The sequence below is a fragment of the Convolutriloba macropyga genome, chromosome 10, assembly GCF_964194025.1.
Source record: "Convolutriloba macropyga chromosome 10, txConMacr16.3, whole genome shotgun sequence".
Lineage (NCBI taxonomy): Eukaryota > Metazoa > Xenacoelomorpha > Acoela > Convolutidae > Convolutriloba > Convolutriloba macropyga.
Genome location: NC_134477.1, coordinates 57,502,576 through 57,646,754, shown reverse-complemented (window position 1 = coordinate 57,646,754; position 144,179 = coordinate 57,502,576). Strand labels below are relative to the sequence as shown.

The 144,179-nt window shown below is 38.5% G+C and overlaps 2 protein-coding genes across 2 annotated transcripts; one reads left to right on the top strand and one right to left on the bottom strand.

Annotated features, from left to right (window-relative positions):
• The first annotated feature begins 96,674 nt into the window (after positions 1 to 96,674).
• LOC142348747 (uncharacterized) lies at positions 96,675 to 99,858 on the top strand. The gene is made up of 6 exons (XM_075400231.1): positions 96,675 to 96,770; positions 97,137 to 97,297; positions 97,635 to 97,718; positions 98,528 to 98,628; positions 99,125 to 99,264; positions 99,555 to 99,858. The coding sequence occupies exons 2-6, from the start codon at positions 97,202 to 97,204 to the stop codon at positions 99,719 to 99,721; spliced, it is 588 nt and encodes a 195-aa protein (XP_075256346.1). The 5' UTR covers positions 96,675 to 96,770; positions 97,137 to 97,201; the 3' UTR covers positions 99,722 to 99,858.
• A 10,603-nt stretch (positions 99,859 to 110,461) lies between these two features.
• Positions 110,462 to 141,376, bottom strand: LOC142348088 (lysosomal protective protein-like). The gene is made up of 7 exons (XM_075399253.1): positions 141,245 to 141,376; positions 135,411 to 135,690; positions 121,498 to 121,626; positions 118,410 to 118,636; positions 115,087 to 115,278; positions 111,911 to 112,063; positions 110,462 to 110,773 (listed from the first exon to the last, which is right to left on the bottom strand). The coding sequence occupies exons 1-7, from the start codon at positions 141,374 to 141,376 to the stop codon at positions 110,525 to 110,527; spliced, it is 1,362 nt and encodes a 453-aa protein (XP_075255368.1). The 3' UTR covers positions 110,462 to 110,524.
• Between the last annotated feature and the right edge of the window lie 2,803 nt (positions 141,377 to 144,179).

Here is a 144,179-nt window from a genome sequence, read left to right as displayed (position 1 = left end):
TCAAGAAAGCTGGCATTTTCTTAATTTAGTGCTCTGTATCGTTTAATTGCTCTGTAGTGAACATCAACTCATCCCCTCAAGCTATTAGCGTTACGACTCAATGATTACCTAAATCCGGCGACACATTAAGCAAAAACTCATCTACTTAATGCATTTCACCAAATGCCCGCTTCATCCGCACTGTATAAACTGGTAGATTTTAACTGTTTTGATATCGACCAAGTAATAGCTAAATTAAACTAAAAAATTTCGATCCGTGACTCAAAAGTTTCTTCAAGGTGTTGCCACTAACAGACCATTTCACATCTTTCTCATTAGGAAATCATGATTTCACTCATTTTGAAAAGAACAGAACGTTTTCACGAATTGATTACATGAATTAATTATGTATATACTTAGGGATGTCAGATGAATACCTACCCAAACAATTTCTCCGATCATTCATTCTTGCATCTAGTGCATCAACAAGAGCACTCATCCAGAGCGGGGGTAAAACTTTTGGAAAAGTAACAATGACATTCTTCAACCAAACCGGTTACTGATCGGAGATCATTTTAACTCAACAACAATAAAGCATAATTCGGACTCCTATGATCTTTTTAAAGCTGAACTACGGAACCTCATGGGGAAACTAGCTGTCAAAAAACGGAAAGTAAAAAAACCAGAACTATGAAACTACAACTCAGAAAAACCATTTAATAGAAATGAGACTAAGTCTCTTAAGAATTTTAAAGTGAACGTTAGACACAATCAAGAAGGTGACGCTAAATCAAAATAACTGTTTTCAAAAATGAACATATCCAATGTTATAAGGAGCGTTTTGAATGACGAAAAAGATATATCTGAAAACGAGCAGCTACTAGAAGTGTTTTTGAACCACTTCAAATGATTTGCAACTCGGGGGATGCCAACCTAAAGCTATGCAAAATGGTATCATTGAAAAATTTAGTCCGCGCAAAAATGCGAACATTGCTGAGTGCAAACAAGGATAACGAAAATACAGAAAGAGAATTCACTTGTGCATTAATTGAACCCAAATAGTGCTCTGGGCACAAACGGTTTGACCTTGATAATGAACAAAAAGCTTCGATCGGCGCTGACACGTTTCCTAACTGAGGTTCTTAATATCTCTATAGAGAAAAGATTCCAAACCTCAATGCTCATAGCGATTGTTAAACTACTGCCAAAAACAAAGACCCCGTTGCAAGTGTCCAATTACCGACCAATTAGCTTGACAAACATTTTCCCATGTCATGGCAAAACAAATGACGTCAATTGGTTCCCATGTTATATTGAACCATCAGCACGCCTACTTGGAAGGAAGGCAAATGAAGGCATAAAAGCGATGGGGAGAAAGACAGCATACGAACTTTTTTTATGTTACTGTTGACTTTGAGAAAGCTTTTGACGCCATCGTTAGGAGCTACGTTTTTCGACTGCTAGAAAAAATTGGAGCAAAAAACTTGAGCAGGAAGTCCATTGAAGATTGTACTTCAACACATCACACAACACAACATTGACAACAAATTAATGGTTTTTTGACATTGCAGTCAAAAGAAGTGTACAGTAAGGATTCCCACCAGCCCTCTAAACTAGAAGCCTTCGCCGACTATGCACAATGCCTAATCAAAAACTCCTGTATAATGAGCTGATGACCACCATTGACAGTTCAGGCAGAGGAGTGCAACTACATAGGAACAAAAGGTTAACGAAAAAGCTCTCGGTGGGACAATTTAAAAATGCTAGATGCATAACGGAAACAAAAATCCTGCGAGTGAAATTTGACAACAGAGAACACAGCTGAAAACTTTGACTTACCTCGGGCCACAAATGCAATCTTCGCTTCAAAACAAACAGTTTTATGTAGAGTTAAACAAAAACACGCGCGCGAAAATAAAAAAAAATCAATATATCCTAAATACAAGTTAAGTTCAAAACTTAACTTCCATAAAACTTTGGATTTTTAAAATTTCAGCATGTTTGTTTCCTTCACAGTTACGTGACTGACAAGCTCTCAGTAACTTCCAGCAAATTTACGTAACCTGTACAGAAAACGCCAAGGTATGATTTTATCTGTTTTGCAAAGCGGCTCTGAAATTTTTGAGCAACTGCTGTATTTATGTTGCTTGTTTTCTTTTACGCTTTTTTTTGTTTTGCTGGCAATAAAAGATTTGCAAAATTCATCGAAAGATTTGTTGATCACTTTAAGTGATATTCAGTACTGATTCACAACCTTTGCAGAGAAACAGGTTATCACTACTAAATTAAAAATTTTCAGAAAAGGCTTCAGTAATTATCTTGAAAATTTTGATTAAGAAGGGGCAATAGGTCGTTAAGGATCGCAGTATTGCGCTTTATTACAGTGCAGTGCAAATGATATAATAGCAACAAAAAAGATCAAATTTTTTAATTTCTCCATACGGACCGCATTAAATTAATTTCAATGTCGTCCAAATCTAGTACTGTTTAACTTTAGATCATTTATTGCGGCCCCGAGACAGACGATTTAAACTGAGTACAAAAGACAGAAAACCGCATTTGCACATCTGACCAATCTAAAAAATTTCCTTTCTTTCAAATAACTGATAAAAATGTGCTCCATTTTAATTCCTTTCTATTTCTTTTTAAAGTTTTATACTGAATATAGGCTCCAGTATTTAGCTGAAAATTGAGCTCGTCAATAACTCATTCTTTTAAGAATCTAAGACATGGCATAAACCAATTATCGAAACAAATAGTCATTTTGACGCAAAATTGACATCAATTTTCCCAAATCACTGTTTCCAAATAAACATTGTAAGGTATTTTTACGACACCACGTGGTAAAGGAACCTTGAAATGTTTCAAAGGAACCTTGAAAAACCCTCTCGACATCGAGTTTTTGTGAAAAGGCCGACTCAAATCCACGCTAAATTGGGAGAGATGGACAGTGCCAAAGAAGTTGAATCTTATAGCCAAAAATATTCACTTAGACGAATTGCTCCATGAACCACCAACAACCATAAAAACCTGGAAGAACCTATTTATTAGTATCAAATTGAGTATCGTACATAACATTCCGAAGGAGACCGACAGAATAGAGATAACCACTTTGAAGTAAACTGGCTGAATTATATATGAATTTGTTAAAGTTTGCTGGGACAAACGATGGACAGTGTGTTACAAAAAAGAGCTCCAGTACCCTATATTTCAATAGGAACGGGCATGCGAAGTTTTTCTAATAGTGTTCACGTCTCAAATTTGAATGAAAAATCACTAAATAGCTCGGTACAGCGATGGAGGAATCCATGATCAGAAAACGAAACGTCACCTAATATCGGTATGATCCCTTCTACGGAAGATTCGAAGAACATTCTGAAAACTGCAGAATCCGTGCCGATGAGGAATCCGTCGCTTGCGACAATTTTGTTACAAATGAGATCATCTTTAACACACAGAAAGGTCTACTTTGTAAAAGAGTAACTCCAGATAAAGCCCTTGGAAAATGCAATTCAAACTTCGCAAACTTCAACAAGAAATAGAAAACAACGGGACAGATGTAAACGTATACCCAAGAACATGCTTAAAAAAGAAGGGAGAATGTGATGGTTTCAAAAAATATCAGGAAACTGAAAAAAAAATCAAGAAACTGAAACGCAACTGAAACTGAAACTGGAACATCAAGAATGAAAGCAGAACTCCTTTTATTTCGATAAGTAATGGCCACAAAACTAAACTTGATTCTAATTATTTTGCAGTTTTTATTATCTTATTGACCTTTCAATGAAATGTCAGTAAAATCTCCAACCCACTGAAATCTGATTATAACATCTACCAGCGTCTAACCAATGGTATCGGTTTTAGCTAGGTCATATATGACTCTAATTAAATAATGACAAAAATAGAGAACCTCATCCGGGATTCGGAATCGGAACTAAGATCTAATGACATGTTAATCAAGTAGATTTTTAGCTCATCTGTTTTTTCTTTATATTTTGAATAGATAAGTATTAAAATTACGAGCTAAATTTGTATATTTTCAGTTCCAAATTTGATTTGAAACTTATTAAATTCTTTGACCCGTGTTATCGACCACGACAGAAACTAAGTTGCCTATAGTTTTCAACGAACTTTTCTATTATTCTGAATTAAATTATTGGGGCAACAGTGCGATTAAGTGGTTTGAATAATAATCTCAACCCTCTTTTCGAGGAAGGATGAACACGAAGGAAACGACAGTGCTTCAGTGACAGGCGTGTTAATGTTTTCACGAAAACAGAATTTAAATCATTAATTGGGGTAATGATAAAAATTTTGGTTTTGCCCATAGCACCTCCCACTAAATTAGTCATACTTTTACAGGCCCCCAATATAGCGTGAGTAATGATGTTAATTGAACTTCCTTATAGCCAGGGGGAGCGGAAAAAAGACCCGAAGGTTTTGTGAAAAATTATTCATTTGCATGTTTTTGTAGAACATCTGTCCTTCGCCGTTTGACTATGTTAGCATATGGGAAGTGTATCGTCATCGACTCATAGATGGAAGTTTCTTCTTCGGGGTGAGTACTTTCGTGTCAAGCCAAACTCCCAATTTGAAATGCGCAACACAAAAGGTTCCCATGTATGTATATATATAATATGTATATAATATGTATGTATATTATATGTATATAATTTGTATATAATATGTATATGTGTATGTAAGTGTATATGTATATAATATGTATATGTATATATGTATGTAATATGTATATATATATATATATATATATATATATATATGTATGTATGTATGTAGTATGTAATATATATATATATATATATATATATATATATATATATATATTAGGGCTAGAACCCATGCCCCTCCTTCAACAGCCATAGGTCTCACAACTTAAACTATCTATGTGTATTGCACTTGTCTTTTGCTCTTTCTACAGCAAATTTCTGGATGATGGCGTTTGTGACTTGCTTGTTTTTGCTATACCGCAAGCTTAATCAGCGCATACTAGGAGCTTAAAAAGGATGGTAGAGCGCGTCTCAAAAAGCATTTATTACGCTAGGTTCCCCGATTAAGGACCCTTAAAACAAGTTACGCTAGGAGGGCTGTTGACCATTGTGCTCAGTACGACTGATATTTACTATAAAAAGGAATATAAGACAAAACGACTAAAACTACTTAAAACTTAGTTTCATAGCTATTTTACGGATAATGGCAACATAAAAACACTTCAAGCTTCAGATAAGCAGTCTTTTATCTTACGAACTGCGCTATAACCACTACAAACCACGGTTTCTCACAATCGCTTTTATCTTACCAATTAACATATTTCAGATTGAGAGCTTCTGAGATTACGCATTCATCAAAAAGATGAGCGTGAAAAACTGCAGAAAACATACACTTACAATAAGAACTTCAAACTTAAATCGGGAGCAATTAAAAAACACGTAGTACCCAGGACAGTAAACCCTCCCTCTTTGCGAGCATACTTTCAAGCCCTCTTAGCCTCATGGTAACTGCACCTGACTAACAGTCTTTTGTCCCAGCTTCGGTTCTCACCCATCTACTTTATGAGCCTTTTAGGTCATTGAACTCTCTCGATATGTTCACTTAATCATGCTGCTCAATGCGGCTCTTAAACATGCGCTTCGAGAGGCCCCTTAAACATGCAAAAATTTTGTCCAAATTTAGAGCTCACGCGTTTAATATCCACTTTTGTTTATGAAGGAATGTTTTTTGATTCGTTTAATCCATTGATTGAGCCTTTGACGAAAACGAGGCGTGTTCTTGATATTTGATGTGTAGTTTGATGCAACTCATAGCTGAACATATAGAACTGCTATAGTCAGTCTCATCAAGTTTCAACGCTATTAAACGTTTCAAAGGTCAAAGATCAAAATTAAAGCATGCAGATATCTTGAACACTGCCCGTTTGCATGCCCCGATCTTTTCGAACGATCGCTTGCGTTGCAACTTTATGGGACTTACAATACGAGGTTTTCGATGAACGCAAAAAACTTGACCAGTGCTTATTTTCAGTTGCACGTTGGCGTTTACGAGCGTTCCGTTTTTTTTTTCAAAATTTTATGAAGACACGCTACATAAAGAATCCCATAAATTTGCAGTTGGTTGTTCATTTGCATAGATTTAATATGGTTCGCATGTGTGATGCGAATGGCTTAGGCTGTCCCATAAAGTTGAAATAATCGAACGTTTCAAAAGTTCGAATTCATAACGTAAAAATTAATAAACATCAGCTTGAAATTTGACATTTATATGATCAATTTGATGCTCAATTGCCTGTTTTTGAAGTTTCGGAACGTTCGCTTATGGGACAGACTATATAGTGTCTCATGAAGTTGAAATAATCGAACGTTCGAAAACGTCGAAAAGGGGTTGAGCATCAAATTGGTCCTTTGATTGTCAACGTTTTTCCATTGAGTTTCTTTATCGATTTTTTTCTACATGTTTTAAATTTGAAATTTGACCTTCGAAAGCGAAAGCTGTCCCGTGGCTTTTGAAACATTCGCTTACAGCAACTTTATGGGACAGACTAAGCTTAATGGAAATCCGTGGTCATTCAAATGACCACATGGATGCTTAGGTGCAGTTTTTGTCTTTCTTTTCGATTTTTCCAACTTTAGTGGAGAAATTCAACTTGTATGTGTGAGTGTGATTTTTCTGTGCTCAATGACGGAGTGGGAGGAAGAACAGTATGAAATCAATTGCCTTCTTTGTGGTTCTGCCCAATCCGAGCCATGAACTTTCCATTTGTAGCCCCCCCCCCCCCCCTCGCCTCCAGCTTAAGTCAGATTCAAATGAGATCAAAGTGATTCATTCTAAATGGTCATAATATACAGCCCCTTTCTCAATCACCTTAAAAATAGCACCTAATGTTTCGAAAATAGCGCCTGATGTACAAATATTTGATAATGCGCTGGATACAGTTACCCGCGTCGAGGCCTCAACGCTAAAATTCGCTAAAAATGGAAGATTTGCGGTGAATGCGGTGAAAAGATGGAAGAATTGCGATTTTTAGTGTTGAATGCGATGAATGCGATAGAAAATAATTCTACGCTAAGAATTGCAAACCTTACAGAAATTCAACGTTTTCACCGCTGTCAGCGCATTCATCGCAAAAAGATGCGGGCGCTTTGCGGTGAAAATTATTTTTCACCGCTATTCACCGCAATTCTGACATTATTTTGCGAACAAACCTCGACCCGGGTAGATCATACGGCTATAAAAAAGGATTTATAGATATCATCTTCTGTTTAATTTAAGGCCACTTATCACATGTCCACAAACAGCCAGAGGAAGAAACCAGAAAGTAGAATTAAGGAACCACAGCAGCTGGATTTTGCAGGTGATGATGTGTTCTTGCTGCCAGAGAGTCGAACATGCCAGTCGTCACAGCATCAGAGAAGTTGCTATCGTCCCAATAGTTTCTAAATAAAGAAATGTTATTTTACTGTTGCAAGTCTTATTATAGCCCAACCCAACCTATAGACCCTTAAGATAATCGCATAAAATGGGATTGGGCATGTCGCGTATTGGGGAACCAAAACCCGGCCGGAGGGGGGAGGGGGTTTGACCGAGAGTTACCCAACAGCTTACCCCCAGTATAGAGCATACAAGCGCACGTTATACAGTAACGTATTATATAATAATAATCACCCATAATTATAACGGGGGAGGAACTTGCTGCGGAGGCAAAACTTATGAAATGTTTCCTTTCAAAGTTGCCACTATTGTGTGTTGGTTGCCACTTACCTGCAAGTGAGCTCACAAGATTCGCGAGACGACCCGAGACCTTTCATTCCTGTTCCAGTGACCGGGTTACAGACGATGTTGAGCAAGATCTTCATCTTCAAACTCCATGGGTTACTGCAACTAACGAAATGCTAACTGGGCGGAATATGCCATCAGGGAAAGCGCAGCGAAGCTTGGATTTTTAATCTGAATTCTTTGAATGTTTGGCTAGTACAGTCTGTCCCATAAAGTTGAAATAAGCGAACGTTCGAAAAGGTCAAAAACAGGCAAGTGAGCATCAAATTGGTCATTTGAAAAGTCAACGTTTTTACTATTAAGCTTCTATTCATCATTTTTTCTACATGTTTTAAATTTGAACTTTGACCTTTGGCTTTTGAAACGTTCGCTTATTTCAACTTTATGGGACGCGCTATAATTTGTTAGTTGTTGATTTAATGCTATCTATAGTCAGTCCCATAAAGTTGCAACGCTATCGAACGTTTCAAAGGTCAAAGTTCGATTTTAAAACAGATCTAGCAAAATTCTGTCCATTTGCATGCCCCGAGTTTTTCGAACGTTCGCTTGCGTTGCAACTTTATGGGACTTACTATATATAGAGGCGGAAGAGTTGATTATAGCTTGTCCCATAAAGTTAGAAATAAGCGAACGTTTCAAAAGCCACTGGACACACCCGGACTCGCGTACCATAATACTTCAGTACTGAATCATTGTAGTTTCATTCTGTATTTTACTATTACCAGTTTTCTGATCATGGCATTTATTACCCGGAACATCATGAATATTTCAATCAATTTATGGTCTTTACCTGGCCATCATGACTTATAAACTGTATGTAATCTGGCCATCATGACTTATAAACTGTATGTATTCTGGCCATCATGACTTATAAACTGTATGTAGTCTGGCCATCATGACTTATAAACTGTATGTATTCTGGCCATCATGACTTATAAACTGTATGTATTCTGGCCATCATGACTTATAAACTGTATGTAGTCTGGCCATCATGACTTATAAACTGTATGTAGTCTGGCCATCATGACTTATAAACTGTATGTATTCTGGCCATCATGACTTATAAACTGTATGTATTCTGGCCATCATGACTTATAAACTGTATGTATTCTGGCCATCATGACTTATAAACTGTATGTAGTCTGGCCATCATGACTTATAAACTGTATGTAGTCTGGCCATCATGACTTATAAACTGTATGTAGTCTGGCCATCATGACTTATAAACTGTATGTATTCTGGCCATCATGACTTATAAACTGTATGTAGTCTGGCCATCATGACTTATAAACTGTATGTATTCTGGCCATCATGACTTATAAACTGTATGTAGTCTGGCCATCATGACTTATAAACTGTATGTATTCTGGCCATCATGACTTATAAACTGTATGTAGTCTGGCCATCATGACTTATAAACTGTGTATTCTGGCCATCATGACTTATAAACTGTATGTAGTCTGGCCATCATGACTTATAAACTGTGTATTCTGGCCATCGACTTATAAAACGTTACATCGAACGTTCGAAAAACTATGCACGTTTTTCTTGTTTTTATTGAATTTTTGACATTTGAAACGTTCGATATAGCGTTGCAAGTTCGGGGCTGACCATCTATAGTCTGTCCCAAAAAGTTGAAGCGAATGTTCGAAAAATACCAAAAACGAGCAATTGAACATCAATGTGCTCATTCGAATCAACGTTTCTCTAAGTTTTTATCAATTATTTAGTACACGTTTCAAATTTGAAATGCTTTTCAAATTTGAAACGTGTACAAATAATTGATAGAGAAACGTTGATTCGAATGAGCACATTGATGTTCAATTGCTCGTTTTTGGTATTTTTCGAACATTGGCTTATTTCAACTTTTTGGGACAGACTATGTGAACGTTTCAAGAGCCACTCAACAGATTTCAAAGGTAAAAGTTCAAATTTAACATATTTTGAAAAAATTCATGAGTAGCAGCTTAATTGAAAAAACGTTGACTTTCAAATGACTACTTTGATGGTCAACTACCCGTTTTCAAACGTTCGCTTATTTCAACCTTATGGGACAGACTATAAATCAAAGAGCGTTTTCATTCAACTTTATTTGGTCGGTGATTGAAGAGCGCTCAAGGTTAGTCTCAAAGAGTTAATTTTGTCGCAAGACAAACCTTTAGCGCTCTTCAAGTACCGACCGAAGACAACTTGAAAACTCAAAATCCTCAACTGGATAAAATAAACGGTATTCATAATCCTCGACAAAGAGCCGGGATTTGCTCTTTACTGGCACAAGTGAATAAAACTTTTTCCCTAAACCATTTGTACGAATGTTGCTACCCAAAACATTAATGTACAATTTTGAACTTTCCCTCTCAACGTCAATAAAAATCTGGGGTTATGGCAATGAACAACGGTCGGCAAAAATGTTTATAATGAGAAAGATTTGCGATCGCTAGCATTGGGCATCGAGTATTGGATGAAACGAAAAGACATTTTTAGAATTTAAAAAGATTCGAATGATAACTGGAACCTGTTCTGCCTCCCATCAAGCTTATAAGAACATCAATTACTAATCGTGGATTTTCATAGCAATTAACTATGTACAAAACTGGGCGTGTCATTGGGGGACGTAAAAATTATATGCCCACTAAGGTGGGGGGGTGAAGGTGGTGGGGGGGGGGGGGGGGGGGGTGAAATAGATCTTATAATTGTTCGATGCAAAATAAAAAACATAAAAGGGGTATTGAACACAAAAATAGATGCAAACATGAAAAATTCGTGAAACTCGTCTTCATTTGCGTAACGAAAAATGTCGCCCTGTTGAAATTGTTCTGTCCCTGAAGAAAATGGGAGGGGAGCGTTTTGTCTCTTGTCGATGCTCGCTTGACCTGATTTGGACAGATAATCGTACTAAATTTATTGGAACAGAATATTAACTAAAGATTGCTACCAAATTTGCTCACAAAGACAATTAATGGAATTTCAAACGTTTAAGTGCCACACTCCAAGAAAGCATCAAGAACAGGTCGAAATGTAGCTCTATTGAGTACTTTATACCGCCCTCAGTAATCTCCACCTAAATGAAGTTGCATTCAGCACCACATTTTGTCTCGTTGTGAACGCAGTTAATGTTCGTCCGCTCACGCCACCAAGCTCCAATCTGTCTGACCTAACTTCTATTACTCAGAAATAAGTTTGCGCACTATGCCATCGATTGTTGGTAACGATTGTTTGATCTTTAGAAGCAGTACTCAGAGGCGCAGTAGTACTCCAACGCTATTACGTCGAGTTTAATCGAAGAGTTTGTCCCAGCGCTGAACCGACGTTCTGTGCTATTTGGCTTCCAAGCAACATCCTAAGACCGGTGATTAGTAAAACAGGGCACTGAGGAGTTGTTACCTGCTTCCAGGATCAAGGAACTCCGTCAAGATTTCAAAAGGGATGCCCGCTCCACCATCTGGCAAAATTATAGCACCCAGACAGAATTGTAAAAAAATAGATTAGCAGAGATGTCCCCTCAAATTCTTCTGTCGTGACAAATTAAATTGTAAAGTTAATGAAAAGTTACTTTCGTTTCGGAGGACGGGAAATTGCAATCTTTTGTCTTCCTAACCAAAACTTTCAAAAACCTAAACTTGTCAGTCTTTAATTCAATTGTCTCTCAGATCTCTTGTGAGCCTTGATTAAAAGAAAACGAGGAATCTCAGCTCAAAAAAACCCTATATGTGCATAGTGAAATTGCTATTCGAATGCATTTCCAGTTCAGATTTTTTTCAGAAAACACTTTCAGGTTGTGGGAAACAGTCACAACACTAATGTAGTTGAATCGAAATACAAAACAATTGGCGTGCGATTGCATATCTTATTCAGGCGACTATCACAGCAATTTCGCCGGAGGAATTCTCAAAAGACTGGTGAACGGTTGTCTTTGGTACAAGCCAGCCATATGGGAGACTAGAAATGGAAGGCGTGGGAAAATGTCGGGGGGGGGGTTGAGCGTTATGATGTAGTATTGTTGGGAGAAAAGGAGGAGATCCAAGCCTGCCAAAATTTGCCCTTTGAACTATTATTTAATGTCCTCTCAATAGTTTTGAAGAAATGTAAAGAAAACTTGATAAAGATTAGTCAAGCATTGAGGCAACTCAACTTTGTCAATTAGTATGCAAATAAGTCCAAGAAAATCACGAGGAAAACATGTAATGTAATGTTTTAAAATCTAAATATAATTTTATGTATGATTTAAATATATAATATTCAAAATATAATGTTTAGACCGCACACTCTTCCAAGCTTTTTGCCCGCTTTGATGTCCTCTGTTCTCCTTACTTAGTCACTCTACTAAGTCAGTTCTCATACCAGTAAAAATCAACTTTTGAGTTTTTCGAATTTTCGAAAAAAGCGCCATATTTTTACCCTTTTGAGTTTTTTTTAAAAAAAAAACGGGATACTTTCTGCTTGTGCCTTCCATGAAGTTGTCGTACACCCGGTTACAAGGCACGTTGCCACACATAGAGAATCATTATGCAAAGTTATGATACGCCCTTTTGGTAGGTGCTATTAATATGATCAACCAAGCAGGAGGTGGGGCAAAAAGGAATAACATCACAGTTAGAACATAAGTTCTAAGATTTAGTTGTTAACACAAACTGAGACAGAACTCCAAGAGTGGGGCGCAGAAACTTTATGTCCTCATGGTTTTACTTTTCCATTCCAGTTTTGAGGACGAAAAGTTTCATGGTGAGCCCGAGGAAAAGAAAAGATCGCAGAAAGGTTCAATCGAAGAAAAGATGACATGAAAGCGACCATTTCAATTTAGATCAAATAAAATGATGTCCAGAAAAATGCCCAAGGTTTCCGTTGTATGCCGTATTATTTACGCTCGGTGCGTATTGAAATTGAACACCAAAAGAATAAATTTTTAAAATTTTTTGTATTTTGTGGATTTAAAGAAGGGAAGCAGATCGAATGGTCTAACTTAACATGAGCGCTGCTCTAAGTTTTTCTTGGACAAAATTTACCTTTAGTGCAAAAAAAACTGGGCACTTTTTATCATTTTTTAGGGGAACTCTTCTTCAATTGAAGTGAAAATAAAATAGCATCTGGGTTCGTTTTCGTTTTTCTGTTTCAAATGATGTTGCTCATGGAAACAATAGGTGAAGGGCAACATCTTAAAATAAGAATCGCAAATATATTGCTTTATATGGAAAACGAACTCTAAATTTTTATTAAAAAAAGTGGAATCTAAACAAGAGGAAGATCACTATTTCCCCAAACCCCCAGATGAAAATTCTCCCTCTAAATTGCTCTCAATTTGAGAGGGGGTAATTTTTCTAAGCTGCTAAGTTGATGTTAGAGTAGGACAGTAATTTTGACCGGGTGTAAATTGATTTGAAGCTGGGGCTGCAATTGGAGGAGTTCTCAAGAAATACCCCCAGATCGGAATCGCAATGAGAGAGCTTTTAAAAGATTATAAACCCCCTCTCCACGACGCGCTCCTTACTTTTTTCTAAAACACTTGGGAAAAAAGACATAAATTTTTTGAGAACCTAAATGAACAAAAAGGTGTTTAGCTTGAACTCTCTAGTGTTGCTAGAGGTGGTTTGCAGAAAAAAGGATAACTTCATTTGAGAAAATTTCGCAATTATTTATAACAACTGATGTAAAAAGATTGCAAAAATTGTTCCTGGTGCGAAAAGTTGGCTTTGTCATTCAGACTGCAAGATAACGTATTGAAATAGCAGAAAAAAATATATGGTCAAGACCCTGCTTTTAAAGCCTTGGTGGGTATCTCTGTTGAATCACGAAATCTTTCTCAAAATCTCAAATCATTAAGTAATGACCCAAAGTTTTGCTAATTTGATCATTGCTGATTTCAGTTAATTTTGCAGCAATTAACTGCAAGAAAAAGGTCAATTTCTTGGATAATAAATTTCGTTTGCATGAATCAAATGGCCGTTTCTTTGCGTGAACTTGAGGTATTTTGCGATTCAACAGATTGGGCGTAGGGCTCCAATAGTTAGTTCATGGTCTTTATTAATTAAAGACCATTGCTTTGAAGTCAGGGAGGGTACTTTTTGCTCGAAAAAAATTATTAATCCGCTATATCAACCAAGAAAATTGTTTGACCATATTTTGCTGATATTACAGGCCATCCTCTGGAATATCAAATCTATCTTAAGTTTAGGTTGTTTAGTTTGCTAAATTAAGCCATTTTTTTTACCGTTACTTTTCATCAAAATGTATCGCGTTGTCTCATGCTTTCTGACTGGAAGGAAACGCTCTGCCAAATTCTGCAAAATTTTTTAGACTTCAAACTCTAAACTCAAACTTTAAATTGCATCCACTTATATAAAAACCTGATATTTTGTTTTACGCTCGGTCAATTTTGACAATGATGAATTGAGTAAGCCTCCACAATATCAAACAAATTTATCGGGGGTCTGTTTCTTTGCCTATTCTACCTTTTCTGTTAGTTGCCTTTCGCGTCTAGCTAATATTTCTCTCCTATTGCCTGAATTTCTTTTTTCTTTTGAAAGAAAAAATGTCAACAATTTTTTGCACATCTAAACCATCTGAATCAAAATTCATTTCTCCCATGGTCTCCAAATTGTCCGAGCGCCTATTCTTATTCCGTGAGACAAGTTCTGTTTTTTCCCCTGCCGCAATTACTTGAAAAATAGCTGCTTTTAGCGAAGTAGATTTCTTTCTGCGAAACATGTTAACTACGTATCAATACAGCAGAAATTAAAAAAAATTTAACAATTGCATTCAATTCACTCAAATTTCAATTTGCGGATTAAAACGTGAAAATAAAGATGGGCTTTCAAGAACGCTTTATAGCCGGTGTAAAAATTTGGTCAATAGAATATTTCCGAGAAAACACTATTTTACAGATTGTTTTGTAAAAATAACTATATAGGGTACGTAAATTTTTATTCTCCTTACTGAGAGGCAATTAATAATAAACAAAAGTTAATAAAATTAGAAAAAATGTCCTATCTGGAAACTTGTTAAGCACACGCTCGGTCGTTTTAAAAAGCAAACGTTACAGTTACTCAGAAACTAATAGAATTGTGTTCACTGTATCGAAGACAAACAGTGTTCACTGTTTCATAGAATTTGGGCGCAAACACCAAAATGACTGAAGGTGAGTTTAGTAAACAACCAAACCAGAATAAAAGCCGACAACCCGATTGCACACCACTTAAAGGCTGAACGAACTACCCAATACAACACACAATTCACAATTCTTTCACAACACACAATTCTTTCATTCTTTACAGTTGCTTCTTGTCCTTCAACTTTTAAACGTTTGAAGCACTTTCTTATGCATTGCTAGTTCTAATCAGATTTTGCTTAAAATGGCAGGTATTTGATTCATAGTTATACTATGCGTACTACTCATGTCCTCAGATAGTATTACAGAAATTTTTTTTGCAGTTTTCTTTATGCATCTCGAAAACCTTCATTCAAAGGAAGTTGTAACAGCAACAAAATGCCTTAAAATCCAAATTCGACTTTTCTTTTTTCTTGGTTGTTATAAAGTAACTTCTAGTAAAAAGAGGCGATATCGAAATAAACGCGGCCATATAATCTTGCCATATGCACTTATGATGAAAGAGTTAGAATTATTTGATTCCAGAATTACAATTCTACATCAAAACGATAGAAGTTTAGCAGGACAACATCTGCTGTTGAAGGAACTCATTCAAGACAATGGTTACAACTGCCTATATGCGTTTAGTGAAACATGGTTGTCAAAAAATTATCCGGAAGAGTTTTGGCAGGTAGATAAGCAAAACGTTGACTGTTTTTGAAAAGATCGCATCCAAACAACGAAAACAAAAGGTGGTGGTATTATAATGTGCATTCCAAATTTTTTAAAACCTCGTCTCCGCGATGATCTCAACTGCATTCCGGATACAAATTTTGAAAATTTATGGGTTGAGTTGAGCATACAAAAAAAGAAATGCTTACTAAATTTATCATACTGTGCCAAAAAAATTGTAATGATGCTCTTGAAAAAAAGTCCTAGAAGTTGATCTTGCTATGGCTGAAAGAAAATCTGTCATGATTGCTGGAGAAAACAACTTAAACTATGCTGCAAAACGCGACAGAAGTCTGCTACAATCTGTAATTTCTCCATATAATCTTACACCACCGAATATTGATACAGCTACGAGAATTACTAACTCTTCGTCAATTCTTATTGATTACATCAAAACAGACGATTACGAAACAAGCATAGTAGCAGTTACAATTTTAAAAACTGATCATTTTGCAACAATCACATTTCTTAAATCTGTAATGCTAAAAAAACAAACATAAAATTTTTTGACACAAAACTATTCGGCCATAGCGTTCCAAAATTTTGTTGAAAAATCAGACTGGAGAAACTTTTACGGTGCAGTGGAGATATGATGTTATTAGAATTTCAAAGAGTTATTGAAAGAGCATTAGCACTATATGCTCAAATTAAAGCCTGTTATATTAGGAAGGACAAACCAAAGTTTTTGCGTCAAGAAAAAATGGCTATGTGAGAAAACAAAGACAGTTTTCAAGAATTAGCGATGACGGAACTAAAAACGATTTAACTTGCCAAAAAAACAACTTCTCTCAAGTGTTATGAAGTTAAACAGTGAAAAAGCCAGATGTAACTTAATCCAAGATCTTCGTAATAAAGAAATGACTCAAACAAGAATTCAATCTTTATTAAACAGTTTTGGTAATATGGAAATAAAGCCTATGGAAATTGCAAATCTTCTAATATACAGATTTTCTACTCTCGAGAGTTCAATTGCTTGCAACAAACAAACAACATTCCTCTTAAAACTGCTCCGAGAAAGTGTTCCACGTTCCAATATATAACAGCCAAGGAAACAAATGTGCTCATAGGTTCAATGAATACAAGTAAACCACTCGGTCCTTCAAAAATATCAGCTTGGGCAACAAAAAATGCTAAAGCAGCGTTAGCAGAACCACTAGGTCGTCTCATTAATCAGTTCAATACGGTAGAAAAATTTCCAGTAGATCTTAGAAAAGCTTGTGTAACTCCACTCTTCAAAAAAGGATATCCCGAAGACCCAATCAATTATAGACCTATTTCTGTCACTTCTGCTTTGTCAAAAATTTTTTAAAAGGCGTTCAGTTCACAGATCACAAGTTTCCTTGAAAATGAGCAGTTTTTGGATATTAGTTAATTTGGCTGTAGAAAACAAATTTCAACAATTGATGCTATCCTGAAATCGAAAGAACAAATAAGATTAGTGCTCAAGAGGAAAAATGTTTCAGGTGCGTTTTTAGATCTTTCAAATGCATTTGATTCTATGAACCACAAAATACTGTTACGGAGACTTGAGAATATAGGTTTTGAAGAACGTGCTGCCATTTTTAATAGAAAATTATTTGATTGAAAGATCTCAAAGAGTTATCCTAAATGGAATTGAATTAGATTGGATAAAATTGAAAAGAGGAGTTCCCCAAGGTACTATTCAGGACCTCTTTTATTTAACATTTACGTCAACGATTTAGCAAAGATTGTAGAAAAGATTCCACGGTCGAACAGTATGCAGACGACACTTTTCTTTTTACATCCGACACTGATGAAATATCGGCAAAAACAAAGCTTGAACATAATATCTCAAAAACTATCAATTTTTCGCAAATTCCCAGTTAGTGGTGAACAATGAAAAAACAGAATATATTGTGTTCAGCACCTGGAAGAGGTTAACAAATACTGTTCTTAGCAGAATCAAATAGTGTGAAGTATCTCGGCGTAATTATTGATAGCAAAACTAAAAATTCACCGAGAAGTGAAACAGATTCTTCAGAGAATGGGCCGTGGAATAAAAGTTTTGAATACACTAAGCAAAAGTTTACAAGAGAAAACGAAGATCTTATTGCTTAATGCAAAAGTAATAAGTCATCTACAGTATTCCGCTTTAATTTTGATAGGGTTGCAAAAGTCAGTACTCACAACTTTAGAAAAACAATGGAATTGGGGAATAAAACCATTTTTAATAGAAAATACGATCGGTCCAGAGATCTCAAACTTCGCAACAAAATATTACCAGTCTCGTTTCTCTTGAAGCATCAAAGATCAATATTTTTTTCGCTCGCTCGACAACAATCTTCCAGCATATAAAATTGAACCTCTCTCTACCGTGAGAAAAAAACTTGACGGTCAAAAAATAACGTTCGATATAAAGAAAACAATAGGTTTTTAACTGATTCTTTTATTGCACAAGCTATTCCAATTTGTAGTAGTCTGCCCTCTAATAATAGACTGAAAACAACATCGAAAGCTTCCTTAAAGAAAGAACTGAGAGAATATTTTTCGAAAGAATTTTTGAAGGACCAAAATGTAACTGATATTCAAGATGACATTGAGAGCATTAGATTTAAATTTTTTTGAAACCTTCATGATGTACATATAAAATTGTAAGAACAATTTATAATCGCTTTTAAGCCTTTTTTTACTTAGGTAATGTCACATTTTAGTTAAGTAATTTAATGATTTTATAATTTTACATAATGTTATATTCTTAACTTTACACTGCCTCTTTTACCTTTACCATTTGCTTTTTATTCTTATGTGTACCAGAGGAAATAAACAATGTTCTTTTTTTGAATACAAGGTGCGCGATCAGTCCGACTTCAGTCGGACACGGGAGTGCCAGATCAATATGAGTTGCGCACTGGGAATGCCAGACTCCATTGGATCGCGCAATGGGGATATTAACTTGAAGTTTTACACTATTGAAGTAGCAGCACTCTTTAGTATGATGTATGCTAATAGAGCCTAATAATGCGTTTCTTTTTGAAAGTGGGCATATTTTTATAATTTTTTCGATTACTTTGTGGCTTTTTTGAAAATATTTTGTTATTTTTGTATCTTTGAGCGGAGTTTTTTTTATAACTGTATCAGTATATATAGCAATTTCACTCTGATTTTTCATTCTTTAAACGACTCATTTTAAGATGTATTTTTGGTTTCGATTATTCTAGATATGCTAATCCCATATTGGTAATCGTTGTCATAACTTTCTCCCTTTTTGTTTGTATTTTGGTTTTATTCAAAAGGCTGTTTGTGCAATGTCAGGAATTGTAGTTTATTGTTTTCGATAGTTAGACTTGTTTCAATTTTTAAAAAAGTTTCGAGCGCTTCAACTGTTGTCTTTTTTTACGTAGAGGGGAGGATGGCACTATAGTTTTTCTGCGCTTCGATCGCTAAATGGAGCACATTTAATTTTTTCACTTCAATTTTTGTTCAAATGGATTTATTTGTTGAATCAAATATTTATTTGTTGAATCAAATAGTGTGAAGTATCTCGGCGTAATTATTGATAGCAAAACTAAAAATTCACCGAGAAGTGAAACAGATTCTTCAGAGAATGGGCCGTGGAATAAAAGTTTTGAATACACTAAGCAAAAGTTTACAAGAGAAAACGAAGATCTTATTGCTTAATGCAAAAGTAATAAGTCATCTACATTATTCCGCTTTAATTTTGATAGGGTTGCAAAAGTCAGTACTCACAACTTTAGAAAAACAATGGAATTGGGGAATAAAACCATTTTTAATAGAAAATACGATCGGTCCAGAGATCTCAAACTTCGCAACAAAATATTACCAGTCTCGTTTCTCTTGAAGCATCAAAGATCAATATTTTTTTCGCTCGCTCGACAACAATCTTCCAGCATATAAAATTGAACCTCTCTCTACCGTGAGAAAAAAACTTGACGGTCAAAAAATAACGTTCGATATAAAGAAAACAATAGGTTTTTAACTGATTCTTTTATTGCACAAGCTATTCCAATTTGTAGTAGTCTGCCCTCTAATAATAGACTGAAAACAACATCGAAAGCTTCCTTAAAGAAAGAACTGAGAGAATATTTTTCGAAAGAATTTTTGAAGGACCAAAATGTAACTGATATTCAAGATGACATTGAGAGCATTAGATTTAAATTTTTTTAAAACCTTCATGATGTACATATAAAATTGTAAGAACAATTTATAATCGCTTTTAAGCCTTTTTTTACTTAGGTAATGTCACATTTTAGTTAAGTAATTTAATGATTTTATAATTTTACATAATGTTATATTCTTAACTTTACACTGCCTCTTTTACCTTTACCATTTGCTTTTTATTCTTATGTGTACCAGAGGAAATAAACAATGTTCTTTTTTTGAATACAAGGTGCGCGATCAGTCCGACTTCAGTCGGACACGGGAGTGCCAGATCAATATGAGTTGCGCACTGGGAATGCCAGACTCCATTGGATCGCGCAATGGGGATATTAACTTGAAGTTTTACACTATTGAAGTAGCAGCACTCTTTAGTATGATGTATGCTAATAGAGCCTAATAATGCGTTTCTTTTTGAAAGTGGGCATATTTTTATAATTTTTTCGATTACTTTGTGGCTTTTTTGAAAATATTTTGTTATTTTTGTATCTTTGAGCGGAGTTTTTTTTATAACTGTATCAGTATATATAGCAATTTCACTCTGATTTTTCATTCTTTAAACGACTCATTTTAAGATGTATTTTTGGTTTCGATTATTCTAGATATGCTAATCCCATATTGGTAATCGTTGTCATAACTTTCTCCCTTTTTGTTTGTATTTTGGTTTTATTCAAAAGGCTGTTTGTGCAATGTCAGGAATTGTAGTTTATTGTTTTCGATAGTTAGACTTGTTTCAATTTTTAAAAAAGTTTCGAGCGCTTCAACTGTTGTCTTTTTTTACGTAGAGGGGAGGATGGCACTATAGTTTTTCTGCGCTTCGATCGCTAAATGGAGCACATTTAATTTTTTCACTTCAATTTTTGTTCAGTTTGATTTTTGACTAACCAAAAGTACGAATTTTTTTTGCTTTATCTGTTCTACAATGTCTGTACTCTCCACAATCTAGCCTGTATCTGCATAGCCGCGTCCTACATCATTTAGTTTCATTTGTTATGCTTTTGTTGGTTTTTTCGACAAATTATTGATATTAGAGTTATTTCATTGACTTTTTGTTTGCAATTGTTTTTTTATGAAACAACTCAGCACTGAGATTCTGCTAGATTTACTTGAAAAAGTATCAACTAACAATTTTCTACTGCGAGTTTTTAGGGGATTGGTCAATATATGATTTTCTGCCTTTGAAATTTGCTGTTTACTTTTTCTTTTTCATGATTGATTTCGATGTTTTTAGTTTTTTTGGGCACTGTTTCCTTTTATCGCGTTTATTGGGATTTAAAACGACGACTAAATTTTTAAGAGCCCCTCAAAGCTGGACTTTGGGTGGTAAGTCTTCAAAGTTCAGTGAAAACTTGTTTCAAAAACGGAAATTTCACATTATTTGCTATTTTTATTTTTGTTTTTTTTTTAATAAAACAACTCAGAACTGAGATTCTGCTAGATTTACTTGAGAAACCGGGATTAAGTCAATATATGATTTTCTGCCTTTGAAATTTGCTCTGTTTACTTTTTTTTCATGATTGATTTCGACGTATTTAGTTTTTTGGGCACTGTTTTGTTTTATCGCGTTTATTGGGATTTAAAACGACAACAAAATATTTTAGAGACCCTCAAAGCTTGACTTTGGGTGGTAAGTCTTCAAAATTCAATGAATACTTGTTTCATAATTGGAATTTTAACATTACTCTCTATTTTTGTTTCAATTTTTTTTAATGTTTCGAGTGCTTCAACTTTTGGTTTTTCTTACGTAGACGGGAGGATGGCACTAAAGTTTTTCTGCGTTTCAAACGCTAAATAAAGCACATTTAATTTTTTTCAATTCATTTATTTGATTTTTGCCTATCCAAAATCACGAATTTTTTTCCTATATCTGTTCTACAATGTCTATTCTCTCCACAATCTAGCCTGTATCTCCATAGCCGCGTCCTACATCATTTAGTTTCATTTGGTATGCTTTTATTGGTTTTTTTAGACAATTTACTGATATTAGAGTTATTTCATTGACTTTTTGATTGCAATTGTATTTTTTTATAAAACAACTCAGCACTGAGATTCTGCTAGATTTACTTGAGAAAACGTGAAAAAATCAATATATGATTTTTTGCCTTTGCAATTTGCTCCGTCTACTTTTTCTTTCGCATGGTCGATTTCGACGTAATTATCTATTTGGGCACTATTTGGTTTCATCGCGTTTATTGGGATTTAAAACGACGACTAAATATTTTAGAGACCCTCAAAGCTTGCCTTTGGATGTTAAGTTTTCAAAATTCAATGAAATCTTGCTTCATAGTTGAAATTTTAACATTTTTTGCTATTTTTTTAAATGATTTTATGATTTTTTCATGATTTTTGAAGTCAAATTTGAGTTGCGGTTTCGGGCCAGCCAAAAAGGGAAGTGTAGCGAAAAAGCTAGTGGCTTTGCGGCGTGATCTTTTTCACTCGATTTGTAAAGTTGAGTGAGAAATAGCTTTTAAAAATTTGCTTTCTAATTAGTGTTTTTTGCTTACATGCGGCAATCTGACCTTGATTTTTACTGCTTTTTTCAATTCTATAAATTGGATTTTTATCTAAATGCTTTTCAATGACAATTTTTTGAATTAAAAGTAAGAAATTGTCCTTCTACGTTATATAGATAATCGTATTTGGATGAATTTAAGTAGTTATAGTTAGTTAGGTAGGTAGGAAGGGTGAACACAATCAACCTAATGAAAAACAGGCTGTACGAGATTAGGGACGTTCGATGTCACCTGTTTATGGGGTTCATTCAATCAGATCTTCAATCGAGGTAACTGCTTATCACCAATCGATTCTAGCGCATAGGACGTATTTACATTTTCGTTCGCCTGCGGTTGAGTGAAGATGCTGCAACCGCTTTTTTATTACAAGCTGTGACAACAAAAATTAGACTTCAGCTTCTGAACCAACTTTCGCCTGAACTAAAAGATGAGTCTTGAACTTTGCTGTGTTTTGTAAAAGATTTACCCAACTTTCAACTTCGTAATCCAGACATTCATCCTTTTGATGTCAATTTTTTGTTTTGCTTTCCGTTGAGTTCGAGTCGCTTACATTTTCGTGAATACGCGTGAGAAATAAAATTGAAGTAACCAGGGGTGGAAGTTCATCCATAAAAGCGAAACCGGTAAAACAGACCAAAAATGACGCCGCTTGCCTCATTTGTCCCTTTTTCTTAACTCGCGCCCCAGTGGGTGCATTCAAGTGGTGCAATCAGCCAATTTTTATCAAAAGGAGAAAATCTGGTTGATGAGAATATAAAATTTCAAAGCACTTAGCTTCTAACAATTTTTGAATTGATTTCACCACCACCTAGAGGGGTCAATGAAACAGAGGGCACACCTAGAGGGCTCAACCGCGATTTTGAAACCAGTCAGTAAAATCGTATATAAACAAGAAGATCGGGAGGGGGAGATCCTTTCGAGATCCCTTCGGCAGAGGGGATCCCTGATCCCTTAGGGGGATCTTTTATGTTAAGAAAAAGATAGTAGCGCTACTTATTTTTGTCTGGTGGCTTAATGTTGATATTGCGCAATTGAAAAGCCATTCCAGTTTCAACTTGTCTTGCTTATTTGTGGCAAAACATAGCAAAGTAGATTTCAATTAAAGCTGAATTTATACGTTATAACATATAGAACAGAATTTTTATAGAAACTGTTTTAGGTAAGACAATTAAACGTGCAAAAGCGTCAAATTTAATACAAAATATCGCTTTTTTGCTAATTAAGAGTCTGATTTTATCGCTTCATGGCAAATAAATGGGTTACACACTGGACATTCTTCCTATATCTCGTTTTTAACGGCAATTTCATCAAAATCAATATCAGACTCCGTGATTGCGGCGGTTTTTACGAAGTCGGGGTCAGGAATTTCAGCGTTGTCAGTATTCGTTTCATTTGTGTTTTCATTTTTCTCTGGTTTTCAATTTCGTACAACTCTCCAGACGACCAGGAACTCACTGATTCATTATCGAAATTGTCGTCTTCGTCGAAGAAGCCATCGTGGACATAATTTATGTGACCAAACGGCAGCGTATCGATCCCATTGTCAAGAATGTATCGTTTATCGTCAAAAACTTCAATGCCCTATAAAGTTTTGTGATTTTGAGCCCATTGAAAGGTGGAATTGTGCAAGCCGATAATGTAGCATGTAGCGGTTTTTAGGCAACAGCATTTGACGAAATTTTGGCCCAGATGACTTTCCTGGTAAGTTCATCTGTACTTCTAAATTTTTCTGGTAACTGCTCTGCCAGAATGTTTGATTTTCCATTTGGTCGTCGCCAGAGGGTAATCTTGATGAGCTTCATATAATTCGGGTGAATAACCAATATATATCAATATGTATCCATGCTGTGCCGTTGACAAAATTTTGAGTACTTCATCAAGCATGATGTGAGCATCTAGCGAAAATTTTTTCAAGGGCAAATAATCTTTCTGCAGTACAGCGCCGTAAAATTTATTTGCGTCCAGCGTCAGAGCATATGTAGACGGCTTAGAAGCCTCATAGTTCGGCAGATGGCAGTTGTTTGCTTGAAAGAGTCGTTGCTCATAGATTGAAGACACTCCTCCGCGCATCATGTTCTCTACTAGTTCAAGTTGTTCTCCTTCGGTTAGCAAATGCAGGTCGGGTTTGGACACCTTGAGGAAGGCATCTCCTGATAAATTTTGATGCTCCATAAAACTGTGCGCAATCTAAAAAGTACCTCTGAAAGCCTCAAAGACGCACGCCAAGAGCAAAGTGTCACAGGTTAGCTAACGGTCTTAGTAGTCGCCGCAGTTTTTTTACAAATAAATTTTGAAAACACTGTTTGAGCATGGTTGTAGTCGGTTTCGCTGATATTGACTTCACTGCCATGAAATTTATTTTTCGATTCCGATAATGGCGGTAAGACTTTTTTCAAAATTTTCTGATGTGCAGGAATAACAGTAAAAAATTTTTGGCTGAGAAGTTGAAAATCGCAACTGGAGTAAGATTCTTACTTGGAGCATAAAGTGGAATGTCAAAGCGACTGTCAGGCAGATCAGCTACTAAGGGTTCGAGTGATTGTGGCATGAAGTTGAACGAGTCAATTAACCTCATTTATTCGAAGATGGGTGCTTGTTGGCTTGTTGCCCGGCCACCGACTCAAAAGTTTTTATGTATACTCCGACAGAGAGTGATATACAGTTTTCATCAGTAGAAGGTATAACTTCAAACTTCGTTGTTTCCGGCCCACACTCTGCTAGTGCGAGACATATATGGTCAATATCATACTTTTTGATATTGTAACCAATCATTGCCGTAGAGTGAGATGTTCTGCGACGAGTGTTACAGAGTTGATTCTCTCACCCTAGCAAATGACCATTGTAGTGACAATGGCCAAGAACAAGCTCAGCCTCATCGTTTATTTCGTTTCCACAGACCCAATAACTCGTTTTTTTTTCACGTGCTGGAACAAGTCTTCGGTAGGGTCCGTAGAAAGCTCGTTTTTGGTTGTAGATGTCACGCGCCAGTACGTGCTAAGATTTCACAAATTCGTTCGAACAGTTGTCATCTCTTTTGAGTTCAAAGTACACAGGAGTTGCTTCACCGTGTTCTATGGCTGCTATAGCATAACCACCAGGTTCATGATTATCAATTGAAACTGTGTAGGAATTAGAGGGTGAGGGTTGTGCTGTGGCGATTGGAACAAGATAAGATTCTGTGTCAAAGTACAGAACGATAGGAAGAAACCAGCGTGCTTTCCAGTTTCGGAACGGTAAGGAAGCGTTGCTTTCATTTGGCATAAAAATTACTGCTGAGCATATTTGCTGCGTGTTTTGACATGGTTTTGATAAGTTTCTTTGTTTGTACACATATGAAAACAATTTTGACAAATACGTTGCGCTGCACGGTGCGATATTCCTTTGAAGTAAGCGAAAAATTGTTCCAGATTAAGTTGAGAACGTAGTGCTGGGCATTTTTAGTGTGGAGGAGAAAAAGATCCATTGCGAAGGAATTGTTTGCATTTTTGGAGACGTAAATCATCACCAAACGTGTTTCCTCGATTCTTCAAACAAAACAGATTAATGAAAACCAATAAAGTTTTAATATTTTGATTCGTTCAGCGGGAACGTTAGATTTTTATTGATAATGTTTAACAAACACTTAGCCGAAAACATTGATGCGAACGTCGTTGGCCTCTTCAAAATGTGCGATCCTGATTATGGGCATCGGCATCTGATAGTCTCCAACTGGCTGTTGTTCCGCATTTTTGTTTGCACGTACCTGGATTCGTCTTCTAAATTCCCGAGCGACCTTCTGTCAGTAAATTGATTCGATTTTTGGAGTGATACGCGGCAACAAAACAATACAAGAAGCAGTTGTGGTCAAAATGGTTTCGTTGTTTATTGGTATTCATTGGTATTCTGGCCAAAGAGTGCTACAATCATGTCTTATGCGAAGTTGAATTAAATGCAAATACCAATCTTTGGCTGTAATAGCCGGAGAAACATATGTGTTTTTTGTATTCAATATTTGCGTAATTTTTTTGCAATGACGTGGCTAAATAGCTGTATTGGTGTTCTAGTGCAACTGAATATCTCTGTTAAGGGATAAAAAATGATTATTACCGTTTTTTAGAAACAAAAACATCGAAAAAAGCAATTTTGAAAATATTTTTGGATTTTAGTATAACAAGTCTCATCAATGATTACTTGAAGTTAGAGCAGAATCAGTTGAGGGTTCAAAAATGTTTTAAAAATAAGAAAAAATATTTTTTTAAAAAATGAAATAGAAATTAGTTTTCGTTTTCTTTTCGCAATTTTCAATGGAACTCACACTTGGCGAACAGCTAGCTTCATCAATCCTATGATCAAAGTTTCACAGCGTGAGATTTTATGAAGAGTAGTAATTACAGAACTGTGAAAAAGCGTCGGGAACACGATTTGTCAAAACATCTGGCGCCGTCTGTTTTTGATTGAGAACAAGTGTTTGCAAAAACTGTTTTCCCGGGGTTTTTTGGCTCAGATTATCATGACATTTTATTTCTGTTACAAAGCTGTAAAAAAACTCATTCTGAGTATTTTCCAGCAAAACATCATTGATTTTTTTTCAGTTTTTTTTTAAAAATTGACCTTTTTTTCAGAAAAAGATTTTTTTTCTCTAAAATTTTTAGGGAGGTCATTCTCAAGTAACTCCTTTAAAATGTAGTAAAAAATATAGGGATAACATTGAAACGTTAAAAATTGCATGCTTTCAAATTAGCTGACAGAAAAAAAATTTTTTTCAAAATTTATTGTTTTCACAAAATATTTGCTTTTTTACGAATAACTTTTTTCCTGTTACAGATATGAAAAAATTTATTTTGACCAAAAATTTAGAACTTGTTGTTTTACATCATATGAGATACTTATCAGTAGTTTTCTGATCAGTCTTCCTCTTGTAGGGGGAAGTCAAAGACAAAAATATATGACTGAAAATAGATTTTGATCTCTGTGAACCGGAAATTGTGCTTCTCCAAAATTTTTTTTCAGAGGTTTTTTGTAGAACATTCTGCTCTCAGCAAATTTTTTCCCTACAGAATTGTCCAATTTTTCATTTTTCGTAGTTTTTCTTGTTTTCCAAAAATTCGCCAATTTTTCGATCTAATTGTTCAGAAAATAGTTTGAAAATTGGCAAAGACACCACTTCACAATATAGTTGTCCGAGTCCTATATTTTAGACCGTATTGTGCTCTATAAACCCATGTTTATACATGTTTCTTCATTTTGCAAAGATCCACTTGGCTTAGTCCTTCGAAATTTATTTTGAATTCTCGAAAACCAAACTAATAATACTAAATTTTAATTTTGTTCACAAAAATTGTTTAATCTCATTTATAAAATCGAAACAAATTAATCCTAGAAATTGACTCAACATTTTTATAAAACACAATTTTTGATTACTCTAATAAGCATTTTTTCACACCACCAAACTGGGACTGTGCTTCCTCTCAGAGTTTCTAATCAAAGAGTTTTTCGCACGGTCAAATGGACCTTTTTTTCTTGGCGCGAAAGAGAGTTTTGGCGTCTCGTAGTTTTCAGTTGTTCTTGTTGTTGTTGTTGTTGTTGATGTTGCTGTTGTTGCTACCAAGCTTGAACCGACCTGTTTTCTTCTGTTTTCTTTTTCTGCTGTTGTTTCATGCATCTTTTCCAAAACTGTTGTCGGTGTCGTCAAGACAGACGGTGTTCTGAAGTTGGTCGCAGACAAATTCTTCATCAGTTGATTTGCAGTTGGTAGTGAGCCAAATTCCCTGCAAGTCTTTCCACTGTAACGGGAGAGCTCTCGGGAGTCACAGTGGCACTAGAATCAGAAGTTGGCGTTGAAACACATCCTGGTGTTGATGGTGGTGACTCGAGAGAATGTGGAAGGCCCCATTAATCGGCTAGGTCATTACAGGCTCGAACTACTCCCAACTGGTTTTCGAAACAGAGTTCGCAGTCGCAGTCATATTTGTATAGAATGATTCCAGTTTCTTTTGGCAGCGTCACAATGTCATAAGGGTAAAGAGGAGGAGTTAACAGCAAAGGTTGAACGAACCCGCCTGAAGTGATATAGATTCCACCGCAAAATTCACTCTCCTTTCTGTCGGGCAATGTTGCAATGAAGTAAATGCAGATTTTGGATATCACGAATTGCTCAAGTTTTGTCCAATTCTCTTCTTTCTCGTTTGTTTTTTTGTTGGATAAAAACAACAAGGTTTTCGCAAAAAGTTTGGTACACAATTGTTCGCTCCAGACGTTGTTTTGTTCAATCAGGATATGGAAAGGAAAAATCGGCGTTTGAAGAAATTTGAAGAGGTGAAAATGTTTTTACTTAAACAATTTTGGAATGCTCTTAAGCGAAGATAAGCAATATTAATATTTTTGATTATTGAAGAAGAAAAAGTTTGGAAGGAATTTTAAGCGCAAGGATATTTGTTCACAAAATTAGACTTCTGCTCAGACCGTAGACTTTAAACAAAGCTAAAGAGTTGCAGTTGCGAAACTGAAATGAAATAAAATGTAGCGGGGAATTTACCCCCATATATTTTATGTGGTTTAGGAATGGTTCCACTGGCCTCTCTTATCTGCCCCCGGCACACCCAAAGGCCTACTATTTTGGCCCGGAATATTGATCGAAAACACATGTTTTATTTCTGAGACTACAACGGATTTAGGTACAGGCTTTAAACTGCACATGTATTAACAAAATTTAATTGAACGCCAGGTGTGTTTCATTAATTAGGATCAAGTCGGATAAATAGACCACGCACGTGCAACCCACGCATGCCGCGCACCTGAGGTGGAGAGCACGCTGACCTCAGACGTGACAAAGTCTTCAGACAAATCAAAAGTTGTAAAAATCTATGCAGTACCTTGTCTCTACACAACTTTCAAGATTTTGTTTGCCAATTCAATTACCCCAGAGTTAAATGGAAAAATTTTTCAAAAGCTTGTTTCGGCGGTTAAATACATCAAAAGTTTGAGCATATTCTCCCACTCAATTCAGAAACTGTTGCTAAACTTCTCTAACGTAGCTACTAAGGAGATTTCAAAATACATTGTCTGGGCCAACCTCAAGTGCTTTCTGCCAAATCAGAGACATATTTTCGAGTTAAAAGGCTAATTTGCTTGTTGATTCTGTTAATTCTGATGTTTTGTTTGTATGCATAGTATATGGAGAGAAAATAAAACCTTGAAAAAAAAATTTGTACAACTAAGCAGAGTTGGCGTCTTCAAAATGTACCATCCTGATTATGGGCATCGGCATCTGATAGTCTCCAACTGGCTGTTGTTCCGCATTCTTGTACGTCTCTGGATTCGTCTTCCCAATTCCCGAGCGAACTTCTGTCAATAAAGTGATACGCGGCAACAAAACAATACAGCAGTTGTGGTCATAATGGTTTCGTATGTTGAGCCATGAACGGCATCCGCTCAGGAAACCTTGTAGAGCTATATATGACGATGCGTGCACGTCCGTGGCAAAGGCGGCTATCTTGGCTTCCACACTGTTTACTTTGCGTAGAATCCAACCACTGCCTTGTGATGAAAACATGAAGAAGCTATTCAACATCTTACTCAACATCTTGAAAAAATCTTTGTTTGAGATTCCGTCCTAGTACACTGTAGTCATTTCAGAGCTAGCAAAGATTTTGATAGCTTGTTCTTCGTTGTTATTTTCGTTTTTTCAATGTAGAGATGCAGAGGCGCAACGAACTGAAATTTTTGGCTGCATTCAAAACTTCGCAGTTTAGAAGCTCAGTTATGATGTCTCAATTGTTCTGCATGAATTCAAAGAGATCTCGGTCGTCCTCCATTCCATCAAGAGTGAAAACTTGAAGTGCTCCTTGAAAAGCGGATTCTGTTGGTCTTCTGCTTGTTTCACTTATTCTCGAGGGCACTCTATGTTGATTTCTTATGTGTGTGGCAAAGCAATCAGCAGAATCAAAGCCAATGTAGAAGCGGAGGCAACATTGTACTAACGGGTTGTCGGTATTAGAAATGTGTCTCTAGAGTTCGTAGATCTCTTGAAGTGAAATCACAGTGTTCACAGCGGAACGCTGGCACTCCGACTTCATCAGGATGCAAGCTCTTTTGATGACGATTGCGGTTGGTGCTAAAACTGAATTTGGCGTTTCAAAATTTGATTAAAAACTTAATAACCAATGTCCTGATTGATTCAATTTAAAAACAGGTTCAAAACGAAATTTCTAGGCACGAAATTTCCTTCCAATTAGTTAAATAAAGGATTACACAGATGTGAATTGTATCATTGCGCAAGGTTCACAGCCCAATCAATTAAATTAGGAGATAGAAGAAGCTTTAGAAACAACATTTTTTTTACCTTGTATGAGGGTGTTTAGCAATTTATGCAAACTTAGTCCCTGCTTTATGCAAATTCTATCATTCGCCAGTGAGGGCGTAGATCATGTTGTATGCAAATTCATTTGTATATATCATTGGTATTCTGGCCAAAGAGTGCTACAATCATGTCGTATGCAAAGTTGAATCAGAATGCAAATACCAATCTTTCGCTGTAATAGCCGGAGAAACATGTGCGTATTTTCTATGCAATATATGTTTAATTTAGTTGCAAGGACGCGGCTAAGTAGTTATTACCGTTTTTTAGAAACAAGAACATCGAAAAAAATTTTGAAAATAGTTTTGGATTTGAAGTAAGAAATTTTTTTTTGTAAATTCAAATAGAAATTAGTTTTTGTTTTTTTTTCGCAATTTTTAATGGAACTCATACTTGGCGAACAGCTAGCTTCATCTTTCTTAAGATCAAAGTTTCTCAGCGTGAGATTTTACGAAGACCAGTTTTTACAGAACTGTGAAAAAGCTTCGGGAACACGATTTTTCAAAAAACATCTGGAGCCATCTTTTTCCGATTGAGAACAAATGTTTGCAAAAACTGAGTTCCCGGGGTTTTTCGGCCTAGATTATCATGACCTTTTAATTCTGCATCGTCATCTGATATTCTTCAACTGGCTGTTGTTCCGCATTCTTGTACGTATCTGGATTCGTCTTTTCAATTCCCGAGCGACCTTCTGTCAATAAAGTGATTCGATATTTGAGTGATACGCGGCAACAAAACAATACAGCAGCTGTGGTCAAAATGGTTTCGCATGTTGAGCAATGAACGGCATCCGCTCAGGAAACCTGGTAGAGCTATATATGACGATGCATGCACGGGGGCAAAGGCGGCTATCTTGGCTTCCTAACTGTTTACTTTGCGAAGAATCCATCCACTGCCTTGTGATGAAAACATGAAGAAGCTATTCAACATCTTACTCAACATCTTGAAAAAATCTTTGTTTGAGGGTCCGTCCAAGTACACTGTAGTCATTTCAGAGCTAGCAAAGATTTTGATAGCTTGTTCTTCGTTGTTATTTTCGTTTTTTCAATGTAGAGATGCAGAGGCGCAACGAACTGAAATTTTTGGCTGCATTCAAAACTTCGCTGTTTAGAAGGTCAGTTATGATGTCTCAATTGTTCTGCATGAGTTCAAAGAGATCTCGGTCGTCCTCCATTCCATCAAGAGTGAAAACTTGAAGTGCTCCTTTAAAAGCGGATTCTGTTGGTCTTCTGCTTGTTTCACTAGTTCTCGAGGGCACTCCATGTTGATTTCTTATGTGTGTGGCAAAGCGATCAGCAGAATCAAAGCCAATGTAGAAGCAGAGTCAACATTGTACTAACGGGTTGTCGGTTTTAGAAATGTGTTTCTAGAGTTCGTAGATCTCTTGAAGTGAAATCACAGTGTTCACAGCGGCACGCTGGCACTCCTACTTCATCAGGATGCAAGCTTATTTGGTTACGATTGCGGTTGGTGCTGATTGTGAATTTGGCGTAACAAAACTTGCTTAAAAACTCATTGTTAAATCAATTTGAAGATGAAATGGTTTCGTGTGCGAGCTAAACCAAACCTTCAACTCTCTAAAAATAACCAACGTCCTGATTGATTCAATTTAAAAACATGTTCAAAACGAAATTTCTAGGCACGAAATTTCCTTCCAATTAGTTAAATAAAGGATTACACAGATGTGAATAATATCATTGCGCAAGGTTCACAGCCCAATCAATTAAATTAGGAGATGGATGAAGCTTTAGAAACAACATTATTTTATCCCGTATGGGGTGATTAGCAATTTATGCAAGCTTAGTCCATGCTTTATGCAAATTCTATCATTCGCCAGTGAGGGCGTAGATCATGTTGTTTGCAAATCCATTTGCATATGTCATTGGTATTCTGGCCAAAGAGTGCTACAACCATGTCGTATGCAAAGTTGAATTAGAATGCAAATACCAATCTTTTGTTGTAATAGCCGCAGAAACATATGCGTATTTTCTATGCAATATATGCGTAATTTATTTGCAAGGACGTGGTTAAATAGTTATTACCATTTTTTAGAAACAAAAACATCGAAAAAAAAAATTTTGAAAACAGTTTTGGATTTTATTATAATAAGTCTCATCAATGATTTTTGGAAGTTAGAGCAGAATCAGTTGAGGGTTCAAAAATGTTTTAAAAGTAAGAAAAAATATTTTTTTAAAATTGAAATAGAAATTAGTTTTTTTTCGCAATTTTCAATGGAACTCATACTTGGCGAACAGCTAGCTTCATCTTTCTTATGATCAAAGTTTCTCAGCGTGAGATTTTATGAAGACTAGTTTTTACAGAACTGTGAAAAAGCTTCGGCAACACGATTTTTCAAAACATCTGGAGCCATCTGTTTCCGATTGAGAACAAATGTTTGTAAAAACTGTGTTCCCGGGGTTTTTGGCCTAGATTATAATAACTTTTTGATTCTGCATCGGCATCTGATAGTCTCCAAATGGCCGTTGTTCCGCATTCTTGTACGTATCTGGATTCGTCTTTCCAATTCTCGAGCAACCTTCTGTCAATAAAATGATTCGATATTTGGAGTGATACGCGGCAACAAAACAATACAGCAGTTGTGGTCAAAATGGTTTTGTATGTTGAGCAATGAACGGCATCCGCTCAGGAAACCTGGTAGAGCAATATATGACGATGCATGCACGGGGCAATGGCGGCTATCTTGGCTTCCACACTGTTTACTTTGCGTAGAATCCATCCGCTGCCTTGTGATGAAAACATGAAGAAGCTATTCAACATCTTACTCAACATCTTGAAAAAATCTTTGTTTGAGGGTCCGTCCAAGTACACTGTAGTCATTTCAGAGCTAGCAAAGATTTTGATAGCTTGTTCTTCGTTGTTATTTTCGTTTTTTCTTTGTAGAGATGCAGAGGCGCAACGAACTGAAATTTTCGGCTGCATTCAAAACTTCGCTGTTTAGAAGGTCGGTTATGATGTCTCAATTGTTCTGCATTAATTCAAAGAGATCTCGGTTGTCCTCCATTCCATAAAGAGTGAAAACTTGAAGTGCTCCTTGAGAGGCGGATTCTGTTGTTCATCTGCTTGTTTAACTAGTTCTCGATGGAACTCCATGTTGATTTCTTATGTGTGTGGCAAAGCGATCAGCAGAATCAAAGCCAATGTAGCAGCAGAGGCAACATTGTACTAACGGGTTGTCCGTTTTAGAAATGTGTTTCTAGAGTTCGTAGATCTCTTGAAGTGAAATCACAGTGTTCACAGCGGCACGCTGGCACTCCGACTTCATCAGGATGCAAGCTCTTTTGGTGACGATTGCGGTTGGTGCTAATTGTGAATTTGGGGTTACAAAAATTGCTTAAAAACTCATTGTTCAATCAATTTGAAGATGAAATTGTTTCGTGTGCGAGCTATACCAAACCTTCAACTCTCTAAAAATAACCAAAGTCCTGATTGATTTAATTTAAAAACTTGATCAGAACAAAATTTCTAGGCACGAAATTTCTTTCCAATTAGTTAACTAAAGGATTACACATATGTGAATAATATCATTGCGCATGGTTCACAGCCCAATCAATTAAATTGAGAGATAGATGAAGCTTTAGAAACAACATTTTTTTTATCTCGTATGAGGGTTTTTAGCAATTTATGCAAATTTAGTCCCTGCTTTATGCAAATTCTATCATTCGCCAGTGAGGGCGTAGATCATGTTGTATGCAAATCCATTTGCATATATCATTGGTATTCTGTTCAAAGAGTGCTACAATCATGTCGTATGCAGAGTTGAATTAGAATGCAAATACCAATCTTTTGCTGCAATGGCCGGAGAAACATATTCGTATTTTCTCTGCAATATATGCGTAATTTATTTGCAAGGACGTGGTTAAATAGCTTTATTGGTGTTCTAGTGCGACTGAATATCTCTCTTAAGGGATAAAAAAATGATTATTACCGTTTTTTAGAAACAAAAACATCAAAAAATTTTAAATAGTTTTGGATTTTAGTATAACAAGTCTCATCAATGATTTTTGGAAGTTAGAGCAGAATCAGTTGAGGGTTCAAAAATGTTTTAAAAGTAAGAAAAAATATTTTTTTTAAATTGAAATAGAAATTAGTTTTTGTTTATTTTTAGCAATTTTCAATGGAACTCATACTTGGCGAACAGCTAGCTTCATCATTCTTATGATCAAAGTTTCTCAGCGTGAGATTTTATGAAGATTAGTTTTTACAGAACTGTGAAAAAGCTTCGGGAACACGATTTTTCAAAACATCTAGAGCCATCTGTTTCCGATTGGGAACAAGTGTTTGCAAAAACTGTGTTCCCTGGGTTTTTTGGCCTAGATTATTATGAACTTTTAATTCTGTTACAAAGCTGTAAAAAACTCATTCTGAGTATTTTTCAGCAAAACAACCACATCATTGATTTTTTTTCAGTTTTTTTTGAAAAATTGATCTTTTTTTCAAAAAAAAAGATTTTTTCTTTAAAAACTTTAATGAGGTAATTCTCAAATAACTCATTCAAAATGTAGTAAAAAACATAGGGATAACATTGAAACGTTAAAAATTGCATGTTTTCAAATTAGCTGAAAATTTTTTTTTTCAAAATTTATTGTTTTCACAAAATATTTGCCTTTTTACAAATAAGTTTTTTCCTGTTATATGACTGAAATCAGATTTTGATCTCTGTGACCCGGAAATTGTGCTTCTCCAAATTTTTTTTCAGAGCTTTTTTGTTGAACATTCTGCTCTCAGCAAAATTTCTCCCTACAGAATTGTCCAACTTTTGCGTTTTTGTAGTTTTTCTTATTTTTCAAAAATTCGCCAATTTTTCGAGCAATTTGATCAAAAAACAGTTTGAAAATTGGCTAAGACACCACTTCACAATAAATTTGTCCGAGTCCTATTTTGTACACCGTATTGTGCTCTATAAACCCATTTTTATTCGTTTTTCTTCATTTTGCAAATATAGTCACTTGGCTTTAGACCCTTGAAATTTTTTTTTTGAATTCCCGAAAACCAAACTAATAATTCCAAATTTTTTTTGTACACAAGAAATGTTTAATCTCCTTTACAAAATCGAAGCAAATTAATCATAGAATTTGACTCAACATTTTTATGAAACACAATTTTTGATTACTCTAATAGGCATTTTTTCACACCACCAAACTGGGACTTTGTTTCCTATCAGAGTTTCTAATCAAAGAGTTTTTCACAGGGTCAAATGGACCTTCTTTTTCTTGGCGCGAAAGAGAACTTTGGCGTCTCGTAGTTTTCAGGTGTTCTTGTTGTTGTTGTTGTTGTTGTTGCTACCAAGCTTGAACCGACCTGTTTTCTTCTGTTTTCTTTTTCTGCTGTTGTTTCATGCATCTTTTCCAAAACTGTTGTCGGTGTCGTCAAGCCAGACGGTCTTTTGAAGTCGGTCGCAGACAAATTCTGCATCAGTTGACTTGTAGTTGGTAGTGAGCCAATTCCCTGCAAGTTTTTCCTCTGTAACGGGGCAAACAGACGAAGAGCTCTCGGGGGTCACAGTGGCACTAGTATCAGAAGTTGGCGTTGAAACACATCCTGGTGTTGGTGGTGGCGACTCGGGAGAATGTGGAACGCCCCGTTAATCGGCTAGGTCATTACAGGCTCGAACTACTCCCAACTGGTTTTCGAAAAAGAGCTCGCAGTCACAGTCATATTTGTATAGAATGATTCCAGTTTCTTTTGGCAGTGTCACAATGTCATAAGGGTAAAGAGGATGTGTTAACGACAAAGTTGAATGAACCCGCCTGAAGTAATATAGATTCCATCCCAATATTCACTCTCCTTTCTGTCGGGCAAGGTTGCAATGAAGTTAATTAATTTTTTGGGTATCATGAATTGCTCAAACTTTGTCCAATTCCCTTCTTTCTCGTTTGTTCTTTTGCTGGATAAAAACAACAAGGTTTTCGCAAAAAGTGTGGTACACAATTGTTTGCTCCAGACGTTGTTTTGGTCAATCAGGATATGGAAAGAAATTTTCTGCGTATGAAGAAGTTTGAAGAGAAAAATTTTTTTACTTTAACAATTTTAGAATGCTTTTAAGCGAAGATAAGCAAAATGAATGTTTTTGATAATTGAAGAAGAAAAAGTGTTGAAGGAATTTTAAGCGCAAGGATATTTATTCACAAAATTTGACTTCTGCTCGGACCGTAGATTTTCAAGGATAGAGTTGCAGTTTCGAATCTGAAATGAAAAAAAAATGTAGCGGGGAAATTACCCCCTTATATTTCATGTGAGTTAAGAATGGTTCCAGTGGCCTCTCTTATGTGCCCCCGTCACACCCAAAGGCCAATTAGTTTGGCCCGGAATTTTGATTGAAAACTTATGTGTTATATTGCTTAGAATAAAACGGATTTAGGCACAAGTTTTAAAGTGCAGATGTATTAACAAAATTTAATTGAACGCCAGGTGTTTTTCATTAATTTGGATCAAGTCGAATAAATAGACCACGCACGTGTAACCCCCGCGTGCCGCGCACCTGAGGTGGGGAGCACGCTGACATCAGACGTGACAGAGTCTTCAGACAAATCAAAAGTTGTAAAAATCTATGCAGTGCCTTGTCTCTACACAACTTTCAAGATTTTGTTTGCCAATTCAAATACCCCAGAGGTAAATGGAAAAATTTTTCAAAAGCTTGTTTTGGCGGTTAAATACAACATAAGTTTGAGCATAGACTCCCCCTCAATTCAGAAACAGTTGCTAAACTTCTCTAACGTAGCTGCTAATCAAAGGCCAACTACAACAACAGCAGCAACGTGAGGTTGAATGAAGACAATCAACAACGACTACAGCAAGGGAGCAGCTCACAGTTTCAACTCCATCAAAAGTCCCTGCAAAATAGTATTACAAAGCCCAGAAACCAACAAACTCAATCTGATAGCTTTGCAAGTGAATCTGTAAAGAGATTTCAAAATATCTTGTCTGGGCCAACCTCAGGTGCTTTCTGCCAAATTATGGACATATTTTTGATAGAGCAGAATTTTAGTAGACTTATAGCATCATTTGAAGCTCAAATCGAATTGAATCAACATCACTAATTTTTACAGTTTTTGTTTTATTATAAATGTAATGAGCAACAAAAATACAAATAAGCCACACAAAACGGAGTTTTGTGTTCGTATAGAAAAATTTCTAAGCAATTCAAACACGTTTCGAATATGAAGCACAGCAGAGGCTAGTCTTATCAGCTGCAAAGTTACCCAAATTTGTACTTTTGAAGTTTACATGCTTGAACCAGGCGGTTTATTTCGTCTTCATCCATCACACTGTCAGAATATGATTTCTCGAAACTTTCCGAGCCGAATTGACGAACATAGTGCTCGCTTTCTCACCAATAATGAAAATTTCTAAATTACTTGGCAAGGCAGCTGAAGACTTGAGTTCAGTTCAAATTGAACAATTGGTGAGTTTAGGGAGAATAAAATCATGCGACGCCTGCTGAATGCTAGTGAGATCAAACACCATAATAAAATGAATCGGGCACTTGGAAAATTTACTTCCATGACCATTGTTAACATAGGCTAAATGACATTGTGTTGAAATATAATCGTTTTTCATCAGTTGTACTTATTGGACTGTCAGCAACACGAAGTCCATTTCGGTAAATACAAATTTGCTCCAGATTGAATGTACGAAATTGGAAAAGGATTGAGTTGTTTGCTTCCTAAAAATGCTTCATTTGTGATAAGGCATATAACAAGACATCGAATTGGCTCCCTGCTGAAAACATCTTCTTGTTTCCAACTTTGCAAGCCAGTGAAGCAAGAAACGTTTTGATTATGGTCTCCAAATACGAATAGGACGCTGGACTTGACAGTAATTTTTTTTTTAATCGCAGCAACCACGTCATCGTTCAACGTCATTTTTCTCACATAAATTAGCTTCTATAATTTTTACTTTGTAGGATTTTGCTGTCGGAAATTGTGACAAAATCATCCACTGATCGTCGAAAAGAAATTAGCAGCGTCACACCACTCAAAAGATGTTGATCGCAACTAAAAATATCTAGAGCTTCTTTTCCAATAAAAAGAACATTCGACAGATTGTCTGACCTAAGCTTTTCGTCTGTTAACTTCAGCTGCGGGATTTGCCCCTGGGTTTTCGTCGTATGAATAACCTTGGCATGCCATCCAAGTTAATTTTGCATCTTTGTTATGAGCAAATTCAGTTTCAAGGAAACTTTTGTGAGCTTAATTTCCATTTGCATTTGAAATTTTTAATCCACGGGCATCTACTGTGCAGTCAGAAAAGAGCGAATGTAAAATATTTTTAAAAGTAAGGGACGTCTGTTTTGGTTACGTCTTCTGCAGCTGCAGCGTCATATTTCAAATCGGCTTCAGCAGCCTGAACTATCTTGCTTTTGATTTCCAAGAATATTTTTTGTAGGTCAATAATGTTATTTCTGTCTCCAGCCACCACAAAATCAAGCATCGGTCGGTCTGTTAGGGCTGTACGCCGGCCATACTTTTTGACAAAAACTACCATCAAAAGTTACAAGAAGCGCAGGTTTTTCAAGCAAATTCAGAGAACTATTTGTTGCCTCTGTTGGTAACATATTACCGATCATCTTTAACTCCATCCAACTTTTTTTGGCTGTTTACTTTTGAAATGACTGCCTTTCTCATATTAGTACTTTTTATAGTTTTTGAACCAGAACGTTTAGACCGTCTCAGAACGTTTTCGTCTCATTTGCACTGCCAAGGAGCCTCCTGTTTGCTTTTTGACTGTATTCGAAATATTGTTTTTCAGCACTTGCTTTGCGGATTTTTTTTTGCTGACAACATCCAATAACTCTGGTACGCTTTGTAAAAGAAGTTCTTTTACGACTCGTTTTGCTGCGGGTAGAATAAATTTCTGTGCAAGCGTTAAGGCAATTCAACCTAGGCCACTTGCTAAAGCTCCAAAGCCGCATCCTCTTTGTCTATAGTGTCCAGAAAAATAAGGCAACCAACGAAGATGCTTGATTGGTGTAGTACAATTCCAGTGTTTTACTCACCAAAACTTTTGAAATGTAAAGTCAATATTACTTTACCAGTCCCTGAAAAGGGGACTAATTGATCTGTTTCGGTACGTAGCTCTATGGAAATTGATTGAATCGTATTTGAAAGTAGTTTTTATAGTCCAAATTTGAAAAATCTCTTTTATGTGTTGGTTCAAGTTCACACACGCTACCGTTTTTCAGACGTTGTTTTGATTCAATGACACGTAATAATGGTGCCTCAGCATCACCAACATACTGATACTCAATAATGTTTGTATAAATGAATATTAAGTGCTTTCCCGCGCAGAGATCAGGAAATTCTCCATAATAAGCTTTTGTCTCATCGCTCTTCATTAACTTATTCGATGTAGGTGTATTAATCGTGTACCCTATTTGTACACCATGTTTATCTGAAATTCCTGTTAAAACCACAATACTGGGCATTTCTTCACTAGGAAAATTGATTCCCTCATTTTTACAAAAAAAGTATTTCGTAATTTCCAGTACGCGAAACGAAACGAAAAATTGGGTAGTACAACTGTTCGCTTGATAGTAAATCGAAGTTGACTAACAGTGTCAAAGTTTCCAGTCTTGAAAAAGATTTTTTTCCACTGTAAGGTCGAGAATTGACATTGGCATCAGATGAGGTTCTTTGTGAGTACTCGTATCCCTTAAGACTATATGCTGTCAAATCTGAATTCACAACATGCTGAACTTCGGTCGGAAAAATAATTTCACTTAGAGCTACCCTCCAGTTGTCCGATAGTTGAATTTCATCGTTGAAAAAACTGCTGAACGAAGCTAGTGTGTTTTGATCAAAGATCTTCATCAAAGCGCTAGAGATAACATGTACCGTAAACTTGTCTTCGATTCGTATACTTCCCATTTTTTAGAGGAGACTCTCGTACTAGTTGAAGTTCGGATTGATAAAACTTGCCCAGGATAACTTTTTTATCCGCATCAATGAGAAAGTACATGGGAGGATGCAATGTTGGGATAAATGCAATTTCGAATACCTCGTCAGTAAACGACTATTTGTAGCCCTTCCCGATAGTCTCCTCTTTTTTCACTTTGCGCAAAAAATCGCCAATACAGAATTTGGGTTTCTGAGAAGTTGCTGTTTTTGCAGTCAAGGACACAGGCCTGGGAAAGTCTTTCTTTGTGATTCTGTTTGGAGCGAGCTTTATCGTTCAATTTACTCTAGAATTGATTGTTTTAACAAACGCATCCAATTTCTTCTAAGTATCAGTAGATTATATATCGCAAGTTTATCGACATATGCTACATCAGCGGACCAGATCTCATTTATGGCTTCAACAACAACTTTAGGCTTTGGAAACCTGAGGCGACGTGAACGGTATTTGTTGAAGGATGGTTTCGTTTCCAGATACAATTTAATTTTCTTCATTGATAATTTGGTCAAATTTTGCAATCTTTTTTAGCTTCCAAATGCCGCAGGATTGTTTAAGTAGAGCTTTTCAAGTTTCCGCACATCGTCAATAGAAATACCAGTCTTTTCTTCGCGCTTCTTCCGCTGTCTTTTCTTTACTTTCATCAACTTTAGGCTTTGCGTTTTTTTTTCTTTTGGTTTAGAACGTCTTCCTTCTTGCGTGCTCTTTTTTTGGTTTTTGCTTCGCTTGTTTAGATGCAGCTTCTTTTTCATCTTCTTTGTAAAACTGATCTACAACTTTTTTTGCGCGAGTATTATAAACCAAGTCAGCTGATATATCATGTTCACTCAAGATTTTGGACTATTTTGACAAGTCAATTTTTGTGGGTTGTTATAAATTGTACAAAAAGCTTGTTGTATCTACTCCATGAGGCTCATCGTCAATGTGCAGAATTTTATTCTCTTCACTAATAGAAACCTTATTTGAATTGGAAGTTTTAATTAGGATAATTGCATCTCGTTTGGTATTGTTGTCATCCTTTGGTTTCAGTTCTAACATTATTGAGTCAAAGACTGAATCCCATCTTTTTTTCTGTATTAGCTCTATTTGACTGTCATCACTAAAAAAGGATTCGGTTCTAACATCATCTGCATCACTTGTTGTTTCGCCGCTACTCTTTGTTCTCTTGATTGACCTATCAATGTTAGTGTCCTCATCTTGTACTTTTATCTCATTATTTCGTTGGAAATTCGGATTAGTCCTTGTAGGAGTGCTAACTGAGTTGCTTTTTGCTGATACATTGGATTATCAATTTTTTCTTCCTTGGTTTGGTTTTTCGAAATGAACAATCTTTTGGGGATCAAAACAAACTCTTCTGCATGCAATATTCAAACTTCAAGTAAATATAGCACGACAATCCCAGCGCTCGAATGAGTTCTCGTTTTTTCGGGTAAAACGTTTCGCTTTTTCTCCGACCTTGTTTCCTATGATAACAAATGTTGAAATGATTTCATCTGATTTTTAAGGTACTAATTGTTCAGTGGACCGTTGCCATTGATTACATTGAGCAAACACTCACAGAGAGGGGTTTAAATTTATTTGGTGCTTAATTGAGGAACTTTCTGAAATTGCTCTCGGACAGCTCGAGCATTAGCTTAAGCATACATTACTCTCTCTCTCTCTCTCATCTGTCAAAGTATTGATAACAGCTTTGAAGGACAAGAAATAAAAAATTGTTGGACCTGGTTGTACAAAAATTGAACAATAACGCAAGGAGTCTGATGTTTTTGGATTGAAGTCAATGGTTAAGTGTTCAAAAGGTTTTTTTGTTGCAAGTTCATAGCTTTCCTTCCAGAAAGGTGTTTTGTTCAGCTGTTTTCCAACATAGGTTTTCTGCTGCATTTCTCTCGGTGATTTGAACAAAATGATATGGGTTGTGTTCAGATCAATCGTTCGCAAGCTTTTACCCTGTTGTAATTTCACTTAGAGCTACCCTCCAGTTGTCCGATAGTTGAATTTCATCGTTGAAAAAATTGCTGAACGAAGCTAGTGTGTTTTGATCAAAGATCTTCATCAAAGCGCTAGAGATAACATGTACCGTGAACTTGTCTTCGATTCGTATACTTCCCATTTTTTAGAGGAGACTCTTGTACTAGTTGAAGTTCGGATTGATAAAACTTGCCCAGGATAACTTCTTTATCCGCATCAATGAGAAAGCACATGGGAGGATGCAATGTTGGGATAAATGCAATTTCGAATACCTCGTCAGTAAACGACTATTTGTAGCCCTTCCCGATAGTCTCCTCTTTTTTCACTTTGCGCAAAAAATCGCCAATACAGAATTTGGGTTTCTGAGAAGTTGCTGTATTTGCAGTCAAGGACACAGGCCTGGGAAAGTCTTTCTTTGTGATTCTGTTTGGAGCGAGCTTTATCGTTCAATTTACTCTAGAATTGATTGTTTTTACAAACGCATCCAATTTGCCAAATTTGAATAAGTCCACTTTTCTTCTAAGTATTAGTAGATTATATATCGCAAGTTTATCGACATATGCTACATCAGCGGACCAGATCTCATTTATGGCTTCAACAACAACTTTAGGCTTTGGAAACCTGAAGCGACGTGAACGGTATTTGTTGAAGGATGGTTTCGTTTCCAGATACAATTTAATTTTCTTCATTGATAATTTGGTCAAATTTTGCAATCTTTTTTAGCTTCCAAATGCCGCAGGATTGTTTAAGTAGAGCTTTTCAAGTTTCCGCACATCGTCAATAGAAATACCAGTCTTTTCTTCGCGCTTCTTCCGCTGTCTTTTCTTTACTTTCATCAACTTTAGGCTTTGCGTTTTTTTTTCTTTTGGTTTAGAACGTCTTCCTTCTTGCGTGCTCTTTTTTTGGTTTTTGCTTCGCTTGTTTAGATGCAGCTTCTTTTTCATCTTCTTTGTAAAACTGATCAACAACTTTTTTTGCGCGAGTATTATAAACCAAGTCAGCTGATATATCAAGTTCACTCAAGATTTTGGACTATTTTGGCAAGTCAATTTTGTGGGTTGTTATAAATTGTACAAAAAGCTTGTTATATCTACTCCATGAGGCTCATCGTCAATGTGCAGAATTTTATTCTCTTCACTAATAGAAACCTTATTTGAATTGGAAGTTTTAATTAGGATAATTGCATCTCTTTTGGTATTGTTGTCATCCTTTGGTTTCAGTTCTAACATTATTGAGTCAAAGACTGAATCCCATCTTTTTTTCTGTATTAGCTCTATTGGACTGTCATCACTAAAAAAGGATTCGGTTCTAACATCATCTGCATCACTTGTTGTTTCGCCGCTACTCTTTGTTCTCTTGATTGACCTATCAATGTTAGTGTCCGCATCTTGTACTTTTAGCTCATTATTTCGTTGGAAATTCGGATTAGTCCTTGTAGGAGTGCTAACTGAGTTGCTTTTTGCTGATACATTGGATTATCAATTTTTTCTTCCTTGGTTTGGTTTTTCGAAATGAACAATCTTTTGGGGATCAAAACAAACTCTTCTGCACGCAATATTCAAACTTCAAGTAAATATAGCACGACAATCCCAACGCTCGAATGAGTTCTCGTTTTTTCGGGTAAAACGTTTCGCTTTTTCTCCAACCTTGTTTCCTATGATAACAAATGTTGAAATGATTTCATCTGATTTTTAAGTTACTGCTTGTTCAGTGGACCGTTGCCATTGATTACATTGAGCAAACACTCACAGAGAGGTGTTTAAATTTATTTGGTGCTTAATTGAGGAACTTTCTGAAATTGCTCTCGGGCAGCTCAAGCATTAGCTTAAGCATACATTACTCTCTCTCTCTCTCTCATCTGTCAAAGTATTGAGAACAGCTTTGAAGGACAAGAAATAAAAAATTGTTGGACCTGGTTGTACAAAAATTGAACAATAACGCAAGGAGTCTGATGTTTTTGGATTGAAGTCAATGGTTAAGTGTTCAAAAGGTTGTTTTGTTGCAAGTTCATAGCTTTCCTTCCAGAAATGTGTTTTGTTCAGCTGTTTTCCAACATAGGTTTTCTGTTGCATTTCTCTCGGTGATTTGAACAAAATGATATGGGTTGTCTTCAGATCAATCGTTCGCAAGCTTTTACCCTGTTGTAATAAGATATGCTTATAATAAATCACACTAATGTTTCTATGGCGTCCTGCAGTTGCAAGTTTTGAAAATTCTGTCATTGAAAATTTCTTAACACGAATCATCAAACACAAGCAGACATTTTTCCAGATGAGAAATAAATTCGATTCCAGAAAATTTAGTGAGAAAAAATGTTCACTTACACTCTATTGTTCTGAACTTTGGCTGCTCGTGCTGATAGTAGTAAATAGAACTAAAGTTCGGATAGAAGATGTTTCTTAATAGCATTTGGAATTTAAATTCTGTTTTACCACAACATGACGGACCATAAATAGCCATGGAAAGACTATCGCTAGTTGATATTATTTTGTTCATAGCTTTGTTTTTGGAAGAGCGTAGCCAACTGCGCGTGAAAGCAATGACAACCAAAATGTTGATTCTTTAGTCTATTTCGGAAAACTCAAGCTGGGTTAAAGACACTACAATAAGAAAAAGTGTTTATAAAATTTGAGTAAAAAAACGAATCCGGAAAGTGGTAGACTAGAATTAGAGGTAGCCTAGAATTACTTTCAATATTTGAAATGAAAGTTTCATTTAGGATAATTGCAGCTCTTTTGGTATTGTTGTCATCCACTAGTTTCAGTTCTAACATTATTGAGTCGAAGAGTGAATCCCAACTTTTTTTCACTATTAGCTCTACTTCACTGTCATCACTATAAAACGATTCGGTTCTAACATCATCTGCATCACTTGTTGCTTCGCCGCTAATCTTTGTTTTTCTTTATTGACCTGTCAGTTTAGTGTCCGCATCTTGTACTTTTTTCTCATTATTTTGTTTGAAATTCGGATTAGTCCTTGTAGGAGTGCTAACTGAGTTGCTTTTTGCTGATACATTGGATTATCAAACATTTCTTCCTTGGTTGGGTTTTTTGAAATGAACATTCTTTTCGGGATCAAAACATACTCTTCTGCATGCTTTATTCGACCTTCAAGTAAATATAGCACGACAATCCCAACGCTCGAATGGGTTCTGGTTCTTTGGCTAAAACGTTTTGCTTTTTCTCCAATTTTGTTTCCTATGATATTAATTGTTGAAATGATTTCTCCTGATTTTTAAGTTACTGCTTGTTCACTGGAACGTTGCCATTGATTACATTGAGCAAATACTCACAGAGAAAGGTTTTAAAGCTATTTGGTGCTTATTTGTGGAATTTTCTGAAATTGCTCTCGGGCAGCTCGAGCATTAGCTTTAGCATACATAACTCTTTCTTTCTCATCTGTCAAAGTGGTTACAACAGCTTTGAAGGACCGTAGATTAAAAATTGTTTGACCTGATTGTACAAAAACTTAACATTAACGCAAAAAGTCTGATGTTTTTGGATTGAAGTCAATGATTAAGTGTCCAAATGGTTGTTTTGTTGCAAGTTCATACCATTTTTTCCAAAAATGTGTGTTGTTCAGCAGATGTTTTCCAACATAGGTTTTCTGCTGTATGTCTATCGATAATTTGAACAAAATGATATGGGTTGTGTTCAGATCAATCGTTCGCAAGCTTTTACCCTGTTGTAATAAGTTATGCTTATAATAAATCACACTAATGTTTCTATGGCGTCCTGCAGTTGCAAGTTTTGAAAATTCTGTGTCATTGAAAATTTCTTAACACGAATCATCAAACACAAGCAGACAATTTTCCAGATGAGAAATAAATTCGATTCCAGAAAATTTAGTGAGAAAAAATGTTCACTTACACTCTATTGTTCTGAACTTTGGCTGCTCGTGCTGATAGTAGTAAATAGAACTGAAGTTCGGATAGAAGATGTTTCTTAATAGCATTTGGAATTTAAATTCTGTTTTACCACAACATGACGGACCATAAATAGCCATGGAAAGACTATCGCTAGTTGATATTATTTTGTTCATAGCTTTGTTTTTGGAAGAGCGTAGCCAACTGCGCGTGAAAGCAATGACAACCAAAATGTTGATTCTTTAGTCTATTTCGGAAAACACAAGCTGGGTTAAAGACACTACAATAAGAAAAAGTGTTTATAAAATTTGAGTAAAAAAACGAATCCGGAAAGTGGTAGACTAGAATTAGAGGTAGCCTAGAATTACTTTCTATATTTGAAATGAAAGTTTCATTTAGGATAATTGCAGCTCTTTTGGTATTGTTGTCATCCACTAGTTTCAGTTCTAACATTATTGAGTCGAAGAGTGAATCACAACTTTTTTTCACTATTAGCTCTACTTCACTGTCATCACTATAAAACGATTCGGTTCTAACATAGTCTGCATCACTTGTTGCTTCGCCGCTAATCTTTGTTTTTCTTTATTGACCTGTCAGTTTAGTGTCCGCATCTTGTACTTTTTTCTCATTATTTTGTTCGAAATTCGGATTAGTCCTTGTAGGAGTGCTAACTGAGTTGCTTTTTGCTGATACATTGGATTATCAAACATTTCTTCCTTGGTTGGGTTTTTTGAAATGAACATTCTTTTCGGGATCAAAACATACTCTTCTGCATGCTTTATTCGACCTTCAAGTAAATATAGCACGACAATCACAACGCTCGAATGGGTTCTGGTTCTTTGGCTAAAACGTTTTGCTTTTTCTCCAATTTTGTTTCCTATGATATTAATTGTTGAAATGATTTCTCCTGATTTTTAAGTTACTGCTTGTTCACTGGAACGTTGCCATTGATTACATTGAGCAAATACTCACAGAGAAAGGTTTTAAAGCTATTTGGTGCTTATTTGTGGAATTTTCTGAAATTGCTCTCGGGCAGCTCGAGCATTAGCTTTAGCATACATAACTCTTTCTTTCTCATCTGTCAAAGTGGTTACAACAGCTTTGAAGGACCGTAGATTAAAAATTGTTTGACCTGATTGTACAAAAACTTAACATTAACGCAAAAAGTCTGATGTTTTTGGATTGAAGTCAATGATTAAGTGTCCAAATGGTTGTTTTGTTGCAAGTTCATACCATTTTTCCCAAAAATGTGTGTTGTTCAGCAGATGTTTTCCAACATAGGTTTTCTGCTGTATGTCTATCGATATTTTGAACAAAATGATATGGGTTGTGTTCAGATCAATCGTTCGCGACCATTTGCCCTGTTGTAATAAGTTATTCTTAACATAAATCACACTAATTTCTCTATGGCGTCCCGCAGTTGCAAGTTTTGAAAATTCTGTGTCATTGAAAATTTCTTCACACGAATCATCAAACACAAGCAGAAAATTCTTTGTCATTGAAAATTTCTTTACACGAATCATCAAACACAAGCAGACAATTTTCCAGATGAGAAATAAATTCGATTCCAGAAAACTTAGTGAGAAAAAATGTTCACTTACACTCTACTGTTCTGAACTTTGGCTGCTCGTGCTGATAGTAGTAAATAGAACTAAAGTTCGGATAGAAGATGTTTCTTAATAGCATTTGGAATATAAATTCTGTTTTACCACAACACGACAGACCATAAACAGCCATAAAATCCTATCGCTAGTTGATGTTTTTTGTTCAAAGCTTTGGTTTTGGAAGAGCGTAGCCAATTGCGCACGAAGGCAATGAAAACCAAAATGTTTTTTCTTTACTTTCAAGTTCGGAAACCACAAGCTTGGTTAAATACACTACAATAAGAAAAAGTCTTCAAAATTGATTAAAATAAACGACACCGGAAAGTGGTAGACTAGAATTAAAGTTAGCCGAGAATTACGTTCAATATTTGAATTGAAAGATTTATTTAGGATAATTGCAGCTTTTTTGGTATTGTTGTCATCCATTAGTTTCAGTTCTAACATTATGGAGTCGAAGACTGAATTCCACCTTTTTTTTCACTATTAGCTCTATTTCACTGTCATCACTAAAAAACGATTCAGTTCTTACATCAACTGCATCACTTGTTGCTTCGCTACTCTTTGTTCTCTTGATTGACCCATTAGTGTTAGTGTCCGCATCTTGTACTTTTAACTCATTATTTCGTTGGAAATTCGGATTAGTCCTTGTAGGAGTGCTAACTGAGTTGCTTTTTGCTGATACATTGGATTATCAATCATTTCTTCTTTGGTTGGGTTTTATGAATGAGCATTTTTTTGGGGATCAAAACAAACTCTTCTGCATGCAATATTCAAACTTCAAGTAAATATAGCACGACAATCCCAACGCTCGAATGAGTTCTTGTTTTTTCGGCTAAAACGTTTCGCTTTTTCTCCAAACTTGTTTCCTATGATAATAATTGTTGAAATGATTTCTCCTGATTTTTAAGTTACTGCATGTTCACTGGAACGTTGCCATTGATTACATTGAGCAAACACCCACAGAGAAGGGTTTTTAAGCTATTCGGTGCTTATTTGAGGAACTTTCTGAAATTGCTCTCGAGCAGTTCGAGCATTAGCTTTAGCATACATAAGACTTTCTCTCTCATCTGTCAAAGTAGTGATAACAGCTTTGAAGGACAATAAAAAAAATTGTTGGACCTGGTTGTACAAAAATTGAACAATAACGCAAGGAGTCTGATGTTTTTGGATTGAACTCAATGATTAAGTGTCCAAAAGGCTCTTTTGTTGTTCAAGTTTTGAAAAATGTTTCTTCAGCGTCTCAATTTCTTTAGTGTTGCACAGAATCTGTTGTTTCGGCAGAATATTCTGTCCCCGTGATTCTACTTTCTCTTCTTTTGATAAAGCCAATGTCAACTGATTATCCTTTGCTATGTATCAGCATAGTGTAAAACTTGGAGATAAATTCACTTGAAGAACTGACGGAGCTGCCTTCTCTACTCGAAGGCTCATTGGATGGCAGAGAGATCCAATAGAAATACAACTGTGCTTTACTTTTAGCAGAATGTTTCCTTTTTTGCTTTTCCGGTAGGTAGAAAAAGTGCAGAGCGCAAGTAATATTATCAATTGGCAGTTTAATATCTTCAACTTTCGGACACAGAAGAGCTTCCACATCTATTAATTCTTTCTGCAAGAGAGTTTGAAGTGATTCTGTTTTCTCTTTCCCTTTGGCATAAAATTTCCCTAACGGAAACCGAAATTTATTTGGAGACAAAAAATTTTGATAGAAACCAGTAAGGATAAGTACCGCTGTTGCAAGACAAACCGTGTAAAAATTTAGTAACCCACTTATGAGATCTCTTGTCACTAGCGGAGAGTGAGTTGTAGGAAACTGCCGGAAGAAAAAGAATTGTATCCGAATGATTATTTGAACAAAGCGATAACTCGTTTTAATATAAAACCGGTTGTCTTGTAGCGAAAACCATCAAAATCCCTCTGTAGCGAAAACCATCCTTTTCATCAAATATTATTCTGGCAACATGAATCTTGATCCTAATTTCTAGGAATGACCACTTTAGTTCCTAACCAATGTATATTCACACAAATACATGTAGCGCAATTACCACTTCCTTAACATAAAAGAAATCCCCTAATGGATCTGGGATCCCCCTGTGCCGAAAAGATCTGCAAAGGATCCCCCCGATATTCTTGTATATTTACGACACTACTCCAGTCTTATAATGAGCTATTTGATAGATTGGAATTCGTCAACGTTTATACCAGATGAAAGTGAGCAAAACCTTAACTGTTAGATCTGTTTGTTGGTTTGAAAAAAGGTCGCCCTTCAAATCCCCAACTTAATTCCGATATCCTGTTTGTTCACCCCTCTTCCTTTGACCCCCTATATTTCAACCCACTTTAGTATTTGAGTATTTTTTCCAACCCCACAATAATGTAAACCCTACATTGTTTCACCCCGGTTGTAAAATGCATGTAATTAAGGATAGTTAGTACTCAATCAATTCTAAATAGGTCCTCCCTTAATGGAGATTTGAAATGAGATTCAAAAACACTCTAGACGCGCAAATGAACATTCAAAATTCTCATATCAACAGTTTTTCAATTCAACTTTCACCTTCAAAACGTTCAATGGCGTTTCAAGTATGAAAGAGGTCAGACTTTTAACTTTTCTTTCGAGCACAGGCGTAAAAAAAGGTCTCGTCATATTTCGGCGATTCGGAACAAATGCAACATCTTGAATGACGCACTCTTGAAGTTCAGTAGTTTTTGGTTATATAAGTCCTTTTGAACTTGATGGCATTTTTCTTTGAATTGGGGGTGTGGGATCTCTAAGTTGGGGGTGGGGGGTTATGGAGAAAGTTACGAAGTATGTTCTTGTTTTGGTTCCCACGTTGAGGTCCAGACCCAAATTTGAGCTTTGATCAGACTATTCAGACTGAAACGAACTCTGATCAGACTTTTCAGACCAAAATGACCTCTGATCAGATGTGGCGGCTGTAACATTTATTTTTAGTAACTATTTTTAGCACACAATTGTCACACACGAAGTTAAAATGAAACTCAAACTCAAACTACGCAATTAAAGCCGCGAAATTTTCTGTTCACAATCACACAAATTGAGCTCCAACGGAGTAAGAGATACACCACTTGGTCAGCCAGATTAGATGAATTTGCAATTTTTCCACCAAATCAGAAAGTCCGTGGAACCGTATAAGGTATCCCGAACCACAGAATCAATGTATTCAGAGCATTTTACAACATAGTGATCTACAACCAATCAGAGATGCAATTTTGACATGTACAGCAGTATAAATAGAGCTTGAAAACTACCAGTACTCAGGAGAAACTCGTTAATTTTGTTTATTGAATTGACATACAGTGCGTTTTGAATTACAGTTTTGTGCGGCAAATTGTTTGTTGACGTGTCTTGTTTCTTTGGATCAAATTAGTGATTGTACAATTTTAACTTAACTTTGACTTGTGAAAAGAGAATTAACTTCGATACTCTCAAAACTTCTTTCTGAGGAACAAAGCTCCTCAGTAGGAGAAACTTTGTGCAAAACATAGAATCAGTTTCCTTTACTAGACTTAGCAAAGCTTGGCATAGGTGTGATTTTGGTGGTTATTGAAGCCAATTGAGAAAAAGAATGTTGTTTATTCAATTGAATCAGATTTGTAAAATCTGAGTCGCTTTGAAAGCGCCCCCATGAACAAGGACGTTCGCTACAAACTTGAAAATTGGTTGATAGTTACCTGAAGTTTTCCTTAACAAATTAGTAGGAGCCGAAATTAATTTTTCAATGTAAGTAACAAAAACTTAAGTAACAAAAACGTAACAAAAACTCAACAAAAATTTGATTGTTTCAATTTGAATTAATTTGTTATTCTGAGAGAAACAAGATTTTTATCCAACAAATCTGAGCAATTGGTTATCGAGAGTAATAAAGTAACAAGTAGCTCAACGGTAATCTGCAGTAAAGCCTCAACAGTAATCTACAATAAAGCTGATAATACAGTTCACAAAAGTTAACTGGGTGACGAAGTTTTCCTTGAATTTGATAGGAGAGCAGCCGTTGCATTTGGTCCGCCAACCCAGAGAGTGGAAGGCAATCTGTCCAATCTGATGAAGAGAGTGCTGAGTGCACCCCCAAAAAGAATAAAAAACGAAAGCAACAGGCCAGTGAGGCGAACAGAAGAGTGCAAATCAAAAGATATTGAAGTGCGAAACCTGCTGAAAGGAAATCAGCAAAGTAAAAGCAAACAGCAACCAGGAAATCCATTCACCACCATCACAGAGGAGCTTCAATCAACAGTGCACAGATTTGACAAGAAGTTGCAAGACTAAGTGGAAGAAGTTAACACTAAACGATGGCTTGGCTACAAAATAATTGAAGATTCAGATCGACTCAACAAACTAATGGTCTACTATCGACAGACTGTTCACCTTCTGGAGGAAAAAAACCCAAGCAACTGAAGCGTTGAAACAAGCTTGTACCCTACCCAACAAGTTTTTTGAACATCTGAAAGAGGCATGGAAGTGCAAGGCAAGTTTGGACTATCGTTTTCTTGCATATATAAGCGAATGCACGCAGCCAGCAATGAATGCAGAGCTGAGCAACACAGCTCAAGCAGTGAACGACAGCGAGAGCAACAACAACTACTCAATGGACAACACAGTTGCTCAAACAGTGAAAAATGGAGCAGCAGCAAGTGGCCAAAAGGGGTAGAATGTTTTGGAAACCTCTTCAGCAATTCAAATGCGCGAAGAAATGATGAAGAAAATCGATATCGATTTCGAAACAAGATGCAACCGGAACAAGCACGGTTTGAGCGGAGGAGGCTATAGCTAGAAATGCAAATGAAGGAACTGAAAATCAAGTATCAACTACTTAAGGAAGAGCGTGAGCTAGAGCGCAAAGTGAAAAGAACGGCCTTGAAGAAAGATGATGTCCGTTCCCAATCAACTAGTACTGGAGACAAGTCACCCTTCATCCGGACCCCAAAAAACGAAATGACTGGGCCAGTACAATTGACAATCTTCTAACACCAGATCGATCAACAACTAGCTTCGAGGTAACCCCTGAGTGAACGGGCATAGTCACTTCACACGATATCGCAGTTCACGAGACCGTTCCTCAAGTGTTGAAGATCGAGACTGGTTGCCCCAGAGCTGGTTTACGATACAACAGAGGTAATTCAGGTAGAATTAACCTGCCAAAACTGAAGTTGAACAACTTCGACGGAAACTTCCTCGAGTGGCCGGAGTGGTCTAGTATTCTCATTGCTACAATGGATCAACGCCCAATACCAGACTCAGAGAAGACGAGCTATTTGAAGACTCTACTGACAGGCAAGGCAAGGTAAGCAATCTCTGAAAAGCGCTATTCTTGACAATTCTATGGTGCTGCGTGGAGCATTCTGGAGAGGAAGTTTGGAAGGCAGCATGTCATTATTGAAGCACAACTGGAGCGTCTTCGCAAAGCAGGTCACGACTAAACAGGTCACAACTCAACAGGTCTGACCAGTTTGTCAGTTATTTTTTTCGATCTAAGTGAATGCGCTAAAAGACAACAAGCAGATTTGTGATCTGAAATCAAGCTCGACACTGTATATGACATTAAACTACTTCAACTTCTCAAAGAGAAGTGGAGGTTCTGTGTTGATGATAAAGATGAAGATTGACTTGATCTGATCTCGTTTGAAAAATAGCTGTCTAGGATAGCATTCTTGCATGAAGGGTTTTCAGCTTTCAAGGGACACCGAAGAGAATGAGACCGAAGAAGCACAAATAGAGATAAACGGTTCTCATAAACATCGAACTTCAGTGCAAGTTTGAATGTGAAAGAAACGAAGCAAATGCAAAGTGATCGCTGTCCGCTAGCTGATGGCACTCATAAAATCTGGAACTTTCCTCAATTCAAGAACATGAGTGCGAAAGATCGGTACGAGAAACATGTGTATGTGAGTGAGAAAGCAATGCTTTTGTTACAGATGTCTAGGCAAAGGACATGCAATCAAAGATTGTAAAGTCAATGGATGCATCAAGAAGCACAACCGATTGCTACACACAGAAAACCAAAATAAAGGGACAACATTCAAAGGTGCATTCAGTCGAACCGTTTGCGAACCCGTCAATATCCTTGAGAAACTCAAACTACAATTACAGCAAGCTGAAGCAAAGCCTCAATTACTTGAGTGTCTAACCAAACAAAAGCTTCAACCTTGATGGAAGTTGGCATCATCCTTGGTCAAGATGCTTATGAGCCACAACGCCCATTGGACTACAAGATAGGAACACAAAGTGAACCTTTTAGCCGTTCTAACAGAGCTAGGATGGGTAGTCAGTGGACCCATGACGGGCAAAAGAAGACAAATTTTTTCTCATTTCGTCTTCGCAGAGGATTTAAAGTGGCTGAGAATCGCTTCCAATATCAACGTCGTCAGTCAATCAAAGAAGGAACTGCAAGCACATAAGATTTTAGAGAGTACGACAAAATTCACAGGCTAGCGGTACAAAGTGAGAATGCTGTGGACTGAACCAGAGACAAAGCTACCAAACACATACAGCTCAACCCTGGATCAACTTTACTCACTGGAACGAAGATTCCAGAGGGACCTCAACCTGAAGAGGTTGTATAAACAGTCAATGGGTAGAGATTTAGAAAAAAGGTTCGTAAAATTACTGAAAGAGTCTGAAGTGAAAGGCACCATCGGGAAAAATGGTATTTGCCACACCATCCAGTGCTTAACCCGAACAAGCCTGGTAAATTAAAACGTGCTTGCATTGCTGCATCAAAGTGCAATGGAATATGCTTGAATGACAGGCTACTAGAAGGACCTGATCGTCTACATGGTTTGTTTGGAACAATATTCAGATTCCGTGAAGGACCAATAGCCCTAACAGCTGACATAAAATGGAGCTGTTAGAAGGTACTTAAACACTTCAAATGGACCTCGCTAGAAGTTACTTAAACAGAGAGAGGGATAAAACCGAATTTCATGTGTTTGCTGACGCATCTGAAGACACAGTGTGCAGTGGCCTATCTACGTTCAAAAATGAAAGAATACCCAGCTGACTTAGCTTTTGTCATTGTAAAATGCAGAGTGGCACCGATGAGCCATCTTTCAATACCACGATTGGAATTGCAAGCGGCAGTCATGGCAGTGAAGTTGAATGAACAGATAGTCAAGGAACACGAAATGAAATTAAATAGTTGCAGTTTTTGGTCAGACTCAACTACAGTATTGCAGTGGATAAGCAGTTCCCATTGTAAACCACAAGTGTTTGTGGCCAATCGAATGGCTGAGATACTAGATACAACATCGAAACATGTGAGCGGTATCAACAACCAAGCCGACATTGGCACCAGAGCACTCAATATTGAGGAACTTAAGAGAAGTGAGTGGCTCACTGTGCCGGCCTGGTTGAAGCGCGTTGGCAAGCAAATGACCACAGAAAGTGAACCTAACTTTGCTTCAGATGAAGAGAATATACACTCATCAGTCTTCATGATGCAGACTGAAAAGAAAGCTGTTATTCAGTAGGAACCTTTCAGTAACTTTAACAGAATGGTGAATACAATGACACACGTACAGCAGGATTTAACAAACATAAACCAGCAACTTTTGTAGTCAGCATTGAAGAAAGAGAAAAAGCAAAAGCAAGAATCTTCACAAGTTTTTAAAGCAAGAACAGTTTGGTGAAGAGATGATATCTCTGAAATCTGAAAAGGAAATTCCAAAAGGCAGCAAAATTTTACAATTCTTACCCTTCTTAGTTCGAGATGGACTTATTCGCACAAAAGACAGAATAGGCAAAATTCAATTGGAATTCAATGGGGTATGAAATACTGGGGGCAAGAAATTATACCGCTTTCTTTTTGTGGTATTCAGAGCTTCTTTTCAAGTTTAGTTTTTTATGAGAAGTCGCTTTTTTGGTAAGACAGAGGGTTCATAGATACATTTCGTTGCTTACTATATGATTTTCTTCTTAGGCATAAAATCTAAAAAATAATTTGTGGAAGTAAACTTTAGGATTGTGCTCGATTTTCTTAATCTAGTTAGGAAAGAAGGCGCAGAGGGCTAATTTAAAGAAGAAGAGCCGAAGAAGAATTCTTCAGCTATTGGATAGAGTTGTTTTAGATTGAATAGAGACTTGGAGAAAAACTATGATATTCCTTTGAGAAAACAAATTGATTGATTTTTAGATTATTTGAGGTCTGAAGTAACTTTGCAAATTTTTATTTGTAAATCTATTTTCTTAGACTGCAGTTTTGGCATTCGATCAGAAATAAGGCTCAGCTACTATAGAAAATATACGTGCCTGCAGGGAGATCACTGAACAAGGAACTAACAATCATGAAGTAGCTAAGTGGTTCTGAATTTAGGCATATCTCAAACATTATGACCAAACAACATTTTCACAATCAAGTTCAATCAGAAACTACTGTTTTTTGCTTTATCGTTCATGAGGAATTCAAAGCACCTAAAGATACAATTGCAGAAGTCCCAAAGGAGAGCTTTGACTAGACGGAATTTTTTTTTGGCATAAACACAATGTGATAGTGACAAGAGTCTAAGCATTGATTGAACTATGCACAACATTTGGAAACGCTACAAACAAACTGAGAGAAAGTCTTAAGATGACTGCTGTCCAAACAATTCTGACCAAGCACCAGTGTTTGTTGTCGTTCCTGTTTGTTTTTTTCTTTTTTTGTTACAAAAATTATGAGGGAGAAGAGTCGGTTCGTTCCCAATACAGCCATCCAGCTTAGTGGCCAGATAGACTAGAGCCCCCAATCATGGTACATACAACTTAATGGCTAGTTATAAAATCACGGGGATTATAACGGAAAGTCCTCATAGTTAATAACGAGTTGTTGGAGTGAAAACGGAGGTTCTACTTAAGCTATCTTAAGAATATCAAGAAAACTTTGAAATTATTGGCAAAAGTACTCTTCTTTTGTTGCTTCCCAGATGTTTTCAATACAACTGGATTGAAAAAATGACAACTGAGTAAGAACGAACTTTATAGGTGGTTTATAATTAGCGAATAGTAATCTTGATAATTGATGTCAGTTCTCAGTTTGGCTCAACCGAACGGATCCAGAACTTTAAATGGAGATTACAAATCTCAGCTCAAAAACGAAGAGGCGACTGGTTGAAAAACGTCAAGAAATGGAGCACAGCGCCGCTTTTATTTTTAAATAACTCCAATTCTGAATTTCATTGGCTGGTTATTTGTAACAAATTGTTTGCCTGGTTGGTTTTGATGCTCTACTGATTCGGCAATGAATTTTTGCCTTTGATGTCCTGTTTCTCGCTTTTAATGTTTTTAATTAAAATCCCAATTCGTATGTTTTCTACAAAAGCAAGTTAACTGAAAATTATTATGTGCTTACTTCTCTTCGAATGACAATTCTCCTCGAGTCTCTCCCATTATAGCCCCTGTAGCTTAGTGGTCAGATAACGTGTAGCCTCCAGCTAAAAGTCAAGACGAGGGGCTGGTGTAGGAATGGAAGTTCTGACTTAAGCTAAAGCTACCTTAAGAATATCAAGAAAACTAAATTATTAGTAAAAGTACTATTCTTGTGTTGTTTCTCAGATGTCCTAAATAAAATCGGAACGAGAGAATAACGGTTAAGCGAGAAAGTCATCTTTAGTAAAATAAAGCGAGAAAGTATTTATTTAGCAAATAGTAATCTTGATAATTGATGACAGCTCTGAGTTTTGGCTCAAACGAACGGACTCAGAGCCTTTAATGGAAAGCAGATATTTCAGCTCAAACAAGAGGTTAATAACTAAATTGGTGACAATAATGTTGAAACGAGGATACCTTTTTGGGGCTTTTTGCGTAAGGTAGTTGGATCTTTTCAGTTGGTGCCCCAGCATACGTGCTACATATTTTAGCACACGCCAGAAGCACGAGCCATATTTGCATATAATGATGGACTATGTAATGGCACTTGTTGTGTAACTGAAGGATGACGTACCTGGGGCAAAAAGAGAAAAGATCCAGATTAGTTTTATCATTAGTGTGGACTTGGGATCTTTTCCATTTCGGCCGAAGCAGCTTAGTGGGTGCATATTACCTGCACCCCCTGATGCACGTGCTATTTTTTACATAATCAATTACCATGTAATTAAACGAGCTATGCAAGGGGGTATAACGTAAGGGGGCATATCTTTTATTTACCCTTGCGGAGTATATATATTTTTGTACTTTTTCAGAACTCCTTTTAAAATTTAAGTTTGTACGAGTCTCTTTTCTTTGGCAAGAAAGAGTGTTCAATAAAAAATTTTGTCGTTTTCTGTGTGATTTGCTTAGTAAGCATAAGTCCTAGAATTTAATGTGTGTAATTCATATTTTGCTAGGTTTAGGATTGTGCCCGTTTCTTTATTGGTTACTTCGGGCCGAAAGTCGTGATGAGATTTAATGTGGCCTTGAGGGCAAATTTAGAGAAGAAAACTTGGAATTTATGTATGGAACTTGTAGGAATTTAGAGGCTAAGGCTTTGAACCAACTTAGCTGAATTTTATCACTCTATAGTGTTTCAATGAGAATATGAATTTCTCCCATTAAAACTGCACCTTCAGATTGGAGGTCATATAGCGTATAGACCTCCAATTATGGTAAAGTCAGATACAGATCGGGATTCGCTCCTCGCCGAAAAAGTTGGCGAACGGGGCTATGTCTTAATTATATGCCCTCATGCCCACAAAGAGGGGGTCTATAAAACGAAAACTGAAATTTCTCCGCCACGCCATGGAAGCGCTCTTGTTGGGAAATGAGTAGCTGCCTCTCCCTTAGCTTACTTGGCAAACCTAAAAATCTCCGCGCCCCATTTTGTAATATTATTACACTTGCAATTTACACTTACATTTTTTGACAATACAATTGACTCAAACGCAGGCTTGCAAGTTTTGAAATGCCACGGATATCTGCATTGCCAAAAATTAAAATCAGAAGTTCCTACTTACATAACCAGCAGCTTGATTTACTATATCAGGGCACGTGTCCTCTTAGGGGGATGCATTAGCTCCTGGCGTGGAGGACACTAAGGGAAAAGATCCCTGCTTTTTTTTGGAGGATATCATGTTTAAAAACAGACACATAAGCAAGCTTTAAATGCCGATTCCGTTTTGACCCCCCCCCCCCCCCCCGTTTTTTTACGCCCACCCCAAACCCCCCTCCCCACCCACAGTTGCAAAAATATATGCAGTTATGATTACGTTACTGTAAAAATATAGCACGTGCGCCGGGGGGGGGGGGGGATGGGCGTAAAAAAACGGGGGGGGGGCGTAAAAAAAACGGGGGGGGGGGTAGAAAATATAAGCCCACTAAGCTGGGGGCAGCACAAAATAGAGTTACGAGACTGAGCAGAGTCCACTTTGATGTTCTGGCTTCTCGTCTCTAAGTGCTACACAATTCTCAAAAAACGGCTGTTTTCCTCTGACGTTAAGCAGAGTGCTAAACTACAAAGGACGTACATTTTCGACTAATTCGATGATTTTTCGAATTTTCAAATGCGGCTCAGCAATTATGGCGCAAAATTTGCGATAATCTTGATGCTTTCACGCTCTCCTTTTGTTTTTACCAGGAAAAGTGACTTTAAAAAAAGACTGTTTGTCGATTTGTTTAATATTTGGTGATATGTGAATAACGTGATGAAGAAGACGACTAATTAGAAACTGTGAGAAATTACAGAAATCGAATATTTAAGGAGCTGAAGAAATAATATACATAAAATCCAGTCTACTGTTTCAGAACTTGGATCTATTCTGTTTCGCCCCACTCAGTGTTTTTTATGCCCCACAATTACAACTTTCTTATATAGCACTTGATGTAGAAAAACAGGACGTGCTAAAAAGTATATGTCAACTAAGATAGGGGACAGGGGAGATTCCAGATTTCAGAAATTTTCAGAAATTTGAAATCAGCACTGAACCCTAGATTTTCAGACTAGACTTCAAGCAGCATTTCTTGAAAAAATTAAGAGCGACGGTTAGGAGTTTCTGCAAATCCCCAATTTTTGTATGCGGACTTGCAAGATATAAAAGTCTCTGCAAATGAGAAAAATAGCTAAAAACGAAGAAGATCAATTGTTCAATTTTGCGATTTGATTCATTTAAAATGCTCGTTAAACAATGAGGGTGCGCGACGTGATTAGTACGATTATTCTGTTTCCGGTAAGAAAGAACAATCAAGACAGCACTCCAGAATGATTCGGAAGCGACGAGCTGGGTAAAAATGTTCTCACAAAAACTTTTATGGTCTTTCCCATTATACCCATCCCCATGCAATTATAGCCCCCTGTTTTGGTATAATTACCATGATTGGTGTGCCATAGGGTGCTATAGGTGGTATATCTTACAACTGCGCGGGAAGTCTATAATGTGAAAGACCCAAAACCATAATTGATAGAACAATTGGGTCCTCCTATTTGTATCCCGAAACAAAAAATAGTCAGTCTTTAAGTTTGCAAGTGCATATTGCAACCCCGTTGATGGGTGCATATTATCTGTAACCCTCAATAGCACGTGCCAATGGGTTTAATGGCACACTCTGTAACGGGAGGGGGAGGGGTAGATTCAAATAGTAATTCGTTGTATGTTCGTTTTAGAACAGCTTCCCATTCGCCATCTGACTATGTGAGCATACGAGAGGTCTATCCTCACCGACTCTGGAGTGAAAGCGGCCGTTTTGGGGTAAGTTCTGCCGGTGCCTGGACAAAAAGCTCATAAACACAAACTGCAAAATATCTATTCCCAATTACAATCCTATATGTCCAGTGGTCACTCGATTCAAAAAACGTGAAGTTTATTGAAAAAATGATAGTCTTTCCCATTATAACCTCCTAGCTTAATGGTCAGATAACGTATAGCCATAAGCCTCTCAAGTTCAGAGTTTTTTTTGAAACAAGTTTACATTGAAGAATGAGAGCTGAACGGAAAAACGTGGCATTCAGTTGACCACATTAATAAGCAATTGCACATTTTTGGCGTTATTCGAACGTTCACTTCTTTCAATTTTATGGGACAGTATAAAAATTCAACTTTCTGTGTGAAAAGAATCAATCTTTGTGCGCAATGTTGACCGGGGGAATACAGCTTCAGTGAGACAATGACAGATGACAACTTCCTGAGTTGTTTTTTGTGGGCTGTTCCAAACCCACAGATTATTTGCCCTAATATTTCCACTGGTATACTCCCACCCTCCCAGCTCACGTCAAGAATCTCGGATCCAATTCTGTCCTCCAAGTGTTATGCCTCCATTTACAATCCTAATATGTTACCATGCAAAAACTAGTCCGTGCTCATGAGGGCTAAAAAGTTTCAGGCCGAATTTAACATATAGAATAAAAAACGATATAGCAAAGTGGGAGGGGGCCTTATTGTATTTTTTATGAGGGGATATGTTGGCAGACTTGCAGATAATAAATTTTAGTGATCTACAAAATCAATATTACACTTTTTCTGTGAACTGAATGCAATGGTTAAAACGGTATATAGATCACAAAAGTTTCGCATATCTGTAATTGTAAGACAATCACATGTCCATTCACAAGCAGGCATAAAAAGAGACAAGAGAGCGCGAGGGGGAGAGCTAGGGGGGGCGCAAACACCGCAGCAGCCCGACACCTCGAGAATGTGTTCCTAACAAATTCTCATCAGTAGTCAAGTTAAAATCCATCCGTTTATTTGATTTATTTGCTTCAATATAGCTCGCTCCAACCTGTATTCGTACATGATTGTTACTTCGATTGGGTTGTATGGGTGAGCTTGAAATTTATGAAATAATGGAGACTTTGGGATACCGGAAGTCTGGGGGTAGGGTTGAGGAGGTTGACAGAACTTTTCAATGTATCTTTTCTAATTTTTCTCTTCATTTTAGCTAACGGTGGACAACATGTAAGCTCACCCATAGTTTTGGGGAGCTACCTGGGTGATAACGACGCGATACCCAGAGACCCTGACACAGACAAGCTTATTACAAAGACCTCAATTGCGCCTACTCAATTGGTGACTGCGCAAACATGTCAGAGAATGGAGCACTGCGCCGCTTATAATTTTAAAACTGTTATTTTGGATTTCATTCGCTGGTTATTGTAACAACTTTTTTGCCTGGCCGGCTTTGATGCTCTATGGATACTGCAATGAATTTTTGACTTTCAAGTTCTGTTTTTTGCTTGATTCGTTTTAATTTTATATCCGACTCATATCTGTTCTCTACAAAAATAAGTTTACAGAAAATTATTACATTTCAGCTCTCTTCGGCGCTGCTTCAGCACTTTTATCAGCGTGTCGAATCAATAAAAAATACGCTAAATTCGAGCTTGAAAAAAAGGTTTCGTGGAATATGGGCACGCGTTTTGGTCACTCAATTCTAAAAAACCTTAATTTTACTAAAAATATTATAGTCTTTCCCATTATAGCCTCCTAGCTTAAGGGTCAGATAACGTATAGCCACCACCCTATCAAGTTCCAAGTTAATTTTTAATACAAGTTAACATTGAGGAAGGAAATGTGAATGGAAAAACATGGCATTCAATTGACCATAGCATTACTCAATTGCACGTTTTTGGCGTTATTCGAACGTTCACTTATTTCATTTTTATGGGACAGACCAAAAATTTAACTTTCTGTGTCAAAAGAATCAATCTTTGTGCGCAATGTTTACAGGGGGAATACAGCTTCAGTGGGACAATGGCAGATGACAACTTCCTGAGTTGTCTTTTGTGGGCTCTTCCACACCCAAAGATCATTTGCCGTAATGTTTCCACTGGTATGCTCCCATCCTTCCAGCTCACGTCAAGAATTTCGGATCTAATTCTGTCCTCCAAGTGTTATGTCTCCATTTACAATCTGAATGCGTTACTATGCAAAAACTAGTAACTGCTCATGGGGGCTTAACTGTTTTGTGCCGAACTTAACATAGAATAAAAAATGATATAGCAAATTGGGAGGGTGCTTAATTGTATATTTTATGAGGGGATCTATCGGAAGACTTTCGGATAATAAATTTTAGTGATCTACAAAAACAATAAACAATTGTTCTGTGAACTGAATGCAATGGTTAAATCAGTGTATAGTCCACAAAAGTTTCGCATATCTGTAATTGTGAGACGGTCACAAGTCTACGCACAAACATGCGACGACGAGACAAGAGAGCGCGAGAGGGAGAGTCAAGGGAGAGCAAACACCGCAGTAGCCCGACGCTTCGAGTGATGTGTTCCTAACAAATTCTCATCAGTAGTCAAATTAAAATCCAACTGTACAGTTGACTAATTTGATTCAATATAGCTCGCTCCACCCTATATCTGTACGTGATTGTTACTTCAATTGGGTAGTGTGGGTGACCTTGAAATTAATGAAAAAATGGAGATTTCGGGAAACCGGATTTCTGAGGGTAGGGTTGAGGAAGTTGACAGAACTTCTCAATGAAACTTTTCTCTTCATTTTACGTAACGGTGGACAAAATGTAAGCCCACACAAGGATTTGGGGAGCAACCTGAGTGATAGCGCGATACCCAGAGACCCTGACATAGACAAGTTTATTACAAAGACCTCAATTGCGCCTACCCATTTGGTGACTGCGCGAACATGTCAGAGAATGGAGCACTGCGCCGCTCATATATTTAAAACTATTATTTTGGATTTCATTCGCTGGTTATTGTAACAACTTTTTTGCCTGGTCGGCTTTGATGCTCTATGGATACTGCAATTTATTTTTGTCTTTCAAGTTCTGTTTTTTGCTTGATTCGTTTTAATTTTATATCCCGATTCATATCTATTTTCTACAAAAACAAGTTCACAGAAAATCTTTACATTTCAGCTCTCTTCGGCGCTGCTTCAGCACTTTTATCAGCGTGTCGAATTAAAAAAAAATACGCTAAATTCAGCTTAAAAAGGATTCGTTGAATATGGATACGGGTTTTGGTCACTCAATTCTAAAAAACTTGAATTTAATTGAAAAAATTATAGTCTTTCCCACTATAGCCTCTAAGCGTAGTGGCCAGATAGCGTATAGCCACCACCCTAACAAGTTACAAGTTAATTTTTAAAACAAGCTAACATTGAAGAAGTAAAGGTGAATGGAAAAACTTGGCATTCAATTGACCAAATCAGTACTCACTTGCACGTTTTTGGCGTTATTCGAACATTCACCTACTTCAACTTTATGAGACAGACTAAAAATTCAACTTTGTGTCAAAAGAATTAATCTCTGTGCGCAATGTTGACCAGTAGAGTACAGCTCCAGTGGGACAATAACAGATGACAACTTCCTGAGTTGTCTTTTGTGGGCTCTTCCACACCCAAAGATCATTTGCCGTAATGTTTCCACTGGTATGCTCCCATCCTTCCAGCTCACGTCAAGAATTTCGGATCTAATTCTGTCCTCCAAGTGTTATGTCTCCATTTACAATCTGAATGCGTTACTATGCAAAAACTAGTAACTGCTCATGGGGGCTTAATTGTTTTGTGCCGAACTTAACATAGAATAAAAAACGATATAGCAAGTTGGGAGGGTGCTTAATTGTATATGTTATGAGGGGATATATTGGAAGATTTGCGGATAATAAATTTTAGTGATCTACAAAAACAAAAATACTATTGTTCTGTGACCTGAATGCAATGGTTAAAACGGTATATAGATCACACACACTTCGCATATCTGAAATTGAAAGACAGTCAAATGTCCATTCACAAACAGGCAAACGAAGAGACAAGAGAGCGCGAGGGGATGAGTCAAAGTGGGCAAGCTCTGCAGAAGCCAGACACCTCGAGGGATGTGTTCCCGACAAATTCTCATCAGTAGTCAAGTTAAAATCTATCGGTATAGTTGATTTTTTTGCTTCAATATAGCTAACTCCAACCTATATCCGTACATGATTGTTACTTCGACTGGGTGGTATGGGTGACCTTGAAATTAATGAAATAATGGAGATTTCGGAAAACCGGAACTCTGGGTGTAGGGTTGAGGAGGTTGACAGAATATGTCAATATAATTTTTCTCTTCAATTTAGATAACGGTGGACAAAATGTAAGCTCAGCCAAAGATTTGGGGAGCGACCTGAGTGATAGCGCGGTACCCAGACGCGGTACCCAAGCTTATTACAAAGACGGCAATTGCTCGAACCCAATTGGCGACTGCGCAAAAATGTCAGGGAAGGGAGCACTGCCGCTTATTTTTTTAAAACAGTTATTTTGGATTTCATTCGCTGGTTATTGTAACAAATTTTGCCTGGTTGGCTTTGATGCTCTATGGATACTGCAAGGAATTTTTGACTTTCAAGTTCTTTTTTGCTTGATTCGTTTTAACTTTATATCCCGATTCACTATCTATTTTCTACACAAACAAGTTTAGAGAAAATTATTACACTTTAGCTCTCTTCGGCGCTGCTTCAGCACTTTTATCAGCGTGACGAAACAGATAAAAAATTACTCGTAAATTCCAGTGTGAAAAAAAGGATTCGTGGAAAATGGGCACGCGTTTTGGTCACTCAATTCTAAAAAACCTGAATTTTACTGAAAATATTTTAGTGTTTCCCATTATAGCCTCCTAGCTTTGTGGTCAGATAACGTATAGCCACCACGCTACCAAGTTCCAAGTTTATTTTTAAAACAAGGTAACATTGAAGAAGGAAAGGTAAATGGAAAAACGTGGCATTCAATTGGCCATATCCATACTCACTTGCACGTTTTTGGCGTTATTCGAACAATGGGACAGACAAAAAATTCAACTTTTTGTGTTAAAAGAATCAATCTTTGCGCGCAATAAAGACCCGGGGGGAACAGCTGAAGTAGGACAATGGCAAATGACAACTTCCTGAGCTGTCGATTGTGGGCTGTTCCAAACCCACAGATTATTTGTCGTAATATTTCCACTGGTAGACTACCAACGTCACAGCTTACGTCAAGAAATTCAGATCTAACTCTGCTCTCCAAGGTGTTATGCCCTCATTTACAATCTTCATACGTTACTATGCGAAAACTAGTACGTGCCCGTGGGGGGGGGGGCTTTAAAGTTATATGCCGAATTTAACATTTAGAATAAAACGAAATAGCAAATTGGTCGAGTACTTAACTGTATATTTCATGAGGGTATATATTGGAAGATTTGCGAATAAAAAACTATTGTCATCTACATAAACAATAATACCATTGTTCTGTGAGCTGAATGCAATGGTTAAACCGGTATATAGATCACACAAGTTTCGCATATCTGTAATTGTAAGACGGTCACATGTCCACGCACAAGCATGCGACGACGAGACAAGAGAGCGCGAGAGGAAGAGTCGAGGGAGAGCAAACACCGCAGCAGCCAGACGCCTCGGGGGATGTGTTCCCAACAAATTCTCATCAGCAGACAAGTTACTATCCATCCGTACAGTTGATTTAATTGGCTTCAATTTAGCTCGCTCCAACCTATATCCGTACATGATTGTTACATGGATTGATTTGTTTAGGTGACCTTGAAACTAATGAAATAATGGAGACTTCGGGAAACCGGAACTCTGGTAGGGGTAGGGTTGGGGTTTGACAGGAACTTCTCAATGTGACTTTTCTGTTCATTTTAGCCAATGGTCGACAAAATGTAAGCTCGACCAAAGATTTGGGGCGCAGCCTGAGTGATAACGCGCTACCCAGAGACCCTGACACAGACCAGTTTATTACAAAGACCTCAATTGCGCCTACACAATTGACGACTACGCAAAAATGTCAGGGAAGGGAGCACTGCGACGCTTATATTTTTATAACTGTTATTTTGGATTTCTTTCGCTGGTTATTGTAACAACTTTTTTGCCTGGTTGGCTTTGATGCTCTATGGCTACTGCAACGAATTTTTGACTTTCAAGTTCTGTTTTTTGCTTGATTCGTTTTAACTTTATATCCCGGTTCATATCTATTTTCTACAAAAACAAGTTTACAGAAAAACTTTACACTTTAGCTCTCTTCGGCGCTGCTTCAGCACTTTTATCAGCGTGTCGAAACAGATAAAATTACTCTAAATTCCAGTGTGAAAAAAAAGATACGTGGAAAATGGGCACGCGTTTTGGTCACTCAATTCTAAAAAACCTGAATTTTACTAAAAATATTATAGTCTTTCCCATTATAGCCTCCTAGCTTAAGGGACAGATAACGTATAGCCACCACCCTATCAAGTTCCGAGTTAATTTTTAAAACAAGTTAACCTTGAAGAAGGAAAGCTGATTGGAAAAACGTGGCCTTCAATTTACCATATCAATACTCACTTGCACGTTTTTGGCGTTATTCGAACGTTCACTTATTTCAACTTTATGGGACTGACAAAAATTCATTATTTCGTGTTAAAAGAATCAATCTTTGTGCGGAATGTTGACCCGGGGGGAAACAGCGGAAGTAGGAAAATGGCAGATGACAACTTCCTGAGCTGTCGATTGTGGATTGATCCAAACCACAGAGGTTACTTGCCGTAATATTTCCACTGGTAGACTACCAATCTCCCAGCTTACGTCAAGATTTTCAGATCTAACTCTGCTCTCCAAGTGTTATGCCCTCATTTACAATCTTCATACGTTACTATGCGAAAACTAGTACGTGCCCGTGGGGGGGGGGCTTTAAAGTTATATGCCGAATTTAACATTTAGAATAAAACGAAATAGCAAATTGGTCGAGTACTTAACTGTATATTTCATGAGGGTATATATTGGAAGATTTGCGAATAAAAAACTATTGTCATCTACATAAACAATAATACCATTGTTCTGTGAGCTGAATGCAATGGTTAAACCGGTATATAGATCACACAAGTTTCGCATATCTGTAATTGTAAGACGGTCACATGTCCACGCACAAGCATGCGACGACGAGACAAGAGAGCGCGAGAGGAAGAGTCGAGGGAGAGCAAACACCGCAGCAGCCAGACGCCTCGGGGGATGTGTTCCCAACAAATTCTCATCAGCAGACAAGTTACTATCCATCCGTACAGTTGATTTAATTGGCTTCAATTTAGCTCGCTCCAACCTATATCCGTACATGATTGTTACATGGATTGATTTGTTTAGGTGACCTTGAAACTAATGAAATAATGGAGACTTCGGGAAACCGGAACTCTGGTAGGGGTAGGGTTGGGGTTTGACAGGAACTTCTCAATGTGACTTTTCTGTTCATTTTAGCCAATGGTCGACAAAATGTAAGCTCGACCAAAGATTTGGGGCGCAGCCTGAGTGATAACGCGCTACCCAGAGACCCTGACACAGACCAGTTTATTACAAAGACCTCAATTGCGCCTACACAATTGACGACTACGCAAAAATGTCAGGGAAGGGAGCACTGCGACGCTTATATTTTTATAACTGTTATTTTGGATTTCTTTCGCTGGTTATTGTAACAACTTTTTTGCCTGGTTGGCTTTGATGCTCTATGGCTACTGCAACGAATTTTTGACTTTCAAGTTCTGTTTTTTGCTTGATTCGTTTTAACTTTATATCCCGGTTCATATCTATTTTCTACAAAAACAAGTTTACAGAAAAACTTTACACTTTAGCTCTCTTCGGCGCTGCTTCAGCACTTTTATCAGCGTGTCGAAACAGATAAAATTACTCTAAATTCCAGTGTGAAAAAAAGGATACGTGGAAAATGGGCACGCGTTTTGGTCACTCAATTCTAAAAAACCTGAATTTTACTAAAAATATTATAGTCTTTCCCATTATAGCCTCCTAGCTTAAGGGACAGATAACGTATAGCCACCACCCTATCAAGTTCCGAGTTAATTTTTAAAACAAGTTAACCTTGAAGAAGGAAAGCTGATTGGAAAAACGTGGCCTTCAATTTACCATATCAATACTCACTTGCACGTTTTTGGCGTTATTCGAACGTTCACTTATTTCAACTTTATGGGACTGACAAAAATTCATTATTTCGTGTTAAAAGAATCAATCTTTGTGCGGAATGTTGACCCGGGGGGAAACAGCGGAAGTAGGAAAATGGCAGATGACAACTTCCTGAGCTGTCGATTGTGGATTGATCCAAACCACAGAGGTTACTTGCCGTAATATTTCCACTGGTAGACTACCAATCTCCCAGCTTACGTCAAGATTTTCAGATCTAACTCTGCTCTCCAAGTGTTATGCCCTCATTTACAATCTTCATACGTTAATATGCAAAAACTAGTACGTGCGCGTGGGGGGGCTTTAAAGTTATATGCCGAATTTAACATTTAGAATAAAACGAAATAGCAAATTGGGCGAGTACTTAATTGTATATTTCATTAGGGTATATATTGGAAGATTTGCGAATAAAAGACTCTTGTCATCTACACAAACAATAATACCATTGTTCTGTGAACTGAATGCAATGGTTAAATCGGTATATAGATCACACAAGTTTCGCATATCTGTAATTGTAAGACGGTCACATGTCCACGCACAAGCAAGCGACGACGAGACAAGAGAGCGCGAGAGGGAGAGTCAAGGGAGAGCAAACACCGCAGCAGCCAGACGCCTCGGGGGATGTGTTACCAACAAATTCTCATCAGCAGACAAGTACTATCCATCCGTACAGTTGATTTATTTGGCTTTAATATAGCTCGCTCCAACCTATATCCGTAAGTGATTATTACATGGATTGGGTTGTATAGGTGACCTTGAATTTAATGAAATAATGGAGACTTCGGGAAACCGGAACTCTGGGAGGGGTAGGGTTGAGGTTTGACAGGAACTTCTCAATGTAACTTTTCTGTTCAGATTAGCCAATGGTGGACAAAATGTAAGCTCGCCCAAAGATTTGGGGCGCAGCCTGAGTGATAACGCGCTTGTTTGAATTTTTTTATTTCATTTGCTGGGTTTGTAAAGACTTTTTTTTCCTGGCTGTGATGCTCTATGAATACTGCAATGAATTTTTGCCCTTCATGTTCTGTTTTTTTCATGTTCTCTACAAAAACAAGTTTACAGAAAACTATTACACTTTCGCTCTCTACGGCGCTGCTTAGGCACTTTTATGAGCAAGTCGAAACGAGTAAAACCACGACAATTTCCAGTGTGAAAAAAATGAAATCGTGGAAAATGGGGACACGATTTGGTCACTCGATTCTAAAAAATGCGAATTTTATTGAAAAAAATAGTATTTCCCATTATAGCCTCCTAGCTTAATGGTCAGATAACGTATAGCCACAAAAATCTCAATTTTAAATTTTAAAACAACTTAACATTGATGAATGAAAGCTGAATGGAAAAACGTGACATTCAATTGACCAAAATAGTATTCAATTGCACGTTTTTGACGCTTTTCGAACGTTCACTTATTTCAATTTTATTGGACAGACTAAAAATTCAATTTTCTGTGTTAAAAGAATAAATCTGTGTGCGCAATGTCAACCGCTTCAATGGGACAATGACAAATGACAACTTCCTGAACTGACAATTTTGGGTTCCTCCTAAACCACAGAGGTTAGTTGCCAGAACATTCCCAGTAGTGTACTCACATCATCCCAGCTTGCGTCAAAAATTTCGGATTTAATACTGTGCCCCAAGTGTTCTGCCCCCCAATTACATTCTACATACGTTACCATGCAAAAACAGTACGTTCTCATGGGGGAGTAATAAACTCAAATGATGTTTACAGTAAGTTTTTAAAAAAATTGGGAGCGTGCCTAATTTTTTTATTTTATTAGGAGCGATTTTGGAAGACTTGTGGTTAATGTGCTTTTGTTATCAACAAAAATTTAAATAAAAAATTTTCCTTGAACTGAATAAAGTGGCTATTACAATAAATAGATCTCAAAAGTTTCCCCTTTCCGTAACTTTAGGCCGGTCACACTTCCAAGCACAAACAGGCAGTCTAGGAGACCAGAGAGCTCAACTTGAACGACAAGAGGGAGAAATCACAGCAGCAGACAGACGCCTCGGGGGAGTGTTTCTGTCAAATTCTCATCAGCAGAGATTTTATTAGTCATCCTTGTAACTGATTTATGTGGCTCTGCTCAGCAGTGTGGCCTTCAATATAGCTCCCTCCATTCTATTTGCTTACGATAAACGTAATAGTACTTCGGTTGGGATGTCTGGGAAACTTGAAATGAAAACTTCGGGGAACCGCAAATCTGAGACGGGTAGGGTTGAGATTGTTGACAAGAATCTTTCAGTGTAACTTTTCTGCTCATTTTAGCTAACGGTGGTCAAAATGGAAGCTCGCCCAAAAATTTGGGGCGCGACCTGAGTGATAACGCGCTACCCAGAGGCCGTGCCACAGACGAGCTGGTTACACAGACCACAATGGCACCTACCCATTCGGCTACTGTGGAAAGGAATTCAGGGAATGGAGCAAGGCGCCGCTTATATTTTTAAAACTGCACTTCTGGATTTCATTCGCTGGTTTTCCTGATCGGCTTTGATGCTCTATCTATGCTGCAATGGAATTTTGCCTTTCATTACTATATATACTATATAAATTGAACTTTGTGTGTTATAAGAATCAGACTTTGTCGACTGGGAGGAAATACAGCTTCAGTGGAACTATGACTGAGGACGACTTCCTCAACTGTCTTTTGTGGGCTGTTCCCAACCAGCAACAGAGGTTATTTGTCCCTTCTTTGTACTTTCCATTGGTATACCCCACACTCCCAGCTTACGTCAAGAAAATCGGATCTAACTCGACGTCCAACAGTGTTACGCCCCTCAATTACAATCTACAAACATTATAATCTTGGGTCGCGAACTTCATCCTGGGTACCATGCAAAAAGTAGTACGTGCGCATGGAGGGGCGTAAAAAATTTATAGAATTATATTTATATTTATATTTATCTGTAAAAAACGTCGTATCAGAATGGCTGGGGGCTTAACCTATTTCGATGGCGGGTTATGCTGGAAAACTTGAGAATAATAGTTTTTTGTCATCTACGAAAAAAAGGTACAAATTTTCTGTGAACTTAATGCAATGGTTAAAACGATATGTCGTTCACACAAGTTTCCCATAACCGTAATTTTAGGCGGGTCACGCGTCTACGCACAAACAGGCAGTCGAGGAGACAGGAGAGAGACAAGTGGGAGCAAACGCAGCAGCAGCCAGACGCTTCGGGGAATGTGTTCCTGTCAAATTCTCATCAGCAGAGATTTTATTAGTCATCCTTGTAACTGATTTATGTGGCTTTGTTTAGCAGTGTAGCCTTCAATATAGCTCCCTCCATTCTATTTCCTTACGATAAACGTAATAGTACTTCGTTTGGGATGTCTGGGGAAACTTGAAATGAATGAAAACTTCGGGGAACCGCAATTCTGAGACGAGTAGGGTTGAGGTGGTTGACAAGAATCTTTCAGTGTAACTTTTCTGCTCATTTTAGCAAACGGTGGTCAAAATGGAAGCTCGCCCAAAAATTTGGGGCGCGACCTGAGTGATAACGCGCTACCCAGAGGCCGTGCCACAGACGAGCTGGTTACACAGACCACAATGGCACCTACCCATTCGGCTACTGCGGAAAAGAAGTCAGGGAATGGAGCACGGCGCCGCTTATATTTTCAAAACTGCACTTCTGGATTTCATTCGCTGGTTTTCCAGATCGGCTTTGATGCTCTATCTATGCTGCAATGGAATTTTGCCTTTCATTACTATATATACTATATAAATTGAACTTTGTGTGTTATAAGAATCAGACTTTGTCGACTGGGAGGAAATACAGCTTCAGTGGAACTATGACTGAGGACGACTTCCTCAACTGTCTTTTGTGGGCTGTTCCCAACCAGCAACAGAGGTTCTTTGTCCCTTCTTTGTACTTTCCATTGGTATACCCCACACTCCCAGCTTACGTCAAGAAAATCGGATCTAACTCGTCGTCCAACAGTGTTACGCCCCTCAATTACAATCTACAAACATTATAATCTTGGGTCGCGAACTTCATCCTGGGTACCATGCAAAAAGTAGTACGTGCGCATGGAGGGGCGTAAAAAATTTATAGAATTATATTTATATTTATATTTATCTGTAAAAAACGTCGTATCAGAATGGGAGGGGGATTAACCTATTTCGATGGCGGGTTATGCTGGAAAACTTGAGAATAATAGTTTTTTGTCATCTACGAAAAAAAGGTACAAATTTTCTGTGAACTGAATGCAATGGTTAAAACGATATGTCGTTCACTCAAGTTTCCCATAACCGTAATTTTAGGCGGGTCACGCGTCTACGCACAAACAGGCAGTCGAGGAGACAGGAGAGAGACAAGTGGGAGCAAACGCAGCAGCAGCCAGACGCTTCGGGGAATGTGTTCCTGTCAAATTCTCATCAGCAGAGATTTTATTAGTCATCCTTGTAACTGATTTATGTGGCTTTGTTTAGCAGTGTGGCCTTCAATATAGCTCCCTCCATTCTATTTCCTTACGATAAACGTAATAGTACTTCGTTTGGGATGTCTGGGGAAACTTGAAATGAATGAAAACTTCGGGGAACCGCAATTCTGAGACGAGTAGGGTTGAGGTGGTTGACAAGAATCTTTCAGTGTAACTTTTCTGCTCATTTTAGCAAACGGTGGTCAAAATGGAAGCTCGCCCAAAAATTTTGGGCGCGACCTGAGTGATAACGCGCTACCCAGAGGCCGTGCCACAGACGAGCTGGTTACACAGACCACAATGGCACCTACCCATTCGGCTACTGCGGAAAAGAAGTCAGGGAATGGAGCACGGCGCCGCTTATATGTTCAAAACTGCACTTCTGGATTTCATTCGCTGGTTTTCCTGATCGGCTTTGATGCTCTATCTATGCTGCAATAGATTTTTGCCTTTCATTTCTATATATACTATATAAATTGAACTTTGTGTGTTATAAGAATCAGACTTTGTCGACTGAAAGGAAATACAGCTTCAGTGCAACTATGACTGACTACGACTTCCTCAACTGTCTTTTGTGGGCTGTTCCCAACCAGCAACAGAGGTTGTTTGTCCACTCTTTGTACTTTCCATTGGTATACCCCACTCTCCCAGCTTACGTCAAGAATATCGTATCTATCTCGTCGTCCAACAGTGTTACGCCCCTCAATTACCATCTACAAAGATTATTATCTTGGGTCGCGAACTTCATCCTGGGTACCACGCAAAAATTAGTACGTGCGCATGGAGGGGCGTAAAAAATTTATAGAATTATATTTATCTTTGTATTTATCTGTAAAAAACGTCGTTTCAGAATGGGAGGGGGCTTAACCTATTTCGATGGCGGGTTATGCTGGAAAACTTGAGAATGATAGTTTTTTGTCATCTACGACAAAAAAGGTACAAATTTTCTGTGAACTGAATGCAATGGTTAAAACGATATGTCGTTCACACAAGTTTCCCAAAACCGGAATTTTAGGCGGGTCACACGTCTACGCACAAACAGGCAGTCTAGGAGACAGGAGAGCGTAAGGAGAGAGACAAGTGGGAGCAAACGCAGCAGCAGCCAGACGCTTCGGGGAATGTGTTCCTGTCAAATTCTCATCCGCAGAGATTTTATTAGTCATCCTTGTAACTGATTTATGTGGCTTTGCTTAGCAGTGTGGCCTTCAATATAGCTCCCTCCATTCTATTTCCTTACGATAAACGTAATAGTGCTTCGTTTGGGATGTCTGGGGAAACTTGAAATGAATGAAAACTTCGGGGAACCGCAATTCTGAGACGAGTAGGGTTGAGGTGGTTGACAAGAATCTTTCAGTGTAACTTTTCTGCTCATTTTAGCAAACGGTGGTCAAAATGGAAGCTCGCTCAAAAATTTGGGGCGCGACCTGAGTGATAACGCGCTACCCAGAGGCCGTGCCACAGACGAGCTGGTTACACACACCACAATGGCACCTACCCATTGGGCTACTGCGGAAAAGAAGTCAGGGAATGGAGCACGGCGCCGCTTATATTTTCAAAACTGCACTTCTGGATTTCATTCGCTGGTTTTCCTGATCGGCTTTGATGCTCTATCTATGCTGCAATAGATTTTTGCCTTTCATTTCTATATATACTATATAAATTGCACTTTGTGTGTTATAAGAATCAGACTTTGTCGACTGAAAGGAAATACAGCTTCAGTGGAACTATGACTGACTACGACGTCCTCAACTGTCTTTTGTGGGCTGTTCCCAACAAGCAACAGAGGTTATTTGTCGCTTCTTTGTACTTTCCATTGGTACACCCCGCACTCCCAGCATACGTCAAGAATATTGGATCTAACTCGTCGTCCAACAGTGTTACGCCCCTCAATTACAATCTACAAACATTATAATCTTTGGTCGCGAACTTCATCCTGGGTACCATGCAAAAAATAGTACGTGCGCATGGAGGGGCGCAAAAAAAATTATAGAATTATATTTATATTTATATTTATCTGTAAAAAACGTCGTATCATAATGGGAGGGGGCTTAACCTATTTCGATGGCGTGTTATGCTGGAAAACTTGAGAATAATAGTTTTTTGTCATCTACGAAAAAAAGGTACAAATTTTCTGTGAACTGAATGCAATGGTTAAAACGATATGTCGTTCACACAAGTTTCCCATAACCGTAATTTTAGGCGGGTCACACGTCTACGCACAAAGAGGCAGTCGAGGAGACAGGAGAGCGCAAGGAGAGAGAAAAGTGGAAGCAAACGCGGCAGCAGCCAGACGCTTCGGGGAATGTGTTCCTGTCAAATTCTCATCAGCAGAGATTTTATTAGTCATCCTTGTAACTGATTTATGTGGCTTTGCTTAGCAGTGTGGCCTTCATTATAGCTCCCTCCATTCTACTTCCTTACGATAAACGTAATATTACTTCGTTTGGGATGTCTGGGGAAACTTGAAATGAATGAAAACTTCGGGGAACCGCAATTCTGAGACGAGTAGGGTTGAAGTGGTTGACAAGAATCGTTCAGTGTAACTTTTCTGCTCATTTTAGCTAACGGTGGTCAAAATGGAAGCTCGCCCAGAAATTTGGGGCGCGACCTGAGTGATAACGCGCTACCCAGAGGCCGTGCCACAGACGAGCTGGTTACACAGACCACAATGGCACATACCCATTCGTTGACTGCGGAAAGGAAGTCAGGGAATGGAGCGCGGCGCCGCTTATTTTTTCAAAACTGCAATTCTGGATTTCATTCGCTGGTTTTCCTGATCGGCTTTGATGCTCTATCTATGCTGCAATGGATTTTTGCCTTTCATTTCTATATATACTATATAAATTGAAATTTGTGTGTTATAAGAATCAGATTTTGTCGACTGGGAGGAAATACAGCTTCAGTGGAACTATGACTGAGGACGACTTCCTCAACTGTCTTTTGTGGGCTTTTCCCAACCAGCAACAGAGGTTATTTGTCCCTTCTTTGTACTTTCCATTGGTACACCCCACACTCCCAGCTTACGTCAAGAATATCGGATCTAACTCGTCGTCCAACAGTGTTACGCCCCTCAATTACAATCTACAAACATTATTATCTTGGGTCGCGAACTTCATCCTGGGTATCATGCAAAAAATAGTACGTGCGCATGGAGGGGCGTAAAAAAATTTATAGAATTATATTTATATTTATGTTTATCTGTAAAAAACGTCGTATCAGAATGGAGGGGGATTAGCCTATTTCGATGGCGGGTTATGCTGGAAAACTTGAGAATAATAGTTTTTTGTCATCTACGAAAAAAAGGTACAAATTTTCTGTGAACTGAATGCAATGGTTAAAACGATATGTCGGTCACACAACTTTCCCATAACCGTAATTTTAGGCGGGTCACACGTCCACGCACAAAGAGGCAGTCGAGGAGACAGGAGAGCGCAAGGAGAGAGACAAGTGGGAGCAAACGCAGCAGCAGCCAGACGCTTTCGGGGAATGTGTTCCGGTCAAATTCTCATCAGCAGGGATTTTATTAGTCATCCTTTTAACTGATTTATGTGGCTTTGCTTAGCAGTGTGGCCTTGAATATAGCTCCCTCCATTCTATTTCCTTACGATAAACGTAAAAGTACTTCGGTTGGGATGTCTGGTGAAACCTGAAATGAATGAAAACTTCGGGGAACCGCAATTCTGAGACGAGTAGGGTTGAGGTGGTTGACAAGAATTTTTCAGTGTAACTTTTATGCTCATTTTAGCTAACGGTGGTCAAAATGGAAGCTCGCCCAAAATTTTGGGGCGCGACCTGAGTGATAACGCGCTGCCCAGAGGCCGTGCCACAGACGAGCTGGCTGCACAGACCACAATGGCACCTACCCATTCGGCTACTGCGGAAAGGAAGTCAGGGAATAGAGCACGGCGCCGCTTATATTTTTAAAACTGCACTTCTGGATTTCATTCGCTGGTGTTCCTGATCGGCTATGATGCTCTATCTATGCTGCAATGGATTTTTGCCTTTCATTACTATATATACTATATAAATTGAAATTTGTGTGTTATAAGAATCAGATTTTGTCGACTGGGAGGAAATACAGCTTCAGTGGAACTATGACTGAGGACGACTTCCTCAACTGTCTTTTGTGGGCTTTTCCCAACCAGCAACAGAGGTTATTTGTCCCTTCTTTGTACTTTCCATTGGTATACCCCACACTCCCAGCTTACGTCAAGAATATCGGATCTAACTCGTCGTCCAACAGTGTTACGCCCCTCAACTACAATCTACAAACATTATTATCTTGGGTCGCGAACTTCATCCTGGGTATCATGCAAAAAATAGTACGTGCGCATGGAGGGGCGTAAAAAAATTTATAGAATTATATTTATATTTATATTTATCTGTAAGAAACGTCGTATCAGAATGGGAGGGGGCTTAACCTATTTCGATGGCGGGTTATGCTGGAAAACTTCAGAAGAATAGTTTTTTGTCATCTACGAAAAATGGTACAAATTTTCTGTGAACTGAATGCAATGGTTAAAACGATATGTCGGTCACACAAGTTTCCCATAACCGTAATTTTAGGCGGGTCACACGTCCACGCACAAACAGGCAGTCGAGGAGACAGGAGAGCGCAAGGAGAGAGACAAGTGGGAGCAAACGCAGCAGCAGCCAGACGCTTCGGGGAATGTGTTCCTGTCAAATTCTCATCAGCAGAGATTTTATTAGTCATCCTTGTAACTGATTTATGTGGCTTTGCTTAGCAGTGTGGCCTTCAATATAGCTCCCTCCATTCTATTTCCTTACGATAAACGTAAAAGTACTTCGGTTGGGATGTCTGGGGAAACTTGAAATGAATGAAAACTTCGGGGAACCGCAATTCTGAGACGAGTGGGGTTGAGGTGGTTGACAAGAATCTTTCAGTGTAACTTTTCTGCTCATTTTAGCTAACGGTGGTCAAAATGGAAGCTCGCCCAAAAATTTTCTGGCGCGACCTGAGTGATAACGCGCTACCCAGAGGCCGTGCCACAGACGAGCTGGTTACACAGACCACAATGGCACCTACCCATTCGGCTACTGCGGAAAGGAAGTCAGGGAATGGAGCACGGCTCCGCTTATATTTTCAAAACTGCACTTCTGGATTTCATTCGCTGGTTTTCCTGATCGGCTTTGATGCTCTATCTATGCTGCCATGGTTTTTTGCCTTTCATTACTATATATACTATGTAAATTGAACTTTGTGTGTTATAAGAATCAGACTTTGTCGACAGGGAGGAAATACAGCTTCAGTGGAACTATGACTGAGGACGACTTCCTCAACTGTCTTTTGTGGGCTGTTCCCAACAAGCAACAGAGGTTATTTGTCCCTTTGTACTTTCCATTGGTATACCCCACACTCTCAGCTTACGTCAAGAATATCGGATCTAACTCGTCATCCAACAGTGTTACGCCCCTCAATTACAATCTACAAACATTATAATCTTGGATCGCGAACTTCATCCTGGGTACCATGCAAAAAATAGTACGTCCGCATGGAGGGGCGTAAAAAAATTTATAGAATTATATTTATATTTATATTTATCTGTAAAAAACGTCGTATCAGAATGGGAGGGGGCTTAACCTATTTCGATGGCGGGTTATGCTGGAAAACTTGAGAATAATAGTGTTTTGTCATCTACGAAAAAAGATACAAATTTTCTGTGAACTGAATGCGATGGTTAAAACGATATCTCGGTCACACAATCTTCCCACAACCGTAATTTTAGGCGGGTCACACGTCTACGCACAAGCAGGCAGTCGAGGAGACAGGAGAGCGCAAGGAGAGAGACAAGTGGGAGCAAACGCAGCAGCAGCCAGACGCTTCGGGGAATGTGTTCCTGTCAAATTCTCATCAGCAGAGATTTTATTAGCCATCCTTGTATCTGATTTATGTGGCTTTGCTTAGCAGTGTGGCCTTCAATATAGCTCCCTCCATTCTATTTCCTTACGATAAACGTAATAGTACTTCGGTTGGGATCTCTGGGGAAACTTGAAATGAATGAAAAATTCGGGGAACCGCAATTCTGAGACGAGTAGGGTTGAGGTGGTTGACAAGAATCTTTCAGTGTAACTTTTCTGCTCATTTTAGCTAATGGTGGTCAAAATGGAAGCTCGCCCAAAAATTTGGGGCGCGACTTGAGTGATAACGTGCTACCCAGAGGCCGTGCCACAGACGAGCTGGTTACACAGGCCACAATGGCACCTACCCATTCGGCTACTGCGGAAAGGAAGTCAGGGAATGGAGCACGGTGCCGCTTACATTTTTAAAACTGCACTTCTGGATTTCATTCGCTGGTTTTCCTGATCGGCTTTGATGCTCTATCTATGCTGCAATGGATTTTTGCCTTTCATTACTATATATACTATATAAATTGAACTTTGTGTGTTATAAGAATCACACTTTGTCGACTGGGGGGAAATACAGCTTCAGTGGAACTATGACTGAGGACGACTTCCTCAACTGTCTTTTGTGGGCTGTTCCCAACCAGCAACAGAGGTTATTTGTCCCTTCTTTGTACTTTCCATTGTATACACCACACTCCCAGCTTACGTCAAGAATATCGGATCTAACTCGTCGTCCAACAGTGTTACGCCCCTCAATTACAATCTACAAACATTATAATCTTGGGTCGCGAACTTCATCCTGGGTACCATGCAAAAAATAGTACGTGCGCATGGAGGGGCGTAAAAAAATTTATAGAATTATATTTATATTTATTTTTATCTGTAAAAAATGTCGTATCAGAATGGGAGGGGGCTTAACCTATTTCGATGGCGGGTTATGCTGAAAAACTTAATAATAGTTTTTTTTTCATCTACGAAAAAAGGTACAAATTTTCTGTGAACTGAATGCAATGGTTAAAACGATATGTCGGTCACACAAGTTTCCCATAACCGTAATTTTAGGCGGGTCACACGTCCACGCACAAACAGGCAGTCGAGGAGACAGGAGAGCGCAAGGAGAGAGACAAGTGGGAGCAAACGCAGCAGCAGCCAGACGCTTCGGGGAATGTGTTCCTGTCAAATTCTCATCAGCAGAGATTTTATTAGTCATCCTTGTAGCTGATTTATGTGGCTCTGCTTAGCAGTGTGGCCTTCAATATAGCTCCCTCCATTCTATTTCCTTACGATAAACGTAATAGTACTTCGGTTGGGATGTCTGGGGAAACTTGAAATGAATGAAAACTTCGGGGAACCGCAATTCTGAGACGAGTAGGGTTGAGGTGGTTGACAAGAATCTTTCAGTGTAACTTTTCTGCTCATTTTAGCTAACGGTGGTCAAAATGGAAGCTCGCCCAAAAATTTGGGGCGCGACCTGAGTGATAACAAGCTACCCAGAGGCCTTGACACAGACAAGCTGGTTACACAGACCACAATGGCACCTGCCCATTCGTTGACTGCGGAAAGGAAGTCAGGGAATGGAGCACGGGCCGCTTATATTTTTAAAACTGCACTTCTGGATTTCATTCGCTGGTTTTTTGTAACAACTCTTTGCCTGATCGGCTTTGATGCTCTATCTATGCTGCAATGCATTTTTGCCTTTCATTACTATATATACTATATAAATTGAACTTTGCGTGTTATAAGAATCAGACTTTGTCGACTAGGAGGAAATACAGCTTCAGTGGAACTATGACTGACTTAAACTTCCTCAACTGTCTTTTGTGGGCTGTTCCCAACCAGCAACAGAGGTTATTTGTCCCTTCTCTGTACGTTCCATTGGTATACCCCACACTCCCAGCTTACGTCAAGAATATCGGATCTAACTCGTCGTCCAACAGTGTTAGGCCCCTCAATTACAATCTACAAACATTATAATCTTGGGTCGCGGACTTCATCCTGGGTACCATGCAAAAAAAGTACGTGCGCATGGAGGGGCGTAAAAAAAATTTATAGATTTATAATTATATTTACATTTATTTTTAAAAAAAAACGTCTTATCAGAATGGGAGGGGGCTTAACCTATTTCGATGGCGGGCTATGCTGGAAAACTTGAGAATAATAATTTTTTGTCATCTACGAAAAAAAAAGGTACAAATTTTATGTGAACTGAATGCAATGGTTAAAACGATATGTCGGTCACACAAGTTTCCAATATCCCGTAACTCCCACACAAACAGGCAGTCGAGGAGACAGGAGAGCGCAAGCAGAGAGACAAGTGGGAGCAAACGCAGCAGCAGCCAGACGCCTCGGGGAATGTGTTCCTGTCAAATTCTCATCAACAGAGAAAGTATTAGTCATGCCTATAGGTGATTCATTTGGCTTTGCTTAGCAGTATGGACTTCAATATAGCTCCCTCCAACCTATTCCTTACGATAAACGTAGTAATACTTGGATTGGGCTATCTGAAGGAACCTGAAATTAATGGGCACTTCGGGGAACCGCAGCTTTGAGGCGGGTTATGGTTAGGGTGGTTGAAATAAGTCTTTCAATGGAACTTTTTTGCTCCTTTTAGCTATTGGTGGACAAATAGGCTCGCCCAAATATTTGGGGTACGACCTGAAAGATACCGTGCTACCCAGCAACCCGGAAACAGACAAGCTTGTTACACAGACCGCAATTGCGCCTACGAAGAGGCGACTGGGCGAAAAAAGTCAGGAAATGAAACACAGCGCCGCTTAAGACTTTGAATAACTTCAACTCTGGATTTTCTTCGCTGCTTATTTGTAACAACTTGTTTGCCCGCATGATTTTGATGCGGTATTGATTCGGCAATGAATTTTTGCCTTTGATGTCATGTTTTTTGTCTTTATTCGTTTATAAATAAAGCAATCTTAAGAATATCAAGAAAACTGAAATATTAGCAAAAGTACTATTCTTGTGTTGTTTCTCAGATGCTTTAAATAAAATTGGAATTAAAGAATAACATCTAAGCGAGAAAAGACTTTATATGTTGTTTTTAATTAGCAAATAGTAATCTTGGTAATTGATGGTAGTGCTGAGTTTGGCTCAACCGAACGGATTTAGTCCTTTTAATGGAATTTAGATATCTCAGTTCAGACTAGAGGTTAATAACCAAATTGGTCAGGACAATTTCAAAGCCTTGAGAGTTTTTGGAAGTTTTTGCATAAGTTTAGTGTATAATTTCACTTGATGCTCCCAGCATATGATCTGCACCCCAATACGCTATTTTGATTCATAATTATTTGTCATGTAATTACACGAAATCTGTAAGGGCGAATAATGTACTGGGAGCATTTTTTGCGGAAAAAATATTCCGCTTTTTTTGTACTTTTCCGGAGTTACTTTTCAGTTTTGGTTTTGTTTGAAATGTCATTTTTCACTTGATAGGACAGAGGGTTCATAGATCAACTTTGTCGTGTTTTGTCATTTTCTTAGTAGGCATAAATACTAAAAATTAAAGTAAACTTTGCTAAATTAAGGATTGTGCCAGATTTTTTATAAGTTAGTTAGGGCAGCAGGCCTAGAGGGCTATTTTAGAGAAGAACAGGAGAACAGTTCTTAAGTTATTCGATAGAGTTGAAGATTGATTAGAAACTTAGAGAATAACTAGGAGACTCCTTCGAGAATACAAATTGATTGATTATTAGGTTTTTTAAGGTCTGAAGTAACTTTGCAATATTTTTCTGTCAGTCTTTTTTACTGCAATTGTAGCATTAGACCAGAAAAACGGCTCAGCTACTATAGAAAAAATACGTGGCTTCAAGGAGATCACTAAACGAAGAGGTAACAAGCATGAAGTAACTAACGTGTTCTGAATTTGATGCTGAAGTTAGTTTTTCAGAATAAGTCAAGCAGTCAAGCAAAGTTATTTTTTGTACGTTAATCGTGCCAGATTTTCTAGAACCTTCTTCTTAAGTTGACCACAACTTGATTGAAACACCATTGTAGCGGCTGGTGCGCCGCTAACCCCAATTGCTTCAAAAAAAAGCCTTGACAGATTCTAACAAAAAGCGAGCCACAAATTTGCTAAGGGGGCTAGCACGAGGCAGGGCAAGTGATTACGATGGGTCTGAAACATTATGCCCAGCCAAAATTTGACAACCAAGTTCAATCAGAAACTAGTCTTTTCGGCACTTATCGTTAAGGAATTATTCAACGCACCTAAAGATACAATTGCAGAAGCCCCAAAGGGGAGCTTTGACTGAACGGAATTGTTTTTTTTAATGGAACACAATGTGATAGAGAGAATTGCTTAGTTTTGATTGAACTATGCACGAAATTTGTAAATTGTTGCTCCTTGGAAACGCTACAAACAAATTGAGAGAAAGTCTTAAGATAAGTGCTGTGCAAACAATTCTAACCTAGCAGCAGTGTTTTTTTTCTTGTCTATTTTTTTTGTTTCAACAGTTATTTATGAGAAAAGTCGGTTCTTTCTTTTTATAGCCCTGCAGTTTAATGGTCAGATAGCCTAGAGCCCCCAAATATGGAAAATACAATTTAATTGCAAGTTATGAAATCAGGGGCATTATAATGGAAAGACCCAATTTTTAAGTCCGAGTGGCTGGTGAGATGGAAGTTCTAACTTAAGCTATCTTAAAAAGATCAAGAAAACTTAAGAAATATAAGCACGTGTACTGTTCTCATTTTAGTTCTCCAATGTTTTGATTAAAAATGGAATGAGAGAATAACGGCTAAGTAAGAAAGGACATTAGAGTTGGTTCTTAATTAACAAATAGTAATTTTGATCATTGATGGCAGTTCTAAGTTTTGATCAACCAAACGGATTCAGTACTTTTAATGGAAGCTAGATTTCTCAACTCAAACTAGAGGATAATAACTTATTTGGTGGCGACCATTTTAAAACCAAGAGATTTTTTGGGACTTTTCGCATAAGGTTTGTGGATAGTTTCAGTTGCTGCCCTCATCTTAGTTAATTCTTTTTATCTGCACCCCAGACCCAAACATTATAGCTTTATTTTTGTGCTTTTCAGAGCTTCTTTTCAATTTTGGTTTTTCATGAGAAAACCATCTTACAGACTTTTTTTGGTAAGACAGAGAGTTCATAGATTAATTTTGTTTTGTATTATGTGATTTTTCAGTTGGCATAAATCCTTAAAAATAATGTGTGCACGCAATCTTGGCTAAGTTTAGAATTGTACCCAATTTTGTATAACTTACTTAGGGCAGAAGGCCTAGAGGGCTAATTTACAGAAGAACAGAACAGTTTTTAGGCTATTGGATGGAATTGTTGTAGATTGAATTGAGACTTGGAGAAAAACTAGGAGACTCCTTTCAGAATACAAATTGATTGATTTCTTAGCTTATTTAAGGTCTAAAAGTCTAAAACAACTTTGCCAATTTTTACTTGCAAGTCTATTTTTTAAGACTGCAATTTTTGCATTAGATCAGAAATACAGCTCAGCTACTGTAGAATATACGTGCCTGCAGGGAGATCACTGAATGAAGGCGTAACATGCATGAAGTAACGAAGGCGTTCTGAAATTAGTTTTTTCACAATAAGTTAAGTAGTCAACCAAATTCATTTTTTGTACGTTAATCGTGCCAGATTTTCAAGAACTTTTTCTCAAGTTGACCACAGCTAACAAAAATAAAACACCATTGTAGCGGCTGGTGGGCCGCTAACTCCAATTGCTTCACAAAAAAACCTTGACTGATTCAAAAGAAAGGCGAGCCCCAACTTGGCTAAGGGGGCTAAAACGAGGCAGGGCAAGTTTTTACGATGGGCCTTAAACATTATGACCAACCAAAATTTTCGCAATCATGTTCAATCAGAAACTAGTATTTTCGGCCCTTATCGTTAATGAAGGATTCAAAGCACCTGAAGATACACAATTTGACAGTGAGAAGATTCTTAAGTTTTGATTGAACTCTGCACGACATTTGTAAACTGTTGATCTTTGGAAACGCTACAACAAATTGATAGAAAGTCTTATGATAGCTGCTGTCCAAACAATCCTAACCAAGCCGCAGTGTTTGCTTTTGTTCTTGTCTTTCTTTTTTATTGTGTTCAACAATTGTTTATGAGAAAAGTCGGTTGTTGTCTATTATAACCCTGCAATTTAGTGGTCAGATAGCCTAGAGCCCCCAAATATGGTAAGTACAACTTAATTGCAAGTTATGATTTCATGGGGATTATAACGGAAAGACCCAAAACATAAGTCCGAGTGGCTGGTTAAACGGAAGTCCTAACTTAAGCTACATTAATATCAAGAACATTTAAAAATATACGCAAAGCTACTAATCTTGTTCCGATTCTCCAATTTTTTGAATAAAAATGGAATGAAAGAGTAACGGCTAAGTAAGAAAGGACATTATAGGTAGTTTTTAAATATCCGTATTTTAGGCCGGTAACACGTCCAAGCACAAACAGGCGGACTAGGAGACCAGAGAGCGCAAGGGGGAGAGTCAAGGTGGAGCAAAGACAGCAGCAGCCAGACGCCTCGTGGGATGATGTGTTCCGGTCAAGTTCTCATCAGCAGACAAGTAACTATTCATCCCTATAGTTCATTTATTTGGCTGTGTTGAGCAGTTTGGCTTTCAATGTGGCTCCCTCCCACCTCTATCTGTACGTTCAACGCATTATTACATGGATTGGTCTGCATGGGGGAACTTGAAACTAATGAGAGACTTTGGGGCACCTGAACTCAGGGGGGGGGGGTTGAAGAGGTTGACAACAGTCCTTCAATGGAACCTTTTTTTGCTCCTTTTAGCTATTGGTGGACAAAATGTAGGCTCGCCCAAATTTTTGTGGTACAACCTGAATAATACCGTGCTACCCAGCGTTTCGGAAACAGACGAGCGTGTTACACAGACCGCAATTGCGCCTACGAAGAGGCGATTGGGCAAAAAAAATCAGGAAATGAAACACAGCGCCGCTTAAATCTTAGAAAAACTTCAATTCTGGGTTTTCCTGGCTGCTTATGTTTAACAACTTGTTTGGCCGCTTGACTTTGACGCCCTATTGATTTGGCGGATCTTTTCCGTTTGTGCCCCCCCAGTACGTTACGCCCCCCAGTTACAGAGCACGTGCCATTACATTGTAAACCATTATGTAAAAAAATGGCACGTGCGTCTGGGGGTGCAAATAATATGCGCCAACTAAGTCGGGGGGGGGGGGGGGCTCAAACGGAAAATATCCGATTCGGCAATGAAATTTTGCCTTTGATGCCATGTTTTTTGTCTTTATTCGTTTATAAATAAAGCAATCTTGAGAATATCAAGAAAACTAAAATATTAGCAAAAGTACTATTCTTGCGTTGTTTCTCGAATGTTTTAAAATTTGAATGACAGAATAACATCTAAGCAAGAAAGGACTTTATAGGTTGTGTTTAATTAGCAAATAGTATTTTTGATAATTGATGGCAGTTCTGAATTTGCTCAATCGAAGGGATTCAGAACCTTACTTGGAAATTGGATATCTCAGTTCAAACTAGAGGTTAATAATTAAAATGATGACACATTTTTTTAAAGTGAGATGTTTTGGGACTCGCACATGGTTAGTGGATAATTTCTGTTGGTGTTCCCTGCTTAGTTGGTGCATATTATCTGCACGTGCTATAATTTTGAGTGCTATTTTTTTTACAAAATGATTCATCATGTGATTACACGAGCTCTGCAAGAGGGGCATAAAATACCGGGTGCATAATTTCTTTTACTTTTACGGAGCAAAAATACCGCATAGTTTTTGTGCTTTTACAGAGCTTCTTTTCAAATTTTTAAGTAAGAAAGAGGACTCATATAAAAGTTTTGTTGTGTATTATGTGATTTTCTTAGAAGTCATAAATCCTAAAAATTATTGTGTGTAAGTAAACTTTAGCTAAGTTTAGGATTGTTCCCGATTTTTAACTTTATTAGGGTAGAAGGCCTACAGGCTAATTTAGAGACGAAGAACAGAAGATCAGTTCTTAAACAAATCAAAGAGTTGTTGTAGATTGAATTGATAATTGAAGAAAATCTAGAACACTCTTTTAAGAATACAATTGATTGACTTTTAGATTATCTAAGGTGTGAATGAAATTTGCAAACTTTTATATGTAAGCTTTTTCTAAGACTGCAATTTTTGCATTAGATCAGAAAAACAGCTCATACTATGGAAAATAAACGCGCCTGCAGGGAAATCACTGAACAAAGATGTAACATGCATGAAGTAACTAAGGCGTTCTGAATTATTAGTTTCTTCAGAAAAAGATTAGTAAATTAAATTTCTTTGTACGTTAATAGTGCCATATTTTCCAGAACCTTCCTCTGAAGTTGACCAAAACTTGATTGAAACACCATTGTAGCGGCTGGTGCGCCGCTAACTCCAATTGCTTCAAAAAAACCTTGACTGATTCCAACAAAAGGCGAGCCACAACTTGGCTAAGGCGGATAACGCGAGGCAGGACAAGTGTTTACAATGGGCCTAAAACATTATGACCAACAAATATTTTTACGGTCATGTTCAAACAGAAACTAGTGTATTGAGTTATGGGTTTTCGCAAGCGGAATAAAAAGCGTTTTTAACTATGTAGAAAAAATTAATTTCTAAAAATTGAAAGAAAGACAAAAATAATATTTTACAGTAGAATTTAGAGATTTACACGAGAGATCTGATTATTAGATCAGGATAGTGATTTTGTTTTTGGGATTGAAAAACGGCTCAAAAAACAGCTCTATGTATACCCATTATCAGTGCTAGAAAGTCAAGATACAAAACTAATCTTAGCACCATGATTCGCAGTGGGGGTAGCAAAGGTTACCCAATATGGTTTGCTTCTACAAAATTCCTAGCAATCAGTCACAGGGGATACCACAGACGGTATGCATTCACAATTTTCTAAGAATTCGTTCAAATTTGCGGTGTTATCAATCATTCAATACATGCTGAGAAGATTTTACATCAAATAATCTCACTCAAATAATAGTTATCTAGATTCACGAATTTGAACTGAACATTTATCCTGAGCACCGTTTCTTTAAGATTCATTTATACCAATTTCGAACAATATGAGCTGATTAAAATCAATTTGCTCATGTCTTGGTAACCTGGTAAGGTAAACTTTCTTTCTAATTCTCACCAAGTACAAAACTATGGTTTGATAGATATTCTAACACTCCCCTCAGATTTGAGCTGATTGCATAGAGCCTGTTCCCATCAAAACAGTTCTGAAGGTTTCTACTTTCGATACGGGTAAAGATTTCGTGAATATGTCGGCTGCCATTTTATCAGCAGGAACGTAATGAATTGAAACAGTCCCATCTTCCGTCTTGTGCCGAATGAAGTGAAGCTTTGTCTCAATATGTTTACTCCTCTTGTGAATGACTGGGTTTTGGCACAATTTGATACAACTCTGATTGTCTTCTCCAATTGGTATTGGATGTTTTTGTGGAATGCAAAAATCCTCCAGAAGTTGTTTGATACAATGCTTCTTGAATTGCTGCTGCCATGCTCTGATACTCTGTTTCTGATGAAGAAAGAGCAACTGTGCCCTGCTTTTTGGCACCCCAGCTGAGTGCTGCGCCACGTACGTTAAGCTTGCAGTAATAGCCCGTCGTTGATTTTCTGACGTTCACATCACCAGCCAGCCTGCATCTTTTTAAATCATTTCTAGCTTCTTTTTGTAAGTTTTAAACCCCTTGAACCTTGAAGATATTGCAGAAATTGTTTTCCGCATAGCCAGTGTTGATTGTTAAGGGCTTTCTTGTTTCTGGACATAATGTTGACCGTCAACATGATTTGTGGCTTCATCTTTCTGGCCAGATACAGAAGTGAGCCAAGCAATTTTCTGTACATCCTCTGGTCTACTTCTTTGTCTCCGTTCTGTGCTGCCCGAAGTTTCAATTTCAAATCATCTGGAGTTCTTGAGGTTTTCATGGATCCATTTGAAACCGCTCAAGCATTGTTTCTGTGTAGCACTCTCAATCTAATGTGACTTTGCCCTCTTGTCTAATTCGTAAACCCAGAAACCAGTCAAGTCTCCCTCTATCTTCCATGTTGAATGTTGACTCGAGTGATTTTTGAAATCGGAGATCACTGTCTTGCTTCATGGTGCTACTATGAAGTCAACCCAGACCAATATGAAGTTGTGACCCTCTGTCTCTGCTCTCGCGAACAAGCAATGATCGTTCCTGCTTCTGGTGAACGTGTCGCAGTAGGAAGGTTGCCAGTTCCTTATACCAGTTGTTAGCTGCCTGTTTCAAACAATAATTTGATTTATTCAGTCGACATACTAATTTCCCTCCATCTGATGCTTGTTTTGCAAACTCCTGTGGCTGTTCCAGATACACTTCTTGTCTATTGGTGAGTGCAGGAAAACCGTCTTTACATCAAACTGGTGCATCACATGGCCCTCCTCCGCTGATATGAGGCAGAAACCAGAATGTCTCTGGCTTAAAATGAGGCGCAAATGTCTCAAAGTAGTCCAGTCCTTCCACTTGTTTGAAACTTTTGGCCCTTTAGCGTGCTTTGTATTTGTCAGCATGATCACTGGGTCCCAATTTTACTTTGTAGACCCATTCGTACGGTATGGTGTCTGTCTGTAGGTAGGTTACAATTCTCCTTCTCTTGGAGTGCCTTGATCTCGTGCTTCATTGCCCGGTGTGACTGGTCCAAATCTTCACCTTGCTTGGCCTCGTAGACTGTTTTGGGTTCCACATAGTTTCCTTCAGTCACAGCAAGATAGGTTCTGACTTCTCCAAAAAAATTAGGAATATTTCTTGCTCGTGTCCCTCGACTGGGCTCTGCCCTGTCCGCCTACTCCAGTGCCTCTTTAAAGAAGCCAACTGTCTCTGACTGCCAGAAGTCCTCCGAGTCTCTAAAGACTCGGTGAGAAGTCCTCGGAGAAGTGACTCCGGGTCTCTGAGAATGCCACTTGTTGCAGTATAATCTTCATTTTTTGCAGCTTCCTCAACATCCGACGAATCTCGTTTTAGTGTCGTTCCATGAGTGTTCACGCTCTCTGCGTCATGGCACTCCACCGTTATTGCAGTAGAAGTGCCATGTTTCTCTTTGTTGCCATTGTCTTGATTACCAACAACTGGGTGCCACATCCCCAATTGCTGAGATCCCTCATCTAGTGGATCGGGCGCCTGTTTGTTGTCAGGGATTGAGCCCATTTCTGACACCCTGATAAACACATCTCAAACTGCCACCACATTGCGTGTATTGGGTATGTACACCAGGTATTCGATGTCTCCTTTAGTGTAACCCAAAAACTTTCCTTCTAGTGACTTGGGTTCAAGTTTGCTGACTTCTCTGTCCCTCTTCCTTATGAAGACTGTGCAACCAAAAAATACATAGTTTACTAATTGAAAACGTAGTACCTCGCATCAGCTCTGCTTGGCATTTTCCTTCTTGTCTCACAAACAAGTCCCTGGTCCTTGTTGCGTGTAGAATTGCCGCTCCCCATATCTTCTAGGGAAGACTTGAGTCAACGAGCAAGCATCTTGCATTCACCAGCAGTGTCCTGTTGCACCTCTCAGCAAACCCATTCTGCTGTGGCGTCTCCGTTATTGTCTTGTACTGTAAAAAGTCCTGTAAAAAGCCCGCATCTAAACAGTACATCTTGAACTGCTCTGAGTGTTTCACACAGCGTTTGAGTTGCTCCAGTGATTCACTTTTTGGAACCCTGACGGAACCCTGACGGTGACTACTCTGAAACGTCCCATCACGTCTGTGAACACCCACTCCAGCTTGGACCTCTGCCAATAATGGTACTGTAGTCTGCGATCTTGGCCAATAGACACATTGCATACATCATCGGGTTCCCTCACTGTCTCTGGTGCATTCCTAACGACATCCGCTTGATTCAAATGAGCCAAAGGTCTGTCACTTCCCTGCACTGTCAAGTTTCAAACTGTTGGAACTCAACTTGAACTCCAGAACTCTGTAGGGTAAGGAAAACAATTTAATTTGTGTTAGTTTCGCCCGAGTTGCTTTTTTGAGTTTAAAGCATTTTTTTTTCTCGAAAGTGAATCCCCACACCGGGCATTATAGGAGGTTTGAAAAATATTCGGGCACAAAAAAAATTTGGAGATTGAATTGGAAATCCCCTTTGTTAGAGCGTATGGTGATCCCCACACAGCCTCTGCCCACAACTCTGGAAGCCTCTCTGTTGGGATTTCTGACCACAGATGGCAACGCAGTCCTGGAAAGCGTCGATGCTTGTCACTATGTGATCTGTACAAGCACTGTCCATAGCATGCCTGCTGTCTCTGCTGTCTGTCACTGGGTAGCAGCTGCCCAGTATTCTTCATCTGGTGAATCCAATGTTGGCCCCATTGCCGCTGAATCATATCTGCTTCCATCTCTTTGTCTCTTGTATGCCCTGTCTTGTTGTTTTTTCTCACCACACTTGCTGCGTTAAGTTGTTTGCTTTCTCCTGCAGTCCTTGGCAAAGTGTCCAGAGGTCCCACACACAAAGCAATTTTCTTTTTTGGGCCCTTTTTTGGAAGTCACGCTTCACTGCCGGTGCCACTGTACCACTTTGATCCTTGTGTCTGTTCTGCTCTCATGGAAGTTCTGTGGCCTTTTCCTCAACTCTGTGAAGTTCGTTGCCGGGTTGAAGCTCATCTGCATAACAAAACTAATTGGCAGACAATTGAGAACCAAAATGTTGAAGAAGGTCTCTGAAATTGCTTCCCTTGCTTCTTGTAGCCTTGTGAGCAACTCTTGTCCTCTGATGACGAATTTATCCAAACCCTCAAGAGTCCTCGAGCAACAGTCGAGCAAGCTTCGCCACCAAAGTCACCACTGTCGGCATCTCCACAATTTAAAATATCTCCTACAACAACTTCCAAGCCATTGCTCCATCTCCTATGCTTTCATCTCCCACACAGTCATGTCTCATAAGCAAGTGGTTTGCTGCCTCCAGAGTCAGTGCCAGATGGCACCACGCATTGTTCCGTTTCTCCTTGATGTCTGCAGTTTCTCATGCATCCTTCTGCACTTTTTGGTTCTTCTTCTCATTGCTTGCCCCATTGGCTAGTTGTGCAGGCTCATTCGGTTGCTCCTCTTTCCCGACGTGATTTGTAGAGTCCCCTCTTCTGCATCATTACCACAAATCTTAAGCTGCAGATTGTAAAGTCATGTTCCTTTCCTGTGTAGGTAAGCAGCTTCCCCTTCTCTTAATCCATCGTAGTTTGAGCGAGCTAAACAGTTGTGAAAATCAAAATTTTTAAGCAGAAAAAGATTACTACTGTCAACAAATTAGGTTTGATTAAGAAATTAGTTATGACATGGAAATTTGCTGGGCCCATGATCTATTGGGTTTTCGGTTTTCGCAAGCGGAATAAAAACCATTTGTAATTAAGTAGAAAAATTAATTTCTCAAAATGAGAGAATTAAAAAAATGATATTTCACAGTAGAATTCAGAGATTTACAGGAGAGATCTGATTATAAGATCCAGAGGGTGATTTTATTTTGGGGATGAAAAAAAGCACAAAAATTCAGCTGCATATATACCCATTATGAGTGCTAGAAAGACTAGTTATCTAGATTCGCCAATTTGAACCGAACTTTGATTCTAAGCACCATTTCTTGACGATTCATTTATATAATCTTTGTGACTATAATCAGTTTGCTCTTGTCTTGGTAATCTGGTAAGTTAAACTTTAATTCTATTAATTCTCACTAATTTTAGGGCTGTAGTTTTATCAATATTCTTACATAGTGTTTTCGGTGTTCATTGTTAATGAGGTATTCAACGCTACTAAAGATACAATTGGAGAAGTTGATAGAGAATTGATTTTTTTTTGAACGATTATTGTGATAATGAGACGGGTTGAAAAATCTGCGAAGAAGTCTTAAGATAACTGCTATCCAAAATATTCTAACCAAGCTGCAATGTATCTTTTTGTCCTTGCATGTTTTTTTGTTTTGTTTCTACAATTGACGAGGAGAATAGTCGGTTCTTTCAATTATCGCGCCCCAGCTTAGTGTGCAGATAGCATAGAGCCCCCAATCATGATAAAGACGATATAATTGTGAGTTATAGTTTTTAGGGAGATTATATTGCAAAGGACCCAAAGTCAGGTCCGAGTGGCTGGTGTAGACATGGAAGTTCTAAATTAAGCATATCGACAATATTTAAGTTTAAGAACATGGGTATTTCCCATTATAGCCCCCCCAGCTTAGTGGGCATGTAACCTGTAGCCCCCCAGATGAACATTCATAACCACCTCTAACACAAAATCGGAAATCGATGTAGGTGAGCCACTGAAATTAATAACCACTTCTTTAACACAAAATCAGAAATCATTGAAGGCAAGCCGCCGGATGATGACATGGGCTTGCCCATTATAATTGATTTAAGTTGAATTCTCATAACCGCATTTCAGCTGCTACAGAGATAATACGAAATGGCTCCTATGAACTTAATGAAAATTGTAGAAACCTGAAAACATAAATGGGAATTAAAAGCGCTCTTTCAAGAGTATGATATAATCCCTCAAGTGAGGCATTGCCCTAACGGGCATGAAATGCTGTTAAGCAGCCCTGACGACCAAATAGCGCGACGGAATAGATGGCGATGCAAAATCAGGGGATGCCGAGTGGATTACAGTATCAGAACTGGAACATGGTTGGCTGGATCTCGAATGGGACTTGACAAAATCTTATTGTTCATATACCCATGGAGCACTGATGTTGCAACAATCAACTATTGCAAAAACCAGCTGGGAATGTCCAAGAATACCGCTGTGGATTTGAACATGTACATGAGGGAGGTTTGCACATGGCTGATGATAGACAATTTGGAAAAAATTGGTGGAAAAGATTGCATCGTTGAGATAGATGAAAGTCTCTTCTCCAAACGTAAATCAAAGAGGGGCCGAGTGTACCCACAAGTTTGGGTTTTTGGAGGAATATGTCGTGAGACAAAGAAAGCTTTCGTTGTAAAAGTTGAAAATCGGAACTCTGACACACCTATGAAGTGCATTGAAAACTATGTTGAGCCTGGGTCAACGATAATTTCGGATTTATGGTCTGCATATAAAGTTCTCGACAAGCATCCCTCATACAGTCATCAAACCGTAAACCATTCTGAAAACTTAGTGGATCCGACAACAAGCGCACACACGAATAGCGTTGAGTCAATGTGGAGGGATGCAAAATCAAAAAACATGCATGGGACTAATAGGGATATGATCGATTCGTATCTTGCGGAGTTCCTGTTCAGAAAGCATGTTTCTCGAAAAAACCTGGACCCGTTCCATGAAATAATGACGGCGATTGGAAAATTCCAGCATTCGATACTGGAACAAAACAAAAACTTGTAACCAACAATTGTAAGCATAAATGATGAATTTAATTGTATGCTATAACTTGATTTTTGGGGGGCTATAATTTTCTGGGGGCTATAATGGGAAAGACCCAAGAATATCACGAAAACTTAAAATTTATTAGCAAAGGTACTCTTCTTGTGGGGCTTCTCAGATGTTTTGAATAAAATTGGAATGAAAGAATAACGACTAAGTAAGAAAGGACTTTATAGGTTGGTTTTTCTTTAGCAAATAGCAATCTTGGTAATTGATGGCAGTTCTGAGTTTGGCTCAACCGAACGGATTCAGATCTTTTAATGGAAGTTGGATATCTCAGTTCAAAATAGATGTTAAATTGGTGACGACAATGTTAAAACCATGAGACTTTTGCGACTTATTGCGTGAGGTAATTTCATCTTTTCAGTTGGTGTCCCCAGCATAGGTGGTACATATTAATAGCCCACCCCAGAAGCACGTGCCGTTTTTGTATATGATGAATTACTATGTAGTGGTGCGCGCTCTAACTGGAGGGAGCATAACGTACCGGGGGCATAAGAGAAAAGATCCAGATAAGTTTTATTATTGGAGTGTAGACTTCGAATATATTCCGTTTCGGCCCCCGCAGCTTAGATGTTGCATATTATCTACACCCCCGACGCAAGTGCTATATTTTTACAATGTTTTACCATGTAATTACACGAGCTATGCTAGGGGGTATAGCGTAATTGGGGGCATATCTTCTATTTACCGTTACGAAGTACTTTTGGTACTTTTTCAGAGCTTCTTTTCAAATTTAAATTTGTGAAATCTTTTCTTTTGGTAAGACAGATTGTTCGTAGATAATTTTTGTCGTATTTTGTGTGATTTTCCTAGTCCTAGAAGTAGGCATAAGTCCTAGAAGTAAACGTGAGTATGTTAAATTTCGCTAATTTTAGGATTGTGCCCATTTTTTTATAAGTTATTTAGGGCAGAAGGTCTTTATGAGAGTTAAAGTGGCGTAAAGGGCTAATTTAGAGAGGAACACTTAGGAATTATGTCTGAAACTTCTTGGAATTTAGAGGCTAAGGCTTTGAACCAACTTAGCTGAACTTTAAAATTCTAGTGTTTCAATGAGAATACGGATTTCTCCCATTAAAACCGTCCCTTCAGATTAGAGTCCAAATAACGTATAGACCTCCAATTATGATAAAAACAGATACAACTCGGGAGTCGCTCCTCGCCACAAAAGTCGGGGAACGGGGGCTATGTCTTAATCATGTACCAGCATGCCCATAAGCGGGGGGGGCTATTAAAGGAGAACTGAATTTTCTCCTCCACGCCATGGAAGCGCTCTTGTTGGAAAATGAGTAGCTGCCTCCTCCTTAGCTTACTTGGCAAACCTAAAAATCTCCCCGCCCCATTTTGTATTCATATTACACTTACAAGTTTTGATATTAGAAAGGACTCAACCGCACACTTGCAACTTTTAAAGTGCCGTGGAAATCTTGCATCGCAAAAACTAGTATCAGAAATTACTATACACATAGACAGAAACTTGATTTACTATATTAGGGCACGTGTCCTCTAACGCGGGGGGGGGGGGGGGTGCATTAGCTAATGGCTTGGGGGACACAAACAGAAAAGATCCCTACATTTTTTGGTGGATATAATGTTTAAAATAAACACGTGAGCAAGTTTAAAAATGCCGGAAGTCTGTAGTGACTGCAATTATGATGCCAGATGACCTTTTGGCGGTTCTATTCTGTTTGCCCCCACCCCCCCCCCCGTGTTAGTGTTTTTTACGCCCCCCCCCCCCCCCGTTACAAATTATGGGTCTTTCCCCCATTAAAGCCCCCCCCCCCCCATATGGCCCCAGCATTATGGTATAATTACCATGATGGGGGGCGGCTGCAGGTTATCTGACCAATAAGCTGGGGGGATATAATGGGAAATACCCCAAATTATATGTTATATAGCACGTTATTGTTTAAAAAAGATAACACGTGCGCCGGGGGGGGGGGTTGTAGAAGATCTAAGCCCACTCATATGGGGAGGTGGCAAAACAGAATAGACCCCTTTCGACATTTTCAAACTTCTGCCAGTTCGTGTTTCAAGCAAAGTTAAGAGACTGAGCAGCAGTCACTTCGAAACTCTGGCTTCACTTCGCGTCTCTATTCGCCACACGTTTCTCGATAAACGACAGTAGTTCTCTGACTTCAAGCAGAGTCACTTGACGTCCAGATAAGACTTTTTCAATGATTTTTCCTCTTTTCAAATGCGGCCCAGCAATTATGGAGCAAAAATTGCGATAATCTTGATGTTTATTTGTTTTCACGCTCTTCTTTTGTTTTGACCGGGAATGTTGAGTTTAAAAAGTCAGCTCAAGATTTGTTGATTGGTTCTTCATTATTGGTGATACTCGAAAAACGTAACGAAGTAGACGACTAATTAGACACTGTAAATTGCCAAATATTTCATTTATGGAGCTGAAAAGTTAAAAAAAAACCTAAGTTCACTCAGTACTGTTTCAGAACTTGGATTTATTCTGTTTCGCACCCCCTTTCTGTGTTTTTATGCCCCACAATTAAAATCGTATTATTTAGCACTTTATGTAGAACTTTATATGGCAACTAAGATGGGGGGGGGGCAGGGGAGACTCCAGATTCTATAAATTTTTCCAGAAAATTGAACTCAGTACTGAACCAAAGATTTTCACCAAGCAGTAATTCTTGAAAATCAAGGGAGAGGGCTCGGAGTTTTGAAATCCTCATTTTTTGTGTACCACTCGTAAGATATAAGGCTCCGCAAATGAAAAAAAAATAGCTACAAACGAAGAAGATCAATTGTTTAACTTTCTGATTTGATTAATTTAAATTGCTCGTTCAACAATGCGGCTGCGTGACGTGATTAGTAAGATCAATCCCTTTTCGACGAAAGAGGACAATCAAGACAGCACTCACAATGATTCGGAAGCGACGAGCGGGGTAAAAATATTATCAAAAAGTTCTTAGGGTCTTCCCCCCCCCCTATTTTGGTATAATTACCATGATTGGGGTGCTACAGGTTATCTTACCAATGAGCTGGGGGGAGGGGCTATGATGGGAAAGACCCAAAACCCTAATTAATAGAACAATTGGGTATTCCTAATTGTTAGCACCAACAAAAATTTAGATGGTCCTTAATTTTGTAAGTGCATATTACAACCCCGTTGATGGGTACATATTATCTGTAACCCGCAATAGCACGTGCCAATGGGCTTAATGGCACATGTTTGTAACGGGAGGGGGGGGGGGGAGTAATTTGTTGTATATACCGTTTTAGAACAGCTGCCCTTCGCCATTTGACTATGTCAGCATCCGAGAGGTCTATCCTCATCGACTCTGGAGTGAAAGCAGCCGTTTCGGGGTAAGTTCTGCTGCCGTTGTCAGGATAAAATACCCATTAATATATATGCCCAATTACCATGCTGTAGGGCCAGTGGTTTTCGAGGTTCTTGATAAAGCCAGAAAGCAGTCACGTAACCATAATGTCTCGAACAAATGCTGTCCCATAAACTTGCAATGCTATAGTCTGTCCCATAAAGTTGAAATAAGCGAACGTTCGAAAAACGCCAAAAACGTTCAAATGAGCGTCAATGTGTTCATTTGAATGTCAACGTTTTGTCCAATAAGCTTCTATTCATCATTTTTTCTACATGTTTTAAATTTGAACTTTGAACTCTAACCTGTGGTTTTTGAAACGTTCGCTTATTTCTCTTGCTGATCTCGGCATGTTAAATTTGAACTTTGAACTCTGAGACGTTCGACTATATTGTTGCAACTTATAGCGTGTCCGTAAAGTTTAAATAAAGCGAACGTTTCAAGTGCCACAGGTTAGAGTTCAAAGGTCAAAGAATGAAAACTTAATGGAGAAAACGTTGACGTTCAAATGAGCACATTGATGCTCAATTGCGCGTTTTTCGAACGTTCGCTTCTTTCAACATACTCAGTCCCATAAAGTTGGAACGCTATCGAATGTTCCATAAATAAGTTCAAAGTTCAAATTTAAAAGCATGTAGAAAAATTTGATGAATGAGAAGAAAGCTTAAAGGGAAAAATGTTTGTCATTCAAATGACCACAACAATGCCCAATTGCACGTTTTTGGCGTTTTTCGACCGTTCGCTTACATCAACTCTTTTGAAACAGACTCTAAATTGAACTTGTGTGTTATAAAGAATCAGTCTTTGTCGACTGGGAGGAAGTACAGCTTCAGTGGAACTATGACAGAGGACGATTTCCTCAACTGTCTTTTGTGGGCTGTTCCCAACCGACAGAGGTTATTTGTACCTTATTTGTACTTTCCATTGGTATACCCCCACCCTCCCAGCTTACGTCTTGAAGAATATCGGATCTAATTCGTCGTCCAACATTGTTATGCCCCCCAACGTACAATCTACGTACGTTAATGCAAAAAAAGTGCGCATGGGGGGCGTAAAAAGGTTTTACAGATATCTGTTAAAAAACTCCAGAGCAAAATGGGAGTGGGCTTGTTTAATTTAGTTCAATGAGGGGCTATTATACTGGAAGACTTGTATAATATTTTCGTTGATGATAATTTATTACCCACAAGTCTTCCAGTATAATAGCCCCTCATTGAACTAAATTAAGCCCACTCCCATTTTGCTGTGGAGTTTTTTTTTACAGATATATATTTATATTTTCATTTTTACATTATCTGTAAAACTTTTTTGCGCCCCCCATGCGCACTTTTTTTGTCGATATGTCGATAAACGATATGTCGATCACAAAGATTTCGCATATCCGTATTTTAGGCCGGTCACATCACGCACAAACAGGCGGACTAGGAGACCAGAGAGCTCAAGGAGGAGAGTCAAGGTGGAGAAAAGACAGCAGCAGCCAGACGCCTCGGGGGATGACGTGTTCCTGTCAAATTCTCATCATCAGCAGAGAAGTTATTAGTCATCCCTATAGTTGATTTAATTGGCTGTGTTGAGCAAGTTTGGCCTTCAACATAGCTCCCTCCAACCTCTATCTCTACGTTCTGAACGCATTATGGATTGGGCTGTATGGGGGAACTTGAAATTAATGGGGATTTCGGGGAACCGGAACTATTTGGGGGGTGGGGGGGGGAATTATTGGGGAATTCGGGGAACCGGAACTATTGGGGGGGGGGGGGGGGGTAAGGTAGTGTTGAGGGAGGTTGAGGTAAATTTTTCAATGTAACTTCTCTGCTCATTTTAGCTAATCGTGGTCAATATGGCAGCTTGCCCCGAGACTTGGAATACGACCCGAATGATACTGTACCCAGAGAATCTGACACAGACGAAGTTGCGCCTACCGAAGTGGCGACTGGGCGAAAAAAGCCAGGGAAAGGGGTGAATGGAGCACGGCGCCGCTTAGATTTTTAAACTTCCGATTCTGATGAAATTTGCTGGTCATTTATATTGCCGGGTTGGCTGTGATACTCTATTGTTACGGCAATGAATTTTTGCCTTTGTCCTGTTTTTGGTTTTTGTTCGTTTTAAATTTAAATCCCGATTTGAAATCTTTTTTCTACAAGGGCAAGTTTCGAGAAAATTACTCTCCTCCAGTGACAAGCCACTAAATTCCAGCGTATAAATGCATAAGGAATCGTAAAAAATGGACCCATAGGTCAAGAATTTTTTTGAAAAAATTAGGTCTTCCTATTATTAGCCCCTCTAGCTTAGTGGTATACCCCCCCCAACCATGTAAAAACACCAAATACCATAATGGGGGGGGGTAAATATACCATAATGGGGGGCCATATTTTCACGGGGGCTATAGTGGGCAAGACCCATAAAATCTGTACCGACCAATTCAACATAATTAATGCAGGTTTTTTTCACATTCGAGATGCACCACCAAAGAGCACGTGCCACATAATATTCTGTAAATTGTTCAAGAAGACAGGTGTTTCGCGGGCTGCTAAAGACACCCTGGGGGTATGCAAACGGAAAAATTCGACAGCAATAATTTCTCAATTTCCAATTTTGTCCCTGTACGTCAAGAAGTTTTCTCCATAATAAACAGACGTGTAATATAGTTGAGCGATTTGGTCGGTACCTGTAGCCCTGCATTTTTGAAAAACTTTTGAAAGGTAGGTGGGTTTCTTAATTTACTAATTTCGACGTGAGAACATCGTTCTCATAGCCAGGTTGATTGTTTTCAGCAGGTCAGAGAGTGTGCCTCCGCTGCTAGTCACTTGAAGCCATAGAAACAATAAAAGTTCGGATCTATTCTGTCTCCCACCTGCCCCCTCCCCTCCCCCCAAGCTTAGTAGGCTTATATTTTTTACGCGCCCAGGCTCACGTGCTATTTTTTTACATATTAACGTGCCATATAACATATAATTTTTAACTGGGGGCATAAAAAACCCTGGGGCCGAAACAGAATAGATCCAAAATTTTAATGCCATTTTCAGCTTAAAACTAATGGGAAAACGGGAAAATTGAATCAAACCCGCGATACTTTTTTTCTATTTTGAACAGAATATTTAATTGATTTTACATGAACTCTGAAAGGTTGGCAATATTTGACCTTGCCGTCTAACTTTGCCCTCTAAGTGCTAAAAATAACTTATAGCAGGATATGTGTACGAAACAATATTACTGGTTAATTGTTAACCATTCCTCTGCATTGTTTGCTTTTGAGACACCAATAAAATGTTGCTGTGCTAAAACTCAGGGTCTGTAATAATTTGAAAAAATTGGGAATGTCAAAACTCCCGGCTCAGTTCCGCTTAACATTCCCCCTCCTAGGAATTATTGGGTTTTTCCCATTATAGCCCCCCCCCAGCTTAGTGGTCAGATAACCAATATCCCCCAAACATGGTAGTTATACCGTAATGGAGGGGGCTATAATTTCATTGGGGGGGGGGCTATAATGGGAAAGACCAGAATTATTTTACGGAGACACCCTGCAAAAGTAAAACAGACAAAAAACAGGAACTTTTACAGGTAACTTTTTATACTAGAAAATGGGGAAGAAAATCTGATTTCAGCGAAGGAACTTCAAAGGACTTGAAGACCGGAAAGAACAAGTCAAATTGAAACAATCCTGAAGCGAAACAAGGGAAATAAATCACAAAGCGAAATATGGTGTCGTAGGTTATTGATATTTAGTGGTTGGAGAACTACAGGACGCCAGCTAATTTTTTGAGCAACAAACTGGGAAAGAAAATCTACTTTATGGTCGAAGGAGAACAAACCGCCAGACGCTAGTATACTTTAACAACAAAAATTTCTAGAGCCTAATCACTTTTTCATTTTAGAAAACATGTTGATTTCAATGCTTTTGGTACGTAGCCGGGTGTTTGGGCGTCTTCCAATCTGTGACTCGAAAAGTGAAATTTTTAACGTTTTCTGTTAGCAAACACCTAGTTGATAAATTACATAGTTTATGGAGGTTCTTAATTTGAAATTGGATTTAGCTGCTTCTCCCATGCATCCAAGTCCCACGTTTGATAGTTTGTATAGGGCGCGCAATTGAGCCTATAGCTCTGTGGTCACTGATTGGCGCCGCAATTACGTAATTAATATGCCGTTCACAAAAATAGCTGATTTTTTTGCCTACCGCACCTTTAGATGTTTTGGATAGCAGATTACGGTTCAAATATGGCCACAAGGCATGGATGATCATATCTGTCATACCCCAACTTCCGGGAAGGTTCTGTGTACGACGTTGTTGTAGGCATCTTTGATTGCGTGTCGAAACGCGACTTTGTCATCTAAACAGAGGGAACGTGACTTCACGTACTGGTCCCTCCAGAATCTATGCGTATGTGCGCCTGATCTGCTTGCATCGCTCCTCATTACCTTTGAGTGCGCAATCCCGAATGCATTTGAGGGTTGCGTCCTTTTTTGTTAGAGTGGCCAATAGTCTTTTTGTAAAAATTTTTCTTAGAGCAAAATATATGCATCTGCATTTATCTCCGCTGACATGTTGTGGGGTTTGTGTCTGGTGTATGGATAGCGTCTGTTTAAGGGGTATCTTGTGCTTCAGTTCCTTGAGCTGGTTGACTCTCGCCTGGCTTGTCAAATCCGACACTTGATGGTGGGCTTTGTTTGCTTTTTTGACAATTTTTTATCAAGTTAATGAACTGAATAGCGATATGTTTAGATTTTTCAGTTTAGGAATCTGACTTATTCGTAGCATTCAATTTGGTAGAAAGATTTCGTTCAGGAAATTTGCTTAATTTCACCGCTCTATTTAAGCAATTTTACTGAATTTGTGTTTGCGCTGTTATTTGCTGCTGCATGAAATGATTAATCTTCTCGCGGAGCAACTTGTTTAAGACCCATACATTCAATTGAACCATATTTTTTTCATGCTTGAACTTTCAGATTGTTTCTTTTAGTGTTTTTTTCGGAAGAATATTTCAAGTGCAAAATATTTCCAACCTAGCAATAATCCTCGTTTATCCTTTTGTACATTTGGCATAGATGTGTACCTTTTCATCAAACAAATGAAAAAGTGTTGACATAAGGCTGCTTTTCAGAACGTCTTTTCAACCAATTAACTGATTCCATATCTTCAGCAAATACGCTTCTGTAGACTTTCAACGCATACACTGAGTTTTAACAATTTGGGTTCGCAAGTACCCCACTGAATTTAGCGGCCTGTTAATTTTGCTAATTTTTTTCACAACCAAACAATGGAACTCTTCCTTCAGCTTGTATTATAAAGACAAATAGGGGGTTTGTCGTAATCGTCCAAGGGAAGAACAACATTATTTTGGTTCGTTCTCTCACTTTTTGGTTGCATCAAGGAGCCTGGTAATCATAGTAAGCCTCTCACCTCTGCTACATTTTGCGACTTGGTTGCTCTTGTGTCAATGCCAACTTGGTCATACACAATGTGTAAAGCGTGTCTACAGCGACTCATCAGTATTTTCAACTGTCTGAGCTAATTTGGCTGAAAACACTTGCCAAGACGTATACTGGTAACTCCAGGATTGGTATTGAAAGATGTCTCATCGGAGCCACACTTTTCAATTAATTGAGAACGTTGATAGGTTCCTGTTCACTTAGTTTTTCAAAAGCATGGGCGAATACATGAAGACCGGTTTTGACTGCCGCTGAATTGAAGTGTCTTATATCGAAGTTCTTTCAACTACAGATGGAAGTCCTCTCTCAACTTCAGAAATTCTGTTTCCTCGACAGTCTCCAGTTTGTTGTCCCAATGTTGTCAATACTTATTCGTGATGCCTTTCCGAAGTCGTCTTATGATCATTGAACCGATCAAGCAATCATTTGTGTCAAGCGCTGTAACTACTAATGACAAATTTCAAACACATCATCAAAAGTACTGGAGTTTCAACTTCTTCGTTTCTGCTTGTGAACAATTAAAAACTACCGTGAGAAACAGCACATTGTAGTCAAAGAAATGTAAAACGCTTCATTTTAAGTCCAACCACTTATTTCGTTGTGTTATTGAACAATGTAAACTCTTTTAGGAAAACTTCGGAAACCAAATCGTTGCTTTGTTTCTGAATTCTTCTGCTAAACTCCCTGTCTTCAAAAAGGTTGTAAACGACTCAAAAGATCAACTGATTTTTCCTGTGAATTACGCAAGAAGACTTCAAATTTACTTGATTCGAATGGCCTCAACTGCTAACCGACGTATTGTTTCGTAATTGAGTTCATGTTTTTCGAGTGCGTAAACGGTACAATTTTGAGAACCCTTAGGTCCCCATAAGAGATCCTGATTTACCTCAAATTTTTAAAAAAATTTGATATTTTTGGACGACATAGAAATCTCAAACAGTATCTAACCTCCCATTGAAACAACCTATGTTGGATATTATTCGGTTATAATTCTAGTCAAATTTTGTAGGTACTGCCAGTATCACCTCGTGCAGGCCAAACTTTTTGAATTTTGTTTCCGCATTGCAGGTTTGACACTTTTAATTTTGGCTCTTGTTCACTCAACAGCTTTCCTTTCTCCATCTTCATTGACTATCTGTTCAATCATTTTTCTTGCCAAGGCGTATACTTGTAACTCCAGGATTGGTATCAAAAGATGTCTCATCGGAGCCAATCTTTTCAATTAATTGAGAACGTTGATAGGTTCCTGTTCACTTAGTTTTTCAAAAGCATGGGCGAATACTGAAGACCAGTTTTGACTGCCGCTGAATTGAAGTGTCTTATATCGAAGTTCTTTCAACTACAGATGGAAGTCCTCTCTCAACTTCAGAAATTCTGTTTCCTCGACAGTCTCCAGTTTGTTGTCCCAATGTTGTCAATACTTATTCGTGATGCCTTTCCGAAGTCGTCTTATGAACATTGAACCGATCAAGCAATCATTTGTGTCAAGCGCTGTAACTACTAATGACAAATTTCAAACACATCATCAAAAGTACTGGAGTTTCAACTTCTTCGTTTCTGCTTGTGAGCAATTAAAAACTACCGTGAGAAAAAGCACATTGTAGTCAAAGAAATGTAAAACGCTTCATTTTAAGTGCAACCACTTATTTCGTTGTGTTATTGAACAATGTCAACTCTTTTAGGAAAACTTCGGAAACCAAATTGTTGCTTTGTTTCTGAATTCTTCTCCTAAACTCCCTGTTTTCAAAGAGGATGTAAACGACTCAAAAGATCAATTGATTTTTCCTGCGAATTAAGCACGAAGACTTCATATTTACTTGCTTCGAATGGCCTCAACTGCTAACCGATGTATTGTTTCGTAATTGAGTTCCTGTTTGTCGAGTGTGTAAACGGTACAATTTTGAGAACCCTTAGTTCCCAATAAGAGATCCAGATTTACCTCAATTTTTTAAAAAAAATTTGTTAGTTTTGGACGACATAGAAAGCTCAAACAGTATCTAACCTCCAGTAGAAGCAGCCCATGTTGGATATTATTTCGATATAAATCTAGTCAAATCATGTAGTAGGTACTGTCAGTATTTTGTCGTTCAGGCCAAACTTTTTGATTTTTGATTCAGCATTGCGGGTTTGACACTTGTAAGTTTGGCTCTTGTTCACACAACAGCTTTCCTTTCTCCTTCCATCTTTGACTGAAAGACAACGTTTAAATTGGAAGAAGGAGTTTCTCTGTTGCACCATGTTTGAATGTTATCAGCGGCCTCCATATAGTCTGTGTAGTTAATTGACAAACTTCATGTTTTCTTGTACCAGTCATTGGTCCACTTACGGCCCATTTTTTCTACTACTTCATTTTTCTCTCCAGTAGTCCAATTATCGAAAATGTTGAAAGTTTTTTGAAAATGTTCCCACAGAATCTTGCCAACTTACGTCAAGTTGAAAAAAATTAATATAGTTGAAACTCAAGAAGTTGAAGTTTTGCAACACCTTGTTACAGACGTAAGTAGTATTCCCCAGCGAGCTCGACCAGTGCGCAAACGCTATGATTGATTGCAAGTTTGAAAGCAATTTTTTATTCTGAGAGGAACTTTTTGACTCTTCAGATAATTTTTTCAATGTATGCAAGATTCACTGAGCGTAACTTTGGTAACTTGAGCTCGTAGATTTCATTGCATAGTTAATTTGGCAGAGGGAACCGTTACTCCGCTATAGAGGAAATCATGCGAGTTTTGTCTGTTACCAGAGCTCTGTATTTATACTGGCACCATCTAGAGAAAGCAAGTAACTTTGATAGTTTGGTTGATTGTTGTTGTGCCTACGTTGACAGCGTGATTACTTTCGTTCATTTGATTTTCAGTACTAGGTTTTGCTTCTTGGTACAACACTTATAACGCACGCGTTGAGTTCACAATATTTGTTTGATCTATTTTTTTCTGATAGTTCTGTAACATAGGCGCGGCTTCCTCACTACTGCTTAGTTATCTTTCACAATCACCTAGAGGAAAGCAATGTCGTGGCATCTCTTTTTTTTTCAATCACGTGTTCACGTGTACTGTTTCATTCACTGAAGTTCATTTTCTTCGTATACTTTTTTTGCGTCTTTCGTCAGTATTTATATCTTTCGTCTGTCATCAATGTCCAAAACCATCATGTGCGACAGCTTCTTTGCTCTAGCAATTGATCTGAGAGTGTTGGTGTTTACGGAACGCAATTCTTGTTTTCTATGTTTGAAAACAACGCTCTTTCGTGTTAATTAGAGTCTTAATGAATCAACAATGTGTGCTTGTGGCTGTTATAATTTGTTTTTTGATTCAAATAGGTTAAAAAATTTTGGTCACGTCTTGTTTTAGATGTCTCCGGAGTTTTTTGCTAGAGAAAAAATTGTGAACATATTTTCTTTGCATCAACTTGGGTAAATGTTTCAAGACCTGTTTTCGGTATGATTTCTGTTGATTTATAAAATCATCCTCTAATATATTCGATCTAACTTAACACCACAAAGTATAACTTGAAGATTCGCTGATTTGATCATCGCTGAGTTCAGTTAGACTTCAGAAGTTTTCAAACCTCGGCTACATCTTTTGTATCTTATTTCCAATAATGAGTACCTCAATTTTAAAATCCGGAGCCAACTTCCAGCCCAATCCAACGAAATTCCTGTAATTGCCAAGTAATAACATTAGTTGTACGCTTTAGTTATGGCATAGTTATGGCATTTAGTATAACATTATGGCGTTTAGTTATAACATTAGTTATAGCATTTAGTTATACGCTTATGACAGTTATAAATTGACAGTTATGATTTAGTTGTCCAAGACGTCCGCAACATCCAAGAATTCTTCTCGGCTTCCTTCTGTGCATGTAATGCCTCAATAGCCAGCTGTTTTTTGCTTCTAGTATAGATTAATGTTCTCTTGTCTGATAATGTCATAAGAAATTATTAATTTCATTTTTCACTCAAATTCTTTACCTTAACCCATTCATTAGCTGGAACTTTGCTGATCGTAGATAATTTTTTTTTTTGCTTTTTCGTCTTTTTAATTGTTAATAATTTTAAACTCATCTAATCCATCAGAACCATAAGAACCCGAAATATATTTATAATGCTTTACTGACCGACAGTGAGCTTAGCCGAAATCCAACTTAAATCGACAAGTCCAATTTGAATCGACAACTAAACAGAACACCAATTACAAAGAATGGACGAGCTAATGATATTTTGAGCGGTCCGATTTTTCGATCAATCATGGTAAACGGCCAATCAGAATGCCGGCTAAATTTGTCGGCTTATTCTTGAAATTCATACGCAAAATGTTTTGCAGAGATCTATCCATTTAATGCTTTTCAGCAATTGACAGTTTTTTCAATCCGGGCACTTTCCAATATTTCCTGGAAGTTCTCTTTCTTTTTTGTACCAAAACTCGGTTTGTGTAGTTTCAATTCAAAATTGTTTTCTAAACACAATTGGCTGCAATTCACGCATTTTGTTCTACAAGGACATCCCGGGTTGAACTTGTTGTCAAAAAATTTGAAAGAATTTAAAAAAACATAGCCGGCAGATTGCCGGAATAGCTGCGAAAGAATAGACCTGCGTGCCATATAATAGAGATAGAAACAGATAGATCTAAATTGAAAAAAAATCGACGCCGCTCAAAAAACTAAGTAAAAAACATTCAGCGATAAATTAATAAAGCTTGTTAAAATTCATTCCACAGAAGCCTCTTATTAGGGACCTTAACTGCACAACTGAGTTCCTTTGACCTTAAACAAATTCAAACTAAACTTAAGTTTTAAAGTGCAAAAGTCATTTTATTGAGTGAGGTAAGTCACGTATGATCAAAATCTAATCACGCAAATAACCTAAAAACTTTTGCTAAAGCGAGTAAGAAATGACGTCACGCGCGCAAATGCCGTTAGTGAGAGGAAGAAGTTATTCAGAAAATTTGACTTTTTCAGCTTTGCTGTGTGAACAAATGTAAAACGAAAAAAGAGCGTCAGACGACGAAACAAAAAAACATAGCAGGACAAGTCCTGACGCACAATTCAAAGAATTTTCATTGACTAAACAGAAAACTAGACCTAGAACGGACTATGAATGGATTGGGAAAATCATTTAGAAAAAAATCCGATCCAAAAAATCGAAAAAACAGAAAAAACCACTATCGATAAAGCGAATTTTTGTTCAAACACCGTATTTTCACTCTACTTTAAAATTAGAGCGAAAAAATTTCACGCCGCAAAACCAATCGCTTTTTCGCTCCATTTCCTGTTTCGGCGTGACCAAAATCACTACTCCAATTTGACTTCAAAAATCATGAAAATGTGTGAACAGATCTTAAAAAAAAAGACAGCGCCCCAATACAATTCAAATTCTTTGAATTGTAAAAATTCTTTGAATTGTAAAAAAACCAAGAGCACCGCAATATAGCTTCGCTCAGCTTACAGCTTCGCAGCTATAAAAAAATGCGCTGAGAACAGCTGAAAAAATTTCAGCGGATAATTTTGACATTATTATCCACCCAATAGGTTTAATTTGAATGCATTGCTCCATCAATCAAGAGTTTTCCGTCAAATATATCACAACTGGCTTTCGATCACTCATAAACTGATCAGCCATCAATTACAACGATGTTAGTTACTCCGAGAAGTCTGCTAGCCCCACTTTTTTGTTACTGCGAATTCGGTTACAATCGGTTAAAATACTTTTTAAGTGAGGCATAATAGGTTGGCACATTTAATTTGTTTAACTTCAAAAATTTCAGAGTTTTTGTCAACTTGAGACGCTTTGGCCTTTTCATTGATCAAATTGCCGCCGTTTGAACAAATCTAGAGAGCAACAAATGTTAGAATAATCCTTTTTGTATATATATTTTTGTTATTTCTCCGCCATTACTCACGTTATTTACATTATTTCATAATTTGACAAGCTTTTCTAATTTTTTTCTTTTTTTCTTCAATTTTTCAATACTTGAAGTAAACTCTTTGATGAGGGCAGTCACTATTCCATTGGCAAAATTTTAATATTCAACATACAGTTCGAAATAATATCAATTTCCAAAAAAAATATGAAACTTGAAAATCCTGTGGAACGTTGTTGTTTCTGGTTAGCATAACAAAATTAAATAACCATATAATTCTTCAGTCAAACCCTCAACGCATGCTGCAGTTGCAACCATAAAACTATCTTCCATCTCAATGAATTTAAGTAGGTCAATTGAGTACCAGATAAAAAGAAAGACCAGAAAAATTTGGAATCGAAACAATTCAGCACAATTTTAAGCATTTTTTGTACTCCTGCCTATAAAATTTTTAAACACGAAAACTTTTTTGTAGAAATTGCAAAAAAAAATAAATTTCTTAATAGGATTATTTGTATTAGTTATTTTGAGAAAATAAGTAAAGTCTCTGCCCTAGTCGAAAACGAGTGGTTATCTTGTAGGAATCTGTCAGATTTTGGCAGATTCCTGCAAGATAACCTTTTCTCTGGAAAAATCTTTTAATATATCCATTTTTCTGCCAACTTCCTACAGTATAACCATTTGTCTGCCCGATTTCCACAAGATACCCATTTTTTTCCCGCCAGATTCCTACAAGATGCCCATTTTTCTGCCAGGTTCCTACAAGATGCCCATTTTTCTGCCAGATTCCTACAAGATACCCATTTTTTTCCCGCCAGATTCCTACAAGATGCCCATTTTTCTGCCAGATTCCTACAAGACACCTACTTGATAAAAACTTTGTAGTGAACTAAAACATATAATTGTTGAAAAGAAAGTAGAACAAATTTGAACAAATAAAAGCATTGCTGCACTTCCCTCTTCAATGCAGCTCCAAGCACAGTATCTTATTTTAAAGTTTTTATTCTGTAAATGAAAGAAAATTTCAAAGAACTTGCCATTTTAGTTTTTATTCTTTTTTAATCTATAACCGAAGATATATTTTCCTAAGTTGTCGATTTTCATGAAAAAATTGGGATAATTGCTTAAGCAATGCGCTAAAAGCGCTGACGTTTGAGCGCTGATTGGTTATACGAAATCCACAAAGATCTTTCTAAAACCGCTGAATTTTTGTTTCCCGAAGAAGTTTTCTCGGAGTGCCCCCCGCCCCAGCTTAGTAGCATAACTTTTATGCCTCAAACGCTCGTGCTTTTGTTTCACGAAATAGATTTGTGCTATATAACAACACGTACACGTTATTGGGGAGATACTAAGAACTAACTCATTTTTCTGAAAATAATTAGCACACTTTTGACCCTTTTGCTTAATTTTTGAGACTCCTTGCATAAATTAATCATATTCAGGGGCTCTTTAGAAAAAAGATCCGCTTGCAGCCGCCGATTACTCAACCCGGGATTCATTTAAGCTCCTCCTATTTTGTATAATTGTAGTAATCTTCAAACTTGAATGGTAAAAGATTTGCGAAATCTTTCTGGTCCATTCCTAAATATTCGGTCAAATCGGCCATTCCAGTTGTAACTGGCAAGTCGTACTTGTTCCGGATGAAACAGTCAAAGAGGTAGAATGCTGACATGGGGGTGTCTGTTGGGACCATATGGCCAGATGCCCGGACTACGACCAGCTGAAGGTTCTCACCAAAACTTTGCCACCATCCGCCGACCTAAAACAATGCTTGAGTTCTACTTTTCTGTCGTTCACTCTCTTGTGCGATCATGAACTCCGGGTCTCACATTAGGATCAGAACTAGCTGTATACATACCAAAGAATCAATATTGAATGCTAAAAGTGGTTGGAATCTTGGTCGTTTTTTGTATTCCATTGTTCAGGGGATTTCGTACAACAGAACCTTATCGCAATTTTCTAAGAAGTATGAAATAGCCGAGTTTTACTTCATTGCGATATCAAACGGAGCAGTTACGTTTATGTAAAGAAAACTTCCCTCTTCCAATACCACTACTTAAAAGTTATTTCCTAATATTAAAAATTTCGTAGAAAAATCATTTATTTCAACCGTTGTTGCAGGGCCGAAAAACTAAGTCCAGTTTACTGAGATCAGTAACTTTGAAAAGAACCAAAATGAATTTGTTTTAATATAGCACAACCCATCAGCAAAATCGTGAATCTTTTTTGTTAGCTAGAGTAGTTGGCATTTTGCTCCAAAGTATGTCAAAAACAATTAAGAATAAAATTTTTTTTTGAGTGACTGAGATGTTGAGAAAAATTTCAATTTTCACTCTGATCCAGAGCCAATTTTGCAATGCATTCTGAATTTTCCTGTGATTCTGAGAAATTCAGAGGACAATGATTCTGAAATTTGCTCTGACTCAAAGGGGTTCCAGAGTCGGCACAGAAACTAATCTCAAATCGTTATCAATCAGTACTGAGAACGAAAATCTCTCTGAAATTGTTCTGAGGTATAAGGTTACTTCATCAATTTAGTTTCTGAAATTCGCAGTGGTTTTTAAATTGGCCGGCTTTTTACTGAAACTTTTATAAAAATTTGGTATTCATTTCTTGTTTAAAAAGTGAAAAAGTGAAAAAATTAAAATATTTCTTGTCTCTACAAGCTTAAATGGTTTTGGACAATGGTCTGGCTAGGGTTTGTTTTTTCTGGTCATTGTCTGCGCAAAAATCTGGTTTGTCCACCCAATTCCTATTTTTGGGCATGGACGTCTGAAACCCCCTGTTTTCACCCAATTTGGTCTGGCTAATGGCTGTCTTGGAACCTCATCCTGTTTTTTTTTTGTTTTTCCCGTTATCTGAAGTAATAAAGTGTAAGTTAATATTTCTAACTGACCTTTCTCTCAGGAGTGACCCACTGTCTGTAGTATGAAGTGGGTTTATAACCCAGACTCCGGATGAAGTACTCTGCCCCGATGAAGTTGACAGCATAGTCACTGTCCCCACTGAACACCATCACTCGCACCCCACTGTCTATCAGGGCCTTCATCTTAACAAATTACAAACCCGAATGAAACAAGAGGAGGGAAAAACGCAAAGATTATTCTGGAAAAATCTCGAAAACTCAGTTTTAAACTTGACTAGAGAACTTTCCGGCTGTTAGCTATTTTCTTATATTAAGTCACCTTATTCATCTTGATGCGGCCTTAATACGGTAACTTAGAAATTTTAATACGGTCCTACGACGGGCCGTAGAAAACTTAATAAGATCTCGGTACGGTTTTTATCGAAGACTTATGCGGTGCCGTACCGTGGCCTAACCAAATTTTCCAAGTTCGGGCAACCGGAGGGGGGGGGGGGGGGAGGGGGGTTAACTAACAACAAAAATCTGATTGTTACAAAAATTTTTAATTCGCCTAAGACTTGATTTCCCGAATTTTTTTATTACTACTTAGCAGTCAGCTCAAAAACCAATTGTTCTTATTTTTTAACAGCCATAATATTCTAGATGCAAATATGTAAAATTTCTTTTTAACTCGCAATTAATCTGGCGAGAGGCTTTTATGCAACTAATTAGGAATAAGTTTTCCCTGAGGACAAGCCCTGAACTACAATTCAAAACATACCCGGCAGATTGCCGGAAAATAGCCGCCGTTGATTCCAATAAGCATGATTGGGATTGAACAAATAGAATATATTGAAAAAAAAAGATTTTTGTACAAAAATATTTTTTAAGTCCAATTTATTTTGATGGCATTTCGTAGTTGAACATACTTCTGTTTCTTAGAGAGAGGCTACAGGGGCTACTATCAACACCAATAGGCATTAGAGGTGGTAACTAACACTTATAGGAACGACGTTCAAATAGCGGGCATCTAAAATTGGGCTTTATGGGTTTATCCCGTTTCTATTTCTGACTTCAATTTTTTATACCGACTCTGTTCATTTTGAATTGCTTTGCTTAGCAACTGATGTTCAAATTCACTTTTAGCAGAATGAGAGAAGAGAGAAACTAGCCTCGAAAAGTCAAAAAGATTTCACGCAAAATGTCGAAAAAGCGGCAAAGTGGTAAAGCGAAAAAAAGTTTGACGAAGTAAAAAAAAATACGAGCGCAATAATAGCCGGCTGAGAAGATGAGGGCGGCTATTAAAAATTTCCATTCACCACGCAAAATACTAGACCAAGAGATGACTAGGAATGGGCTAGGAAATTCACTTTTAAAAATCCGATTTAAAACATAGAAAAAAACGCTGTTTAAAAAATGGTCGGCAAATTGCCGCATGTGAACAAAAAATCACGAGCAGGAAAGCAAAATTTGTTTTATCGCTCAATTTTAGAAATAGAGTTTAAAAATCACGACGCAAAAACTCTTGCTTTTTTGCTCCAATTCTTTTTTTGTCATGACCAAAATCATCGGGGGATGAGATATCAGGCGCAAACTTGATTAGGCGGAAAATATGTTGTCGCCATTTGGCAAAAAATCTGAACCAAATTTTGTGGAAATTAGGCAAATAGCAATTAAAACAGTTAAAAGAGGCACTTCAAAATCTACTCGATGCCATACAGTGGTTAGGCGTCCCCAATAGTCGTCTTTACATGCAAACGAATTCTTGAAAGTACTTCAAATTATATATCACAGTTTTAAAATTTATTTCATCTATTTCCTTCTACTCAGTGTCATCGCGGCCAAAAATTGTGCACTAGAAGAAAGTAACAGGCAAAGAATGGAAATGTGTAAACTTTTTATCAGTGGCTTCAATGAAATAATTGAGAACTACCAGTTGAGAAAACGCACGCAATTGGGGGAGTTGATTGTGAAAATACTCAAGGAAATTCTCAAAATTTCTGGTAGAATGTTCTTTAAGCTACTTTTCTATGAAGTCAATTGTTATAGTCTTTTAGTCTTTTAATAATATCAGGCGGATTACGCGATACCTCCTTTTAGTGTTTTAACTAGTATTCGCTAATTTCTCACAGAATTTTACTTGACAATTTTTGTCTAATGGCTACAAAACTCTTTTCGCCTAATTCAGTTTCTGCGTAATAACCTATGCCCAAATCATCTCTTCGTTTTGACTTCAAAAGTCATGAAAATGCTTAAACCGATCTTAAAAAAGGGCAACGCCACAAAACTTTTAATTTTCTTTGAATTGTAAAAACCCTGGTAAAAATAGGAGAGCGCTTAATAAAAACCGTTGAGTGGCTGACGGTGGCTACTAATTAGAAAGAGATTAGAAACGGAAAAAAAGAATCGCGTAAAAAATGTCCACAAATGCCGGCAAAAATTAGAAATTTTGAACTTTTTTGTGATTGATTCACAGTAAAAAAAACATTGGCGTCTAATTAGTTTTACCAAAAACTAGACAGTATTTTCTCATGAGAAAACTAGTGAGACTTGCCTATTCTGAGAAAATAGAAACCGAATAGATAAACAGGCCCAATCAAAACTACAAACAAAAATTGCTCTTTTTTTGAAATCAATTGATCGCAAAGTAAATAAAAGTACTATCTATTCTCATAAAAACATCGACAAAAATATTTGTTAACAAGTAAGTTTCTCATTAGAAAATGTAGTGAAAAGTTTATTTTCCAATAAACATAGAACTGCGTTGAAAAATCCAAGTTTATTTTCCAATTAACTTAGAACTGCGTTGAAAAATCACAAAATAGCACAAACGTTCAATCTAAGTTCGAGACGAGATTTTAATTTTGAGAGGCTGGCTTGCCAAAGTGACGTAAGATCAGACCAGTTTCAGAACCCTGTCTATATATTTAAGCGCTATCCCAATTTTTCCAGACTGTGTATTACAAGCGGAAGCTGCGCGGGTCTGCGATTGAATAATGCCAGCTCACAGGTCGCTTCGGTCTAGAGCCTTGACCTGGGTTATGCTGGGAAGTTATTTCATAACTAAATTAGGGAACTTTTCCGTTTGTATGCGTATTTCCCAGCTTGCGTGTATCACTAATTCCCCCCCCCCCCCAAGCCACCCTCACCATAGACACGTGTGCCGTATTTTTGCATAATGATTTACAATATAATAGCGCGTTCTCTGTAATTGAGGGGAGGTTTACCTCATAGTAGACATCATCGTGTTGCTCCTCGTAAGTCATGTTCTGGCACAATTCGAACTTTCCTACTGAAGGGTGTATGTGAAGTGCCTCCCTCACTTCTGGCTTATTGAGCCAGTTTGTCAGTCCATAGGTGTCTCCAATGCATGAGTCATAATTGAAAAACCATTCCCACATTTTATTTTCGCCATCCGTCTTTCAAAAGGCAACTCTGTTCAAAAATCGAGAGTTCAAGTTGCAGTAGAAGGACTAACTATTGCGGTACCCGTTTAAAAAAATTATGAGATCTATTCTGCCCTCAAGGCAGACCCTAGTTGGGCTCCTTTACAGCTTTAAAGTATAAAACAGTAAAGTATAAAAAAGTATAAAAGTATAAAAAAGTATAAAACAGTATAAAACAGTTTAAACTAAAACAGTTAGTTTAAAGTATAAAACAGTTAGTTAGTAGACTTTCTGTGCGTAAAGTAGACTTACCTAGTTCTCTCAGAGTAACCGACTCTATTAAACACTGAAGATCAACTTCTATTACGGTGGTAAAATAAAACGGCACCGGAGTCAATGGTATACAGATAGTGCAACTATATAATAGACTGACTACAGTCAGGCGTGCAAGCGCTGTATCAAAGAGTATAGAGCCTTCTCAGTCTCTGATTGGCTGAAGGTGTGCATTCAGTATTTCATCTGGTACATTAAACCGGGGCTAAATGTTTTTCGGCCGAATTTAGAGAATGTAGCTGAAATACGCTGAATGTGCCATCCTTGTCGAGTGGTGGAGTAGGTAACTAGAAATGGCGTCTGAGCTTACTGTCTAGTGAAGTGTGTGACTAGTGAAGTCAGCAAATGGTCCAAATCCTGTTGGTCGCATAGCCAAAAAGAGTGCAAGATACAGGGTATGCTGACCACTGCTGTCAATCCTGTTGTAGCATCCAGCTGTCTCCAACTGTCATGTAGTGAGTATTTGTTCCAAGCTGGGTGGAAAATTGTAGTCTTCATACTATGTCAGCGTAAAAAGAGAATTCGATTCATCATTTTTTCAGTACGGTTTTTTGCCAATTGCATTTACCAGCTTACTTTCTGGTCAAAATCCAACATTTGGTCTGTGAGCTACTTAGTCCTTTAAACTTTTTAAATTTAATTCCTTCTATGTGAGTTCCGTTCAAAGAAAACAAGCAAACAAAAAGTTTTCCTAGTTTTCAATTGGTGAAAAGAAAAATGATAAGAAGAAAGAACTTGAAGGACTTATTATATACATAGGTTTGAAAAGGAACAGAAAACAATAAGTTTTACTTTTGAGTGTTTTGAGAGCTGAGTTTAGTATCGAGACATTGACCCGGAGAGGTGGGCCTGGTAGGCTGGGTCCAGGAAGAATTTGATAAATTCTTCTTCTTCTTTTGTGAGACAAGCAGCAAGAGCTTGTGGGTAAAGGTCCGCATTGCAGTGCGGCTAGCAAGAAGATTATTGAGAATATTCTTTCCCTCCTGTGGTTGATCACTGTTTGTCCACTTGTCCGCAATTTGTCCCTGTAGAGGAGGTTGAAGGTATGGCCGCGCATAAACTTCGTTGCGCCTTCTTCTAAACACTTGAGATACTCAATCGGGACCAATATTGGACGATGGGTCCCTGCGTACAGGGGAAAAAGACACGATAGTTTCCAATAGGATCGATATTCCTCAGTGTGCCTCCGCAGTACTTAGGATCGATTATATACGAGTGTTTGAGATAATACGGGGATATTATTGTCGTGTTCAAGTACTGTAGACTTGAACTAACTTGGATCAGGGGATTAGTGTTGTTGAGATGGTGTTGAACAAAGAGGTAACAGTGTTTGCAACATCTTTTTTTCGTTTATTTTGTGTGATTGATTATTGACATCTATCTGTGTTGGCAGCAAGAATCTAAATGGGAGGAAAAGGGGGTCGTATTTTTTATATACGCGGTTGGGATTCGCCCCCTTATGAACATTGTGTTCAGATAATTTTTTGCGGTCCGCCAGTGCAAAGAGGTACTTCGACTTGTGGTAAAATCTTTCCGTAAAGCTCCAATTTATCGGGAACTAGGCATACTCGAGAGGATTATTCTTGTCACAGTCTTTTTCTAAATAACCTTTTTCCGTTGTCCGATGGTGCACGTACTGGAGGTCAGCTTGAGAATGTGCCCTGTGGGAGTGGCCAAATATTTAATCCGTTCGGAAACATGGATGCCGCGCTCCGTTTTGATTTCTATGGAGTTAGTAAATCGATGCGAGAAGAAGTTTGGCCCGCGTGGTTAGTGATATGTGCTTTTCTAATGGCACAAAAGGGCATGGTTTTGCTTTCGTGACAGGGACTGTGCGCCTCTATGGGGGCTTTAACCTGGCCGAGAGCTGGTTGACGACTGTGGCGACCAAACATGAGCCATCCTAGTTCAGTAGTTCTCATTTGATGGGCGGGGACGTCTTCGGGTGACGGGTCAGTGGACGGATAGTTGTCCATGGATGTCGGCCTTTCGTAGGGAGTTTGTTGTGAAATTTGTTGTCGTGGCTGTGGAGCAGTTACAGTAGGGCTATTATACCGGGTTGTGTGTTATCATTGATTGTGGTGTAGAGAGAAAAAAATCTGATTTGGTTTGGGATTCGATTTGGTTTGGATTGGAAGCTCGTAGCAATCATAAATTGATGTTGGTAGAGTCGATGCTCTCTGTTTTGAGTAAGATTTATCTTGTACGGGGGATAAGAAATTCTGACAGAAGTTTTTGAACTTTTTGTGTTATTAACTCAATTCATTTTGAGAGTGCCTGACTGGTCGCAACAGTTAAAGCAGAGCCTAGTAGGGTTCTGTTTACAACATTAAAGTATAAAGAGTTGAGGCTACTTATTTCTGCGCGCGAAGTAGATTTACCTAGTTCTTTCAGACTAACCAACACTATAAAACACTGAAGATAAACTTCGATCTTTACGGTGGTAATATAATACAGCACCGGAGTCAATGGTATACGCATAGTGCAACTGTTTTATAGACTGACTAAGGTCAGGCGTGCAGACGTTATGTAAAAGAAAATAGAGTCCTGGTCATTGATTGGCTGAAGGTGTTCATTCAGTATTTATTCTGCTACATTTGACTTCTGCAGTGAGAATATAATTTTTGATTTAGTCTGCCCCGACCCCCACCCCTATTAGCCCCACTTACAAAATATTTGTTTTTGCTAGCACATTACTATGTAAGAAATAGCACGTGCACTAGGGGACGTAGAAGCTATGCTGGACGTTAGCTGTGGAGGTCGGGCGGGGGGGGGGGGGTACTTCCTTAAATTTCAAACGAAGAGACGAAGAAAAAAACTATCACAGTTGCCTCGTTGAACAGCTTTTTAAGTTTGCCCAAAGCGTCTGTTTGACTGAAGAAAGCTTTGAGTCGATCGCCCATAGTAATGTTGCCAAAGACACACTCTCCGATTATGTTGTAGTAGTTGATGTTGTCTGAGAAGAAAGCCCTCTCTCTTATTTGGTGCCACTTCATAGCTCGTTCACACGATTCAGACTTTTCACTCATTTCAACGAAATTGCACATTTTTTCCGTAGCTGAAATCAGATACTCATAAAACAGTACGAATTAGCGTAGTAAGTAAGACGGTTGAGATTGTCGAAATATGATTGGACAAAATATTGTCGAGGTTTGAGCCAGTCCGGTTATTAAAACCGGGTCTACCGAAAAGTTTTGACCCAGTTTTTGAATTATGAACCCGGTGGGTATGAACAAAAACCAAGTACTTCGGATTATAAATTCAACTCCGTATTTCGAACCGGATACACACTTTTTGACATAAGAAATTTTTGTCTTCAAGTCTATGAGAAAACTGAGAAAACAGTAGGCGATAATCAATTAAAAATCATCAAAATTGTGTGTCTAACTAATACCGCCCGCATTGTCTGGTTTTGGCCATATTTTGTCGGAACCAAAACGTTCAAATCTCCACAACCTGTAGTAACCTGTAGTAACCTGTAGTATCTTACACGCCAGAGTAGACTAATGCATCATTACAGACCAGAGGCTGCCACCAAAAGAGAACATTTGAGAATATGTCAAATAAACTGTCTCATTATTAACCAAATTTCTGATTTGCAGTTTGCAAAAGCAATTGTTTTTATTAAAAGAATGCTAAGTAATTTTGTGTAGATAACATTTCAAAAATGAATACATCGGTGATAATAACTGAACAACCAACAGGGAGGTTGAATTTACAATTAAGTAGAAAAATATTTCTTTAATCAAAACTCATGTAATCAGACAAATTTTCAGAAACTTTCTAAAGTTACCTTGTTTAAGTTTCTCTTATTGTTTCTCTTTTTTCCACATCAAATGCTTAAAAAAACTACAGTAACTGCATCCTTAATATATTGTGCAAAGATATGTAAACTATAGTTTAACATAAGCAGGGGATAATAGTCTGTTTTAAATAATTTGTTATTAGTTCCATTGAAAAATCAGCTCCTGGCACCGAAACGGGAAACGTACGCCGAAAAAATAAACAATCTTGTCGCAAAAGCTGAAATTTGTAAACACGAAAAATGATTAAAGGCAACTGTGGGTTATGACGGCATGTAAGTTTGACGAATGACGGGCGATATCTAACGAAGGCTTATCTTTGTATGAAAAGTGAGACCGAAAAAAGTTCTGAGGCAATACTGAACAAAAAATAATCCTACCAATCCAAAATTCTCAAAAAAAGGAAATCAAGAAGTTTAGCTTGAGATATGATAGACGGTACAGAATTTCAAAATTTTGTAACCAACAATATCATAGCACACAAACTGAAGAACTTGAGGGTCTGGTCTGCCTTCGTCTAAGAATCAAAGCAGACAATCAAGGTTTTTTTGATGGAGATACTCCAATCAAGAAACGAATTAGAGAGCTCGATCCAATTTGTCTTCTTTGAAAAAAAAGCCTCTGATCTTTTACATTAAAAAGTTCCCCCAGCTTACTGGTCATATAACGTATACCTCCCAATCATGCTAAATATAACTTAAAGAAAAATATAACTTCGCGGGGGGTTATAATGAAAAAAACCCAACCATCTTTAAGCGAAATTTTATGAACCTAAGAAAACGTAACCGACTAACGTCGAAATAATTGCTCTAGAACGACTAATGATAGCTAAAAGGTATTGCAGCATGTTTGATTGGGGGGGGCTAAAATCACTTCAAATGAAAGGAGCTTCCAGTAACGTGTGGCGTGATAGCCGAAAAGTAAGGTATGTGGTTCACACGCACGCCAATGATTGAGAGTTCAATCCCCTGCCTCCCTGAAGCTGTCTGTGTGAGGATGAGCTCTTACTAACCATAGCTTCAGGTTGACCATAGCCTGACCAATGTTGGCTTCAATGATGGTACCATGCGGAAGTTTCAAACGCAAAAAAGTGGCTATAGAAAACAAAAAAAAAGCAATGCTGCTCATAAAAATATCGGTCTGAAATTTGAGGAATAATAAAAAAGTACAGCTGAAAACAAGCTACTGTAGGCCTAATGCGGTTCCGCTGCGATTACGCAGGTACCACAAACATACCCGGCAGATTGCCGGAAAATAGCCGCCGTTGATTCCAATAAGCATGATTGGGATTGAACGAATAGAATATATTGAAAAAAAAGATTTTTGTACAAAAATATTTTTTAAGTCCGATTTATTTTGATGGCATTTCGTAGTTGAACATACTTCTGTTTCTTAGAGAGAGGCTAAAGGGGCTACTATCAACACCAATAAGCATTAGAGGTGGTGACTAAGACTTATAGGAACGACGTTCAAATAGCGGGCATCTAAAATTGGGCTTTATGGGTTTATCCCGTTTCTATTTTTGACTTCAATTTTTTATACCGACTCTGTTCATTTTGAATTGCTTTGCTGAGCAACTGATGTTCAAATTCACTTTAAGCAGAATGAGAGAAGAGAGAAACTAGCCTAGAGAAGTCAAAAAGATTTCACGCAAAATGTCGAAAAAGCGGCAAAATGGTAAAGCGAAAAAAAGTTTGACGAAGTAAAAAAAAATACGAGCGCAATAATAGCCGGCTGAGATGATGAGGGCGGCTATTAATTATAATTATTATTAGAGTTTATCGCAAAAACTAGAGGTTTATTTTAAAAAAAGACACGAACTTCGGCACCATTTCACTCTGACTTTTAGTAGGAAACTGCCGCCAATCGAATTCAGCTGCTTAAAATTGTGAATGCGAGAGAAATTTAGATCACGCAAAACGCATAATGTCAAGGTCGTAAAAGCCACTCCTTGAGTCACCACGATCAAGCGAAGGTTTTGCATAAGAAAAGACTTTTACAGCAATTACTGTAAAATTTGTTCAAGGGCAAAAATGGTTGGACAGAACAGATCCCATATTTGGCTACCCCCTCTGTGCTATTTGAAGAAAACAGACGAAGAAAAACAATTTCTCACCGCTGCAGTTACAACTTTTTCGCATGTAATCATACTCTGGCTGTGACAGAATAGCGTGGCCCCTCATGAATTCGATGTTGCTGTTGCTCCGGTTGAGTGAACTCATAACTGGGTTTCCCATAGCCAGGCCTAGTAAAAAACTCCCAAGTATAAGAAAACAACAACCGAATTGAACCATAACTTTGGAAATTTCTCAAACCTACATCGTCCCCAATATTTTCTTTTATTTTTCATTTTACCCCTTCCTCTCCCGCTATATATATATATATATATATATATATATATATATATATATAAATATATATATATATATATATATATATATATATATTTATATATATATAAATAGTTCACTGACTCTTCCAGCAAAATGGGACGAGTTAGGGGGTTAAATTTCACCCGGGCTTTAGAGTAACTAGAACTGTCGGTCATCATTTTCTCGAATCACCATTTAATGCGTTATCGACTTATGTTGGTTTTTTGAACAAGAATTTTTGCGTAAAACGTAAAAGGACACACTGCTACAATAATTGATTCCAAATTTCTCCTGGAGCAATTGATATTTGTGGAAGTCAATTTTGCTTTCTGACGTACTTTTGGCAAAAGATTTTAAAAGTTACCGAGAAATTCATGTGTTAAACGAAAAAAATTTGTTATATTTCTTGACAATTAGAAATTTTTCCCATCAAAAAATGTGAAATGACAAATGAACAATTTTTGTTGGCTGCCAATTGGTTAAATTTGTTGCGAAGTATCAATTGTCTCCTACTGCAAAGAAAAATCGGATCTTTTCCGTTTGTGTAACCTCACCACCCCCCCCCCCAGCTTAGTGGGCTCATATTATTCGCACAACGAGGCTCACGTGCCATATTTTTACCTAATGATTTACTACGTAAAGGCACGTACTCTGCAACTGGGGAGGGGCACATAAAGTACAAGGAGACACAGACAGAAAAGCTCCCAAAAATCTTTATTGGTGAAATTGCGTTAATTCTGTGTATCTAGAGGTCGCAATTTAGAGGCCTAATTTAGTAGCTTTATAAATGAACCATTTTTTGTATCGTTGACGTTTTCTCCAACAGTAGTGAAAACAGTCACCCAAATTAAGACTACGTTCAAAAACGCTTCGAGATCTGTCGAAAAACACTATTATTTTTTTTTATTGACCTATGTTTTTTCCCATCAACGCACTACCTTATGCGGTCAATTTTCTGTTATTTCACCTAAACGAAAATTGAGATTATGCATGATAAAATTAGTAACCGGATTTTTTTTCAATGAGAATGTTTAACTGATCATACACGATAGAAGTTTATATCTCCTACCTTACACAATAATAATTCTACTAAGAGGAATTCTTACACGTTTGGCTTGTCCAGTCGATACTTTCGGACTTGACAAGATAAAAAGAATCAGCTTATCAGAATTTTTGTGTAGCATCTTATCAGCGAAAAAATTATATTGTTAGAAATTATTATATGGTTCACAATAAAAATTTGTCAATGTCTATTTTGAAAATTGAAAGTTGCTCCATTAAAAAATGAACACCAGATCTGTTTGTTTTTGTGCGCTCAACGTCGAAAAATTCCCGAGCTCCATGCGTTCGGAGTTGCTTATGTTCAGACATTCGTGGTTTCGTTTTTGATTTGAGAAAGTATATCTCTGAACGCATACCACCCCTTGTTGTTTCATTTTGTTCTGGCAACTCAGCCTGGGAAAAATTTACGTGCCAGTGTCTCATCAAGCCTTCCACCCACCCAACCACCCAAAGCCCTCATAGACACACTTAAAAAAACGCACATACACACATGCACACATATACACACAAAGACAAACACTTACACACACAACACAAACACACACACACACACATACACAGCCACACACACAAACAACACACAAAAATCACGTACACATACACACACACACGAAATACACACACACACACACACGAAACACGCCCAAAGACACACGCATACACGCACACACACACATACACACACAAAGACATACACACACACACTTACACACACAAGCACACACACACACACAAACACACACACATATACACACAAACACACACAAATTCACACCCTCACACAAAAACAGACACAAACTCACACAAAAACACACACAGACACACACATACAAACACACGCAAAGACACACACACATACACACACAAACACACAGAAACACAAAGACACACACATATACACACATACACATAAACTTACACGCAAACAAACAAACATAAACACGCACGCAAACACACACAAAGAAACATACACAATCACAAGCAAAGACTTACACAAAGACACACGTACACATATAGGTGTAAAACACACTATCGGAACTTTAATTCATCGCATATGTATCTATTATAAAGCATCTCTCTCACGTAACGTCAAGGTAACTGTCTTCAATACGTATCAATGCAAAAAAAGCCCATCTCATTGGCCCGGCAAATCTAGCTGTATCTGCTAGCAGGTATTTTGTCTGAGCCGATTTTCGGCTCAGATTGGTCACCGATACGTTTTCGAAACATAAAAATATTAAGCCTAAAAAGAGCGCAATCGATTCAGTATATTAGTAGGCTCAACGAAAATTATGTTTAACGAACTTTTTCCGAGCTTTCTATGCCAAATAGAACGTATTTTGTGTGCATTTAATCTTTTCGTAAGGCTTACATGGTTAAGAGATTACGTAATAGTTTCTCGCTGGATAGATTCTCGCTTTATTTAAATAGCTCTTTAAATAGACTGCTCATTTAGTTTACTCGGTAACATCCTCCGGCCCGGAAGAAAATGTTGGGAGGATCGGTACAAGCTTAACGAGTGGGCGGACGAGCGATCCGGATGACGTGCGTAAGACGGCGGAGCGGGCGACGCTGTCGGAGCCGTACCGAAGTTCCTCAATCCGAGCGGTTGGATAGTAACCCCTAGGGTTGCTTTCTTCAACGATCCAAACTAAATCACCGACCTTGAGGTGCTGCTCGGCAGGCGTCTGCCACTTAGATCTACGGTTCAACGCAGGTACATACTCCTTGAGCCAACGTGCCCAAATTGCATTGGCGTAGGACTGTGCACGGGCGTACCGCTTACGATGATCGAACTCGTCGACGCCAACGATAGACGGAATTCGGGTTGCTTGGTTACCGAGAAGAAAATGGTTAGGTGTTATTGCGCCTAGGTCGGACGGGTCGGCGCTTACGGGCGTTAAGGGACGTGAGTTTAGTGCGTATTCGACCAGACAAAAAGTAGTGTTCAACACCTCATCTGTGAGGCGACGCGTACCGAGGATAGTGTACAGTACTCTTTTAAAACTTCGAACTAGCCTCTCCCAGATGCCACCTTGGTGTGGCGCACTGGGTGGATTGAACCTCCACTTAATGCCCTTATGCGCAAGTTCGGTGGCAATGTTAAACGTATTCCATTTTTCCACACATTCACGGAGCTCTTTCTCCGCTCCAATGAAGTTCGTACCATTATCCGACCGAATCATAGCAGGAGTACCCCGACGGGAGACGAACCGCTCCACTCCCATTACACAAGAACTAGTGTCCATGGACGGGACAACTTCAACATGGACAGCACGAGTAGTGAGACAAGTGAAGAGAAATCCCCACCTCTTCTCGGTAGTCCGACGAACTGTGACGTAGAATGGGCCGAAGTAATCAACCCCGGTGTTGGTAAAGGGAGGAGACTGGTATGCGAGTCTCTCCTTTGGGAGGTCTGCCATGATAGGTTGAATGGTTGCTGCACGGAACTTTCTACACAAGACGCAGTTTGATTTGATGGAACGCAGTGTGGAACGTAGTTTAAGGATGGCATAACGTTCCTGTACCTTTGACCGTAAGTAATCGATGCCCTGGTGATGGTTTTTCAAATGAGTATGCCGCAGAAACAGTTTAACAAAAGTATGACGCGCATCCAGCACGATAGGATGCTTAGTGTCAAAGTCAATTTCCACTAGCCGTCGGAGTCGACCAGAAGAACGGATGAGACCATGAGGCCCAATAAACGGAGTAAACTGAGCAATGCGGCTGCTCTTCTTAACAGATTTATTGTCAAGAAGATCCTTTCTTTCAGTACTAAAGGACTCTTCCTGAACCAAGTACTGGAGATGACGCTCGGCTTCGTCAAGCTCAACAGGATCGGCTATGCTGCCGTCTACGGTACGGTAACTTTCATGAGATGGTAAAAGACGGAGCACATATGCGGTGACACGAAGTAATTTTTGATAAGAACTGAACTTATCAAGCGGGATTAGATTGATGCTTTGTTCCTTAGTGGGCTTGGTTACGGATGCGGCTAGAGATGAGATGGAGTCATCATCTTGTTCCTTAGTTACAAGCTTGATGTTGTCAACGACGTCAGTATTTGGTACAAAAGGGAATTGCTTAGTTCTCAAGAAGTCAGGACCCCTCACCCAGCTACTTGATTGCAAAACTTCAGCGGACATGCCACGCGTGCCAGCATCTGCCGGATTATCACAAGTGGTGACGTGGTTCCATTGGTCAACGCTGGTGTTCTCCAGGATTTCACTAACACGATTTGCAATGAAGATGGGGTGTTTGTTTGTTGAGTTTAGCCACTGCAAGACGATGGTACTATCTGTCCACATAAAGACTTTATCCACAGTAACCGTTAATGCTTGACAAATTTCCCTTTTTAAACGGGCAGCGAGGAGAGCGGCTTGTAATTCCAACTTAGGAACTGTCATTACCTTCATAGGTGCAACACGGGCCTTGCCCAAGACAAACGCCAGCTCTGTTATAATCTCCCCGGAGGAGCAAGTTACTTGAGCCCTAAGAAATCCTATTGCACTGAATACGTCTTGCGAGCTATCACCAAACATGTGGAGTTCAAGATGTTGGAATGGTCCTGAAAAGTAACTTCTCGGTATAGTGATCTCAGCTAACAGCGGCAGTTCAACACACCAGGCAAGGAATCTGTCAACTGTGTCTTTAGGTAACTCGTCATCCCAACTTTGTCCATTGACACGCCAAATGTCTTTCAAGACTAACCGAGCACCAACAGTAAACGGTGCGACAAGACCAATTGGGTCGTAGACCTTTGACACAAGACTTAAGACCAAGCGCTGTGTTAAACTTTTCGTGATGGTGCTGTTAGTACCCCTGCTCACAACCAGAGTATCGTTGATGTGATCCCACTTAAGCCCAAGCACGTGCATTGATTCCTCCTTGGATGAAACGACGACCTTAGGTTCAGTGGATTGAGCAGACCCATCAATTCGGTCAGCCAGATCTGGTACATTGCTTACAAATTTAGTAAGCTTGAACCCACCTAGATGGAGAAGATGTACCAATTCCTTCGACCTAATGAGGGCCCTCTCGGGGGATTCCACAGAGTCCAAGTAATCGTCCATGTAGAAGTTCTCAAGGACGGCTTTCGCAGCTTCTGGGTACTCCTTAGCATTATCGCGTGCCGTGCGCTGAAGTGCGTAGTTGGCGCAGGTGGGCGAATCTTTTGCCCCAAAGATGTGGCGCGTATACTGGTGTACCACAACATTTGATGTGGGGTCCTCCCGCCACAAAAAGCGCAATGATGGCTGATCACATGGTAACACTCCAACTTGGAGGAACATTCCCTCAATGTCGGCGGATACGGCAAATGGATGTTGTCTGAACCGTAGAAGTACATAGATTAGGTTTTGCAGTAGGTCAGGTCCGGTGAGTAATGACTTATTGAGAGATGCGCCATGGAATTTTGCTGCTCCGTTTAGTACCCTACGAACCTTGCCCGGCTTGTTCGGGTTAACAACCGGATGGTGTGGTAGGTACCACTCTCGTTCCGAGCGACTTTCCACCTTATGAGCATCTTTGACCCTTACTACATAGCCTTTGTCTAAGTCCTCTTTGATGGTATTCGAGTACTTTTCCCTTAAAGTCTGATCTTTTGTTAGCCGCTTTTCCAAAGACTTTAATTGAACAAGCGCTGAGAAATAATTGTTGGGCAGTTCGATGTTATCTTCAGCCCATAGCATTCCGACATCGTACCTTTTTCCATTATGCACGGTGGTGTTTTCAAGAATTTCATGCGCACGTGCATCCGAGGCGGATCGTGGGTCTACTTGCTTAAGTACGCCGTACGACTCCATGTCGTACCAAGATTTTACCTGACTAGCGAGTTCAAAATCCTGCTCCATATTGGCTTTGAAACAAGTCGATACTAAACCTGAAGACGACGGTAGAGGGCCGCTTAGAACCCAACCTATGGGCAGGCGAACAGCGAAGGGCGAGGACTTCTCATCGGCAGCGAAGTACTCTAACGGGCGGATGGCATGATACACATCCTGTCCAAGTATCATCTCGATGTTTCCGTAGCAATATGTAACTGGGTCTAGAACTGCCAGGTGCGGGTATGTCTCCTGAAGTGCTTTAATGTTAATGACATCGGCGCCTACATTTAAATTTTCCTTGACGTAAGGGCTTACTTTAAATGGTTCAAATGCTTGGTTGTCGCGTGGTGTTACAATTAGTTCAACTAACTTAGTGTCTACAACCTCTTCGGTATTTATGCCCTTGACTGTTAGTTTCAAGGCTGTACCGTGCAAACCAAGTCTATTTGCAAGATCATTGGACACCCAAGAGTTACTGCAAGCGGTATCGCACAAAACTAAAGCCGTGGTATCTTTACCGGTAGAGCTCTTCAACTGTAATTCAGTCACCTGAAGGAGGCCTTTCACATTACTCACAGATGACAAAGTAGTGGTCTTACTCGATGATTGGACACTAGGAAGTTTACTTTGATTTGTGCCAGCATTAGAATTACTGTTGTTGTTGTTTGGAGGTAATTTTGGTGGATAAACCCTCTCAGCTCCATGGAGAAGAGTATTATGGGAGCTGTTGCAACCGTCCTTCCTGCATTTCCTGGGGTGTGGGCATTGCCTGAACATGTGCTTTTCTCTCAAACATGAGAAACACAGTTTTGCTTCCGCCACTACCTTTGCTCGTTGAGTGGGAGACTTTTCTTTAAATACCCTACACTCCCAGATGCGGTGGATACCTTTACACACAATGCAGCGAGGGGTTGCAGGCGTTGCCGATGTTGAGGCTGGTCTCTGAGTGCCCTTAGTTTGTGTATTAGCAGCAAAAGTTCTTGAGGCAACTTTGGTCTTTACTACTGAGTTGGTGTTATCCTCAGTTCTTGCCTTCGATGAAGTTTGTTTCATTAAATCATGTGCCTCGGCCTTCTCCTTCAACCAATCGTTGAAGTCAAGGAGTGTTGGCTTAACCCAATGTTTCTTCACTGTGAAGAGTGACCAGGATTCTTTCAGATTGGGCGGCAATTTTTGCACAGCCGTGTTGAGAAGTGAGGCGCTCTTAAGGTCTGCGTCATATGAAAGTGATTTAAAGACCCCAACAAGACTTGAAATTGTTGCAGAATAGTTTATGATGTTATCACTATTGTGCATCTTTAGTGGTGGAAAAGAGCTGAGTTTTTCCAAGTGTGCACTGACTACTGCCTGTGGTTGGCCAAATTTACGTTCGAGTGTCTTAAGTGCATCCTTATACATTACACCACAGTATGCAAACTCAGCGATGGCGGTTTTAGCTTCTCCAGTTACAAGAGTTTTTAAGTATGTTAACTTGACGTCATCAGTCAAGGGCTGTGCGTCTATGGCGCTTTTAAATTGTCCGAACCATTCGTGCCACTGCAGGGGATCACCATTGTATTGTGACAACTTCCACTCGGGCAGTGGATCGTTCTTCTTACAAGTAATTGCGTCCGCCAACTGCTTTATCAAATCCGCAGAGTCCAAAGAAGGAGCCGAAGGTGTGGGATGCGGCGGGCCACCCCAACACAATGGGTTCGGAACGGTAGCTCCATACGTTGGCGGAATGATCGGAGTGACAAAAGTGGGGGCGGTACCTGTGGAAGAACTAAATGGATTCGCTTGCATGAAGTCTGATGTTACGTAATTTTGAGCGCCTGCTGCTGCTTGTACATGTGAGGAGCGGTGCGATGTAGATATATGAGGGTTGATTGACGGGGCCGGTTGTACGGTGTATAAGTTTGCGGATGTTCGTACAAGTGGTACTGCATTAGATGGGACTGCTGCTGGAAAACGCCAGACATTTGGATCTGGAGGAGCAGGAGGTGCGTGGGTTATAGGGACAAAACTTTGGGGCTGAAAGCTCTTTTGTGTGGGTGGTGAATGAATTAATTGAGGTACGAAAACGTTTGCGGAGGAAACGAATGGTGCAGGCGGAGAATGGGGTAACAGATTGACATTATTCGCCACGGGGTTAGTTGCGTGTAGTGGGAGTGCTTGTGGCGGCGAAGGAGGAAAGCGGAATGCTGGTGGGATTAACGGGAAATGCGGTGGTGCGGGGTTTAGAACGGGGGATGCGGGGGCTGGTACATTTATGTGTGATTGTTGCGGATTAAGTGCTAGCGGAGCATTAACGAGTGTGTTTAAAGGTGGTGAACGCGGAGGGCTGACTAAATTCAACTGTCCCGGCATGCTCGACCTGCGAGGGAATTGATGATCTAACTGTAAACCATCGAAGTGCATTGTTGCTTGAGACAGTTGTCGGGCTGTGTTTGGGGCGTTTAGTTGAGTTGGCATACCAAAGTTTACTGGTGATGGAGGCGTATATTGAGGCTGTTGCTGTTCTTGCATGATGTTGTTTGCATTATGTGCTTCATTGGTTACATTGGTTCTACTACTTGGTTCATGGACAGGGAGGTTGATGTTGGCCTCAACTTGACCATGTGTATTGAGATTGAAGTGTGAGTTTGGAAGTTGAGCTGAAGAAGGTCGGACAATTGCTTGGTTGGATTGGGCGATGGAACCAGAAAAGTGCAAACTCGGTTCGTTTGCAACATCTGCCATGTTCCCGGCTGGTGACGAATTAACCCAATCTTGAACAAGTTTCTTGCTCTTGACTGAACTTCTTTCCGTAAAGAGCCCACTCATTTTGCCTGTACCAGACCCGTCCGCTGATGATTTTGTCATCAACTCAATTTCCTCAAGGGCTGCAGCAGCTACTTCCTTGCGATGATCTTCCTCAAGCTGTTCAATTTCTAATTCCCGCAATTTCGTTTGTTTTTCAATTTCAAGACGTTGTCTAGCAATGCGAAGCTTTGCCTCATGTTGTTTCTCAAGTTCCTCCCTTTTTAGTCTTGATAATTCTAATTCTCGTTGACGCTGACTTGATCTTTTTGAGGAAGTCATATGCGAACCTGATCTTGAGTGGTGAGAGGTATACATCTCTGCTGTCTCTTTGTCTTGGACCGAATTGATATACCCTCGAGCAGCAGCAATGAACTCATCAGTTTTCTTTGTTACAGTCTCTAACCATTTCTCAAGATTCTTACAGGCAGCGTCTGGATCTTCAGTCTTTTGTGCAAGATCAAAGAGCTCTTCATTCTTATCAACCACTCTAGTAAAAGCATCTTTGCACTTCACAATCAGACGTTCGATCTTAACTTTCCTGTCTTGCTTATCAACAGCATTGTTAATTTCCCCATAGATGTTATTAAGTTCAGCCTCTAATTTTGCTCTTGCGCTATAAAGTTTGTTGAATTTGTCCTGCAATGTTGTCATGATCTTAAGAAAAACAGGAACCACAAGTTTAATTTGGTACTAGTATAAAGTACACACACATGCAACAGCACAACACAAATGGGTTATACCGAACCCTAGTGTGACGGTTTGCCTAGCAAACCGCAAAGGAGCAAAGATGTTCGTCGAGTACAATAGTACCCGGCGAAAGAAAGAAAGAACGGTGCGCAGGAAGCGCGAAAAGGGGCAGAACGGGAGACGGGACGGACGAGACAGAGGTGGATTTGGAAGAAAAGCCGAGGGTGGTTTTGGAGGAGGTGGCTTCGGAGGAAATGACGAGAGTGAAGGCGGATTCGGGGGAAACCGAGATGGATTTGGAGGAAAATCTGAAGGTGGCGCAGCTCGGGAGCAGAGGGAAGAATGGACATGCTCCTGTGGATCGACCAACTTTATGGATCGTACCTCATGCAGAAAATGCAGAGAGAGTCGACCTGAGGGTGCAGGCGCTAGTTCAGCCGGGGGATTTGGCGGTGGAGCTGATGGTGGTGGAAATCGCGGGAGACCTGGAGATTGGAACTGTTCCTGCGGTTTCAAGAATTTCGCCAATCGTAATACATGCAAGGAATGTCAGGCCGAAAAACGAAAAGGGGGCAGAACGGGAGACGGGACGGACGGGAAGAGACGCCGAACGATTAACGCACGACGCAACGGGGAACCGGACGGACAAACGGGGGCGTCGGGCGAAAAGCGCGCGACGAAGCGGGAAAATGGCACGGGCGGGGCGGAAACGTCGGGCGGATGGCGCGCGACGAAACGGGAAAACGGCACGGGCGGGGCGGAAAAGTCGGGCGGATGGCGCGCGACGAAACGGGAAAACGGCACGGGCGGGGCGGAAAAGTCGGGCGGATGGCGCGCGACGAAACGGGAAAACGGCACGGGCGGGGCGGAAAAGTCGGGCGGATGGCGCGCGACGAAACGGGAAAACTGGCACGGGCGGGGCGGAAACGTCGGGCGGATGGCGCGCGACGAAACGGGAAAACTGGCACGGGCGGGGCGGAAACCCCAAGCGAGGAGGCGGGAAGATCGATGCTAACAGACCACAGCAACAAACTCAACCAAACAAGCTAGCCGTAACTCCAGAATAAACTTAAGTCACACCCTAGAAAGAAGGAGAGGAGCTACTGCCAGGTAAACTAGCACAAAGCATTATGGGGGCTTTATCAACGGCAACAAAACATCAAACATGAAACAATTTACGGCAACAGTGTAGTATAACCAAAAGTCGAAAATGTCAGGAGCTTTACTAGCCGTAACTCCAGAACAAACTTAAGTCACACCCTAGCAAACCACCCTGCCCAGACAACAAAAGTGCATACTACAAAAATTATTAAAGCTACAACAAATTGCTAGCAAACCAGTGTGGTGAAAGTCACGAAACAAACCAGCCGTAACTCCAGAATGAACTTAAGTCACACCCTAGCAAGGAACGAGACTAAACAACAGACCAGCATACTAGCAGAAAGAAATTTTACTACAGCAAAACTCATACTACATCATACAACAAGTAAACGGGGAATAGAAAGAAACAAGAAGACACGGAAACAAAGAGGACGGAAATGGAAAATGAACCCAGATAACCTGCGGAAAACGGACGGTAGTGAATAACTCAAAATGGGGAGAGCGAAACGTTTAGTAAAGCGCTATTGGAAGGAATCAACCACAAACTAACCCGCGCAACAACGCAAGACTACGAGACATTTAGGTTATTAAAGGCTTGAGTAAGTTCCGCCTCCTCGTACGCATGGCGGTTGCGGAGCGTTTTTCGACGTCGCTTGGAAAGTTTTTTCGGTCGAGACCGTGTTATCAAGGACCGGAGGTTGTTCTTATGAGTTAAGACTATGGTCAGTGTTTTCAGCTCAAGCGCAGGCCTTTGGTGTAATGCTCTGTACTCTTTGAGTAAACTAAGATCTTTCTGTTTACGTCTAGACACAATGTCTTTCACTAAGTGTATGGTAACTAGAGTACTACGCTTGAGCTGATCAGAAATATCAGGAGTTCCCTCTCTGGGGCAATACACAATAGCTTCTATGCGCTCCTGATAGTTTTCAAGCACTGCAATAAGCTGTGAAGGTGTTAAAGGCTTATTGTCGTTGCTTCGATGACGTGAAAGCGAATTGTTCACTACATCATGCCATATAACTAGGCGCTTCTTATCATGAAAGAAATGACTCAACTGGAACTGCGCTGTTTTTCGGACTTTCAAAGCGTTAGGGTTGAAACTTAAACCCGGTAATGCGTAAACGTTACGTTTGTAACGATTTTGTGTTACTTGAGGCGCAGTTTTTATGGCGTGATGAAGTGAACTCGCAGCTAATATAAAAACCATATAATGTTTTTACAACATAAATGATTTGAGCTTTGCTCAAACTCCGAGCCTTGATGTTAAATACACGATTTTCACGAGTTACCAAGAATAAGCGCTTAATCGAGGAAAAAAAATCAGTTACCTGATCTCTTTTTTGTAAAGTTTGAAAAACTTGACCAAACTTCTTTTTTTTACAACGTTTTAATCCATCTAACTAGTATATGGGTATGCTAGAATGATCGGATAGACTTTTTTCCAATTTTTCAAATTTGGTCAATTTTTTCAAACTTTTTTTTTTTGCTTCGCGTTTATGTCAAGAACTGTAAAAAACACCGCAATTTGATTATTTCTGGATTTTGACAAAAATTTGTCAAAATTATTGTTTTTCAAAAAAAAATGTGTATGGGATGGGTTATCGGTGACCGGTGAACTGAAAAAATTTGTTATATGCGATAGGAATTGGGTTCTGGGAGGCTAGATTTGCCGGTTAAGTAATATTAATTTACTGCAAAGTTACCACGAGAAAAAGAAATGATGGGTGGAAAAATTTAAATCGTATTACTCTTACAGTTTCCTGTTTGTCTGAACTACTCCTCAGTACAAGAAAAGGTGACTCCAAAAGGTTTCAAGCTATATTTCCATCGTAGCACTGCAATTCGTCATTTTTGCAGTGAGTAGTTTCGACATCTGGCACTGCCGGGCACCACGGTCCATCATCCAAAAGGTCTGCACAATCGTACTTGTCATCGTTGCATCCGAGAAAAATCCACACAAGTATCACCACCATCACATGTGAGTTCCGTATCTGGATTGCACTTCTCCAGATTTCCTGGTCCAACGGGTGGAGGGGTCACCGTCTCTTGTGTTTTTTAAGGAATGAAAATCGGTACCACACGTTGAAACGATGTTATGGTATGGTAAGCTGTGTGGTGTTTCAGTTTACTCTTACAGTAATCATTAATGTTGTTCTATACTAGTTGTAAACCGGGACAAAGGACGCTGTGCAAGTTTCCGGACTAAATAAATTTGGTAAACTTCAGCTAGAAACAAAATATGCACCATACAGTTAAAGCTGTTTGAATATTGTTGACATGTTTCACGTTTCACACTAAGTTTAGCTGAAATTTAAAGCGCTGATTCATTCAATGCTTTGCTATGTTAGATATTGTGGGGCGCCAAAATAAAGGCGGCACCAAAAATATAGGTGTAAAACACACTATCGGAACTTTAATTCATCGCATATGTATCTATTATAAAGCATCTCTCTCACGTAACGTCAAGGTAACTGTCTTCAATACGTATCAAGGCAAAAAAAGCCCATCTCATTGGCCCGGCAAATTTAGCTGTATCTGCTAGCAGGTATTTTGTCTGAGCCGATTTTCGGCTCAGATTGGTCACCGATACGTTTTCGAAACATAAAAATATTAAGCCTAAAAAGAGCGCAATCGATTCAGTATATTAGTAGGCTCAACGAAAATTATGTTTAACGAACTTTTTCCGAGCTTTCTATGCCAAATAGAACGTATTTTGTGTGCATTTAATCTTTTCGTAAGGCTTACATGGTTAAGAGATTACGTAATAGTTTCTCGCTGGATAGATTCTCGCTTTATTTAAATAGCTCTTTAAATAGACTGCTCATTTAGTTTACTCGGTAACAACACACATATAAACGCAAATACACAAACACACACAAAGACACACACATATACACGCATACACATACACATACACAAAGATTCATTTACAAATACACACACACACACACACACACACACACAAACACACACACACACACAGTTACACACACACACACACACACACACACACATACACACCTTTACACACACACATACACCACTATGCCATAATCACCACCACCACCACAAAAATATTGTATTTTTATCCCTAAATAAATGGGGTAAATGGGAGGTAACTGCCTATGAATTGCGCTTTACAATTTTATTTAAAAATTATTATAGAAGCAAAACAGCTTTAAAATCTCAGCACTAGCCTTTCATCATCGTCTTTAAGATGGAATCCGTTTCCATGATTTTAGTCGCGAGTGTTACAATATAGATTCCAGCGTAGCTTTCACCAGCAATGTATAAATCTCTCCCCTTGTACTCTGGAAATTTTTCCAGGAAACTCAGCAAAGCGTGAACATTTCCTTGGGCTGTTTTGTTGTCATTTGTGTCGCAGTCTCCGTCTATGATTGGAGAGAACCGTTTTATAATGTTTATTATAATTATGTGTTTAGCTTTGTTTTTCCAGACAAATTTAGTTATGTATTGCTATGTGTTTCCAGACTAAGTAAATTTGAAACGCATGACACAACTGTTGTGCGGTCATCTGGGTCTGGACATATCGACTTTCGGATATATGTACCAGTCCAGAAAAAAAATTTCGATAAAAGGAACTATAATGCACCTGATTTTAAACACTGCCTAGAACAACAAAACTGGCAAAAAATGTATGTTCAGAACAACTTGGATTCAATGCTACAAGTTTTCACTGAAAATTTTACGACAGCACTTCCGAAAAGTGCTCCACTTAAAAAATGTTTTATCGGAAATGACAAAATTTTTTTTACATTAACAGACAAATGGTTAACTAGAAAATCAAGACAACTGATGGTCGATTGAGATAGGTTTTTGAATGATAAAGACTATGAAAATTTCTTTGATCTAAAAAACCAGCTTAGTATTTCTAATGACAACGATTTCAACAGATGTCATAGAAATCTTATTGAAGCAGCAAAAAGTGACAGAAAAAAGTGGATGCTAATAAATGAAGTAAGAAACTCTGAAAAAACAAAACCCAGAATCTACAGTTTGAGAAATGTATTTGGTGATTATGTAACCCAAACAAAAAAAAATTGCTAACCTGTTGAACTATCGTTTCTCTACACTTGGTAAATTCCAAGGCCCTCATTATCCACTACAAACTTCTGGGACAGGCAATCCTAAACAAAAAACTTTTAGCTTTCACTATGTAACGGAAAAAGACTGTCATGACGCAATTAGGGCACTGGGGAGAAATAAACCGATTGGACCATCCAAAATCCTGCATGGGCTATTAAAGACTCAAGCTCTGTCATTGTTCCTCATTTAAATTTCCTTGTGAACTACTGCATCAAATTATCTTGCTTCCCCAACGAGCTTAAACGAGCACATGTTGTACCACTATACAAGAAAGATGACCCTCAGGAACCTAAAAACTATCGCCCAATTTCAATTACCCCATGCCTTTCTATGATCATTGAAACCATCTTGAGGGATCAAATTTGTCAGTGCCTTCACGACAACAAATTACTAAGTAAAAATCAGTATGATTTTAGGAAAAAATTTTTTCTACCATCGATTCCCTATTATTTTGCACAAAATTCATCAGAAACAAAACTGACATTAACAATTTTGTCACAGCAGCATTTGACCTTTCAAAAGCTTTTGATTCTATCAATTATGACATTTTGGATATCAAGTTACGCAACTTAGGTTTTGATGAGAGCTCAAAAAATCTCTTAAGAAGTTTCGTTACAAACCGCCGCCAATCCGTTGTACTACAAGATTGCATATCAGATGAACTAATGCTTCATAGAGGTGTACCACAAGGAACAGTACTTGGTCCGCTCCTATTTAATCTGTACATTAATGACATGGCAACAAGAGTTGACAATGAAACTGAACTCATACAATATGCTGACAAAAGCAAAATCAAGTTAGAGCAAAATGCAATCAAACTTATTCAATTTTTTCATGAACATCACCTCACAGTTAATACCTCTAAAACTGAATTCATGATATTTGGTAGGAGCAAAAGAAAAGATTTCAGTGAACAGATAATTTTAGATTCAATTCCAACAGACGAGAAACCTGAAGTAAAATATTTAGGTGTTCACATAGACAATAATTTAACGTTTCAAGAGGAAGTGAAACATATCTTACGAAAAACGGCCAGAGTAATAAAAACAATTTATGCTATTAGAAAATCAATTCCACAAAAACTATTGACACTTGTCCTAAATGCCCTAGTATTAAGTCACTTGCACTACTCAGCGGTTATCATTCACGCAATTGAGCAAAATTTAATAATGTCTCTTGAGAAACAGCTTAACTGGTCATTACGGGCAACCTTTTTTAGACACAAATTTGAATCTGTTCAAGATATTAAATGCAGTCGGAATATACTACCCATAAAACTCTTTTTAAAAACAAAACGATTACAATAGTTTTGGAAAATAAAAAAAGAGTTACGACCTGCTTTTTCACCAACATCGGGACGTCCTTTAATCACCTGGAATCTTCATGAGTATATAAGGACAAAAAAAGTGTTCTGGGACCAAAATTTTTTCTCTATCAAAAGGCAAAGCTCGTTTGTTAGATTAGCGATACTAGATTGGAATGAACTACCCAGCGAAACTAAAATCAAACAAGACAAAAAAGTTTCCCCAAGCAACTTAGAACTTTCTTCTCCTCAGCTTACAAAAGGAACCCTTTTTTGTGGAAGGTTACTTGTTCAACATGGCGTGACTTTAAATTTTGAAAATGAACTAGAACTACTGTTTACTGGTTGGGTTGACTTTATAAACTTAATTAATTTTTATTTTGAGATATGCGACATAATTTGAATTTAACTCAAGTTTTCTGTTATAATATGTAAATAATAAATCCATTTAAATAATTACACTGCCGGACTAATATCAATTGTAATCGTTGATGTGGATCGGACTTCAGTGTTTTTTTTTCGATTCTGTTTCGCCCCCCCCCCCTCCCCAGTGTTTTTATGACCCCCAATCGAAAATTCTATGTTGTTATTAATAAGCACGTTACTATGTAAGAAAATAGCATGTGCGTCTGGGGGTCATAAAAAATTTATGCTCACTAAGCTGGGGGGGACAGAATGCATCCCGACTTTCCCTCTGGGACCTCAACCTGGGAAGGTTGCTGTTTTAGTTATTATTTTGCCTAATACCTCCAACGCTTGTATTCTTAGCGGGGAAGCGAGATTTTATCGCCATCAAGAACGAGATGGGCTTCCATGTGAGCTGTGAGCCCCCCCCCCCCCCCCAAATTGGAAAGATCCGCAAGGTTTTTTTTAAATTCTATTATCAATGGTTTTCAGGCTAATTTTTTTTTGTATCAATTTTCGCGCAGAAGCAAATAATGTTGCAGAACAGTTCCCTTTTTTGTAAGAATATCCAACACAAGCCGGAGTTTCCACATATAGCATATTGGCAATTCTGTTCCAGCTCCACTCGTTAGGGTAAAGTCCAGAGGCGTCATTCTTAGCCAGAAGGGGACCGTGTTCCCTCAAAATACCCTCCATTGAACTGCATCTGGGGCCACCATTCATCCACATCACCAATGGGTCTGTTTAAGGAAAGGTATCTTTTTTGACAAATAATGTCTCTTGAGAAACAGCTTAACTGGTCATTACGGGCAACCTTTTTTAGACACAAATTTGAATCTGTTCAAGATATTAAATGCAGTCGGAATATACTACCCATAAAACTCTTTTTAAAAACAAAACGATTACAATAGTTTTGGAAAATAAAAAAAGAGTTACGACCTGCTTTTTCACCAACATCGGGACGTCCTTTAATCACCTGGAATCTTCATGAGTATATAAGGACAAAAAAAGTGTTCTGGGACCAAAATTTTTTCTCTATCAAAAGGCAAAGCTCGTTTGTTAGATTAGCGATACTAGATTGGAATGAACTACCCAGCGAAACTAAAATCAAACAAGACAAAAAAGTTTCCCCAAGCAACTTAGAACTTTCTTCTCCTCAGCTTACAAAAGGAACCCTTTTTTGTGGAAGGTTACTTGTTCAACATGGCGTGACTTTAAATTTTGAAAATGAACTAGAACTACTGTTTACTGGTTGGGTTGACTTTATAAACTTAATTAATTTTTATTTTGAGATATGCGACATAATTTGAATTTAACTCAAGTTTTCTGTTATAATATGTAAATAATAAATCCATTTAAATAATTACACTGCCGGACTAATATCAATTGTAATCGTTGATGTGGATCGGACTTCAGTGTTTTTTTTTCGATTCTGTTTCGCCCCCCCCCCCTCCCCAGTGTTTTTATGACCCCCAATCGAAAATTCTATGTTGTTATTAATAAGCACGTTACTATGTAAGAAAATAGCATGTGCGTCTGGGGGTCATAAAAAATTTATGCTCACTAAGCTGGGGGGGACAGAATGCATCCCGACTTTCCCTCTGGGACCTCAACCTGGGAAGGTTGCTGTTTTAGTTATTATTTTGCCTAATACCTCCAACGCTTGTATTCTTAGCGGGGAAGCGAGATTTTATCGCCATCAAGAACGAGATGGGCTTCCATGTGAGCTGTGAGCCCCCCCCCCCCCAAATTGGAAAGATCCGCAAGGTTTTTTTTAAATTCTATTATCAATGGTTTTCAGGCTAATTTTTTTTTGTATCAATTTTCGCGCAGAAGCAAAAAATGTTGCAGAACAGTTCCCTTTTTTGTAAGAATATCCAACACAAGCCGGAGTTTCCACATATAGCATATTGGCAATTCTGTTCCAGCTCCACTCGTTAGGGTAAAGTCCAGAGGCGTCATTCTTAGCCAGAAGGGGACCGTGTTCCCTCAAAATACCCTCCATTGAACTGCATCTGGGGCCACCATTCATCCACATCACCAATGGGTCTGTTTAAGGAAAGGTATCTTTTTTGACAAATAATGTCTCTTGAGAAACAGCTTAACTGGTCATTACGGGCAACCTTTTTTAGACAGAAATTTGAATCTGTTCAAGATATTAAATGCAGTCGGAATATACTACCCATAAAACTCTTTTTAAAAACAAAACGATTACAATAGTTTTGGAAAATAAAAAAAGAGTTACGACCTGCTTTTTCACCAACATCGAGACGTCCTTTAATCACCTGGAATCTTCATGAGTATATAAGGACAAAAAAAGTGTTCTGGGACCAAAATTTTTTCTCTATCAAAAGGCAAAGCTCGTTTGTTAGATTAGCGATACTAGATTGGAATGAACTACCCAGCGAAACTAAAATCAAACAAGACAAAAAAGTTTCCCCAAGCAACTTAGAACTTTCTTCTCCTCAGCTTACAAAAGGAACCCTTTTTTGTGGAAGGTTACTTGTTCAACATGGCGTGACTTTAAATTTTGAAAATGAACTAGAACTACTGTTTACTGGTTGGGTTGACTTTATAAACTTAATTAATTTTTATTTTGCGATATGCGACATAATTTGAATTTAACTCAAGTTTTCTGTTATAATATGTAAATAATAAATCCATTTAAATAATTACACTGCCGGACTAATATCAATTGTAATCGTTGATGTGGATCGGACTTCAGTGTTTTTTTTTCTATTCTGTTTCGCCCCCCCCCCCTCCCCAGTGTTTTTATGACCCCCAATTGAAAATTCTATGTTGTTATTAATAAGCACGTTACTATTTAAGAAAATAGCATGTGCGTCTGGGGGTCATAAAAAATTTATGCTCACTAAGCTGGGGGGGACAGAATGCATCCCGACTTTCCCTCTGGGACCTCAACCTGGGAAGGTTGCTGTTTTAGTTATTATTTTGCCTAATACCTCCAACGCTTGTATTCTTAGCGGGGAAGCGAGATTTTATCGCCATCAAGAACGAGATGGGCTTCCATGTGAGCTGTGAGCTCCCCCCCCCCCAAATTGGAAAGATCCGCAAGGTTTTTTTTTAAATTCTATTATCAATGGTTTTCAGGCTAATTTTCTTTTGTATCAAATTTCGCGCAGAAGCAAAAAATGTTGCAGAACAGTTCCCTTTTTTGTAAGAATATCCAACACAAGCCGGAGTTTCCACATATACCATATTGGCAATTCTGTTCCAGCTCCACTCGTTAGGGTAAAGTCCAGAGGCGTCATTCTTAGCCAGAAGGGGACCGTGTTCCCTCAAAATACCCTCCATTGAACTGCATCTGGGGCCACCATTCATCCACATCACCAATGGGTCTGTTTAAGGAAAGGTATCTTTTTTGACAAATAATGTCTCTTGAGAAACAGCTTAACTGGTCATTACGGGCAACCTTTTTTAGACAGAAATTTGAATCTGTTGAAGATATTAAATGCAGTCGGAATATACTACCCATAAAACTCTTTTTAAAAACAAAACGATTACAATAGTTTTGGAAAATAAAAAAAGAGTTACGACCTGCTTTTTCACCAACATCGGGACGTCCTTTAATCACCTGGAATCTTCATGAGTATTTAAGGACAAAAAAAGTGTTCTGGGACCAAAATTTTTTCTCTATCAAAAGGCAAAGCTCGTTTGTTAGATTAGCGATACTAGATTGGAATGAACTACCCAGCGAAATTAAAATCAAACAAGACAAAAAAAGTTTCCCCAAGCAACTTAGAACTTTCTTCTCCTCAGCTTACAAAAGGAACCCTTTTTTGTGGAAGGTTACTTGTTCAACGTGGCGTGACTTTAAATTTGGAAAATGAACTAGAACTACTGTTTACTGGTTGGGTTGACTTTATAAACTTAATTAATTTTTATTTTGAGATATGCGACATAATTTGAATTTAACTCAAGTTTTCTGTTATAATATGTAAATAATAAATCCATTTAAATAATTACACTGCCGGACTAATATCAATTGTAATCGTTGATGTGGATCGGACTTCAGTGTTTTTTTTTCTATTCTGTTTCGCCCCCCCCCCCCTCCCCAGTGTTTTTATGACCCCCAATTGAAAATTCTATGTTGTTATTAATAAGCACGTTACTATGTAAGAAAATAGCATGTGCGTCTGGGGTTCATAAAAAATTTATGCTCACTAAGCTGGGGGGGACAGAATGCATCCCGACTTTCCCTCTGGGACCTCAACCTGGGAAGGTTGCTGTTTTAGTTATTATTTTGCCTAATACCTCCAACGCTTGTATTCTTAGCGGGGAAGCGAGATTTTATCGCCATCAAGAACGAGATGGGCTTCCATGTGAGCTGTGAGCTCCCCCCCCCCCCCCAAATTGGAAAGATCCGCAAGGTTTTTTTTTAAATTCTATTATCAATGGTTTTCAGGCTAATTTTTTTTTGTATCAAATTTCGCGCAGAAGCAAAAAATGTTGCAGAACAGTTCCCTTTTTTGTAAGAATATCCAACACAAGCCGGAGTTTCCACATATACCATATTGGCAATTCTGTTCCAGCTCCACTCGTTAGGGTAAAGTCCAGAGGCGTCATTCTTAGCCAGAAGGGGACCGTGTTCCCTCAAAATACCCTCCATTGAACTGCATCTGGGGCCACCATTCATCCACATCACCAATGGGTCTGTTTAAGGAAAGGTATCTTTTTTGACAAATAATGTCTCTTGAGAAACAGCTTAACTGGTCATTACGGGCAACCTTTTTTAGACAGAAATTTGAATCTGTTCAAGATATTAAATGCAGTCGGAATATACTACCCATAAAACTCTTTTTAAAAACAAAACGATTACAATAGTTTTGGAAAATAAAAAAAGAGTTACGACCTGCTTTTTCACCAACATCGGGACGTCCTTTAATCACCTGGAATCTTCATGAGTATTTAAGGACAAAAAAAGTGTTCTGGGACCAAAATTTTTTCTCTATCAAAAGGCAAAGCTCGTTTGTTAGATTAGCGATACTAGATTGGAATGAACTACCCAGCGAAATTAAAATCAAACAAGACAAAAAAAGTTTCCCCAAGCAACTTAGAACTTTCTTCTCCTCAGCTTACAAAAGGAACCCTTTTTTGTGGAAGGTTACTTGTTCAACGTGGCGTGACTTTAAATTTGGAAAATGAACTAGAACTACTGTTTACTGGTTGGGTTGACTTTATAAACTTAATTAATTTTTATTTTGAGATATGCGACATAATTTGAATTTAACTCAAGTTTTCTGTTATAATATGTAAATAATAAATCCATTTAAATAATTACACTGCCGGACTAATATCAATTGTAATCGTTGATGTGGATCGGACTTCAGTGTTTTTTTTCTATTCTGTTTCCCCCCCCCCTCCCCAGTGTTTTTATGACCCCCAATTGAAAATTCTATGTTGTTATTAATAAGCACGTTACTATGTAAGAAAATAGCATGTGCGTCTGGGGGTCATAAAAAATTTATGCTCACTAAGCTGGGGGGGGGGGGGACAGAATGCATCCCGACTTTCCCTCTGGGACCTCAACCTGGGAAGGTTGCTGTTTTAGTTATTATTTTGCCTAATACCTCCAACGCTTGTATTCTTAGCGGGGAAGCGAGATTTTATCGCCATCAAGAACGAGATGGGCTTCCATGTGAGCTGTGAGCTCCCCCCCCCCCCAAATTGGAAAGATCCGCAAGGTTTTTTTTTAAATTCTATTATCAATGGTTTTCAGGCTAATTTTTTTTTGTATCAAATTTCGCGCAGAAGCAAATAATGTTGCAGAACAGTTCCCTTTTTTGTAAGAATATCCAACACAAGCCGGAGTTTCCACATATAGCATATTGGCAATTCTGTTCCAGCTCCACTCGTTAGGGTAAAGTCCAGAGGCGTCATTCTTAGCCAGAAGGGGACCGTGTTCCCTCAAAATACCCTCCATTGAACTGCATCTGGGGCCACCATTCATCCACATCACCAATGGGTCTGTTTAAGGAAAGGTATCTTTTTTGACAAATAATGTCTCTTGAGAAACAGCTTAACTGGTCATTACGGGCAACCTTTTTTAGACACAAATTTGAATCTGTTCAAGATATTAAATGCAGTCGGAATATACTACCCATAAAACTCTTTTTAAAAACAAAACGAT

Bases quoted from the DNA above. Each gene is read 5' to 3' on its own strand.
- LOC142348747 (XM_075400231.1), top strand. From the start codon at position 97,202: ATGCGGCTGCGTGACGTGATTAGTAAGATCAATCCCTTTTCGACGAAA. The intron at 97,298-97,634 runs GTAAAAATATTA...ATACCGTTTTAG, and splicing joins ATTCGGAAGCGACGAGCGGG to AACAGCTGCCCTTCGCCATT. The intron at 97,719-98,527 runs GTAAGTTCTGCT...TGTGTTATAAAG, and splicing joins GTGAAAGCAGCCGTTTCGGG to AATCAGTCTTTGTCGACTGG.
- LOC142348088 (XM_075399253.1), bottom strand. From the start codon at position 141,376: ATGTGGATGAATGGTGGCCCCAGATGCAGTTCAATGGAGGGTATTTTG. The intron at 121,627-135,410 runs GCTAGTGCTGAG...GTTTTTTACTAG, and splicing joins CTTAAAGACGATGATGAAAG to GCCTGGCTATGGGAAACCCA. The intron at 110,774-111,910 runs GTCAGTTAGAAA...GCATTGTTTTAG, and splicing joins GGGTCACTCCTGAGAGAAAG to GTCGGCGGATGGTGGCAAAG.